The sequence below is a fragment of the Phragmites australis genome, chromosome 24, assembly GCF_958298935.1.
Source record: "Phragmites australis chromosome 24, lpPhrAust1.1, whole genome shotgun sequence".
Classification (NCBI taxonomy): domain Eukaryota; kingdom Viridiplantae; phylum Streptophyta; class Magnoliopsida; order Poales; family Poaceae; genus Phragmites; species Phragmites australis.
In genome coordinates this window covers 6,591,138-6,732,079 of record NC_084944.1, presented here as the reverse complement: position 1 = coordinate 6,732,079, position 140,942 = coordinate 6,591,138, and the positions used below count along the sequence as shown (strand labels likewise).

The 140,942-nt window shown below is 42.4% G+C and overlaps 12 protein-coding genes and 2 long non-coding RNA genes across 17 annotated transcripts in view; 8 read left to right on the top strand and 6 right to left on the bottom strand.

Moving 5' to 3' along the window:
* Positions 1-4,351: 4,351 nt before the first annotated feature.
* Positions 4,352-9,133, top strand: LOC133907449 (plant intracellular Ras-group-related LRR protein 8). The gene is made up of 10 exons (XM_062349500.1): positions 4,352-4,597; positions 4,682-4,776; positions 5,116-5,280; positions 5,821-5,931; positions 6,017-6,117; positions 6,833-6,970; positions 7,590-7,638; positions 7,761-7,826; positions 8,490-8,609; positions 8,847-9,133. The coding sequence occupies exons 1-10, from the start codon at positions 4,441-4,443 to the stop codon at positions 8,964-8,966; spliced, it is 1,122 nt and encodes a 373-aa protein (XP_062205484.1). The 5' UTR covers positions 4,352-4,440; the 3' UTR covers positions 8,967-9,133.
* LOC133907450 (NADPH-dependent aldehyde reductase-like protein, chloroplastic) lies at positions 9,055-10,166 on the bottom strand. The gene has a single exon (XM_062349501.1). It carries the CDS (start codon positions 10,053-10,055, stop codon positions 9,282-9,284), a length of 774 nt encoding a protein of 257 aa, XP_062205485.1. The 5' UTR covers positions 10,056-10,166; the 3' UTR covers positions 9,055-9,281.
* Positions 10,167-12,914: 2,748 nt separating this feature from the next.
* Positions 12,915-15,214, top strand: LOC133907447 (uncharacterized). Its single transcript, XM_062349499.1, has one exon. It carries the CDS (start codon positions 13,038-13,040, stop codon positions 14,937-14,939), a length of 1,902 nt encoding a protein of 633 aa, XP_062205483.1. The 5' UTR covers positions 12,915-13,037; the 3' UTR covers positions 14,940-15,214.
* A 5,089-nt stretch (positions 15,215-20,303) lies between these two features.
* LOC133907688 (uncharacterized) lies at positions 20,304-32,502 on the top strand. Its single transcript, XR_009908005.1, has 3 exons — positions 20,304-20,476; positions 32,082-32,224; positions 32,326-32,502. It is a non-coding gene; the product is annotated as an uncharacterized LOC133907688 (long non-coding RNA).
* Positions 32,503-33,096: 594 nt separating this feature from the next.
* On the bottom strand, positions 33,097-39,109 carry LOC133907687 (ras-related protein RABC2a-like). The gene is made up of 6 exons (XM_062349759.1): positions 38,557-39,109; positions 37,265-37,333; positions 35,781-35,846; positions 34,817-34,938; positions 34,453-34,581; positions 33,097-33,310 (listed from the first exon to the last, which is right to left on the bottom strand). The coding sequence occupies exons 1-6, from the start codon at positions 38,699-38,701 to the stop codon at positions 33,197-33,199; spliced, it is 645 nt and encodes a 214-aa protein (XP_062205743.1). The 5' UTR covers positions 38,702-39,109; the 3' UTR covers positions 33,097-33,196.
* A 19,078-nt stretch (positions 39,110-58,187) lies between these two features.
* Positions 58,188-63,786, bottom strand: LOC133907952 (E3 ubiquitin-protein ligase RZFP34-like). Its single transcript, XM_062350086.1, has 11 exons — positions 63,254-63,786; positions 63,036-63,123; positions 62,845-62,904; positions 59,713-59,745; positions 59,539-59,616; positions 59,378-59,421; positions 59,244-59,284; positions 59,062-59,144; positions 58,838-58,929; positions 58,638-58,746; positions 58,188-58,538 (listed from the first exon to the last, which is right to left on the bottom strand). Exons 1-11 carry the CDS (start codon positions 63,277-63,279, stop codon positions 58,398-58,400), a joined length of 795 nt encoding a protein of 264 aa, XP_062206070.1. The 5' UTR covers positions 63,280-63,786; the 3' UTR covers positions 58,188-58,397.
* An 11,822-nt stretch (positions 63,787-75,608) lies between these two features.
* LOC133907520 (uncharacterized) lies at positions 75,609-77,070 on the bottom strand. The gene is made up of 2 exons (XR_009907970.1): positions 76,240-77,070; positions 75,609-76,162 (listed from the first exon to the last, which is right to left on the bottom strand). It is a non-coding gene; the product is annotated as an uncharacterized LOC133907520 (long non-coding RNA).
* A 215-nt stretch (positions 77,071-77,285) lies between these two features.
* On the top strand, positions 77,286-81,725 carry LOC133907743 (uncharacterized). The gene is made up of 9 exons (XM_062349823.1): positions 77,286-77,495; positions 78,330-78,378; positions 79,056-79,144; positions 79,262-79,318; positions 79,409-79,471; positions 79,558-79,623; positions 80,213-80,299; positions 80,391-80,484; positions 81,050-81,725. The coding sequence occupies exons 1-9, from the start codon at positions 77,391-77,393 to the stop codon at positions 81,511-81,513; spliced, it is 1,074 nt and encodes a 357-aa protein (XP_062205807.1). The 5' UTR covers positions 77,286-77,390; the 3' UTR covers positions 81,514-81,725.
* Positions 81,726-82,786: 1,061 nt separating this feature from the next.
* LOC133906959 (probable pectate lyase 5) lies at positions 82,787-88,583 on the bottom strand. The gene is made up of 4 exons (XM_062348926.1): positions 88,001-88,583; positions 86,982-87,882; positions 86,266-86,471; positions 82,787-83,197 (listed from the first exon to the last, which is right to left on the bottom strand). Exons 1-4 carry the CDS (start codon positions 88,123-88,125, stop codon positions 82,993-82,995), a joined length of 1,437 nt encoding a protein of 478 aa, XP_062204910.1. The 5' UTR covers positions 88,126-88,583; the 3' UTR covers positions 82,787-82,992.
* Positions 88,584-103,586: 15,003 nt separating this feature from the next.
* Positions 103,587-110,308, top strand: LOC133907143 (uncharacterized). Its single transcript, XM_062349184.1, has 6 exons — positions 103,587-103,697; positions 103,809-103,872; positions 109,566-109,603; positions 109,724-109,811; positions 110,055-110,131; positions 110,206-110,308. Exons 1-6 carry the CDS (start codon positions 103,587-103,589, stop codon positions 110,266-110,268), a joined length of 441 nt encoding a protein of 146 aa, XP_062205168.1. The 3' UTR covers positions 110,269-110,308.
* Positions 110,309-110,419: 111 nt separating this feature from the next.
* On the top strand, positions 110,420-111,390 carry LOC133907381 (shugoshin-1-like). The gene is made up of 3 exons (XM_062349415.1): positions 110,420-110,599; positions 110,695-110,749; positions 110,841-111,390. Exons 2-3 carry the CDS (start codon positions 110,700-110,702, stop codon positions 111,073-111,075), a joined length of 285 nt encoding a protein of 94 aa, XP_062205399.1. The 5' UTR covers positions 110,420-110,599; positions 110,695-110,699; the 3' UTR covers positions 111,076-111,390.
* Positions 111,391-111,404: 14 nt separating this feature from the next.
* Positions 111,405-116,336, bottom strand: LOC133907380 (inosine triphosphate pyrophosphatase). Its single transcript, XM_062349414.1, has 8 exons — positions 116,050-116,336; positions 114,693-114,757; positions 114,534-114,597; positions 114,440-114,449; positions 112,440-112,471; positions 112,236-112,348; positions 111,784-111,860; positions 111,405-111,708 (listed from the first exon to the last, which is right to left on the bottom strand). Exons 1-8 carry the CDS (start codon positions 116,177-116,179, stop codon positions 111,588-111,590), a joined length of 612 nt encoding a protein of 203 aa, XP_062205398.1. The 5' UTR covers positions 116,180-116,336; the 3' UTR covers positions 111,405-111,587.
* Positions 116,337-126,155: 9,819 nt separating this feature from the next.
* LOC133907409 (3-ketoacyl-CoA thiolase 2, peroxisomal-like) lies at positions 126,156-130,774 on the top strand. Of its 2 annotated transcripts, none has more exons than XM_062349449.1 (15): positions 126,156-126,297; positions 126,411-126,515; positions 126,638-126,714; positions 127,244-127,328; positions 127,439-127,565; positions 127,651-127,749; positions 127,830-127,897; positions 127,999-128,106; positions 128,216-128,293; positions 128,419-128,551; positions 128,633-128,729; positions 128,812-128,935; positions 129,018-129,126; positions 130,330-130,413; positions 130,502-130,774. In XM_062349449.1, the coding sequence occupies exons 2-15, from the start codon at positions 126,435-126,437 to the stop codon at positions 130,609-130,611; spliced, it is 1,380 nt and encodes a 459-aa protein (XP_062205433.1). In that variant the 5' UTR covers positions 126,156-126,297; positions 126,411-126,434; the 3' UTR covers positions 130,612-130,774. The 2 variants fall into 2 exon arrangements, with proteins under 2 accessions (XP_062205433.1, XP_062205434.1); XM_062349450.1 differs by having other exon boundaries at positions 126,176-126,297; positions 126,414-126,515.
* A 1,010-nt stretch (positions 130,775-131,784) lies between these two features.
* The window catches only part of LOC133907408 (protein CHROMATIN REMODELING 20), a 15,410-nt gene continuing 6,252 nt past the window's right edge, over positions 131,785-140,942 (top strand). Inside the window, exons 1-14 of one of the 3 annotated variants that reach the window (XM_062349447.1) lie at positions 131,785-132,389; positions 133,499-133,876; positions 134,284-134,346; positions 134,435-134,530; positions 134,619-134,711; positions 135,155-135,345; positions 135,431-135,668; positions 136,462-136,557; positions 138,771-138,848; positions 138,987-139,466; positions 139,587-139,867; positions 139,945-140,032; positions 140,125-140,328; positions 140,666-140,785. In XM_062349447.1, coding sequence (XP_062205431.1) covers positions 133,568-133,876; positions 134,284-134,346; positions 134,435-134,530; positions 134,619-134,711; positions 135,155-135,345; positions 135,431-135,668; positions 136,462-136,557; positions 138,771-138,848; positions 138,987-139,466; positions 139,587-139,867; positions 139,945-140,032; positions 140,125-140,328; positions 140,666-140,785 — 2,337 coding nt within the window. In that variant the 5' untranslated portion in view covers positions 131,785-132,389; positions 133,499-133,567. Of the gene's footprint in view, positions 132,390-132,949; positions 133,175-133,486; positions 133,877-134,283; positions 134,347-134,434; positions 134,531-134,618; positions 134,712-135,154; positions 135,346-135,430; positions 135,669-136,461; positions 136,558-138,770; positions 138,849-138,986; positions 139,467-139,586; positions 139,868-139,944; positions 140,033-140,124; positions 140,329-140,665; positions 140,786-140,942 lie in introns of those variants that run through there. The other 2 variants (XM_062349446.1, XM_062349448.1) reach the window with 2 other exon arrangements.

Below are 140,942 nucleotides of genomic sequence, written 5' to 3'. Positions count from 1 at the left end.
TTCCTCCCGTAATGCTCCCTTGCCCTGCCCGTCTCCCGCTGCTGGATCCGTCGTCACCGTCACTCCCTCGCTAACCAATTCATTTTCGAGCTCCCTCATTGCCAACCCCGCTCACCACCTGCAACACCAGCACCACTGTTGTCACTCGCCGCACCGCCAAGCCACCGCCCCCGAACCCCCCCCCCCTCCCCTAATTCCAACGGCCGTCGGGTGCCTGTACTCCAGAGACGTGTTAAACTATTTATTTTTACGTTCCTTTGAAATTTCTACGTACATCACTAGAATTTTGCAAGAGTTTATCGTTCAACTCTCGCGAGATACCTCAATCTCCTTGCTTCCCTAAATTTTAGTTTCTTGATTGTCCAGATTTCATGGAAGTCCATGGTAGACCGACACAAAATGCATGCAGCTCTTCTGCGATTCTTTCAAAAGAAAACAAGAACATTTCAGGATCGTTCCAATTTATCACTAGTGGCAAAAAAAAATGCATACGAGTCACATATCAAAACATTTGACTACGAAGTCAATCTAGGAGGAACTAGACGATATTATAAAAAAATAGGTAACTAAATTCGTATGGAAGAGGATTCGAATCTAGTTAGTCTAGACGTACATCTAGACTCTCAACCAACTATGCTCGGTTACTAAAAATGAAATCAAACTATGAGTAACTATGTGACATTATAAATAAAAATAAATAGGCATTCATATTCGCGTTGAAGAGAACTTGAATCTAGATAGTCTAGGCGTATATCCACATCTTCAACTACCTAAACTATGCTCAATTCCTATAAAATATTTTACTATAAACTGAGTATAGCAGATTATGGTACTTGTAAAGAAACTTACCCATCCGAATTCAAATTCCAGACTCAGTATAGGTGCTCATATTTATAAAATATTTATATATATTCTTCGTCTAAAAAAATCAAAACATTTTTCTCAGACTTTTGTACATCGGATCTACATCAAATGGCTCTGATGTTTCCTCTCACCTTGCATTTGTTTGCCTGTCTTATTGTAATGGGCGAATTCTCTCTGTACCGTAAAAAAGTAGCTATTCTCTCTGTACTATCAAAAATTTCGAACTTTCTTATCTACTATCATTTTTAAGCTTTCTTCCCTTATCTGCCATCATTTTTAGCTTTCTTTCCTCTTTCCTCTTAACACTCCGTCAGCCACTCCCGTCGAAAATCACCGTGCAAGGGTACTGTTTATGATGCACATCATCAGACTCCTGTTTCTAAAAACAAATCAGTGGTCTTCTGTTTCTCTAAAAATCCTAAAAAAATTTGTACGTGTTATGTAATACATGTGCAACCTATTTTAATTAGATTCACCCAAAAAAACATATGTAGAATTTGAATTAAATTTCTTCAAATAAGATTATTTTAATAAGTTCTAATAATTGTTACAGCCTCAAATAAAATCCCAAAATCTTGTAAAATCACTAATATTCTTCTTATATAATGAAATAATTTCTAAAATTATTTACAGACCTAGGTTATATGGTGAAAAAGTGAGTTCATTTGTAATACTCTATTTATATGCATTTATATCTATTTATAAAAATGCATATAAATAGAGCATTACAAACGAACTCACTTTTTCACCATATAACCTAGGGCTAGAAATAATTTTAGAAATTATTCCATCATATAAGAAGAGCATTAGTGAATTTTACAAGGTTTTGGGATTTTATTTGAGACTGTAACAATTGTTAGAAGTTATAAAAATAGTTTTTTTTTTGAAGAATTTTAGTTTAAATTTTACATAGGTTTTTTAGGTGAATCCAATTAAGAAATAAAATACCACTGATTTTTCGAGAAACACGAGGTTGATGTGCCTTGTGAACAGTATCCATGCACGCTGATTAATGGCAGATAAGAAAGTTTAAATTTTTTGATGGCACAAGGGGAAAGGCTACTTTTTTAATAGCATAGAGGGAATTTGTCCTATTATAATCGAGCATGTAATGGAGTTGCTATGGTCTGGTAAATACTGGGTCAATGAGGGAATGGAGCTCCAATGTTAGTTTGCTTGATTTTATCATGCTTCTATCTTTGATTCTTTGTCTATCTTGATAGCTAATGATTCAACTCAGCATCTAAGTTAATAGAATTTATTTTCCATCTAAGAAAAACTTACTCCCCTTAGTACCTACGCAACACAAATAGTGTGCGAAAACTTCACCTCTACCCCCTGTAAACACTAACTTGCCTTTGCCTTATTCACCCATCTTGTGCCCGCAACGGTTCCCCCTCTCTCCATCCAGTATGGATTACCATAAACAAATGCAACCAACCAATCCCACTTGCCACTTCATTTCCACGTCTGCATAGGCCACCTCAACCCCGACACTAACTTGCTGAACCCACCATCATCAAAGGAGATAGCGCCGCCACCGACCATAGCAACTAGGGGTGGACAATTGGTTAATACGGTTATTATGGCTCAGTTTGTTCATTTTTTCAAAAGATCGGTTTTCAGAAACTAGAAATCGAAATAACCTAGGGAAAAGCAATACCAAACCTAAATAACCGATATATTTTGGTTTGGTTTCTCTGGTTTTTTATTTTAAAACAAAACTTCTACACAACTCAATAGATGCACAAACGGCATATCATTGCAATGCAAATACAGACATAAAGGCGTATGACATGAAAAAATCACAATAAGTCCAACATAACACTTCAAATAGTCTTAGGCCAGGCCAGGAGATGCCTGAGTGGCTTGGGTCATGGACCTTAAGCGGTTTAGGCTAGGATTTGTGGGCCTTAGGAGCTGACAAATATATATCTATGTATATTTTGGTTTATACGGTTTGTTCAGTTTTTGGAGTCTGAAAACCAAAAATAAATTGGTTAACTGAACAACACGACTTTGAAAACCGAACAAACCATAAAAATTGGTTATTTCAGTTCGATTTCTATGTTCGGTTTTTGGCTCTCTTTTTTCCCACACTTAGTAGCAACAATCTTGAAGCAAATTTGAAAACAACGAATTTGTGTGACCCCTCAAAATTTGAGTGATTTGTACCAAATTTGTAAAATAAATATTAAAAAAAGTTTAGAATTTTAAATAGAACACATGAAACTATTGAAAATTCCTTTTTTTTAACACATGAATTCAGTTTTTGCCTTCTTTTTTTTTTGTTTGAAAGGGGGAACCGGAGTGAGTTAAGGAGGAAAATAGAGCACTCAAAATGCATTTTGCCCAAGGGAGAAAAAATGTAGAGGCCAAAAAAGAGCCAATTGATTTTTTGCCATCGTCAAGATTAGGCTTCGATAATTTGCCATCCTCAACATGCAACACTTCAAATTGCAACTCTCTTTGTTGCCACATTGATTTTTCTTTTACCATTTTGGCCTCTTTTATTACTTTTTATTTTCTTTTTCACTCTCCAGCCACGCGAAATGACTGGATTGCCCCTATCTTCTTCCCATCCTCTGGCCAAAAGGGGTTAGTTGATCACCATCGATGCCGGTGGCGGACTCTAGGCACTCCCGGAGCTCGTGCAGGAGCCGTAGGAACGTGGTGATGTGCCGTCGGCACCTTGTGAACTTGTGCTCGTCCCAGTCTTGGATGTCGCCAGCCTTCGGTTGCCTCTGGTTGCGGCAGTGACGGACGGAGCTATCAATCGTGTTAAGGATGGCATGCGCCCAGATGGAGCTCAGCCACTCAACGTCAGGGTACACATAAGGCTCCCCGTCGTCGCCATCGTTGGGCACGGTGGCATTGTGGGCGGTCTCCATCTCCTCGAGGAAGCCATTGTGGCAGCACAGGCGCTTGATCTCCACCTCGCTCTCTGTGGGGCTCACCGCCACGCGCGCATATGTGGCACAAGTACCTCCACGAGCTTTTTGTGTGTTGCCTTGCCAATGCGGCTACTCTAATTCTTCGTGCTAGATTTGGAGGCCGTGGTGACGAGATCGACAACGGGATGGTGGCTGCCAGAGTAGAGGAAGAAATTGGTGCAGGCTCGATTGAGGTAGGGATGCGGTGGGGGTCGAGCGGGGAATCGTCGCAGAAGCCCGCTGCGGTGCTCCTCTTACTTTGAAACGGCTTGGGGGCAGAGGATTCGTCTGAGCCCGCCGTGGCCGCTGAAGTAGAGGTCGTGCTAGCGCCGGTGGTTGAGACGAAGGAGCAGCTGATAAGGAGAGGAGGGGCAATCCGATCATTTCCCGTGGTTGGAGAGTGGAAAAGAAAATGAAAAGGAATAAAAGAGTCCAAAATGGAAAAAAAAAAATCAATGTGGCAACAAAGAGATAGACAATTTGAAGTGTTGCATATGGAGGATGGCAAATTATCGAAGACGCTATGGCAAAAAAATAAAATAAAATTCAATTGGTCCCCAAAAAATGCTGTTGCGTACTTGCCTGCACTTGACTCGGATCCTCGATCGATCGACCAGAGCCCAGAGGAGAGGGGACAGAGGCCATGGAGAGTTCGCCGCCCACCATCACCGTCCAGGTCAAGTTCGCCGGCCGGACCATCCCGGTGGAGGTCCCCGCCGCCGCCTCCACCGCTGAGCTGAAGCGCCTCCTCCAGCCGCTCACCAACGTCCTCCCCCGCGGCCAGAGGCTCGTCTGCAAAGGCACCGATCCCCAAACCCTTATTACCTCCTGAGGGTACCGATCCGCTCCTGTAGTTACCAATCCTGACTCCCTTGTGGCCGCAGGCAAGGTGCTCCCGGACGCCGCGAGCCTGAGCTCCATGCAGGTGGTGGACGGATCCAAGGTCATGCTCATCGCTTCGCAGGGGCTCCATCAGGGGGTACGGCATCAATCACCTCGCTCTGTCCCAATTTGGGTGCTGTTTTGCTGCGTTTGTTTTATTCCTTGTCTCCAGATGTTTAGGCTTGAATTTGTTGGAATAAGGCGCAGTCCGCGAGCATGCCCAAATGGTCGATTTGGGTCGGTTGAGCTGGGCTGGTGGGTGGATAAGGAACGAAAGTTTTAGTTGTTATTACTTGTTAAACGTGTCATAGACCATAGGGTAACTGGATTTATTTCACCATTTTGATGCATCCTCTGTGAATGTTTTGTGGGGAAAATAGAAGCAGGGAACAATTTTTTCATGGCATTACACTTTTATATGTCTGCTCTCAAACAGGATGGCCCCATCACAAAAAATAGCAGCATCCCGACAACAACTGCAAGAAAAACCTCGAATGTTAAGGAAAGCCAAACGCAAAAACCAGAGGCAGCAGTCAACAAAAGCCGATCGGAGCGTTGGAAATTAACAGGTGTTGTTGCACTACATGATTGTGACTTGAAGGTATCTGATCCCAACTTGTTTGGATTGCTTTTTATGCATACTGGCACAGGATAGTTGTGATTTGAAATTTTGGGACTTGCCACATGTACTTATCTGCCCATAGTTAATGAAAGTGCGAGCAGTCTGTTGGTTGCGAAGAAGCGCAGTCACATACTCACATGCTTAATCATTATTGACTTTGTAGCAAACAAGTCCTAAAAGAAAATAGTCGAACAGCGTACTTGCAAGAATTCTTGTGCAATTTTCTAGTCATGATTGACAGACTGACTTGTGACCTATCCCTCTGACTACACTATATACTGAATTTGTTCTGGCATTGCATGCATGGCATTTACAGTTTCATCACCAAATGCAGACACAGGCATGTGGTTTAGTCATTTGTCCATCAATGCTACTGTTTCCTGAGCCATTCAACATTCATTACCTCCATTGTTATGAAATTTAAGACATTTATTTGGTATTACCTGTTTATTTGCCCATACTAATTCCCCTTTGAATTGTAAGTTAGACTTACTTTTTTGTGGATGTCTTTCCCTGTAGGCAATGCCTGAAGAAGTCTGGGACTGTGGCCCTTCTATACGAGTACTGGATGTCAGTAACAACTGTATCAAGGAAATTCCACACAAAATCGCTGCTCTTAAATCTCTAAATGTAATTATCATTTCCCACCATGTGAATTGGGTTTTCTTCTTTCATGAGGAACTATAGTTAAAAATGACATAAATTTATATTGCAGAAATTGCTCCTAACTGCCAATGATATAGCTGATGAGAACATCAGCTGGGAAGGTCTATCATGTCTTAAAAAATTATTAAGTTTATCTTTAAGCCAAAACCGGTAGGTTGGATTCTCAAACTCATGTTATGTTATTCATACAAATACCATGAATTCTCTGTGATGTTGCCAGTGGATATAAGGAATTTCTTATAATTTCCTTGAAATAATTATGTTCTCTGAATATAGTTTTGCTCTTGATTCTCACTTTTCTGTTTTGACTCGCCCATTGTGAGCTAGATATTGACCTAGAATCAACCAATAGCCGACAGAAAGCTGAAACATCTCGTCTGTTGAAAAAGAAGAGAGGCTGCAAATTGATTCTTGGTTTGTAGTTTTTTCTTTAAGCGTGTGGTAGAATCCTTGAGGTGCGAAATTTATGTCAGTGCCTTATCCGGTGCAAATTATTCATCTACTTTGGTTCTCTGCACTTGCATATTATCATGAATTTGTTAGTTTAAACAGGATATTGAGTAGCTTAAAGATTACTTCTTTTATTTGAATTGTCTTGTTGAAGAACTAACCCTCACGATCTTTTTCACCGATGTCTTTGCCTACATCTTTCAATAGAAATTTGTCAGTTGACTCTCCTCCTGTGAAAGATGCATGTGAAAGATTACCTACATACAGAAAGGGAAATTTTCATAGTTTTTGTTAGATGTTTAGAACACAACATCTGTGATCATTTTAGTGTTGTCAATCAGGATGTCTAACAAGCGTATTTTTGGTATACACGGTAACAAGATAATATGATACTCACTTCCTCTTTATCTTGCAGACTGGTTAATTTGCCTTCAACGTTGGGATCACTGACTTCTCTACGTGAACTTCGTATCGCAAATAACATGCTTGATTACTTACCTGTCGAAATAGGATCGCTGAAGCATCTCCAGATTCTGATTGCAAGTAATAATAGGTTGTGCTAGAACTTACCAATTGTTGGACTGCCGCACCTTACTATGTTCTCTCATATTTTGACATGTTTATAGCCGAATTTACATTTGTTTGTTCTACCTACTACTAAACAAATGCTTTAGATTGAGAAGTGATACAAGATTACTGAAACACGTGACCATCTATGAGACTGTGTATGTGTTTGTCAATGACGTTTAGGATTGAAAGAACCATGTCTGGATAGTGTGACATACCAGTGTCTTGAGCTTGACTCTTGTCTCTTGACAGCTATAATTTTCTAGTGCTGATTCAAAAAATTTAAATACAATTTTAAAAGACAATAGTTATGTTTATAGTGGAATGTACATTTTGTACTTGTGTTTGTGGCACAGAAAACAGGGAAAAACCTTAGTGATATTTTTTGTTTTTGTAGCACGCTTAGTTACTAATGTTCACATACCGGCGGCTTGTGACTGGTTCTATCATAGAAAAAAGTTGGCAAAGGGAGCAGAGAACATTCTTTTGTGTCCCGTCTTTCTATAACTACTGATGGGAACTACAGTAGTATTACTTTGTCAAGGAATTAAAATTTAAATGGTATGGTGAATGTCCCATTTGACACATTTTCACTTTGTTGGCAGGATAACGTCATTGCCTTCATCTATAGGAGATTGTGAATCTCTCACTGAGGTGTGTTCTTTCTGTCATATATTACCCATTTCTGCTTCATATATAAATCACTATATATTGAACACTTAACTATTTTGATCTCCCATTGGCAGTATGTTTTACCCAAATTTTGAATTCGTCAGGTTGACTTGTCATCAAATCTTTTAGCTGAACTGCCGGAGGCCTTTGCGAACCTTTACAATCTCAAGGTTTGTGCCTTAAGCTACATGGAAGATGTGTTTGTAATCGAAGAGTTGCTTTGCATATTTACCGCTAAGATAATTTTCATCACTAACACCAAATGATGTGCTGACGTAGCTTAACACGGTATCTTAAGTTGATGACATTAAAATGTCTCGTGGTTACAGATGATACCGCAAAATCCTTATTGTTAGATTGCGACGATGTTCACATTGCAGGTGCATAAATGAATGTACTATTATTCTAGCTAGTGCATAGCAGCAACACTACAAGATGTATGAGATGTTAGTAGTTTGGAAAATTGCTGCATGCAATTTTGTGGTCTTATGTAACTGTAGATTGAAGTTACATTTTTTTTGTCAGTATATCATGTACGGAACTTGGGTTTATGACCTGAGACAGACACAAAAAGTCAATTTTCTCTTGGATACAATTATTGCGTTCACAATCGTTAGCGTGGACTGGTTTAGTTACTTGACTGTGACTTTTCTGTCCTGCTGCTTCTAGCTATTACATTTATATTTGTTGGAGATGATTATTTCTGCCTATTTTGTGCTATAGATTTGTTTTCATTTTTCATTTTGCTTAAATGATGACTAAATCATTTGTTACAGTTGACACCGAAGCGAGCGTGTGTAACATACTTTATATGAAATAACTTTCTTCGACAGGTTTTGCATCTAAGGAATAACGGTCTTACATCCCTGCCTGCAACGTTATTCAAAAATTGCTCGCAGCTTACTACACTTGATCTCCATGGCACAGAAATCACAAACGATGTTCTTCGGCAGGTATCATTTCCTTAAGAGTTCGCATGTCTGCCCATCCATGTGCATGCTTCCTTCACACATTGTTAGTATTTGTACTTTGACACTTTGTTATCATCATTACTATGGTGAAATTTCCATGGTTACACCCTAAGTACGTGTTTAGTACGTTATCTGAACACTAAAGTTTGCTTTTTGTCTTTTCATCTTCATGGTTACACCCTAAGTATGTCAGTTTTACCTGTTTCGATTTGGAAACAGGTGGAGGGGTGGGAGGAGTTTGATGAGCGTCGGCGGCAGAAACATCAGAAGCAGCTCGACTTCCGTGTGGGCTCATCTGGTGTGTTCGATGAAGGCGCGGACGATGACAACAGGCGGTAGATAGTTTCCTGCTTGTTATGAGTAAGATTGTGTGCTCTGCTTCAGGCTTTTGTCCCAGAACAGCTGTACAATTGAGAACGGAAACGAGTTTCTTTTAGAGCATGAGATGAAAAACTTTGTTATTCACTGGATATATGTTTCTAAGAAATACTGGGCGTTGTGCTGAATATTTTGTAACATGGTATTCTAATCAAACTAGACAAAACACCATGAACATGATAACTGTATTACATCACAACCTGTCTCTTCCACTCGTACAGCCAACACGCCAGCATATCATCAACTTTCCACTCATACTTGTCTCTGTCCACGCACTCACGCTACGCCGCCGTTGACCCTGATGACCTGGCCGTTCACCCACGCCGCGGCGTCGCTCACCAGGAACGCCACCGCTGGCGCGATGTCTGTCGTCTCGGCGATGCGCCCCATGGACATCTGCGCCACTCTCTGTATGAACGCCTCGTCCTTCCCGGCCAAGAACAGCTCAGTGCGCACGGGCCCCGGCGCCACCACGTTAGCCGTGATCCCTTTCGCCGCCACCTCCTTGGCCAGGACCCTCGTCATCGCCTCCACGGCGGCGTTGGTCGCCACGTACGCCGCGTACCCTGGCGGGAGCGTGCCGACCGTCGTCGACGAGAACGTCACGATGCGGCCACCGCTGTTGGGCGGGATGCGCCTGGCCGCCTCCCGGCACACCAGGAACTTTCCGCGCGTGTTCACCGCGAACATGGCGTCGAAGTCCTCCAAGGCGGTGTCCTCGAGCTTGGGATACTTGGCGTCCAGGATGCCCGCGCAGGCGACCACGATGTGCGGCGGGGAGCCGAAGGCCTCCTCGGCGCGGTCGAAGAGCGCGCGCACGGCGTCCGGGTCGGAGACGTCCGCCCGGACGGCCACGGCGCGGAGGCCGCGCGAGCTGAGCTCCGCGACGAGCTCGTCCGCCCTGGCGGGGTTGGACGCGTAGTTGATCACGACGCGCGCGCCGAGCGCAGCGAGGTGGGAGGACACCTCGCGGCCGATGCCGCGGGAGCCGCCGGTGACGAGCGCGACGCGGTCATCGAGCGGGAGCGGCGCGGTGGACGCGGCTGCCATGGCGAGCTAGCTGCTTTGCTGTCGTCGCGTGCTTAATTTGCTCGTGTCGTGTCGTGTATGCCCGTGCCCTGTGTTGTTTCTGCGCGCGTTCTGCTGTGATCCAACTGCGAGATGGCAGTGGGTTTATACGAGCTTTGGCAGGTATCCGAACGTCACGGCTCCCGTCAACACACAGTGCGAGTGACAAGTCTCGGTCGGCCGAGGTTGACACTACCCGCGTGGCGGTCGCCTTTTTTTTCGAGTTCTGGCCGACGATGACGTGGGGAGTGACCACACGGAGGACTCGGCCGTCGCTACCGCGTACGCGGGCCGGAACCCATCGCCGCACACCCCTCCCACTCTACAGCTCAAGTATGTTATTTAGCCCACTTTGCGTGCATGCTTGGCCCAGATGTGTTTCTCGGCTCGGGTGATGGTGTACTCTTGGGGCATCGACAGTTGTTCATACTGATGAACCCTTTAATTTTTGAAGCAGCAGCATGCAGTGGAGCACTAGTCCTAGCTATAGACTTGTATATTCAGAGGATCTCGGTCGCTTTAGATTGTCAAGAGGTGATCAATGGAATCAAATGCCCAAATCTGGGTCCTTTTAGTGTGATTTTGAAGGAGATTTCAGCAAGAAGCGCACAATTTCGGGAGGTGCAGTTCAACCATGAACGGAGGGAACTCAACGGTGAGATGCATGCTCTGGCGAAGGCGGTGACGACGCTACGTGTTGGTAGGTATGTATGGCTTCAGAGGTCACCAGATTGTATTTGCTTACCGTTGAACATTACTGAATAAAGTTCCCCCGTTTAATCTCAAAAAAGAAGGTAATTCGTAAGCTTAGGTAGCATATTGGACTGTGCTAGCCTAAAGTTTTTTCTTCTCCTTTTTATTTATTTTGAGTGTATTCACTTCTTATTATTTACTTCTTTTAAGTACTTTTCTTCTTTGAAAAGTTACTTAGTTCATAACTTTTTTTATGAAAATATATTCATTTTTAGTTTTCAAACCATTTTTGTTCAAATTTATTTCTCTCCATGAACTAATGGATGAATTATGTACTAGTGGAACATCGCGAATGAGATAGCAGAACATCATATGTATTATTATTTTTAGATAAAAGAATAAATTATCGGAGCATATGTATTTATTGATATACATAACCATTCATTATTACAAAAGTACAACCATTGACCATCACACCCGCACAAAATATCATGATAATACATTGATTCTATACTAGTTTAACACTGCAAATTAATAAATGGAAGCAAACTCTAAAAAAGTGGAACAATGCCCATGAGCTAGTAGAATAATTGTATTTGACTTTTAAATGGAGGAAAATATTTATTTTTCTAGAAAAGGGGAGAAAAATTGTATTTAGTAGATGGGAAGGAGGTGCCCGACCACGTAGGCCATGGTTGACTAAACTGTACTCCCTGTCCACGTTTGGCGGGGACGTGGAGGGCTGAAGTGGAATGTGTGGGCTTGCGACCGATGGGAGGCGGAATTCATATAGTTAACGCGTTTGAAAAAAAACTTCTCGTAGCGTGTTATATGGTATTTTTTTCTATTTTTAGTTTTTTTTAAAAAAAATTATGTTTTTGTTTGTCAGAAAAGTTACTTTTAAAAATAGATCGTTAGCTTCTATAATAAATTTTGGTTTCTCAGCTCATAGCTTTTTAAAAAATATCTCTCAGCAAACTTCTCAGCTTTAGTTCATTTTTCTCAAAAACAGATTTCTAACTTCTCAAAAACCATTTCTCCAAACCCTATTTATTCTAGCTTACAGCTTTCGACTTTTGGCGGCGACAAGAGTAAAATTAGAAGAAAAAAAACAAACAGAGCCTTAAGATCTATACAAGAAGCAAGTTAACGGCTGAGATTACGTAGGTGGGAGATAGAGGTGGGTTAGTTTGGACACGTGGTGAGTTGCGGTTCACCCAGATGCGATGGTTAGGTGAGTATAGATGGATTTCGCATCTTTAAACTCAAATTTTCTCTCAAACCGTAAGTCTGTTTTTAAATTCATTTGAATTACTGTGTGTTTAGAATTAATGCAACATAATGAGATCCAACATGAATATTTCTTTCTTTTTTGAATTTTTAAAATTTAACATTTTGAATTGTACCTACCATTTTAACATTTTTTTGTGTCAAAATGTTAAACTAGGTTTCAAAAAATGTTGAACCAAGTCTAAGATTTTTAGAATGTTGAAAGGTATCAAATTGTAAACCTAATACATGGTGATTAGTTGCCTGGATTTGAGAAAAAAAGTAAGAAAAATAAAAAGAAGGGAAAACAAACCTGGTAAAATATAAAGTGCTCTGGATTCCATGAAGGTGGCGGCGCAAGACCGAACAAGAGGAGAATCGGCGTCCAATGCTAAGAAGGAGAATGGTGAAGGAACTCAGGAGCTCATAGACGACAATGGTGACAAGATACGAGCGGCAATATAAGCATACCTAAATCAGGGAGCACCGAGGTGATGACGGCTCGCCGCAAGGAGCTAGGGAAGCCATGCACAACAGGGAGCATGAGGAGGAGGAGGCAACAGGGAGCATGAGGAGGAGGGCGAGGGCTACAAGGATCGTGAAGGTGGCGGTGGTAGGCAACGGAGCATGACGAGAGAAGGGATATGTGAACATAGATATTATAATCAAACTATCAATCTTTTAAATGGTAAATCATCAATTTATTCGCGTATGCGCTTGCTTCGAATATGTGATATCTAAATCGGAATCCGAGGAACAAGAGAAGCCCAAGCAGCCCATCGGAATCCGAAGAACAGGCCGAAATCCCCGGGCCACAAGTCCACAACAGTCAACAGGCAGCCCGGCTGGCTGGCCGACAAAGGTCGCAACTCCCCTAAAAAAAAAAAAAAAAAAAAACTGGGAGGAGTGAGCTCCACGCCCCCTTGCTTGCGTCGTCCGCCCCCCGTCTCCATCCAGATCCCCACCCCTCCTCATTCCCACTCCACTCCCAGATCCGCGCGAATGCTGGGCCGCGCGGCGGGGCTGTCGGCGCCGCGGTGGCGCGGCGGGGCGATGGACCTGCGCGCGGCGCTGCGGTCGGGGGGCAACCTCCTCTTCGCGCTCTTCGTGGCCGCGGTGCTCGCCTTCACGCTCCTGGCGGCGGTCCACAGCCCCGAAGACCCGCTGCTCCACCCGTCCTCGCACCAGCTCACCGACTTCCTCACCTCCGCCACGTCCACCTCCACCTTCCTCGCCGACGACTCCGTGCTCCGCACCGGGGAGGATTTCAACTCCTCTTCCTCTTCCGCCGCCGAGGCCGGCGGCGTCGACGGAGGCGGAGTCGTCGCGGAGGACGTCTCGTTCATCAAGCTCTCGGACGTTGGGTCCGAGACCGAGAAGGCGGAGAGGGAGACGGAGCGGGCCGTCACCGTCGACACCGAGTCTGCCACGGGGGCGGCGGCCGAGGAGAACCCCATCGCCGAGGCGGTCTCGTGCGACACGGAGGCGCCGGTGGACTGCACGGGGGACAGGGACCTCTTCAACCTGCTCATGCGCACGGCCATCGAACGGTTCCCTGACCTCAACTTCTACCGCTTCGGCCGCCCCGTCGCCGTGCCGGGCAGCCCCATGGAGTGCGACCTCGCCTGGCGCTTCCGCCCAGCCGCCGACGCCATCGGCAACGGCCGGACCACCTACTACAAGGACTACCGCCGCTTCGCGCTCACCCGCGACGTCAACACCTGCACCCTCGTCGTCGACAGCGTCGGGGAGTACCACTCGGGTGTCGGCGCCAAGCGCAGCGGCCGGCGCAAGGGGAAGAAGGGGAAGAAGGGCAAGCGTGAGGCGCCGGTGACTGACTTCGTGCCGGCCAAGACGCAGATGAGGCTTGATGAGAACGCGGCCAATGAGGGCACCGCGGCTGTGGCCCAGCCGGTGCTGGTTGTTGGGGAGGCTGTCAATGACAGCTTGCCGGTGGTTGCGTCCGAGTCCGATTTCAGCCGTGGAAGGTACCTCATTTACATTGGCGGTGGCGAGAGGTGCAAGAGCATGAACCACTTCATTTGGGGGTTCTTGTGCGCACTCGGCGAGGCACAATTCTTAAACCGGACGCTTGTCATGGACCTCAATGTCTGCCTCAATGCACGGTATACTGCTAGTGGCAAGGATGAAGAGAAAGATTTTAGGCTCTACTTTGATTTCGAGCACTTGAAGGAATCAGCATCAGTCATCGACCAAAGCCAGTTCTGGCAAGATTGGGGGAAGTGGCACAAGAAGGATAGACTGAAGAACTACTATACTGAAGACATCAAGATGACCCCGAGGAAACTTCATGACGTCAAGGACACCCTGATCATGAGGAAGTTTGGGAATGTTGAACCGGATAACTACTGGTCACGTGTGTGCGAGGGTGAGACGGAGGGAGTGATCAAGCGCCCATGGCATTTCCTGTGGAAGTCCCGTCGCTTGATGGAGATTGTATCTGCCATTGCCTCACAGATGAGCTGGGACTTTGATTCGGTCCACATCGTGAGAGGGGATAAAGCCCAGAACACACAACTTTGGCCAAACCTTGATAGAGATACCTCGCCAGACAGCCTCCTTATGACACTTAATGATAAGGTTGGTGCTGGCCGGCATTTGTACATCGCTACTAATGAGCCCGACAAATCGTTCTTTGACCCACTTAAGGAAAAGTATAAAACACACTTCCTGGATGATTTCAAGGACTTGTGGGGTGAAAATAGTGAGTGGTTTGCTGAAACTAAGGAGCTAAGCAATGGTAAGCCAGTGGAATTCGATGGGTACATGAGGGTTGCAGTCGACACTGAGGTGTTCCTGAGGGGGAAGAGACATTTGGAGACATTCAACGATCTTACGCGTGATTGCAAGGATGGTGTGAATACATGCCCAGCTTCCTCCTGAACATCTGGTGGCCTAAGGTGAGCCGATATCTGAAATATTATGCTTGACAGAATATTTCCATCTGTGTTGTTGGTTCCTCATAAGCATCCGTGGCCTTGTTGTAGCTAGCTAGCCGGTATTAGTTTTTGTTATACCACGATTGCTGATTTTGTGCCTCCAGATTACATTTGTCTGTTGAGTTCATGCATTGGACTTATGCTGAGACAATTTGTTGATGTTACCTTATTGCAGCTGTGTTTTGTATCTCTCCTATAGCTCATCAATTTTTCAAACCACGACCATGTTACTCTCTATTCGCTACTACATAATGGGTTTTGACATTTGGTGTGTTGAACATAAACTCAGTTCAATCAATCTAACGCGAACATCAGTATTCAGTAAACCTGGTTTTGAAACAATCAGTACTCAGTAGTCATGTGAGTACTAGTACCAGTTGAATGAATACAATGCTCCGCCTTCCCTTTTACGAGTGAAAAATGACAACTCTTTTATGCGTTTCTTGCGCGCGCTGAATACCTAGATATGCAGTGACATCTTTCTTGCGTGAGCTGAAAATCTAAAAACTTACGATGTCTAGTCAGTTGCATTCGGTGGGATGCTCCAGCTTTAGTACCACATATATGAATATTTGTAGTGTGTTGATCATGCCACATAGCCACCTTATCTCCATTTCTGGGCTTTAACTGTGACTCTGTTCTAAGTTGATCTGATCTGTCTTGCTACGAATTCCTTGCATCTTCCTCTGAAATTTTGGCAAGATGATAATGGGCTAGGAACGCAAAATAGCTAGTTGTGGCCTTTTGGTTCACTTCTATAACTGTATTGCTGTACGTATTGTGTGGGGCGGTTTCGGGCACAGGTTCTTTTGAAATTTAGTACTGCTATGTGCATGTTTTGTTGGAAAACGGTAGTTTTATTAACTCTTGTAGTCGTATCAAGATGACACCACTTATAAGTTCACCCTTAGTTTCTGCATAAGAATGCATACAGCCAAATTTAGTCCTGCTATGTGCATGTACTAAGTTTAAATATTTTTCGTTTCTTTTTTGTCTCCTAAAGCTGATTTGTTTTGGTATGTCTAGGTGATAGTTGTGTAGTGGTTGTGGGTCAAAATTCAAAAATAGATAACATACGTACTGTATTTATTGAAATAGATAACATGTCATCGTATTTACAAATTTAGTATGCATATTCGGCACCTTATTTACCGAAAATAGATTTTCAGTACACCATACTCTGAAAACACGTCGGTTCTACTCTTTTCAGCACCTCAGGTGCAGAATATGGCATTATTCACTATATTCGGCACTAAGATGTTGAATACAGTTGTACCGAATATGGTGAATAGTGTCATATTCGGCACTTGAGGTGCCGAATACAGTCGAACCTCTGTCAACTCCAATTGCATGAATAGTACTCGAATGAGTTAAATTTCGCTTCCATTCTTCTTTAAAACAGTGATCTTCTGTTGCTCTAAAAATTTTATAACTTTTTTACGTGTTTCATAATCCATGTGCAAATTATTTTAATTAGATCCACTTAAAAATGCTAAAGTTATTTTTATAACTTTTAACAATTGTTAGTGCCTCAAATAAATTCTTAAAAATCTAGAAAAAATTATTAATATTTTTTATGTGATGAATTAATTTTTAAAATTATTTCTAGCCCTAAGTTATAGAGTGAAAAAGTGAAAAAGTGAGTTCTTTTATAAATGTTCTATTTATATGTATTTTTATTATTTCATGTGATATTATATTTTTAATTTAATTTGAATAAAAATAAAAATAAATTTAAATGTGCACAAAACCTATAATCAAGGGATAAGTTTACCAAAAAATTATCATAACTAACTCAGCATCTTTCTAACGTACTTCGCGACGGACAGGTACTCCGCAGGTGAGGTGCCGGAAAAGAGTGAGATCAGTGTGTTTTTATTGAAATTTTATTTTTAGTAAATAATGTGCCGAATACGTATGTTAAATTTATAAATAGTGTGATATATTATCTATTTCAGTAAATACGGTCGAATATATTGTTTATTTTTATATTTTTACCGTGGTTATGTGCATCCTGGACAAATTGACATCCGATGGTTCCGAGGCTGGAATTGGATTTCCATTGCCTAAAACGTATCGGTGTATTTGATCATCTGGCGTCAGGGTCAGCAGTGCCCTTCGCAGTGGTGTCATTTCGGTACCTCCTTGGTTGCTTGTTATCTGATAGGCTGATAGCTTTCCCTTGTCCATGCTCGCCGAATTTGTGTATCATTAGTTTCCTAGAGTTCACCTGCGCTGCTCACCGTTCGTGCCAGTTCAGGCTGCCACTGGACCAGTGGATCCTAATGCTGTTATCCATCAGCATCTTCAAACTATCACGGAGAATTATTCGTCGTTCAGCTCGTCGGGTGTTTTGCGCTTGGACTCACTCATGATGATCTCGTCATCTTGTTGAGCTCTGTTTCGCCGCTTGGCCTGAATTTTCTCGCAGCTCGCATCAGCAATGGACTGAATTTTGGGACGGCTGTTGGTGACCACAATAGTGCGCCCGACCACCGACGGCCGGAGAAGCTCTAGGCCCGGTCTGTGCCACGGGCTCCAGCGCTGCCGCTTGACATCGAGGATGGCCAAAAAATTATCCAGATCCAACGAGGTGTGCACCGGCGACAAAGCGGCGTGCCATGTGCTCCTGTGCATATGGAGCATCATGGCTTCATGCGCGCGCGCCCATAGCCCACTCCAACCGAACCGCCCACCGTCTGGAAAGCGCACGACGCCGGCCGATCGATCGAGCCGTGGCTGGAGGTCACTAACTAGGTGGTTGCCACGGCACATCGCCGGAATGCCACCACGCTGCCCTACACGCACGAGCTTGAGCAACGACTAACGAGTCGCGGAATTCTCGCCTGAACTGCGGCGCGCGACGCCGGCACAAGATGACACGGCGGAGCGTAAGCGATGAGGCCCGGGGCATCCCCTTGCGGAACGATTCCGCTTTCGCCCCCACTGGCGTCCGTAGAGAGTTTTGGTGTAAATGTAAGAGGTGACCTCGTCGTTGATATACAGGGCCTACTGAGAATTGACCCATATGTTAGCAGCGATATCACGCGTGTAGTTACGTTAGAGAAATCGGTTCCTCGGCATCCACCCGACCGATCAACTGTCCAAGTAAGTTGCAGTGTATTGTTAGTCGAATCTAAAATAATAGTTTTGGTTTGTCTTTGTAGATAATGTAAAGTTCATTCCAGCCTCTGCGTTTCAAATGCACGCAGCCTGGTCCTTATTACAAAATTCAGTAATAGGAAAGAATTAAGTGAGAACCATATCTTTTGGCCATATGTTACTACACAAATGGTAAGAATTAATCCAGGTTAAGCTTCCTTGAAGTCAAATTGACGCAGTTCGTTGTAGTGGCATGTTTAGTCGAGGCACGCTCGTTCGTGCTCATCCACCATTTCCAATCATTATTTAGTTGTTGAAATGGACCACTTGTGGAGTCGTGGTTCATGGACCCGGCCCGGTAAGGTCACAAATTACTCTCGAACGAATTAGTATCCGATAGCAATCGCTGATCGCATCAATCCGGACATTTTTGCAGGTGTGGACGGCGACGCTCGAACGGGTGGATCGAATGGGGTGTTGAAGCGCCGTCCATGCAATGGTCAACCTTGCCTGCATGGGTCTCAGATTAGGCCACGTACACGCTCATACGTGGCCTGGCACTTGAGGCAAGTTGTTAATTTTCCATGCCACCGTGGAGCTTCATGCAAGCGCTTGCAGTCGCGTCGCCGTTCGCGGAGACGCCCGAACGCTTGGAGCGAGCCTTCGCTGGGGAACGAACTTTTCTGGGAATGCGGACTCCCAAGCCTAATAGAAATCATAGTTTCTGCATACATATTAACGGTTTAAGTAGGGATATTAGCATGCTGATTAGCTGCTGCCATCGAAGACTAAGACTCTTATACGAATGCTTCATCAATCTCTCTCATTAAACGTCTATTTAAACGTTCTTGCATTGTACATGCCTTAGGCGACACAGACAGGCTGCGACCTGCATGCTTTGGGCAGCCTAAGGCCATCTCCACAGTGCTTGAGAAGGTGCTCGGTAAAAAATTAAATCGGATTTTTTGCCACCTAGGATGAGGTGAGTGCCTTTTCCTTGGCTTCGTAGCTTGGCAAATCAGCGATATGCTCCGCGAAAGCTCGGCGACGAAACCGCCTCCGTCTGAACCTCGATGCCTGAGGTGCAGCTTGGCCTGTTGAGTTGATTCGATTTTCCATCCCGAGAGCCTGTGTGGATTACGTATATCTGCAAGCAAGCTGTTGTGTTGAACTGTTGATCTCTTCCGATTTCCCATCCGGTCGCTGCCCCATGCATGGATAACCATGCGTGCTTTCAAGTTAGCTCGCATGCATAGTTCTACTAGTGCATTAGCCGTTAAAGAAACAAGGTAGCCGTTTCACATTGTTCTATATATGTCTTTCAGCTTGTTCATCTCTTCGTTCAAATCTCCTTGGTCTGTTCTTGGTCGACTACCATTGAGCCATGGATTCTCACTTAAAAGATAGTTTCATAGATTCGTTGAACTCGACTGATTTCCCAGCTGAAAATTCCACTGATCCATATCTAGAATTCCTTGCACAGCCACACCAATCAATGCCCTCCTATGACATAAACAGATCCCAAGTGACACAAAGCTCAACATTTGCTCATGCATCGTCGCAGCATCGTGCTTCTACAACGACTCCACCAAGCGCTCAAAGAGGACAGAAACGCCGTGCTCCATCATCACTTCCAAGAGAGAGGGAGAGGCTTTATCTACGGCACGGATGTTGTTTTGCTTTTGCATGGCCTTTTTCAGTTATATTTTACAGATCTAGACATTTGCATTGGAGAGCATTGGTGCCTACGTGAGTGCTTGAAACAATTCAAGCACCTGCACATGGGGTGCTTGCAATGAAGGAGATTTTTAGATAGGTGATTGTTGGTCTGTTAACATTCTCCTTTTTTAAGCATCACTGAAAAAGAAGATTTTTACGTAGGTGATTGCTGACATGTTATCATTCTCTTTCCTTGAACGCCTTAGAAGTACGTGCGCCGAACCACCACGGCTAGCCCAACAGCAGCATGGAGCGATAGTTGGGGCGCGCGCGCGCGGCCCCGTGCCCATCCTCCTCTCCCATCCCGTCTCTGCGCGGCTGCGCCACCGCCTGCCTATATGAATCTCGGCGCCCCGTGCTGCTGTGTCTCCGCCCCCCATCCCCACACAAACAGAGCCACCGCTTCGGTCAAACGAGACTGACGCCGCGCTCCCCTTGCTCCGGAAATCCTTGAGACAACGAGAGAGCAAGCGGCGGCGGCGGAGGGATGGAGGTGGAGGCGAGGTACACGGCGCTGCGGCGCGCGGTGGAGGAGGTGGCGGCGGTGGACGCGCACGCGCACAACCTCGTCGCCGGAGGCTCCGCGTTCCCCTTCCTCCGCTGCTTCTCCGAGGCCGAGGGGACGCGCTCGGGCTCGCGCCCCACACCCTCTCCTTCAAGGTACGCCGCGCGCCCGCACACGCACGCTCCCACGACCCCTGCCTCGCCTACCTGCTCCTCCTCTGCTCCTTTGACCGGTCCTTGGCGCTTTGGTGCCTCTGCTCTGCCCTGAGTCCGGACTACAGGAAGTGTACTCGAAATCGTAGTATTAACTAGAGCCTGCAGGCTGAGCTAGCTTGCTAGATTGTGTCGGCTACGGTGTTCGGTGTACACAGATTTTAGTTTGGAAAAAAATTAAAAATAGACAACATATTCGATCGTATTTACCGATATAGATAACATATCACCGTATTTACAAATTTAGCATACATATTCGATAACTAATTTACCGAAAAAGGTAAACAATGCCATATTCGGCACCCTGAATACAGCCCAGGTCTCTGTATACTCCCGTGCATATCACATGAAATGATAAAAATGCATATAAATAGAACATTACAAAGAAACTCATTTTTTCACCCTATAACATAGGGTTGAAAATAATTTTATAAATTAGTTCATCATATAAGAAAAATATTAGTGAATTTTCTTAGATTTTTGGAATTTATTTGAGACACTAATAATTGTTAGAAGTTATAAAAGTAGTCTTTTTTGGAGAATTTTAGTTTAAAATATACAAAGTATTTTTAGGTGAATCCAATTAAATGGATTTCAAATGGATTATGTAACACGTATAAAAAAATTTAAAATTTTTAGAGCAATAGAAGATCACCGTTTTGAAAGAGAGTGAAAACGAAATTTAAAGAACGTAGTTACTGCTCATGCACGAAAGTATAGTGCTGTATTAGGCATTGACTTGAATATGGTACTGTTCATCATTTTCAGTAAATAATGTACCAAATATGTATATTAAATTTGTAAATACAGTGACATATTATCTATTTCGTATTTCAGTGACATATTATCTATTTCGGTAAATACGATCAAACATGTTGTCTATTTTTGAATAACCCCTTTTAGTTTTGGCAGTTTTTGATATGTAGACGCAGTATTCGTCTGAACCCCCAAATCCGTGTCCCCAGGATTGCACTAGTACGGTTAGTTCAAATTTTTTTTGCACTAGCATTTTCGTTTTGGAGGGATTCGCTCTAAAAAATGAAAATGTGTTAGGTAATCATGGAGCTTATTTGGGTGAGCCCTCATTCAAATTCTTTTGGAGAAGTAATTATATGGTAAAGTGATTTTATGGTTGAAAGTAATTATCTAGAGTAAACTCTATCAATGAAGTGATTCTGTGGGGAAAATAGAACCAGAGGAAGTTAGTTTTTTCAACTCCTAACATCTGGTTCATTTTAGAAAATCATTTCTATAAATCACTATAAAAATTGAAAAATGTAAATTGCTATTTATCAGAGCTCTAATCAATTCCACTCTGAGAGCTAGTCTACAAGCTCTCATAGACAGACAGACCAAGTGTTTTTTGGAGGGTAGGTGCAACTTCAGGGAATAGATAACCGATAAGAACAAAGCAAATATATCGCTAATCAATTCCACTCTGAAAGTTAGTTTGGGAGCTCTCACAGACAGATAGACCCATATGTTTTTGGAGGGTAGGTGCAGCTTTAGGGAATAGATAACTAATAAGAGCAAAGCAAATCTGTAACACCCATTTTGTTTTCCTGCCAGGCCGGCCCATCTTCCCGCGTGCCATGGGCCGATGCCAACTGAAGTCTAGCCCACTCCCTCCCTCTATCCATCCCGCTGACTCGTCGGGCCCACTCGTTAGCCCCTTCCTCCACCTCCAGTCACGTGCACAATCGCCCGCCCGAAACCGCCGACGCATGCCTCCACCCCCACGCCCCACGTCTCCGCAACGGGTTGCTCCCTCTCCGCGCTATAAAATGGCCTCCACCCTCCCTTTCTTCCTCACCCCATCGCCAAACGCGGTGAGAGCAAACTCGGCACAAATATGTTTATCTCATGATATCAATAACATAAATATCACCCCTAATCCACTTTAGAGCTCTACAAAGAATATGCTCTCGGTTAGCACCCGATCACGACTCGAGATACCAAGTCACGAAGACAATGCCTCTATCCAGATGAGCCATCAAGCCACCAAGGTAAGGTCTCACTACTAGCCTCTCTTCTGGTCCCTTATCACCGTGATAATTTCGGAGCTTAAATCACCAAGGCAAGGGTCTCTGTATCCCCGTACACGTGTCTTGTCACCGCTCCACATCAAGTCGGAGGGTCAACAAGTTTGCTGACGAGTCATCAAGACTTCAAGGTGATGGCGTACCAAGAGGTACAAGGTTGGATCACTCCTTGATCTACTCTTTAGGCAGCAATCACCTAGTAACACTCTCTCTAGTCCTATAAGCACTAATCACTCGCTAATCTTGTGCTTAATTGCTTGGATGATCACTTTAAGCACTTTGGTGGCTTGGATGTCTTCTCAGGTGTACATGAACTTCTCAGCACTCCAACTGCATGCCACGCCTTCAAATGACTGAGTAAAGGGGTATTTATAGCCTGAAACCTGCACACTAGCCATTAATCCAATAGCTCAGAATAGTTGTTAATACTGGATGATCTGGTGAGAACAATAGTACTAATACTGGATCATCCGGTGAGTGCACTCTCACAAACTAGTCGTTGGAACCCCACTCAAACCTTTGTGAATACCAAACACTCTGTTATATACTTCATCTCTATAACCGGACTATCCAGTGAGTTATCCTGAGCTATATGAGCATTTCCTTATTCTCTATATAAATTACTCCAGTGAAGCATCTGGTGCACATCACTTTATCACCGGACAATTCAATGCCTTGAACTTCGTTCTGCCTCTTTGCACTTCATTGTCCGGTGTATTTTCCGGTGTAGCCTTGCTTGATCACTGGACCTTTCGCCGTTTTGATCTTCTATCTTCCATGGCTGCAACCTTCTCTGGTGGAAATACTCTGGTGTGTATCTTCCTCTGATCACTGGACTATCCGGTAGGTTGTTCCATTCTGTCTTCTGAATAGAAATGCTCCGGTGTTACCATACTTTGATCACCGGACTATTCGGTGAGGCTTAACCTTCATTCTTTAGCACGACGCACTTCTCTGGAAGAATTGCTTCAGCGAGCACATTTGCTAATCACCGGACCTTCCGGTGAGGTCTTCAGGCATCTATCCCCCTTTGTCAAATATTCTTCGGTGAGCTCAACATCCACAGCACCAAACCATCTAGTGAGGCAAATCTTTCTAGGACTTCTTCAATTCGACCAAACTTTGTCCCGGCTGCGATAGCTTCTTCATGTATTGCATCCATGGGACCTACTAATATATATTATTGACAAACATGTTAGTCCCATTAACTATGTATCATTAATCATCAAAATCACAATCATGACCTAATAAGGTCATTTTCGCTACAACAATAAAAACCAAAGAAAGGAAGAAGGAAACTCCAAGGAAATGTTTAAGCCATATTGCCTATGAATTCAAAGATTTAGGCATTAAGTACTTATATTTTTCTAATCACACTTATAGAGTTATATGTTTACATGGAAAGCGAACAACAATCTCAAAGAGTGATACTCTCCTTTATGATCTCTACCGCTAATGCACATGTAATACATAACAAAGTGCATGAATTTAAACATGAGTGCAAATTATATGACATGTGAATACATGACAATAAAATAAACTATCTTGTCATTTTTTTTTTCTCAAGCTTCTTCATGGTGAACCCAACTGCATGCCTTGAGCAAAACAAAAGGGCCACCAACTCAAGCAAAACTCATGTTCACCACTATCTTAAGAAGGTTAGAAAAGCGTATCATGATGTGCATCTATATGACAAGGGCATCACATGATATTACGAGCATCTATCATATTTATCTCACTTCGCAACCTACTAAATGTGGCTTCATCTAGAGATTTAGTGAAGATATCCGCCAATTGATCTTCCGATCTTACACCACTAAGAGTTATATCATTTTTAGCCACATGGTCTCTAAGAAAGTGATGATGGATATCTATGTGTTTTGTGCGGGAGTGTTGAACTAGATTATTAGCAAGTTTTATGGCACTCTCATTATCACAAAGGAGTGGAACCTTCTCTAGATTTACACCAAAGTCTAACAAGGTTTTCTTTATATAAAGGATTTGAGCACAACATGCTCTAGTAGCTATATATTCGGCTTCTGCGGTTGACAAAGCTACGGAATCTTGCTTCTTAGAAGACCAAGAAACCAAGGACCATCCTAGCAAGTGGCACTGACCAGAAGTACTATTATGATCCACACAGCATCCGACAAAGTTCGAACCTGAGTAACCCAATAGTAGGAAACTAGCACCTTTGGGATACCACGAGTCTATGCTAGATGTATGCTTAAGATATCTTAAGATTCTTTTTACGATGCTAAGATGAGATTTTTTAGGATTAGCTTGGAAGAGAGTGCATGTGTATACACTAAAAATAATATCGGGCCTAGATACGGTAAGGTAAAGAAGTGATCCAATAATAGAATGGTAAATTTTTTGGTCAACTGATTTACCCGATTCATCCAAGTTGAGATGCCCATTAGTAGGCATTAGAGTCTTGATTGGCTTACGATCATCCATCTTGAATTTTTTTAGAATATACTTCGTGTAATTCTCTTGATAAATGAATGTCCCTTCCTTAAATTATTTAATTTGAAAATCAAGGAAGTAGTTAAGCTCGCCAATCATCGATATCTCGAACTCTCTTGACATCAAATCCCCAATTCCATACAAAATTCCTTTTTACTTGAACTAAATATTATATCATCAACATAAATTTGATAAAGAAAAATTTTATTGTCGATGATCTTTGTGAACAATGTAGTGTCCACCCTCTCAATCTTGAATCCTTGGTTGACGAGAAAATCGTGTAAGCGTTCATTCCAAGCTCTTAGGGTTTGCTTGAATCCGTAGAGCACCTTATGCAATCTATAGATATGAATATGATATCTAGTGTCTTCAAAACCGGGGGGTTGTTTAATATATACAAGTTTATTTATGAAGCCATTTAAAATTTCACTCTTCACATCCATTTGATAAAGCTTAATATTATGATGCGAAGCGAATGCAAGAATGATGCGTATGGTTTCAAGCCTTTCCATGGGAGCGAACGTTTTGCTAAAATCTAAGCCTTTAACTTGTGCAAAATCTTGTGCGACTAATCTTGCCTTGTTGTGAACCACCACACTATTTTTGTCTTGTTTGTTACTGAAGACTCACTTGGTTCCAATGATATTCTTGTCTTGAAGCCTCTCTTCATGAATCCAAACTTTATTGCGGGTGAATTTGTTGAGTTCTTCTTGTATCATCATCACCTAATCCGAATATTTTAAAGCCTCATCTACATGAGTGAGTTCCATGCAAGAAAAAAAAAGAGTAATGTTCATAAAATAAAGTATATTGATGAGATCGAATTCTTACTCCCCTTGATAGACTCCCAATGATCAAGCCAATTGGGTGATCATTTGAGATATGTGTTTTCTTCACTTGCGGTTGTTGTGGTGTGTCTTTCGGTGGTTCAACATGTTGAGCTTGAGCTTGAGCTTGAGCTTCCTCTTAAGAGATGTGTACATCATGTGATGGAAGAGGTTATTCATCCTTCGCTTCATCCTGATCAACTTGGGGCACCATGAAGGTGTGTGGAGTGGAAGTAGAAGGTAAGTCTTCGTCATCCTCCTTAGGCTTGATGTCCCCAATTGACATTCTCTTCATTACTTCTCTCAATGGTTTAGCACCTACATCATCACAAGCAATACCTTCTCATTGGTAGCCATTAGATTCATCAAACTCCACATCACATATTTCTTCAACAAAACCGGTTGCATTGTTGAATACTTTATATGCTTTGGAGTTAGATGCATAACCAACAAGAAATCCAATATCACAACGTTGCTCAAACTTCCCTAGGCGTTCTCTCTTTTTGAAGATAAAGCATTTACAATAAAATACCCGAAAGTAGGAGATATTGAGTTTTCTCCCAATGAGAAGCTTGTATGGCGTCTTTTTTAATAGTCGGTGGAGGTACACTTTATTTGATGCATGGCACGCCGTGTTGATTGCTTCCACCCAAAACTTCTTTGGCGTACCATACTCATCCAACATAGCTCTCGCAAGTGTGATTAATGTCTTATCTTCCTTTCCATCATGCCATTTTATTGAGGAGTGTAGATTGATGAGAACTCATGCTTGATGCCTCTTTCTTCACAATACTCTTCAACTTGAGTATTTTTAAACTTCGTCCCATTGTCACTTCGGATCTTCACTAATGTGGCTTCAAACTCATTTTGAGCTCTCTTCATGAACTTCTTGAAAATCCCAATGATCTTGCTCTTGTCATCTAGAAAAAAAGTCCAAATGCATATTGCATAATTATCAATAATGACAAGACAATAGTGATTACCACCAAAACTATTGTAGGTGGTTGGTTCGAAGAGGTCTATGTGTAATAGCTCCAAGGGTCCTGATGTAGACATCATTATCTTGTATAGATGTGAACATGTCACTTGCTTTTCCACTTGGCAACCGCTACAGAACTTGTCCTTCTGGAAGATCATGTCCTTCAAACCAACCACCAATATGTTCTTGAATGTCTTCTTAAGTTGGCTCATTCTAATGTGTGCAAGTCGATGATGTCAAAGCCAACCCAAGAACATCTTGGTGAAGAGTCACGTTGTTAAGCTAGCTTCATTAGACAAAAAATCCATAAGATATATATGTCTGTGTCTAAAGCCTTTAAAGATTAGATCATTATACTTCTTGCTAGTAATTATAACATCAACATAGCCTAAGTCACATAGCTGAGATACAGAAAGTAAATTAAAACTAAGAGACTTAATTAAAAGTACATTACAGATAGAGAGATCATTGGAGATAGCCACCTTACCTAAACCTACCACATTTTCTTTTGAATTATCACCAAATGTGACATTATCATGCCCACCAACTTCATCTTCTAGTGAGGTAAATATCTTTACATTGCCGGTCATATATTTTGTACATCCACTACAAGCACCTAATACTTGCTACCGATTTTTTACTTCACCTACACATATGAGATCAAGCTTTTTTTTAGGTACCCAAACAAGTTTTTACCTTTGACGTGAGTCACAAGAACTTTTGGCACCCATAGTTGTCTAGGAGCTTGTCTTTAGCTTGAGTTCCAATGAATTTAGCCATTACTTTTCCACTCTTCAATTTATGCAATAGATAATGATTATTGCTGAAAGTGGACTTATATTTGGAAGGAAAAGTAGTGAGAGGTTTGGAAGGAATTGGACACTCCCTTGTGTGGTGACCGGTGACTTCACAATATTGACAATAAGAACCAACTTCCTTGATGAATCAATTGTTGATCTCTGGTGACTTGATGATCTTTTTCTACCGGGTTAGGGAAGCAACCAAGGTCTCATTTATTGTAGTACATAGTATTCTTCATGAGAATCTCTTTGTATTTGTACTCTCCCTTAGTCAACCAGGCCATATATGAGTCTAGACTCGCAATCTCATCCCTAAGCTTTTTCTCCCTTATATGGTTAGTCTTAAGAGATGATAAATTATCACATGAAGAGGAGAATGATATATTAATAAGATCATCACAAGAAGTGGATGCATTGATCTTAACTACATAAATAGTAGGTAATTCATTTAAGATAGGATCAATAGCATCATAGGCAAGTTCAAGTTCTTGATATTTGCATTTCAAATCTATATGCTCAAGTTTTAGCTTCTTATTACTAGCCTCAAGTGATTTGCTAGAACCAACTACATCATCATGTTTCTTACGCAAATCATTTTACTTGGTAAGAAATTCATCATGATTAGAGCTAAGTTTGGCATTGACATTCTCAAGAGACTTAATTTTAGTCCTTTATTTCTTGATGATAGTAGCATGATCATTCATTAATTTGGATAGATCATTAGGAGATAGACCATCATCATCACTACTACTATCATCATCACTACTCACCTTGTTACCTTTTGTCATGAGGCACATAGGTGGTGATGGAAGTGATGGTTCTTCATTAGTGATGGCGAGGCCCGCAAAATCATTGTCTTCATCATCACTTGAGTCTTTGCTTGAGTTTTTGTCGGAGACCCATTCACTAACAATGTATGCCTTGCGGCCTCCACCCTTTTTGTTGACAAATTTCTTCTTTGTGTGCTTGTCTTGGCTCTTTCTTGCGCTTGTCTTCGTACTCACTTACTTCAATCTTCTTGCTTTTGTTCTTGCTTTTCTTGTTGGGATGAGGGCAATCATATGATATGTGACTAAGTTCACCACAATTGTAGCACCTCTTCTTCTCTACGCTACTCAACTTGTCAAATTTCTTTGAAGTAAATTTGTTTTTCTTTGGGTCGTAGTTGTAGTCCTTCTTCTTGATCTTGGAGATCGTTCTTGTAGTTCTTCTCATGAGAATGGTAAGCTTGGTGTCAGAGTCGGAGTCATGTTCATCGCTTGCACTTGATGATGGGAGCTTGATCTTCTTCTTCTTGTCACCCATCTTTGCCTTTAGAGCAAGATTTTTCTTGGTTGATGATTCTTCTTGATCACCAAATAAGAATACCTCATGAGCTCTTATCTTTCCAACGACATCGGTGATGGTCATGTCATTGATATCCCGCTCATGAAGAAGAGATATAACAATATTGTATTGTGGCTTAGGAAGCACTATCAATATCCTACTAATAATGTCTCTTTGAGACAATTGAGTGAGTTCAGAAGAATTGATTTCTTCCACAAGTATATTCATGCGAGAGTAAATATCATTACATAGCTCATTAGAAAACATCTTGAATTGATTGAGAGTATTCATTAGCATATGATATCTCTCCTCCTAGATTTTCTTAGACCCTTCATGAATTTCACAAAGTCCGGTCCAAATATCATGAGCTAATTTCTTACTCCTCACTTTTGAAAAGATCTCTAAACTAATTCCCTCAAATATGGTATTTCTAGCTTTTGCATTCCACCTAACTTGTTGCTCGAAAAATGGCTGATCAAATACAATGGAGGTGGCAAGCCAAACTTCGAGGGAAATCGCCTCAAGATAGCTCATCATGCGAACCTTTCAATAGGCAAAGTTCTTTCACTTGAATTTTAGCATGTTGCTGCCATTGTCTGGGGGCCAATGTTCTAGGATTTTTAAGCCTATCAAGAGCTCGAGGATCTGATACCAATTAAAATGATCTAATGGCGCTAGAGGGGGTGAATAGGGCTCAAATCAAAATTTAACTTCTATCGATTTCTAGAACAAATAGCAATCTTAACTAGATGAAGGAAAAGCAACTACTCGAGAAAGCAAGCTAGAACAAATCAAACAAACATGAACGCAAAGAACTCAAAAGTAAATGTGGAATTGAAACTTGCAGGAAAGTAAATACTTGAAGTAAATTACGGAAAAGTAAGTAATCAGAGAAGAAGGATATTGATTTTTTTTTTTCTGAGGTATCGAAGATTTGGCACTCTCCTATAATCTTCGTTGGAGCATCCACACAAGTATATCACTCTCCATTGAGTCACCAAGACTCAAGTGTTCACTAGCGATTACCATTTCTCCATCTCTGGATTGACGGATATCAAACCAAGTACAAACTCTTCCTGGAGATCCCACAAAAACTCTAAGAGCTCACCGAGAACACCTCCAATCACCAAGATCGACTAGGTGTTACCAACCACCAAGAGTAACAAGTTAATTACTTCACTTGATCCCTATCAAGCCTAGACAACAGCTAGATGCACACTCGCTGCGCTTAAAGCACTAATAACGTCCTTAAACTTGCATTAAAGAACTTGAAAATCAACTAAGTGCTCTCTCTTGCTTCTTGATGACACAATGTATGAACTCCTCTGGGTTGCAAGAGAGACGAATGAAACTAAGAGGGTCTATATAGGCTAGAGGTCCAAATCTAACCGTTGTCCAACTACTCAAACTTTCTGTGAACACCAGATGGTCCGATGTACACAACCTTGTACACACTGGACAATCCAATGTGTTACCTTCTAAAAAAGTTGGCCCTGCCATCTATCAGTAGTTATTGCCTAAATTGCTCCGATGATCTTCAAATCACTACACCGGATCATCTGTTGAGTTCATATCTCCCTACACCGAGACACCAATTCATGAAAATGTTCCGGTGTGTTGAACTCCTCAACACCGGGTCATCCGGTGTCTTGAACTTCATCTCCTCTGAAAAATATCCAATGTTTTGTTAAATGCTCCGATGTTCTTACTCTTCTAACATCGGACAATCCGATGTACTCAACTTCAATTTTCTTCGAAAATCAACCCTTCTATTAAATACTCTGGTGTGTTTTTAGATTCCATCACCGGACCATCCGGTGAGGTCTTCTTGTTTCTGCACAGAACACAAAATTGCTTCAGTGTGTATAACCATTTCCACCGGTGAGAATAATTTTTCTGAGTCTCATCCAATTCAATCAACTTTTAGCTCTAATTTCTTGACTTCTCACCCATGGGCTTCTCTGAGCTAACTAGTGCTAGAATTTAACAAGTGTGCGTCCAACTAAGTCTAGACTTAACTAAGTCAAGCTACAACTTTTAGCCCCCTTCATAATACAGTCAAAGGACTAAAACAAGAACCTACAACTACTCTATGTGTCCTTTATCATCTTATGATATTTATAACTAGAAGATCCTTAATCTTGATACAAATATCTTTTGATCGTTCAATATAATTTCTTAAGGGGCCAAGAATACCCATATTATCATTGTGAGCTAAGTTTTTTATTCTCTTCAAAATATACATGTTAGTCACAATGATATTATTATCATTAATCATCAAAATACTTACCACTTATTTAGGAACCTAGATACATAGACTAATAGCTGAGGATCCAAACCTTACTCATCCAGCAGGTTCTATGTCTTCTTTTTCAAGAATCTCACTCCTCCTTCCTCTCCCTTTAACTGGATTTGGAAGTCCAAATACATCAAAAAGATTAAAGTCTTTGTGTAGCTACTTTTCAAAGATAGGATCAATTACAGAAATCTACTGAGAAGGAAGAACAAAGCGTCAACTTACCACCTCTTCTTTGAATGCCCTTTTTTCACAAGGTGCTGACAGCACCTCCAAGTGGTTTAGGATCATTCCAAGCCATTCTTCTCCATGATCCAAAAAGCTCAGAAACAGTCTTACTTATCTTTCTTTATAGAGGTTTTTATGATGACGGCATAGGAGATATAGAAGCAAAGAAATGGGAAAATCTTTCAACAAGCCGTGCCATCATTTCAATCATGTAAGGCTTGTTTTAGTAATATTGTCTTTTTACACCTATATAGAAAGAACAATATAATGAGTCAAGTTGTCTCTTCCTAGATAGATACCCTCCCCTAATTTCCCCTCTCTCCTCCTACCTCTTGCTGTCTGCTTCTTTTTTAAAGTTTTGTCCTGGCTTTCTTTGTTTTTTTAGTTTGTTTTTTTTTGTAATAATATATTAACACAATATGAGATTCTCCTACTATACAGTTTAAAAAAATAGTCTGGAAACAGTATGAAACACATATTCGGGACTCAGTATTCACTAGCTTTGAAACGAAAGTATTCACTACCTTTGGATTTTACAAGGAAGGCCTGCAAATATCTCATGTTGCTTGTGACGTTTGCAGAATCAAACCCTGCCGATTACGCTTCCAAACTCAAAAGGCTACCGCAGAACCTGCAGGAATATGTAGAATCGCTTTCTGCAGATGAAGTTTTGCATGAACTAATTGGAGATAAACTTGTCACATCCGCTATAGCTATACGGAAGGTAATCACTCTTTAATCTTCATTTGCTGCTCCTTTTGGAACTGAAATCGTTTGGTTTGAACTGGAACCCTCGCCATTCTGCCATTTTTCATGTCCTTGCAGGCTGAGATCGACCACTACGCGAAGAATCCCGTGGTGTTTAACGATCTCATCCACCGTTACTAGGACCAAAGAATGAAATGTTGTTGCTGAGAGACTACGTTTCTTTAGAGACTACGTGGAAGAATAAATTTTGTTCCAAGGGTTATTTCAAACTCTCGTGTTCTGTGACTGAACTTGATTCGCTATGTTTCTATATCAAATAAACGTTGTTTAAAATTTGAAAAGTTAGTCATCTTACTTGGTTTCGTCCTCTTCGGTGGTTTTAAAACTTAGGCACAAATGGTTGGCAAACAGGGCATGTTTAGTTTGAATCTAACCTTACCACGTCTAAATTTAATTATGTTACAGATTTTTAAGTAATTATTTGATTGACTACTATAATTATGACAAGTCATATTTTGCTAATCTAGATCATGTCATACACTCAGTTTTTTTTACTTTATCACACTTATATCTAAAAATTTATTAGTCGCATTTTTTATAGGATCACACTTGGCTAAAGTTAGACGTAGCAAATGTAGCTACAATCCAAACAGTCCCTTAGTCATCTTAGGGACCCAATTTCACCGCTCAATGAGCACATGATATGACGGAAAATGAGTTGCCTCAAGCCCTCAACAGCTTACAAAACAGGGAAAGAAATGAAAGGCAGATGATTCCATTGCAAGAGTGACAACAAAATTGCTACACAACAAAACGAGAACGCATGTTCTTTGTACAAATCAATTTCAATCACTCTCCAAAAAACCCCCACAAGCCCCCCCCCCCCCCCCCCTTTTATTCACAGAACGTTTAGATACAACTCATTTATAGCGGAACACAAGAGCAGCTCACACGAAGAAGACCAACCAGGCTGAATGGATCGGCTCGTCTATTGACAGCATCCACCACCGAGCTTTGCATGGCTTTCCTGCTTCTGTTTCAGGATGTTCCTCTTGACAACCGAGGAAGAACCTTCCTCCAGGAGACTCGGTACCTCAAGAATCTGTATAGTGGCAAGATCATATGAGTTAGTTCATGCTACACATTAAATAGGTTTTTAGCAGGAAGAAACAAGCCATCTGATGAGAAATATATAATCAATAATTCGGATATTACTAGAAATACAGTATTATCCAGAGATGAAATCTCCATCATACACATGTCTAACTTCCGTGAGATGGGGTTCTAGAAGCCACTCTGGTGAGTACGACACAAACTTGTTCTCCAAGGGCAAGTACTATTTGTATTTGGAATGAATCTTCCGATAAGGAAACAAGTGCCTGGATACCCTGGGAGGTACAAATTGAGTCGATTACGCTTAGGACTCCGAGTAGGACACGATCCTTCTCCGCCCAACTACATATGCAAGTTAGAAGGTACGATCAAGACAACATAACTCAAGTTAGCTCAACTCTACGAGATCTAGCCTTCAAGCTCTGGAGAACCCCTTGACAAGCTCGAAAGACTTGCCGATTGGCTTAGGGTTTAGACCTAGACACCTCACGTTGTAATCCTCTATTCGGGTTAATACAAGGCTCAAGGTAGCATACATTATGTAGAGCTATTATCTTTCGAGAGGCTTAAACCTGTCTACATCGTGCGTCCTTTCCTTTACGATCTACAATCGATAGCGGCTGGTCAGGTGATCCCTACCCCATACAAATATTGCATTGTCGTTTTACTAAACCTCGACACCATCTATGCTCGTGTATATAGTTATGAATTTCAGCCATCGAGGAACAGCAACAGCCATGTTCCTAGAAGCATTAACATGCAGGAACATTTTGCACTCGCTTAATTAGCCGTGTCTCCACGCCTCACCGTGGGTGCAATTGTGCAGAGCATCAACAAGTAGAAAGAATTATACGTGACAGTTACCTCTAGAGGAACAGGGTATTTGTTTGATTATTTAAAATTACTAGCTTAATCCGAACCTACAAATGTCTCAAGCTTCCGTGGGAATGGTGCTATTAACTGAAGATACATGGGAACATTGGCAGTCCATACAGAAAGTCTATACGTCAATTCCATCAACCAACTCTAAAATTTCATGCCGATATTCTACCAAAGGTTTCAAATCCCTCGCAAAAAAAAAGGCTTTAAGAGGATAACATTATGGTGCCTAATATCATTATGGAAGCATACCTTCAATGCAAGTTCTTCAAAACATTTTTCAACATTTTCTCGTGTTTTTGCACTGCTCTCAAGAAACAGACATCCAGATTCTTGTGCGAAGGCAATGCCTTCTTCTCTTGTGACCATTCTTTCATCGTCCTGCAAGATGAGGCCATCAATATTAAAAATAAGAAGTGCAGCTATTCTCCCGTGAAGGGGCCCATGAGTTCTACTTTGTAGAAACTTTAGAATGTTAGGGAGCAAAAAGGATAAGAGCTGAGAATGTAAACGATGACACTAAATACAATTTGTGTCACATCATGAGGTTTTAAGAAAGGCTTATATGATATCACAACATCTCCAGAAAAACACTAGTTTCTGGCATAGATGGTACCTTGTCAACTTTGTTTCCAACAAGCATTTTTATGCAGTCTTTGTTTGTTGAGTTTGCTTCTATTTCCTTAGTCCACACATCAGCCAAATTTGTGAAACTCTCTCTCTTTGTGACATCATATACTAGGAGTGAAATACAAAAATTCATTAGACCCAACATAATTTCAAGCAAGAAAAGAGCAATAGGAAAGACCACACAGAGAGAAATTCTCAAGGCAAAATACAACTAGAAGTTATCATAATGTATTTCTGAAAATGTCAACCCAGGCACAACAACTAAAGCATGAAAAGAAGAATATAGACCTGACACCCAAAAACTCTCTAAACAATTTACCACGAAAATTTATCATAATGCACTTATGCACCATCAGCCTAGCAACAGGTATTCAAATTCCATAAATGCAACAACTAAACAGTCAAGGTATGCAATCATTTGGGATTGTCATCCACAATTCAGTTAGAGATCCAATTCATAACATGGTGAAAAATGGCAAGTTAAGATATGCTTCCCTAGAAAATTTGTCCATGGACCTACATGCTAAGCACCACTTACAAAACACGAATGAGTTTTTTACTGTGGTGAAACAGATGCATCCTTGCACTCACTAAGTTGGTGAATTCATACACTGTAAGTCTATAACTCATGTAGGCCATCAAGGCAAGAGGTATCATCAACACGAAGAAACCGTAAGAATACTCATTGGCGCTGCATGTAAAACCCTCAACATTTAACACAAAAGGCATCTTGTATAGAGGAGTAAGAAGACCTGCAATTCCTCCTAAAAGACCGAGATATTGCAACATTGGATACCCGACCTTATGGTGATTATGCAAATTGAGCGACTGAGTAGGTCAATTTCATGATTCTATGGCCAATTTCAACATGACCTCGGACAAAAGTTACACCAGTGTGGAGAAACAGTATATTTAAGCAGTCAACCCATCATAAAAAAATATTGCATTACCTAGAATAATTCCTTGAGCACCTCTGTAGTAAGAACTAGTAATTGTCCTAAACCTCTCCTGGCCAGCTGCAAAGCAATGGAAGTATGGAACATGAGTTTGTATAATATTTGAAATATCAGAAGCACCGTACATCATTCAAGTTATTCATAGATAACTCCGAAACCTTCTAGGTTCTAGTATTAGTAGACAGATGTAACATGGTGAAGCACTGAACTATTCTACGACTAAGGAGTGAGTGGGGCTACACCAAAACTTTAAATATTAATGGAACCTCTGATAGCAAAGATTTTAGGGATGTGAGGGCTAACATGGCCAACGTAGTCAAATATTTTAGGCACAAAGCAGCAAAGTGGGGCTAAAAATCTGCGAATAAGAAACTCCGATAGCAATTGTCATGTCCAGCCCATTAGGGCCAATTAGATCGGCCCATCACATCTGTTGTGTGCAGGAATTACTGTTCACAATAGTGAATAGTAATGACGGTACTGTAGCACGCAATAGGGGAGGTTAGGATATACTTAGTTAGTATATCTATTGGTATGTTAGGATTCAAATTGATTAGTTTAGATATAAATTTGGTAGGAGATAAGTTAAGTTGGATTGAATTATGACTATTTAGAGATAAATTTGGTAGAAGATAAGTTAGGAGTTGAGATTGATTTAGGATTGTAATTTCCCCTCTCTATATAAAGGGGAAGCCACACATCATTGTAATCAAGCAAAAGAAGAAATATTCTAAGTCTCCCCAATCTATAGTCTAATCACTTTCCTAACAGCCGCCGCCGCCAGACTGTCCTTAGGGCGGATGTTTATCCCCCTTATGATCCTAGGATCATAACATAAATGATGTTAGGACAGGATGGAGGAAGAATCCAAATATACTAGCTGAAAAGCAAAACTTGATTCTCAAACCACTAACAGTAATGAGAGCAGAGAAGGATGAAGTTGTAAAAGGAGTAGAAGCAGAGGTATTTAACTGCATAGGGTGAAGTGGGGCTCAAATGTGTCCAACAAGTCAAGTCATAGCCTTTTCCATTTGCTTTTCTTGGATCTTCCTAATGGGTGCACGCAGTAGTCTCTGCTAGCTCAAGTTGTTCGACCATTATCTCATCTGTGACAAAATCTCAACCACCTCTCTTTCATCAAATGAGTTTTGCATGACCACCTACTCGGACTTAACCTTGCTAATGTTTAAGACCATACTTGAACTGTTGAACATGAGGTGGCGAGATGTCATAGAATATACAGAAGAAGCTCAGTTCAACCATATCATGTGTTAGGAGTGATTCTTATCATTCAACAAGTGAAAATTCGTCAACTGTGCAGTCTTGTACCATCAGAGTATGGAGTGACAATGCATGTTCTGATGCGAACAAAACAATATCCAAAACGGCTTCGCAAGCATCGTGTATTCCCATCAGCAATCAAACGTATCATAAGAAATAACAAATGATATATTCCATAATCTAAGTACTTAGCTTACCAGTATCCCATATCGTCAACTTCAGTTTCTTTCCACCAACTGTAAGGAACTTGATTTTAAAATCCACTCCTGCCAACAAGTGTGAAACAAAAGTCAGAAGACATGCAATATAATTAGATAAAAGTATGACACGCCACAAGCATGCAATACAGAAAAAAAAAATCCAAAGTGCCAAATTGGAATAACAAGGTAAACATAACTGTCATGTTAGGACCATTCTCAGTGGATAACCTATAATCTCAATAGTCTAATTGAAATTTTCTGAAACAGTGAGGTCTTCTTGCTCGGCTGTGGAATCTCTTTCCAAATGTTCCAAATGATATGTTCAATATTTTTTTAGCTACGTGCACAATGAGGTCTGCATAAGCTGTAGAATTTCTTTTCATATGTTCCAAATGATATGTTCCATATTTTTTAGCTATGTGCACAATCAGGTCTTCTTGCATAAGTTGTAGAATCTCTTTTTCATAATCCTGAGATCACAGCGTGTTATACATTTAAGATCATGTAGAATGTCCACTTCTTTCAAAATATCTTAAAACCACGATTGCCCTTTTAAAGTAGCCATGCACTATTGCAAGAGAAAATAGGATCAGGGAATTCATCTAACCAACATGATGTGTGAATTAGTTCATTCAAGCAACTTAATTAACGACCAGCAAGGCCTAGTACTGAAGTACATCAGTGGCAGCATCAGCGAAATTTCCCAACTTCCCCCAACCGACAAGAGGAAAGGTCGAACCATCGCAGTCAATCCCAGTACAAGCAAGAGCAGAAAACAGCTCGGACATTAAATTGGACGACGGTTTGTTGAATGAGCTTGGACGAGCAGCTCATGTCCTTAATCCGGTAGCTACCTACTTCACATTCCTGATCCATTGGATGCTGACAACGAAAGGGAAGAATTTTCACACAAGGTGGATCGCCCCACGGACTCATTAATTGAGCTAAATGGGCACGCCAGAAGTAGTGGACTCGGAATGAAAAGAAGCAGAGGCAATAATTGAGGCGTGTGTTTCCAATTTCCTCCCGCGCGGGTTATGACAAAGGAGAGCAAGCGCACAGCGCCAGCTCCGCGCATCCGTGAGAGTGAGACTCACGGAGGGCGCCTTTGATTGGCGCCTCGGTAGCTAGCTTCTTCTTCCCGGAATTCTAGGATTGTACCACTGCTACGAGCGTACGCTGCGACTCTAGTCATGTACTGACACAGCAACGCAGCAATCGGCGTGCGGCTAGTACTGGGCCTGATAGTGGGAGAGGCGAGCGAGCGAGCGCTGGTAGTGACGGCGTACCGATGGTGGGCGCGATGTCGTCATCGAGGTGGGAGGCGGCGACGAAGCTGACGAGGAGGCTGCTCTTGCCGACGCCCGAGTCCCCGATGAGCAGGATCTTGAAGGAGCACTCGTGGCCGCTGCTCCCCGCCCCCGGCGACCCCATCCCCCCACCCTCCCTTCAGATTCCGCCCGATTCGGCGCCGAAACGTGAGGCGGAGCGGCGAGGAATGCGGGACAGGGAAGGGGGAGGTGGCAGAGGAGTAGAGGGGCCGAGGAGGCGCGGGCCGGCAGCGCCGAGGAGGGAAGGAGGGAGACAGCTGCCAGCTCCCAGCTAGACTGGTGCGTCGTGTTGGCTTTAACCGGAGGAGAGAGAGAGAGAGAGAGAGAGAGAGAGACGGGGGGTGGGGGGACGGCTGGTCCAGCAGCCCAGCTACTTATATGGCCGGCGTCAGGGAGGGAAGGGAAGCGGCGGGGTCAGCTCGAGTTGGCGCGGTGGGGGCCGGGCGGTCAGCGCAGCGCCCGCCCGCCACGGGGGCCAGGCTAGGTTGCCGCGGCCGGGCGGCTTGGGGTTGGGTCGCGTCGAGGGCGGGATGGACTAGTGCGTTTTTGGCCGTCTCGGGGGCGTGGCGGACGTGGGTTTTCGGCGTTTCGGCCGGGGCCACAGGCGCAGCACAAGCGTGTGGTGCGGTTGGGTTGGGTTGGGGCGGACTGGCGGAGCCTGTCAGGCTGGTGCGTTTCGGCCGTCAGCGCGCGTCGGATGAGGGGGATCTCAGGCGTTTTCGGCCGGCGTGGCGTGGCGTGGCGCGGTCACGGTCGAGCCGCGTGGGCGCTGTGCAGCGGGGGAGCTTCGGGCTTTCGGTGCGCTGCGGGGCGGAGAAGGCGATGGGGTTTCCGGTGGTGGATGATTGTGTGGAGCGGATGGATGGATGGATGGATAACGCCGCGTTTACGGGTGCAGGTGGGCTCGCCGCGCGGGGAATTGCGAGTTGGCCACGATACTTCGGCTGTGGTCGATTCGGCTGTGGTCGACGAACGGGGGACATTTGTACGAAGACGACGAGACGAGAGCTACGTAGCACGCGCCGGTTACCCAGTGATAGCGACAGAATGGCACTGAGAAATACTAAATTTTTTTAAATAATAGTATTTTTAAAAATTGCAAAAAATAGTTAAATTCATAAAATTACAAAAATAATTACATATCGGTACGCGAAATACCCACAGTTACCTAGTCGGCATTCCGCGTGCCGACATCCTATATGACGGTGAGTTTGAGGACCTGTTCGTACGTGGGCAGTGATTCTAGAGGCATGTCGGCAGGTTATATATCTCGTAGACAATATTTAAGGAAAAATTCATAACTTTTTTATATAATCTCGGATGAAGATGTCTTTATATGAAAATTATAGCTTTCGACGAGATCTATGACTTTGTGTTAAACATTTTTTCCATTTGAATCTGTTTAAATGCCTAAAAGTGGCTACAAGTTCTAGATCTAATTAGATCTAAAATTTATAATCACTTTTTGGACATATAAAATGATTTAAATGAAAAGGTATTCGACTACAAAGTTGTAGATCTCATTGAGATCCATAATTTTCATATAAAGATCATCTACATCCGAGTTCTTATGAAAAATTAATGAATTTTTCTTTGAATATCATCTGCAGGATATATGACCTATCAACATCGGCTCACTGCCACGTAGGATGTCGGCATATTGAGTGTCGATAGATACTAGTCAGCATAGCGTATGCCGATCAGGGATCTGTCGCATACCGATATGTATCTATTCTTATAATTTTGTGAATTCAACTATAATTTTTACAATTTTTCAAAAAAAAATACTATTATTTAAATAAATCGAAATACTGCTACGAGGGGGTGAAATGATCGAATGGCCCAAGAGGGGGGTAAATTGGGCGCTAATTAAAACTTCTACCGCTTAAACAAATAAAACCTTAGTCTAGATAAAAGAGAACGCGATTACGTGATTTAAACTAGAACAAGGCAACTAAATAAGCAAGATAACCAAGAGAGAGAATTTTAAAGAAGGACTCGCAATAGCAAAGATACTCAAAGTAAAATGCGGAAAAGTAAATAGTTGGAGAAGAGAACACCGATTTTTTCCCGAGGTTTCGAGAAGTTGGCACTTCCCCCTAGTCCTCGTTGGAGCATCCATCAAGGATGTAGCTCCACCTTGAGTCACCAAGACTCAAGTGCTCCCTCTTGATTGCCCCTTCTCCATCTCCGGATTGGCGGACATCAAACCAAGTACATCATCTCTTCCCGAGGCTCCCACAAGTCCTCCAAGAGCTCACCGAGAAAACCTCCGATCACCAAGACCGTCTATGTGTTGCCAACCACCAAGAGTAACAAGCCTCAAGCTTCACTTGACAAAGACCAAGCCTAGACAACAGCTAGATGCACACTTATTACTCTTCAAGCACTTAAAGAGGTATTTAATCTTCAACTAAGAACTTAGAATTGACACAAGTGCTCTCTCTCTTGCTTCTAAATGACACACCAAGTGTATGAGCTGCTACAGGGTCGCAAGAGATGCTGAGAGGTCCAAATGGGTGAGTATTTATAGGCTAAGGATCAAAAATTAGCCGTTGCCTAACAACCCAGAACTTTTTCTTAACGCCGGAAGTTCCGGTGTGAATAACTCACTTCACATCGGAATATCCGGTGCTAATACCTCTGACAAAATAGCCGTTAACTGTTCCATTAACCGTTAAACCTCCGGTGTTTAATCCGGACTTACGCCGGATCATCCGGCGCATTGAAATGGGCTAGATGATAGTTTGCAACCTCTCTGTGTAAATTCATCCGGTGATTTCCCTATTCTACGCCAGACCATCCGGCGCATTGTAACCGGCCAGATGATTGTTTGCAACCTCTCTGTATAAAATCATCCAGTGATTACTCTTTGTTACGCCGGACCATCCGGTGAGTAGACTTAATTCTAGACTTCACTGCTTTCTAATTCTCCGGTGATCTCACCTCTCGAACGCCTGACTATCCGGCGTGGTCTTCAAGAAATTTTCAAGTCAGAACTCTTAGGAATTTACTCCGGTGAGATCACTCTTTATACAGAGGATCATCCGGTTAATTGAAGTTTCGCTGAATTTATCTATTTCAAAGCCATCTTGAGTTCTAACTTCTTGATTCTGAACCAAAAGCTTTTTGAGGTTAACCTAGCAATAGAAAGTCACAAGTGTGCATCGACTATGTCTAGACTCACCTAGGTCAAGCTACAACTCTTAACCCCTCTTTATAGTACGGTCAAAAGACTAAAAAGAAATAGAACATATACTACTCTAAGTGTCCTTCATCTCCTTGTGACACTTAGAACTAGAAGATCCTTATCCTTCATGTACCGATCCTTCGATCGTTCATATAAGCTTTTTAACGGGCAAGAGTTATCAAGACATCATTGTCGAATAAGTTTTTCTTTTTCCTTTATACTGCTCAAAGCACATACGTTAGTCACAAAGATACGGTTGTCATTAATCACCGAAACTCTTACCTCTTTCCTAGGGGCCTAGATGCTACAGGGGGGCACCCTAACCATGCAAGACTCCTGGTTGCGTATGCCTCCGGTACGTGATTACACGCGTGTATGCCTGTTAATGGGCTGAGAATCGATCCCAAACTGCACCAACCCATTCCTATCAAAGAATATCAACCCAGACCCCACCCCATCATTCCCACTCCCAAGCCCAAACCAATCTAACATAGCTGCAAGTTGAACCAAAACCAAACCAGCCCACATTCCTCAAACTGGTTACAAAATGTTTGAAACCGATTCCTCGGTACGTTCCTGCTCCACTCGTTGTTTGCCTTCTTTACTTGTTGTTTGCACCAGTCTTAACACAGATCTATTTAATACCGTTTCTTTAGTCTCAACACAGGAATATAGTCATATACCATTCTAATTACATTAATTAAACTATATTCACAAAAATATAAAAATTAAAAAAAAACTTACAAAATTAACTTAAAGTATGAGGCATACACTACTGACGTAGCAATTTTCTTACTGATATAGCAGTTACATCTCATCACCATAGGAAATTAATATCATAACGTTAAGGAAATGCCAAATGTCAGTGCAACTATAAAAATAGCACACGATGAACACCATAGGAAAAAAATAGCACACGACATAAAAACCTAACATAAAGTTTGAACTCTGCCAAATGTTAGGCAAATGAACAAGTTCATATTGATGGTGGGAGAATGTCTTCGAAGCTAATAGAGAAAATGATCCAGCAGCATAAACAATATTTAGGGAAATTCTGTAGAGACATCAAAAGCTCCTCTAGTTAAGAGCTCTGCATTTGAGTTTTAACACAAGGGAATGCTATTAATCTTCCATTAGACAATAGTATTTGCTGTAGTAGCAATCCTAGGTCATGGATTAGCGTACTCCTCTCTGATAGGTCCAATGATGGTAGAACTTGCAACATAGAAGTAAACATTATTCAAATTGTTCATCTAGCTATGAAACATATGAATACTTAAAGATCAATGCTAGTTCAAGACTGCTTGAATTAGCACAACTCAAAACATAAACAGCTTACTAATATCCTAGGATGATTTTCACAATAGCAGTAAATACAAACAAATGATATATACAGTAACAACTGTGTATGCTTTAATTGTCTAAATGAACTTTCTGTGCACAGAAAGAAACCTTCCCAAACATGGGAACATACTCTCTTAAATATCGGCACCATCTCGTTGTAGGGGAGACAAAGCCCTGCTCGAAAGTAGTCAACGAAAACGATTGCTTCGTCATCTTCGGGCACCGGAGTTTCCTGATCCTTTAGAAGTTTGACTTTCAAAACATCGCTAATTAGGCATTCCTTGATTAGTCCAACTATGATTTCTTCATCTACCTTGGATCGCCCGATCCAGTACATCTTCGAACAACCAGATTTGCTTTTTAGGGCCATAGGATCTCTTAGGGCTTTGGAAAGAGATATGAGAGACTTCATACGAGAGCAAGTGACTCAATGGGCGTGTAGTAAAACAAGTTAACCGTCAGGCAGTATATATAGTGGTAAAATAAAAGGCTGCCAACAGTCGAGAATACACACATTGGAAATTGAGCCGTTGCTCAAATGACGGTTAAGAACGATGTACAAAAGTTTGAGAAAAATGTTTTGATTTTTTAGACGAAGGAAGCACAACTTTTAACCTTTATACCAACATGATATTAAGACATAAAGGATATATATGGCTATTTTATAAATATGAGTGCCCATACTGAATCTGGGACTTGAACCTGAGTAAGTTTCTCTACAAGTACCCTAACCAGCTATACTCAGTTAATATAGAAACTGAGCTATGAGGGTGTGGATGTACACTTATACCACTTATGTTCGAGTCTTCTTCGACGCGAATATGGATGCCTATTTCTTCTTATTTATAATGCTACAGAGTTCCTCCTAGGTTGATTTTATTTTGTAGAAACTGAGCATATATAGTTGGTTGAGAATGTGAATGTACATCTAGATTATCCATATTTGAATCATTTTCGATGCGAATTTAAATGTTTATTTCTTTTTATTTATAATACCACATAATTCCTGGTAAGTTGGTTTAATAGTAAAATGTTTTGATATATGACTCATATGCATTTGTTTTGGCCACTAGCGATAAATTGGAACCGAACCTGAAATGTTCTTGAAAGAATCACAGAAGAGCTGCATGCATTTTGTGTCAGTCTACCATGGACTTCTATCAAATCTGGACAATCAAGAAACTAAAATTTAGGGAAGCAAGGCGATTGAGGTATCTTGCGAGAGTCGAACGATGAACTCATGCAAAATTCTAGTGATGTACATAGAAATTTCAAAGGAACTTAAAAGAAATAGTTTAACACACCTATGGAGTACAGGCACCCGACGGCTGTCAGAATTAGGGAGGGGGTTTTAGGGGGCAGCGGCGAGGCGATGACGGTGGTGCCGATGCGGCGGGTGACAGGAGGGCGGTGGACGGAGTTGACAGCAGGGGAGCATAAAAATAGATTGGTTAGTGAGGAAGGAGCAGTGACGGTGGATCCAGCGATGAGAGAGCCACCGGAGACGACCAGAGATAGGCGGGGCGGGGAGCATTATGGGAGGAAGAAACAGAGGGAGGAAGAAGATGAACAAATTGATTGATTCTGAACCATTAGATTAGAATCGGTGCATGTGATTCATCACATGAAAAAATCATCCATTTTAGACATCTAAAATTTAGCAACACCCATAGTTTAATATCCATAGATACAACAGAATACTATATACTAGCCTGAAGCATTGCATTTCAAAACATTGGTATTGGAAACTAGTTTACCGAACACAGGGGTGAGCCTTCGGCCCTTTAAAGGGAGCCGAAGGCTTGTTATGGTGACACGCGTTTATGGAAAACTGTGCAATATCATTAATGCCAACTGTCATTTCAGGTATAGTGATGACCTATTTATAGCCCGTATTCAACCACTCTCCATTACAATTTACATCATTACTCCTCTAACTGCTATATTCCCGGCATATTCGGGGTAATTCGGTATATTCCTAAGCACATTGATATTTTTACAATTTCACCCTTCACCATCCTCAGATTTCGACGAACATCACCCGAAGGTTCTAAAATTGTTCGAAGTCTACCTCCACCAGTTGACGCCGAACGCCATCATTTGGCGTAGTCTCTTTGCTTGGGTAGCACATTCAGAAGGAGCGAAGGCCTCGGCCAGGGTTTTTGTTGTAGCCCACAAACTCCATCACTAGCTGAAGCCAGTTTTCACGTCCAGCATGCAAAACAAGAGTACCAGATATGAACATAGTGCATTGAGATTCTTTTCACATAGAATAACAAACTTTCAAACATCTAAAGAAACAAAACCAAAACATAAGAAGCGACAAATTCAAGAGAGCTGAGCACCAAAATGAACATCCATCACAGAAAATGAAGAGACTGAAGTATATACATTTAGCCTGAACTAAGTGCAAGAGAGTATTAAGTACTTGAATTGTGTGTGTGTCTATTTATGAAAGTAACAAGTGTTTATACCTTCATTGTCTACACCTTTGACCGTGAATAGCCAATCTTTCTTGCAAATAAGACCTTCTAGCATATCGGGTGTAAGTGAACTCCTCGTGTCTTCAAGTGGTACTTGAGATGTATGATCATTTATGGAATCATCAGTTCTTGAACCCTCTAATCCTGACATGTTTGTGAACCTATTCGTCACCTAACATTAGACGATTGACAACCAAAGATGATATAAATATCTATGGTGAAGGATCATGACTTCTAGATAAGCAAAGATAGGTCCTAATCCTATTCGAGGATATGTGGCTCTAGATGTTTTTTATGCTCTTCTAAAATCTTAGAGAAAATTTTGACAACATTTTCCCGTTATTCTCCAAATACACGTCTCGACAACAAGGTAAGAGGGTGTGTATCCAGAGAACAATAAGGAAATACCACCAAATTTTTTCTCTAGAATTGTACAAGAGCATAAAAACCATCCCGAGTCACATCCTCGAACTGTCCAAAAGTTGTGGACAGTTTGGGAGCATTTTCTTATAAAATATGATAGATTGCCAAGTCATATTTATAATCAAACACTCTCGAATGAGAGTCATAAGTGATGCAAACTAAACTCTAAACATGACACAAAGAGGGTATGCAACTAGATATTATATAATTGTACATTTACAGAAAGAGCAATTAATTAATCTCATATATGTGAGTAATGTTCCAACAAATTGAAGTAATTAAACTAGAGAAATAAGTTGACAATATGAAACACATGGATAATTGTTCATCTATTTGATTGGTAGAATTAAATATCGCTAGCATGCTTACCAAAAAAAATGGCTAGGCAGAAATATCTCAACTGTCAGCCTATACTGCCACACATGTAATGATGCAATTTTCAACTAAGAGATGACCTCTAATATCAGTGTATCACCAACAGAAAGTATCACCAACCCAGGTTCAGTTTTTATTGTATTTTTAGCTTAGCTGTGCTAATCGGATGCATTAATTCTAGAAAAAACAACTCTACCGCCGATTAGGATTTCTAACCTCGTGATTGGACTACCAGAGAGTAGCAAACGGCACATGCGACTATCATGGTCGTCTCCTAACAAGAGCATCAGCGTCACACAACAAGCTGCAGTGCAAAATCCAAGCAAAGCTTAATGCACCTAGATCCAACAACAAGAAGGCAAGAACCTAGAGCGTAGTACCAGAAGGGACAAGACAAATCGAGGAGACAATCCACCAGCACGGGCCGGTCAAAAGGGACAAGAGGCGAGATCCGAAAGACTAGACGTTGAGGGCTCACCTACTGGTTCTTGATGAGCTCGTCGGCGGCTTGCTCCTCCCTGGCATGCAGATGCTCGACCAGCACGAGCTGGTTGCGGTGCGTGTCACAGAGGCCACGTAGCCCGCGTCAGTGACAACCAGGACCTTCTGTGAATGACGGCGATTCGCAGCCACCAACCGGGGAGGAGGGTGCGACAGTGAACCAATAGGGGCGGAGCAATGGGAGGAGATGGAGTCGATGCCTTGAGGTCGAGCATCGAGGACTCGAGGGTTTTGATGATGGAACCGCTGAAGCAGTCCTCTGTGGGCTTTTCGACTGGGTTTCAACCACAATTTGGAATCGATCATAACCCAAAAGGTTGACCCAATCCAATCCAAACCAGCCTATTCTAATTGTTAGCCCAAACTGAAACAGCCCACTGGCTATCTCATCCCATTCCTCACCAAACCAAATCAGCCAAACTCAGGTCCTGTATGTTTCAGATGGTAAAAGCTGGATTGTGATCAAAATTCAAAAGCTGAAATAAACAGCTGGATTGTGATCACAATCTAAAAACTAAAACAAACAGCTGGTTGGAAAAGCTGAATTGTTACAATCCAACACACAGATTGTAACAATTCAGCAATTCATCTTTCACTAGATTGTAACAATCTATAATTCAGCTTTTACAATCCAACTTATTACAATCCACAATCTATAAGCTGCTTTTCACAATCTACAGCTCAAACAAACATATCCTCAAAAACCAACCTGCTAAAACCAGTTTCAGCCCAGACCATTTGCGGCCTTACGGGCGTGACTTTGACGTACTGACTGGTAGGCCTCCAGGCGATGTACCGATGGGTATACTTGGACCTATCAGTTGTTATCGTGGGCATTAGATTCGTTTGGGAATAGAGCTTTCACGACTGTGTATACGCAAAGGCATTGACTGAAAGGTGATGTGCCGATGTTCTCTGATTGTCAGTTTGTCTACGCTGAGGGTGTATCATCAGGACTGGAAATTCTAAAATAAAGCAAAATTGTCTCTGCCTGCTTGCGAGCATCATGCCTCCAGACCCCGGTGAATAAAAGCGTTGAGGGCATCTCCAATAGCATACCTACGTCTATAACATACATTGCGTTTACATGCCACATTTTTTATTCCACCCACCCTTCTCTCTCCCTGACCGAGGAGTGGGAGCATATCCTCTGACTTCACTTGCAAACCCAGAGGTGAATAGTAGTTTGTGAGAGAGGGCACGATAGTCTGCAATGAGTGATGTAGCAATATTATAAGAGATAGTGTAGCAAATACACTACTTATAGAAATACTGTAACCTCAAATACAATACAGCCATTTGAGACGCATGAGACCCAACAGCTCACCGTGAAGTGAAGTGAAGGTGACCGGTTGACCGCACTCCCCATTGAAGTCAGAAGATCCAGTTGGGAGCGGTCACTCGTCCCTCCCAGCTCGCCCTCCTCCAACGGTCGGCGGTGGTCGGTGGCCGGGCCCTTATCCAGCTGAATCCATCGTGAGCCGCCAGCTTAATCGTCATCCTGCAACCAACCTAATCACCATCAACACCGCTCAATCGATGTCAACACTGCTCAATCGAGGCCACGATCGCTCCGCCGTTTGCTAGCGCGCCGAGTGCCTGCGCCGCTGCATCTGAGGGGGGCATCTCGGCCGTCTACGAGCACGTTGAGCGCCGCTAGTGACTAGTCCCTCTCTCACCGGAAGCGACCTTTTTCTCGTCTCTTCTCGGAAGCGTCCATCAAGCTCGGTGGCTCGCTACTCCAGTCGCCACGCTTGTACAGGACCCACGTCGAGCCCGCTGCCGACACAAGAACCTCTCCTCCAACCTCTGTGGCCGCCTCCTTCTAGCCTCTTTCTTCTCCCGTGCTGAAGCAATCGATGTGGAAACCACAGTCTTTTCGGCAGCTAAGAACGATGTGGATCTGTTGTAGCTAGCCGATCCAGTGCAGATGCTCCAATGTGGAAAGCACAGTCTTTTCGGCAGCTAAACAAAAGAACGATGTGGATCTGCCGTAGCTAGCCGATCCAGTGCAGATGCTCCAAGTGTTTTGGTTGTCCGAATTGGTCTCACGCTAGCTCGATGGATATCTATAATTTTAAGAAGTATTTTTGGCACTATAATTACTATTCTAATCCGTCTCAAGAGTAACTTTGTAACTTGGCTCAACGGATGCAAGCTATATATTCGCTCATATAGATAGACACATTTGTTAGTATCATAAAATCATTTTTACATGAGTAAATAATTATAATATCAACTTTTGCATCTACTCATACGACTTTGAATTCAGTTAACTAAATAAAAACTCAACTTAGCCTATACAGATAGATAGAACTAACCAAATATATTTTTTTAACAAATATAATCTCGCCCAAGCTGATTTCACTTAATCAGACTATATGATACAGCTTTATAAAATCACATTTGAGGAACTAAACACACGCTAAGTGAATTGTTCACCTTGCCTCGTTAGCTTAAGATTTTAGAGTCAACCGGCTCTTGCCGTGTTTTCTTAGGACCCGTTTAGTTGCTCGTATGACTTAGTCTGGTTTGTATCTTTAGCCGGATTCATTTGAGTTAGGTTGGGTGTATGCAGTGCTATTTATTTGGTTAATTGTATGTGCTTAACCTGGTTAAGAAAAGATTGTGTTGGGCTGCTTATCTGAGCAAGTGTTAACATGATATTTATTTTATATGAATATACTCAATATTACTTAATTTATCGTATTAAACCTTAATCTAATTTAAAATATATGAATATAAGTTAATACTCATTAATTATATTTTAATCATATTATTAGCGTAGTCTGGCTCGAGAGAAACATAAATAAAATCCGTTTCCAAAAAACAGACTGTAACAATGATTTTACATCGAATGAGCCTAGCCAAACAGCCGTTCAAACAACCAAATATCATGTCCCTGCACGTGGTGAGTCTGGCCGGCCCCATCCAGGCTACCGAACACCCCCTTAACGTTTTAGAGTCAACTGACCGGTGCCTCCAATCCAATGCACCTCAACCGTATGTGTGCATATACATGGGCTGTGGTGGACAACCCTTGGCCCAGATTTTGTCATGTCAAAATCAGCTTGATTTTGAAACGAAATTATGGAAAATAGACTAAACTGGAGTTTTTTTTTATTTTTATATTTTTTTAGTTAAAATTTAAATAAACAGATTCCCGGCGAAGGTATTTATAAAACTAGTCGTCTGCAACCCTCTGAGAGGACGGCAAGAGGGGCTAACCGCCCTCTCAGGGAGCATTTTTTTCTCTAAAAATATATTTTTTTCATTTTATCCTCTAAAAATGTAATTTTTTGTGTAATTAAAGAAATAAAAAGGAAGGGGTGTAAGGAAATTAAGAATTTAAATTTGTAGTAGGTTATGTAATAGCGGGAGAAAAAAATCAGTAATTAGTAGTCGCAGCATTTTACGTGGGTATGGGGTGCGAACAAGGACTAATATAGTATTAAACATAGGGTGAAAACATTACAATATACTGTAACCGCGACGACACGATGAGGAAACAAAGATGGCATGTACGGTTCGCACTAAGACCTACTTATTAGTGCGCCGATCCTAATCATAACATACCTTAGAGAGGAAAAGTATATCGGGTTATATTAGGTAGTCTCTACTGCGTGCATCTAGGATACTTTCCCTTTCGGAGGGCATCGGGACCTGCCGCCTTAGCACGACGGGCTCTCTCCCGCTTCCTTTCCCTCTCAGCCTCTTGAGCCTGAGCCACGGTACGGTTGTACGCCGCCTTCCTCATGCGCTCTTCTTCCTCCCGTTTGAGGCGAAGTTCCTCTTGTCGTTGCTCCTACTCCCGACATGCGTACGCTTCCCTTCTCCACCTCATGTTCATGTCGACCCACTGCTTCTGTGAGTCATTTTTCTCATTGTCGAGCCACTGAATAAAATCACAGAGCGGTAGAGGGGACTGAACAAATGGAATAAGATGAACGGTTAGTAAAAGAGGGTGCGAAATCGGAAGAAATGAGGCGGATATCTGTTACCGTACTGGTCGATAACCAGTTGTTGCATGGCAAGGCTTGTCATACTCGTAGTTGGCACACATGAAGAAGCCCAGCCCATAGGTGTATGAGATGTCCTGCGACTCGCGGAGCTTACAAAGGTCACCACAGAAGCACATTGGTGGTTCGAGACCTTCAGGTATGGTAGTCCCCCAATGTTTCTTTGGTGGGCTCGATGGAGCTGAGGAAGACATTGCACTTGAGAGATATGAGAAATGAGCGATGCTTCACCGTAAGGAGGTTCGGCTATTTATAGTTGGGGGAGGCAGGAGCATTAGATTCGCTCGTGAAGAAAGGAGTGAGGGTATGGGCGTAGCTGGTGGGAGGAGCATCGGATTCCATCTTGAAGAAAGGGAAAGCTGTGTCATTGCTCATGGTCAGAGATTCCACGTTTATTAGTACCGGTGTTGTCATTTACTGATTGAAAAAAGTTGGGTAGTGTTGTCACATCTTGTTTAAAGCCTGCGGTAGGAGGAATGTGTTGTCAAGTCATGGTTAAAGTTTAGTGCTGTGGTCACTTCTTCATTGAACGTGTCTGAATATGAAATGCATTTACAAAATGCTAAGTCGACCATACAAAATAAACGTGTCTTAATACATAGGAATACATCACGAAGCGAATATGCATATGTTAGTTACATAAAATGTAAAATGCTACTCATGCCTCCCTCGTTGCCGTCACCCGTGCGCCCCATCGTGGTCCCGATGCCGCTGGTTAACCCTCACGTGACCTCTGAAGTAGGTGACGGGGTCGGGTGGACCGACGTGTCTGGTAGGCCTAGTAGGGACCTACTTTATTGCACTGACTGTATCGCTTAATCCTAGGGCCAGCCTCGGATTCATCCATATCGTTCCGAATCCGACGAGTTTGTCTTCGGCCCGGTGCGTTCTTTATCTTTCCCAAATCAGGCACATATATTCTTGCAGGCCCTGGGTTACTTGTAAAAGTGTCAATAATATCGTAACCATACAGCTCCTAGTTTCAGGTGTTGAGTATTTGATCTTTCATAAAATACTGTAACACATATTGCCTGGGAAGCATATGGTGCTCCGCGCATGCAGCTATGACGTGTGTACAAGGTTTGTGGAGTAATTGTGGCTTCTGACAACTATATATGCATATCCCACTCCTTAGCACACACTCTTGAACATGCCGCTCATTTCTACCCCCCCCCCTCCGACCCTTATCCCGACACAGGACACTGAACCTGTGCTCCGCAGTGCCCTCTTGATTTGCGCAATGCATGTGGGCCTTCTTCTTAGCCTTCTCCATATACTCACATAGCATCCGCCCGTAAAGCATACGATTATCCTCCATTACAACCTTAGCAGATGCATACCGATCAATAAAGTATTTACAGGTCCCATGCAAAATGCCTTCTACAATTCCAACTACTGGTAGGGACCTCATTCCTCGCATGACCCAATTATAAACCTCTGCAAGGTTTGTAGTCATTACTCCATACCTTGCACCACCACTGTCGTACAACAGAGCCCATTTTTCATTCGGCTCATTGCGTATCCACTGTGAGAAGCTCCTAATAGATGAGCCCGATCTCCTTACAATCTGCGGAGTATCGGTTAGGAGAGGACCGAGAGCTATTAGTTCATCACCGTTAGGTGCAGCCTCCGTAGTTTATTTTAGAGTCAGTTCATCAAGTCTTGCCCATAATGCATTGAACTTACGTTGCTGGTTCTGACTACACAACTTCTTGAAGAGCTTTCATTAACTCTTTGTTTTTAAACTGTCTGTAGAAGTTCGCACCCATATGGCGCATGCACCACCTGCTTTTGAGATCGGGCTACTGTACTGCTACACCCCGTCGCACGCTACCATGTTGCATATCCAGCAAAGCCTGCAACAATCCTGCATATCTATCATGAATGAGACACACATCTGGTCGATCAAGAACAATTGCATGTTTAATCCACTCTAGGAACCAATACCAGCTGTCCCCGTTCTCACTCTCCACGAAAGCAAACCTTAGTGGCAGGACTTGGTTGTTACCGTCGACCCCTATTGCAGAAAAAATTTGCCCTTTGTACTTCCCAGTCAGGAATGTTCCATCTAGGCATATGATGGGTTGGTAATATCTAAATGATTTGATAGTTGTAGCGAATACAAAGAAAGCACGCTGCAACACTCTTTTTCCGCTGTACTCCACATCAGTAGAAGGGTAATGCTTGATATCATAGTAGCTACCTGGATTTCTTGCACAAATTGTGGCTAATTGACAAGGTAGATTGTGATATGAATTTTCATATGTACCGAACCTCATCTCAATAACCTTTTGTTTCGCCCTCCATGCCTTCGCATAGTTTATTGTGTACTGGAACCTTTTCTCAATAACACGGATTATTGATCGTGGCTCATACCTTAGGTTGTCCACAATCTCTCCGTACATAACATTTGCAATGAAAGCAGAAGACAGGTTCCGGTGGGCGAACTCTATTTCCTCAATGTGACAATTATGTTCCTTAACTATTGAGCATTGCCAGTAGTCTACCCATTTCCCTCTAAATGCGTGCACCCGTCAAGGGCACTGAGGCACCAAGCACTTCACATCGTACTCTCTTTTACTTGATTTAACAACCTTGAATTGCCTACGAAGAGACAACGACAAGAATTTCACTGCATCAATAACTGCCTCTTTTGTAGGGTACATAGCACCCTGTGACACCTCATTCTCATGGTACTGCCACGGTGTCTGGTCAGCCTCGCTAACCACCAAATTCGAAAATTCATGATCCCGCCACTCTGCAGAAACTGGAGCATTACCCTCCTCATCAGAAGAATCCCCATCGGCAAGGCCTTGCTCCAACTCTTCATCCTCCAAATCCATATCTTCAATGATGCTAGGGATGTGCTCCCCTTCATCAGCTACACCCATATGTTGCAACTCTGGAACATCACCAACTTCCTCCCTGGACCCTACACTAGCCACCTCTGACTCATCTTCCACTGCCTCACTTGGTCCTGCTACTGCTTCTGCAGAGTTCACCTCATTTTGATCTTTCAGGTACGCCTCAGCTAACAAAACAAGCGGCAGGCCACGTTCACAGCATATATCTACATACTGCCTCCAAGTTGATGTGGCTTCGATGGGAACAAGCTCACCAAAGTATCTATGACTAGCACGGCTCAGGACAGCTTTCAACTTCAGCTCATATTGCTGCGGATCCAGTTGGAAAAACCGCATGAGCCATTTGCACACACCCACAATAGTCCTCTCATTAGCTTTACTAAGCCCCTTCATGACATGACGAAATTCAGACAGATCTACACCGCTGGGACCATACCTAATTTCACCCTCACCATAATATATCTGAAAAATTAATTTATCTGCCATCCGTAAAAACACCCACAAACATAACCCATGTTAAGACAACAAACTATATTTCTGATTATCGGATAAAATAATTTTTAAATGGTACCCTAGGTTCACAAATTATCATCTACTGTTGCCTCCTACGTCTGCAGGTACCAATAATATACTAAAAATAATATACTACAAATAACATACTGAAAATAATATATTAAAAATAATATTCTATATTGAACTGCTATTATACCATTTTCTAAATAAATTTGACAATTTTTTAAACCCTAGGTCATAAATGTCTAAAATCTATGTCATATACTACTACTGCACAAATTAACAACAATAAAAAGGAAAAAAATACTTACTCGAAATTTTCCTTCAAATCCACGGCCCAAATGCAACAGGACTTTACTGACCTCTCTTCCTCCCCTCTCCTCTCCTCTCTCTTCTCAACTTTTCCTTTCTTTTGGATTTTTATGATTTTTTGGCCAATTTTTGACCTTTTTATAGCAGAGGGGGGCGGACGGGCGGTGCAGCACGGCGGGCAGGGATGACCCCTTACCACCCCCTAAGAGGGCGGTAAGGGCCTCTACCCGCCCCCTCAGGGGGCGGTAAGGCTCCGGGCCAGACGGGAAGGCTGTACCCGCCCTCTGAGGGGTGGTTAGGTCTACCACCTTCTCAGAGGGCAGACGCCTAATTTTATAAATATCTTCACCGAGAATCTATTTATTTAAATTTTAACTAAAAAATATAAAAGTAAAAAAAACTCGACTAAACTGAGGCATATCTGGGCCGGACATAAATAAGCCGAGGACACACTTCTAACTTGTTGTAGAAACAGTGCCAATTTAAAGCCCAGTTTTAGAATGAAATCAGCATCCGTTATGTAATTGGATTTGGACATGATTGGCCCATTGGAACCGTGAAATTCCCTCGAAATTATCACAAATTTGTGTTTGGAACATGTTCATAGCCTAATAACTGTGTGAGAAGAGGCTCGCGTGTAATATATGTAATTCAATTTGCTCCAGTTCAACTATAGCAAAACAAATCAATCAGGCAATCGATAAACAGAAATCCTCCGAACATGCAAGCGTGTGATTTCTAATTTCTCTCCAGCTGCGCGTCGGCGAGAGCCCTTCCCGGCAAGTTCGGATCAGGTCATGAGGAGCTGCAAGGATGGCAGCACCTTCACGCCATGCAACCTGCTACTTATAGCTTAAAAAGAAAAGTTTTATTAACTCTTATTGTTACATTAAACTGATATAATTGATATAATTATACAAAGTTCACTCTCGATTTTTACATATGATATTGCACCCAACCAAACAGTAGAAAAAATAAAAAAGAGACAAAAAGGCATGGCAAAAGTAAAAGATCTCTAATGTGTGAATTATGGTGGGAATACTTCAATGCGAAGTTTAGACTGTCATCTAAACAGAACGAAGAGCTTCCTGGCCACTAGCTTACCGATGTCACCAACTCTAAGTGCTCCTGCCGTTATAGCACAGATCACATATGAAACCAATGTGTCCAAGTAAAAATAATCTACAAAGAAAATAAGTGTTTTCTTTTATTAAAGATAATATCATTCCTACATAACCATAGCGACTAATAAAAATATGGCCACCGCCGCCGCCGCCGGTATATCGACTTTCGATTTTTCACTAAGACCATAAGAAGAATTTCCAAACATGTTTAGTGCACTTTATGCTTTGTACAGATTTGAGACCACCTGCAGTATAGACCATGTGGAACGAGTGAAGTGACATTCAAACAAAAGATGTTTAAACTTCTGATTACTTAGCCATTGTTTTTTCATTAGGTAATCATTTGTTATGAGTACACCATTGCGCAAGTACTAAAGGAATATATTAATTTTTAATGATACTTTTAGTTTCCACATTTGTTTGTACTAAATTGGGGAATCGATGTGTACACACGCTCTATAGATAGAGTTTACAAAGAATTTTCTAGGTTAGTTTAAGTTCCATCGAAATTTATCTTGTTCTTATGTCAAGGTGATGTTAGTAAGACATGAAAGCAGATCATTCCACTCTACCAACTTTGGACCAATGAGGTCCCGCCTGAATGAGACTTTAGGTGGGTATGATTGTAGTACATTAGCTACCTTGTTACGTTTATTTCGCACTATGTTATATACACATGGATATTTGTTTCTTAAAGGTGAATTGATCAGCCAAATATCTTTCTAAAATCTTATTTCGGAGCCATTCTTTGTGTTAAAAGTGCCATAGCGGGACAAAATACGCTTCACTTTCATTAAACCAGACCAAAAATGAGAATCACCTAGTTTATGTCAACTTGTGAAAGTGATTTTGATCGTAAGTATTTGTTTTGAAGGAGATATTTCCACATCCCCTCTTTGGTCGGTAGTTTGCACACCTATTTGCAAAGGAGAGAGGTATTTTGGATGTCTAGGTCTTGAATTTCTAATCCACCTTGTTCTTTGTGTTGGCACAAGATTTTCCATCTTGCTAAGCGGTATTTTTTTTTTTTACTATCGCTTTGCCAGTAAAATTTAGAGTGAAAGTAATAAAGTTTTTTGAGAAGCCTTCACGGAATTATGAAAGACATCATGTATGTGGGTAGGCTGCTAAGAACCAAGTTAAAAAGGACAAGTCTACCCCGCAATTAAATACCTGCCCTTCTAGCTACTTAGTCTTTTATTGAGTCGTTTATCTACTCATTTCCAGTTCAAATTCCTTAGTTTATGATAATGAATTGGGATACCTAGATAATGCTGGGGTTGCTCACCCTTGGCGCAACCAAATATTTCCACATAATGCTCAACATTATCCTTTGCCACGTCAAAATAGAACAATTCATTTTTATAAAAGTTTATCTTAAGACCAGAGAGCTGCTCAAAAGCACATAACAAGAGTTTCATTTTTTTTTTTTTTGCTTTTTCTAGATCATGGTCCATGAACAGGATGGTATCATCGGCATATTGAAGGATCGAAAGTCCATTATCTACAAGATGGGGCACAATTCCTTCAATTTTGGCTGTCATTTTTGGCCCTCTCGATTAAGGTGGCTAACATATATGCGACAATGTCATGGGTCATCTTGGTATAAACCCTTTTTGGTTTGGAAATACTGACATGTACCTTTGTTGACTTTAACCGCTATACTTCCCCCCGAAATAAAACTTTCTACCCATGAGAACCAATTATACGAGAATTCTTTCATCCGAAGAGTCCGTAGCAAAAAAAAAAAGGTCACTTTACTTTGTCATGTGCCTTCAAAAATCTATTTTAAGTAGCACCCCGCTTATCATTTTCCGATGGAGTTCATGCATAGTCTCATGCAATATGGCCACCCCTCTGGGATGTTTTGACCACACATAAAAGCAATTTGTGTTAGATGGATTATTCGGTCTGTGAAATTATTTATATGATTAGTGACCACCTTTGTGAGGATTTTGAAGCTGACGTTTAACAGGCATACTGACCTGCATTGCTATATTCGGCAAGTGTTTTTTTTATTTTTTGTACGAGTGTAATTTCCCCGAAGTTAAAGCCGTGTAGTGAAAGGTTTTCAGAGTGCAGTTGATGGAACATTGTCATTATGTCATTTTTAATGACATCCCAAAATGTATGGTATAGTTCCATTAGAAGGACATCAGATCTGGAAGCTTTATTATGTTCTATTTGAAATATGATGTCCCGTACTTCAATTTTAGAGAAGGGTTCTATAAAGATTTTATTTTTGTTGTCAGCTACTTGAGTAATATCATCTATCTATGACCCCCTCACAGAGATATGACTAGGCTCATGTGATCTAAATAACTGTCCTCATAGTAATTTGTTATGTAATCTTTTATCTGAAATTCTCTCTCAATTCTTGCTCCGTCCTTTTTTAATAGAAGATACGTTGTTTCCTATATTTATCATTTGTAATCATGTAAAAAAAAGCATGCATTATTACCACCTTTTGGAGAATATTATTGATATTGACATGTTGGTACCATTTTTGTCTCCTATTCTCGAATAACTTTGATCAATTTTTCATTGGATTGGTTTCTATGACCATCCATGATTATCTTATACCCTTGTGGACGCTTGGACTCAACACCCCCCCCCCCCCTGACGTCGTTTGTCTTTGTGATCTCCGCCGCTCAGATCCTGGAGCACGCGGCTGGCGCCGGGCCGGCCCTCGTCTCCCGGGTGTTGTAGGAGCTGCACCCGGGGCACTTGTGCCCCAGGATGTGGAACCGCACGCTCGACGTCGCGCTGCAGTCGTTGCACAGGATCCATATCTGCAGGAGGAAGCAGCACATCACAGCGTTGGTCAGCTGCAGAGCCCGGCATTTGTGGTACAAGCTAGGTTCAGAGAGCTAGCTAGCAATGTGCTTTACCATCTTCTGGTAGATCTCCGGCATCGGCGTCGCCGCGACCTCCTCGTCGAGCTTCCGCCACGTTTCCGACATGTCGCAGGCGGACCTCGAGCACACTGGGCATGAGAAGCTACCAATGAAAGATCAAAGCCAAACAGCTTGAGATCATCGCCGAGATCAAAGGAGACAAATGTTGTCTCGGAAGAACATGGTATACTTACTGATAATGCGCTCTCATCTTGTTCATGCATTCCAGATGGATCGTGTGCCCGCATTGCAGCACACTGATATCCCTCGTCGAGTCGAATAGATACTGTGGGAAAAAAAGAGAAGGGAAATTTATATCTGAGATAAAAAAATATGCAAAGTTCTGAGCAATTTTGCGACGCAAATATCAGAGCAATGTTGTGATGCAAAGTTCATGGCACACACACAGGCCTCTCACCTCGAAGCAGACAGGGCAGTTGTGGTGCATTGCTCTTTCTACACAGCAGTGAGAATCCTTCAAGACGTTGCTGTAGCAACACCCTGTTAGATGACAACGAGGGCACCACGAGAGTTAGTGAAATCATTGTCGCGGAACATGCCATGAAATCGTAGCAAAAAGAAGTTCATGCAGAAACTTACCGCATCTGTCGCAGTGAAAGAAGTTATCCGCGCCACCAGTTCTGAAGAAAGAAGAAAACGCATCCAAATTGATCATTTTGAACAAATAGCAAATCTTTCAGACTTTTGAGTTTAGCAGGAAGTATAGTACTTGCCTGCATATGCCACATCCATCACAGTGGTATTGGTTCTTTGAGACCTGGAACAGAGCAATATGTCTGTCAGATTGGGAAGCATGAAATAGTTATGAAATAATGCGGCAATTTCCATAACGACATCAGTATTGATTCATCTCTCAGAATCGAAATATGCTTACGTCATCATCGAAGAATTTGCATTTTCCACAGAAGTATTTTCCCATGCTGGCCCCACAGTTATAGCAATTCTGCTGCACCTGTTGACGGAAACAAACAGTTTTCAGGAAATCAGAGGAGCCCAGAGGTGAATGTTCTCGGAATACTATTCTAGTATTTTTCGGTAGATAACTTACATCCTGTTCTTTGGTGCAGAGAGAGCAGATAACCTGGACACACGACAAAGTGGAACAGTTTCAGTAAGTCCATAATCTAAGGGGAGCAAAATACATGTGATTTCCAACGTAACAAAAAGGAACACTTGCTGAAATCGTTGTCTACAAAAAAAAATTGCTGTGTCCATGTCCACTATTTTTTAAGAAAAAAATGGAGAATATTACTCCATGTATCCAAATAATGTATATGTGTCACCAGAAAATTGTTCCAAATTGCCACAAAATTATTTACTGTTTAGAGACAGGATAAGAACATCTATCGCTGTTCTACGCCTTCTTCATTTGAAGAGAGCAAAAATCAGGCACAAACATACTATGCTCCAAAAAATCAAAACTGACTAAAATTGATTTAGGTAGTGTTTGATTGCTCATATAGGAGATGATCTTGTATGGAATGGTTTAGCTGGATGGATTGATGTTAGATGAACTGATACATATTTGATGTTTGGTTAGCTATATAGGATGATACATGTTTCTGTTTGGTTAGTTATATTTAATGGGACGACCTGTTATAAGGTTTTGTTTTGGTTAGTTATATGTAATGAGACAACTTGTTATAAGGTTTTATTTCTGTTTGGTTAGTTATATGTAATGAGATGACTTGGTATAAGATTTTGTTTGGTTAACTGAACATGTGGCGTTATCACATCAAATTGAATTAAAAGAAGAATATCACATGAAATGATAAAAATGCATATAAATGCAACATTACAAAGAAACTCACTTTTTCATCGTATAACCTAAGGCTGAAAATAATTTTAAAAATTAATTCATCACATAAGAAGAATATTAGTGATTTTTTTTAAAAAAATTGAAAATTTATTTGAGACACTAACAATTACTAAAAATTACAAAAATAGCTTTTTAGAGAATTTTAGTTTAAATTCTACCCATACTATTTAAGTGAATCAATTAAAATAGGTTACGTATAGATTACATGTATAAAAAATTCTAAGATTTTTTTAAAATAAGAAAGAAAATTAGAGCTATCAAGTACTTAGTCCTAAACGGCATGGTATAACCAATTTTAATGTATCGACTCGTCCATAATGTTATAAAAATATTTTAAAAATCTAAACCACCTCGTTCTGGACGAGTTGGTTCCATTCCCATATCAGCCTCGTCCAGACGGAAGCAATACAGCCATCCAAACACACGATTAGCCGATCGACTGCACATTCACTACTATTGAATCCAGACATCTGTTGGGCCACATGTCCTCAATTATGCAGTACTTAGTCAGCTCAGTATAGTGAAATCAATCGTGCATGATTGATGGACTTAAAGAATCTTGTGGACCACAGTGCCGGCCACTTCCAGTCTTCCATACAGGTTGCAGCAGAACTTGCCCAAAAAAGTTTAGTGACTAGTGGAGTGTCGAACGAAAATATCAAGAAGGAACGATCCCTAGAGGACTAAGCTATGACCTTATCTGAATTCCGAAGAAGGGTGAGAAAAATCTTGGGATCCCTGGAAAGCTGACCATATCTGAAGAAGGGAAAGGCAGAATAAAAATATCTAAGGATGGGCCTCTTTGCCACAGCATGGCAGGACCAAGGTTCCATTTACCGACCGGAGCTCGGTTACCGAGCTCCGGCGGTAACCGAAAATGCGCGATAACCGCGGTTACCGGTCAAAAATTTAAAAAAATTCGGAGAAAATTCATTCGGCAAATTTTAAATTTTTGCGAAAAAATCATGTTTTTGCCCTCTTGGTAACCGAGCGGTTTGGGTCGGTTACCGAACGGTTTGGATCGGTTACCGAGCAATTTTCTCGTATTTTTGATTCGGTCGGTTACCGAGCGGTTTGGGTCGGTAACCGCTCGGTTTTCTCGATTTATCGAGCGATTTTATCGAATTTCAGCGCAGTTCAACAAAAAATCTAAAAAAGGGTTCAATCTTGTAAAATCAATAACTAATTCATCCGAGCTTCAAATCAAGTGAAACAAATTTTGTTGGCTTCCTTGTAACATGATCTACATGATAAAAGTATTTATACTCATAAAAAAGTTCAAAATTTTCTGTGAGAAATTTTATTTGTTAAACCAAGGTAAATGCATAGTTTACTCTTTGCTAATCCAAAAATCATGAAACTAATTTTGTTAGTCTTCTTACATGATCCTATATCTTTTAAAAATATATGAACTCATGAATTAGTTATTGTAACATGCATAATTGTGTAAATGTGTTGCGACTAGATTAATTCATAACTGACCCATTACACCTTGAAAATTAGTGAAACCACTTTCATTAGCTTATTTATATTATGATTTACGTAGAAAAAATAATAGTAGACATGAAAAAATTAATTACAGTGATGTTTCTTAACATATTCACTTTATGCTTGTGAACTTTGTAAAGATCATAGAGAATTTAATAAAACTCTAAATAAAGTGAAATCAATTTTAAAGATTCTCTTAAAATACGTTTTATACAAGAAAAATATGTGTTTGCATGTTACACTTTTCCTTAACGTGAGTTAATAATTGAGCCGCGCGCTTCAATTTTTTTCATTTTTTTCAAACTTTCTCCCTATAGAATATGATGCAAACGACATTATTTTTGAAATTTTTTTTCACAGAAGTTCTTAGAATTATGTCTAGTTTTTTTAAAGAATTTTTTTAATTTTTTTAATTTTTTTAATTTTTTCGAATTTTTTGAATTCAAATTTCGGTTACCGAGCGGTTTTTGAAATCGGATCGAACCGGGAAGGTCGGTACCCGCGATTTTTGAGCGGTTACCGACGGTTTTTTAACCCTGCAGGACCCCATACTCCCACTTCCATGCATAGAATGAATCAGTGAAAGGACAGTGGTTTGGGATACTGACACTGGACAAGGAATTCCTGATTTCCCAAGGAGATATGAGAGATCTGATTTTTTTTCTGTCAGACGGCGTACGAGCGAATCGCGCAGTCAGACTGCCAGCCAATAGCAAACCCAAACACCAATTGGTGGAGAAACCGAGAAAGAAAATGGCATGATTCATGAATCCAAAATTCAGAAGAACATTTTTTTTTTATTAAAAAGCAGACACGAGCAAACGCTGAAAGCAAGCGCAGCCGCAGATTGACAGAGGAGCAGGGAGGACCGACCTTATTGATGTCATGGCGTGGAATCTCGTGCCGGTCGCGCGGGTCGACCTCGAGCGAGTTCTGCGAAACAGATCAGATATTCAGAGCCCAACGTTTCAGCTATTTCTCTCGTTTCCTCGGAAGCCGAAGAGACAGGCGAAGAGCAGTTCGACGGGAATACGAGAGTGAAAGGAATCGAACGAGGAGCGGACCTTGGCGTCGTTGTGGCAATGCCGGCAGCCGAAGACCTCGCCGCAGCACGGCGCCACGACGCTGCACCCCCTCCTGTAATGCGCGCAGCTTCGGCCCGGGAAACGAACCAGACAACGGAAAAACTAGAGATGAGATTTTTACTCGAAGCGACAGCGTCGGCGGATGCAATCATCAAGACGGGCTGCGCGAGGGCGATGATGCCTCCTCGCTTGCTTACCCGAGCCGCTCTGGCCCCAAATCCATCTGCGCGCTCGCTCCTGGTTTCCCCCCACGGAAGGTCGAGCCGCGCGCGCAGAGGCGCTGCGGCACCCCGGCGGAAGGAAGCGCGCGTGGCGAAACGAAGAGGCGGCGGAGTCCGGGACAAGCTCCCGTCCCGCCCGTCCGGTCCGAGCACGCGGCGGCACGGGACGCCTGTGCTGCCTGTGGGCGAGGATAGCCGCGAGGCCGAGGCCGAGGCGCGCGCGCACCGCGCGGGCCGGGCTTTATAGCGGGGGACGCGCGGCGGCAAGGCCACGTCGCGTGAACGGCACCAACTTGGTCCCGGCACACGGCTCGTTGGCCGTGTCCGTCCTTTACTGCCGCCCGCTCCGCGTTTCCACGCACGCACGCACGCACGGCAATCGGAACGGGCGTCGGATCGTGTTGCCGGCCGCCCAGTTTTCGAATCGCCGTCGGCGAGAAAAAAAGAAAGAGGTGACGAAATGGCTGCCTGCTTGCTTGGTTCAGTGCACTGGCCAAGCCATGGCCATGGGCTGGAAAAAGCTACCAGTATTATATTACTAACTACCTGCCCAGTTCAACGCACTATCTGATCGCTCACAGCTGCCGGATCGAACGAACGAACCTGTCTCGCATCACGGCATCAGACATTTTTTTAACTTAATTATAGAGGCTGAGATGCAGATTGACAGCGGCAGCTGCGCGCCCACCGCATAGCAGATTGACAAGACACAGTTTGGCAGTGGGCGGCGGATAGGGAGTAGGTTAGCCAACTAGGTGTCGGAAATATAAAAGCTGATTTGATAAATAATTTAAATAGAAGAGAGAAATAACTTATTTTTTATAGTTGAAATTAGCTATTTGAGTAATTCTACACTATTGTGAGATAATTAATTGACTTAAAATACATTAAGAAATTAGTAACACGTATGCATATCATGAAAACTTATTCCTTAACATCAATTTATTACTATCTCTTCTTTTAAATATCACCTATGAAATAAGCATCGACAGTGGTCTTAAGCAACTGGAGCGGATGAGGATGTCGAGCATGTAGGCCGGGTACATAGCGGATGGCCCGTGGGGTGGTCACGTCTCCACCTCGATCGCTTAGGGAGAGACTTTTTATTTTTTTTACAACTAAAAATTGTAAATATATACTTCCGTTCAAAACGAGTATGAGTTGCAAAGTTTCGAAACGAATATATATATTTTTAATTTTTTTAAAAAATATAAAAATTTATTGGGAAGATGAGCCATAGTTGCGAAAGCTATCGAGCAGATGATCCTAACTTATTAAGGGTCTGTTTAGATGGCTAGACAGAACCGTTTAGATATGATCATCCGTGTTCACTTGCTATTTTGTTGCACGAGAGAGCGTATGGAGTGGCCGAGCATGAGACAATATTTTTGTAGATGCTAGATGGCTGGTCCGGTCAAATTGGCCGGACGGAGCCATCTAGCCTCGTGTGCTCGTTGTACTCGTCTGTGTACATATGCATTATGATTTTTTATTTAACTCATGATTTATTTGAAAGTATAAAAGTAGTTCAAAAATTCTAAATATTTTTATGAGCAATCTAGATTTCACTAACAATCCGTTTTAATTGGTTTGATCCCAAAAATATAAGCCAATATTTAATTAATTTTTTTAAAAGCATATTTTTATAACTTTTAGTAATTTTTAATGCCTTAGATAAATTCCAAAACATATAAAAAATTCACTAATATTTTTCTCATGTAATCTACTATAAATATGAATAGATCATCATATTCACTCTAATACCACTAACCAAACAGAAAACTAATTCATCATATCCACTAATCCCACGAACAGAAAGCTGACCCATCCTATCTATCCAATCAAACAGAAAATTAAATCGTCCCATCCAAAAAAATATAGATAATCATAACCCATCTAACCTCACTCCAACCAAACGCATCCTAAATCTCATACATGTGCGAGCCTCTCAAATGTCAAACAGTAGTCTGTACGGCATTCAAAACTGGCTGATGATGTCCTTGCAAGAGAAGTATCAACATGACACATCTCGAGGGTAGAAGCAAGGAACTCGACTTGTGGGACCAACAAAACTTTTAACCCAATATTTTCCATCCAAGCTCGCAAGATTTTTCGTGTTTCATCACCATGAAGGAGAAGCACACAGTGTCCACCCTCAAAGCTATTAGCTTGTCTGAAGGTTGAGGCTCGCAAGTGGGGTTCACTTGTTTCTATTTTTGGGATTGATCTGCCTTCTTCTACGTCATTTTTTCTTCCTGCATTACACCCATCTTCATAAACACATTGAACCCAATACAGGTTCCTGTTTCACCGGGCTCTTTGTCCTTGATGCTAATCTCACCTCCCATCAAACGAACCTATTAATAGTACATGTCAGTTAAAATTCACTAATTCTACTGAAGAAAGTATATCGAATCGTTATAGATATTTGGAAATGAATTTTGTCTGCACTGGAAAGAGAACTTACAAAAGATTGAACAATTCCGAGCCCTAAGCCAGTTCCTCCTTGCCCTTCTTTAATTTGAACATAGTTTTCAAACGCCATCTCTCTCTTTTCTTTTGGAATTCCAATGCCACTGTCATCTACTTCAAAGTAAAACTCGACAGTGTTGGGATCATTTTGGATGGAACTGAAGGAATGCTGATGAGCACGATGTTCTCTTGTTTTGAACAAGCATAAGAAATTGCGAAATGGGCTTGGGAAGTCAAATCTTGAAGGAACACTGATTGAGCATCTCGCAATAGGCTTATTTGCCCAAGCACGGAGAACAACATGCCCTTCTTGAGTAAACTTCACGGAATTGCCAAGTAAGTTGTTGAGAATCTGTTTGAATCTCCTGCAGTCCCCTATTACATCTCCACATTTGAGGATAGATAAATCACGGGGATCCCAGACCACTTCAAGCCCTTCGCTGATACCCACAATGCTGATCATGTCCATGGATTCTTCCAAAACATTTGCAAGGTTAAACTCGACCTCTTCTAGCTGCATCCTTCCTTATTCGACCTGGCTTGTGTCTAGTATCGAGTTAAGTATCCCTGCACAAATTGCATTACATTGTTGAGGATGACCCTAGATTAGAAAGTGCCCAAGTTGTAAAGCAAACGGATCAAGGCCCGTTCGCATAGGCATATGCATATATAGAACTAGGTCTTTTACTAATATCGTAAGTAACAGCGACATTTCATGCCTGGTTCTCTAAAAACACTTTGGCTTCCAAATACCGCAGAGCTGTAACATTCAAATAAAGGCACGGCAAGAAATAGCCTTTTACTAGGTAAATTTCCAACTCACCGAGCAGTTTCTTTGCGCAAACAACCATCTGCTCAAGGTTCTGCATCTTCTGGGGGTGCATCCGGGCCTCCAGACGGGACACGTCTACCAGCCCCATGATCGCCGCCAGGGCTGACCTGATGTCGCGCGTGGCTGGCACCGGCAAACGCGTTCGTCTTGTTCAGGCTCTTCCGCTCCGCCTGCTGCAGCGCCTCCTTCTGCCTGACGAGGCTCGCACGCAGCGACGCCTCCCGCGCCCTCGATCGCCTCAGCGACCTCAGCATAAGGAAGCATGCAACCATAGCTATCGCCGTCACGCAGCATGCCAGAACAATGACAGCGAAGCCCATGCGTCGGGACATGGCTGCTATGTGCGATCAGGTTGTCGAGACGCCAACTGAAACAACAGATGCAGACCATATCAGATTGAAGCTCACGCTTTACCAAGATTTGCAAACAAGTGTGCAGGAAAGATATTGTCTGCATCGGTGAAAGGAAAAGAAAATCGAAGGGAAATGGTCATATATACAAATGGCTCATAAATTATGCCAGTGCCGATGAAATAAAGACGAGCAGGAAGCCAGGAAGACGATTCATATACACTGCAGTCTTGCAGAACACATCTGCATAGGCTACCAGATCGAACTAGACATGTCGAAGGCATCTTACCAGTCAGTGGCGCAGGCAGCGTGGGTAGCCTCGTGCAAGTGGTGAGTGGGCAATGGCATGGTTGCAGAGAGGTGGAGGGGCCGGACAATATCAACATGCTACTCGTATCGCTGCAAGGAAAAAATCTGGTTGGGTTGGAAAGACATGAAGAAAGGATCATTCGCTGCCATCCTTAGGCGCAATTGACAGAGGAACCATTACCAATCAACCAGATGCGGCGGATTTGGCCGTGACAGCCCTTCCAAGATTGAGGACCGGCGCGCGCGTCGCCACAGGTGTCTTTCCTTCGCCGTGTGCGCGGCACGGGACACGGCGGGTGGCACCGCCTTCATCTCGCGCGCGCCTCCCCACGAGCTCGCGGCACGTTCCGTCTCCGGCATTTCGTCGAGCAGCCTCGGCAGCGGCCGGGTCGCGTTGGGCGGTGAGGCGACGCCGCCACTAGTTGCCCCAGACAGGAGGGGGGGGGGGGTGGGGGGAGGAAGACCGGCCGGATTCCGAGCGGCCGCGTTTTCCGTCCGGCGCGAGCCGCTCAACTCCGGTGCGCGGCAGTTCAGTACCACACCGGAGCGAATCACGCGACAACACCACCTTAATAGCACGGGCGTGCAGCCAGCCAGCCACGGCTCCGCCGGGCCACGTGGCGGTGGCTCACGTCTGAGCAAACAAAATCGAAGGATTCTTTTTCTTTTTGAGATGGAAAGAAAAGATATTTGCACTAACCTAAGATCGATCTAGATACGGCGACCACCAGAGGGATTACATTAAAAGAAATAGAATCAGGCTACATCACAACATGACCTAGCTTGTGAGCTACAGAATTTCATGTTCTAGGGCTATGTAATACCCTGATCTCTATGAAGTTTATAAAGTTTATAAACATAAAAAAAACTTAATTTCACAGAAAAAGATACTGCATATTGCATTATCAAACTTAGAGCTGGTCAGCGCTGCCTTCAAAATAGTAAGGCAATTTTCCATTTACAGAGAGAGGAGAACATGTTCAACAATTTCTGAAACCCTAGTTCAATAATTTTCCTAACCTACTTCAGTAGGCCTTTTAGCATTTCTTTCCCAAAAACAGAAAGCGGTCAGTTAGCCAAAAAAAAAAAAAAAAAAAAAAAAAAGGAAAGCTCACCAAAACAGGAAATTTGTATGTTAGCCAGAATAGAAAGTTGGCAAAAGAGTAAGGCCGTTTGGATGCAAAGTCTTTTTGTTTCGGATAAATATTGTGGTTTGCAAAATACTTTGGTTTCTAGAAATTTGGAGGTGTTTGGATGTAACAACTATTATAGTTTTGAAAACCACAGTTTTTCCAAAAGTATGGTCTTTTGGAGTTTTGGAAACTATTTTTTTTCTGTAAACCGTGGTATTGCGTGCCTTTGTAAAACTATAATTTCTCTAGTTTTTCGCAACTATGACATCGATTCCTAAAGTGTTAACTATGTGCTTCACGCTGGTTTCTCTAAGGTGTGCAGCCTAGGATCCCTCTCATGGTGAAACGTGCTCTTGGGGGTGATTGGTTGCCCAAGAATGCATCCCGGCTCAGCGGATGCGTATATTCTCAGATAGAAGCGTGTTTGGTTGCCCGCATATACTATTTCAGTCTAGCTCAATGGATGCAAATGTACACCCGCAGCCTAACCCGACGGATGCAAACTGCTGCATCCACCCATAAAGACGGATCCACTTATAAGTGTCATAAAATCACATTCATGTGAGCAACCAATCAGAATCTCAGCTCTTGCATCCTCTCATATGACCTCAAATTCAATCAACCAAATAAAAACTCAGTTCAACATGTCCAGACAAATACAACCAACCAAACACTCTTCTTTTTAACCAACATGACTCCGCTCAATTTTCTTTCTCTTAGCCTACGTATACAGTTCATGTGGGTGACAGTACATACGGATAACCAATCACACCCTCGATGATTTGCATTCTGCGGTCTGTGGGCCTCTGTAGCAGGTGGCACATCATGAGGAAAGAGTGAAGGGGGAGGGCTCGCCAAGAGGTTGGGGAACATAAGCGGATGTAGGGCTGGACAAAAAGCTCAAAGCTCACGAGCTAGCTCAAGCTCGTGGAGGCTCGGCTCGTTGTCCAAACGAGACGAGCCCAAGCCACCTTACTGGCTCGTCTCTGAATCAAACCGAGCCCGAGCTAGCTCGTGAGCCATTCACAAGCCAGACTGAGCCCATAGACCCCCGGCCCAATCCAGCAGCCAACATGAAGCAGTCCAGCACTCCAGCTCTAGGCCTCTAGCACCGCAACTCATAGATGGCATGGACGAGGGACTCGTCGGAGAGGAGAAAAAAAAATCCTAGCTGCTTGGAGTCCGCCCGCACGATGGGGGAAGATACAATGGCACCAGAGATGATGATCCTAACTGCACCAGACTGGGAGAAGCCAAACTTCTCGAACATAATGGGTGAGCACCAGTCCTCTTGGAAGGACTATGTCTTGATCTCCCCTACCACGAGGAAGGAGAGGGCCTCCATAGCTCCAGTCTGGCCCTTGAGTGGCTATCTTTTGGGGACCACCGTACCCTGGAGACCATGGATAAGGTAGGTGGCGTTATAGCGAAAATGATCCTATTAGGTTGTGATTGTGATTTTGGCGATTAATGATAATATAGTCATTCAGACTAACATGCTTGTCAAGAATATATGTTAGTAGGTCTCATAGATGCAAATACATCAAGAAGTCACCGTAACCGGGATAAAGTTTGATTAAATTGAAAAAATCTCAAGAAGATTTGTCTCACTGGATGGTCCAGTGCAGAGGAGTTTACACTTATCGAAGTATTGTGTCCAGAGGCTGATAGCCTCATTAGATAGTCTGGTGAATAAGACATGAGACCACCGGAGTGTTTTTGATAAAGGAGGAGAAGACGGAGGACCTCTCCGGATAGTCCGGTGATCTGCACTGGGTAACACCGGAGTATTTCCTGTAGAGAAGAATACAAGTGTAGAAGACTGAAGATCAATCCACCGAATGGTTTGGTGCTTTATTTGTGCACACCGGATCCAAAGCATTTCTTGCATAGGTGACTGCAAGTGTTGAAGAATGAAGAATAAAATACTGGAAGGCACGGTGCTCTGAGGATTAATGTATCGGAACATTTTACACAAAGAGACTGTAAAGGCTCAGATGGCTCAAGATAACTCATCGAAAGGTCCGATGATAGATTTGAAGGTATACCAAAGTGTCCAGTGTTCATAGAGGCATTGAGTGGAGTTCTAACAGCTAGTTTCTAAGGTTATACTCACCAGATGATCTGGTATTAGTACTACTATTCTCACCAGATCATCCGGTATTAATAACTTTTCTGAGTCGTTAGGAAAATAGCCAGTTGACAGGTTTGAGGCTATAAATATACCTCCACTCAGTCCTTTGAAGGGGTGACATGCTGTTGGAGTCTAGAGAAACTCATATACACTTGAGAAGACATCCAAGCCACTAAAGTGCTTAAAGTGATCATCCAAGATAATTAAGCACAAGATTAGTATGTGATTAGTGCTTATAAGTCTAGAGAGAGTGTTGTTAGGTGATGACTGCCTAGAGAGTGGATTAAGGAGTGATCCGAGCTTGTATCGAGAGGTACGCTAGTTCCTTAGAGTCTTGGTGACTCGCCGGTATCTTGAGCCTTGATGGCTCAAGCTTGTTGACCCTCAGACTTGATGTGGAGCGACAGTAAGACACGTGTACGGGGACGTGGAGACCCTTATCTTAGTGGCTCAAGCTCTGAAGTGATCACGACGGCAAGTGACCGGATGAGAGGCTAATGGTGAGACTGCATCTACCTCAGAAAGGTCCACTCTAGCTTCCTCGGTATCGAAACTGCCCTCCCCGACATGCCCTCCCTCCTCTTCATGCATCACATACTGGTCTGATCCTTTCACTCTGGTCACTGCATCATCTTACACTAGTCATGATACTATGTTTCCGTACACTCCCATTTCAAAATTCTCCTCTAATGCCTTGCGTGAGTACAAAGCTCATATGTTGTTCCTTTTCATCTCAAATAACGTATGGATAACATCCGAGTTGTTTGGAACCAGCCATGACCGCACACCCTCTAGAACAATATTATAGGATTATTGGTTCACACGCAAAAACCTCATAATATGTTATTTTAGACCATCTAGATCAACAGGTAGCTCAACCATACTCTCTATATGCTGACAGTTTTGAATTGATATGAGCCTCACGTGCAAAATAGCGTGACATTCTTCATAATAAATATGAATAGTCATAGCATATATGCTAAAGAGACGTAAATGTAATAAAATAACTACTTATATGTATGTAAGATACACAACTACTTACTATAATTACTCTAAGTATTAATTACATACATAATCTAAGTATTCTAATTTATCAATTTAATATAATTTATCAAATGTAATTGAACAGATTAAATAATCTATTTACTCTAATTACTATTACTAATCTAAGTATTAATTATATACATAATCTATGTACTCTAATTTATAACTTTGATATAATTTATCAAATGTAATTAAACAAATTAAATAATCTACTTACTCTAATTATTATTACTAATCTAATTACTAATTATATATATAATCTAAGTACTTCCTATAACTGATCTCGTGCTGCTGCTCCTTCTCTCCCTACGCTGTTGCTCCTCCTCTCCTGAGCTCGTCACTTGAGCTTTGCTGCTTCTTGCCTCTGTTGCTCCTCCTCACTCCTTACTTTATAGCAGGCAGCACACAATGCAATTAGCTCAAATTCTAGCACCACCCAAACCAGTCGCGCCGAAAGCATCGACAGCATCAAAGTGACCCACCAACGTGACGTGACACGACAACGAGGCAACGTGATACGACCGCACGACAATCCAGGTCATATTCGGCACATCATGTACCGAATACACTTGATTTTCGGTATATAAAGTGCAAAATATAGTCTACAGTACCATATTCGGTACCTCGTATATCGAAAATGGTAGGGCCGGTTCATATTCGACACCTTGTGTATCGAAAAACGGCTTTTGGTAAATAAGGTGCTGAATACATATGAATTATTAATACGATGATATATTATCTATTTCGATAAATACGATCGTATATTCGGCACTAAAAAGAATTTTTTATACATTTTTTCGAGTCGCTAACGTGGGACCAGATTGGCAAAAAAAAAAGGTAATATTGCCAAAAGTGCAGCTGCAAACGAGAACAATCGTCTAACTAGGTCAAACTTGACAATATGTTGCAAACAACCAAACAGACCGACTAGCCATACAACCGAGTAGGTCATCGCAACATACCTTTTTCGCTCTCTCTTATAGTTTCTCGTAGAAATGTAGCCGTATCAGACCAAGTTAGTATGGATTCAACCAGTTTTAAACAATATCTTTCTGTTCCAGGCTAAAAACCTGGACGATCGTGCATGTTAAACTAATATACAGTCTGAGGCTGTATGTTGGGCTAATGTGTGCAATAGTTACTTAAAGGAGATTGGTATGGCCTCGCAAGGGCTTAGAGACGTCTAACAGATGACGCCTAATTCCATTCCAATTAATCATCATGTTCGTCCTATGAGATGGGAACTAGTTGCCGAGCTTTCGCACCATGGTGGCTTTCCTCCTCTGGGTGCAACGAGAAGGATATCGAGCAGGTCTCTCTAAGCCATTGTAACTCACGGAGCTCTGCATTGATCTTGGCTCCTATCATGTTTGAGTTCACACTGCAAAGCACCATGTTGGAACGTCTGTTCCTGCTACTGCATGCTTAACATGAGAATTTGCATCGATTTTCATTGTGTTATTTTTTTGCATCTACAAGTCCACGACGGAGTTGTGGAATACACCGGAGCGCAAGTATGCGATCACTGAATTTAGGTAGAGAGGCAACGTAGTTAGCGTATGGAGGGAAGCACATATTTCCAACAAAAAATCACACGGAGGTAATGTAGCTTCCCTCTAGATTTTGTACCGGTATTGTAGCTATTGTACATTGGAGCGGGACTATAGCTTCACGTATCTTTTTTTTAAGTACAAGTCAAGCACACACGTGTAATTTAACATGCTGTCTCTCCGAAAGATACTATTCGAAACAAATGTGTATTGCTGACCATGTTGCCAAATTTCTGCATTTTTGTCGTTGAAGACCGAGGTTTAATCTTCGGGGCTGTATTCAAACAATTTTTTTTAGAAGTGTATCCAACACTTTGGCACCACCAGTGTTCCTCGAAAGATTTTTTTTTTGTTTTTATATTTTGAAAATAAAAATTGCAAAAATAAACAACCATTTAAATTTTTTGCAAAAATAGGCAAATGTCGTCGGATGAAAAAGCGACCAGCGCCTGTCGCCCTTCTATGAAAAAAAACAGCATTCTAATGCTCTTAAAATTAAAAACATTATCAAAACAATTATAAATTCTGAGAAAATGTATGATATAGATAATCCTATAATCTAGCTCTAAAAATAAATCAAATCCAAATATTATCTGTAAAATAAGAAACTATAAAGATAAATTTTATTGTACATAGTCTCGTTGTTATTTCTCACTGTACAAATCATACTATTTTCTACACTATTAAAATTTTTTAGAATTTTTTATGATAATTTCGACAGTGTTTCGAATTTTGAGAGAAACAGAACAAAATATTTTTCGATTTTTAAACCTGTTGCTCGTTGGAAGGGCGATAGCGTGCAACACGTCTATTTTTGTAACTAGTTGAACGTCCGTGCGTTGCAACGAGAGTAAAAAATTTGCACATGATAATATCATGCACACACGGCAGACACCTGTAAAAAATGATCTCAAAGTTGGCGCAGCAACTCCGGCCATGCACCCACGATGGACACAACTGCAAAAACGATCTCAATGCCGGTGCTGCAACTTTGACCATACACCCACGACAGACACACCTGCAAAAACGATCTCAATAGCACGGCGGCAATCCAGCTAGAGCACTTCAACATACACGACACGACAGCCAGCGGGAGCACCACGGCCTGCTCAACATGATGGCCGGCGGAAACCTCTCAATGGCAACGACCTGATGGCTAGTCGGAGTACAAACACTTCAACAGCGTCAGACATAAGTACGCATGCCGGAGCATGCACACTCGCACGACCACGGTGCAAGCGCCAGCTGGAGCTCAACCTGAGCGGCAAAACAAAATCACCGCGAAAAACACAGGAGCTCACACCGACGACGAATCGTGGCACCAGGCCACCGCCACGCTAGCACGACGAAGAGAGTACCCGAGCTAGGCCCTACCTTGGATGAAGCACATAGGAGGAAAACCATAGTGCGTAGGCATAGAAGAACAGTCGGTGGCTCAATAGCGCTGACGATGGCAAGTTTACACAGCGACGATAGAACACAAGCGCAGAGCTTCGACCACCTCGAATAAATCCCCCCCTTGCTGGCCGACCCCTCTCCCTTTATATAGGCGACAAATAGGGCACCCCCGTGGAGATAAAGCTTGAGCCCGATTCCAAATCCGTTTCAATTTTTGCCACGGATTTTGGCTGGACTCTTATTCTCTTCTACTCAAACTGATTTGGGATAGAGATAAGGATAGAGAGAGGGATTTGGATTTGGTTAGGTAAAGAGATAGAGGCACCGCCGATTTGAATGGGAGAAAAGGGGATCGACCATGGCGGCTTGGGAGCATAGAGAGAGAGAGAGATGGGGAGGAGAAACAGAGGGATGCTGGGCCGAACCGGGTAAGAGGGAGGAAAGAAAACAGAAGGAAGGCATCTTGGCTACCACAGCCGAAGGGAGAAAAAAGAGAGGCGAGTGGACATGGGCAGGACGTGAAGAGGCAGAATGTCCTACCTGTCTTAGAACGACCACTACGTATTTTTTAAATAGTAGAGATAGAAATAGAGATTATTTGAGACTCTTCTATAAAGATTTCATTCATCACGCAATACTCGAATGTCTACGAAGATTTCATTCATCAAGCAATAAAACAGTATCACCATCCGAATTTCTACAAAGATTTTATTCATCACGCAACACTCGATCCAAGTTCTGAACCATCTAAGACGACATTTTACAAGAACTCTTCGTTCATCATTAACCTCCACCCATATGACAGCCCAATCCCAACAACGCATCTCTCATTCAACAACGAAGCTGCGAACGGAAAATTCCAAGAAACACAAACCTTGGTCATAGCCCTGACCCCTGAGCAGAGGACTTTGGATGTTCCAACCAAACCATAATCAAACCATAATAAGTTGAAATCTATCTATTTACAATCACCAATCACAGGGGGGTAAATCAAAACATTGCTAGCTCTAGACATTCAGAGAGCACGAATGCAAGGACATGGTACAGAGCAAACAGATGCAATTATGCAAAACAGAATAAACCATGGTAAGTTCCAAAAGAAATCAGCATCACCACTCAAATTTCCCACAAGATTTCATTCATAATCCAGCACTATCCAAGTCATGAGAATTAATCACGCTTCATGAACATCCATATGATTTACCCATCTCCCATTAACAACCAAACTGCGAACTGAAAGTCCTAACAAAATCTAAAGAACAAAACAGACAGGCTCACGCATCGCTGCCCTTCGCCGTAGCCCTGAGAAGCCGGGATCTGCACCAAAATTCATCAAAACCACATTGATCTAGAACAATTGAACTGTGAATCTAGCGACGTCGCGTCAGGAATCCAGGTCTGCACGAATTGATGGTTCCATCACGAACTGTTCTTGACCTGGTTCCTTCACTCGATTCATTGGAAAGACCGGTAGTCGCGGAATAGATCATAGCAGCTGTGATTGCTTCACTTGGTTCACTGGAGCATCCCAGATCTTTCAAAAGAATGACAAAAAAATTAGGAAAACAAATAAAAGAAAAAATCACGAACCTATCGAGCTGCAGATCACTCATGAATTGATAGATCTGCCGAAGCCTTGCAAATTGATTCTCCTCTCCTTCCTCTACATCAAATGAGCAGTACACATAGAACCCAAGAGAAAAGAGAAGGAGATAGGGGAGGAAGAAAAGGAGGTCGCACCTGAAGCCTCCACACCGAGACTCTAGGCCAGAGTGGAGATGCGGAAGCGGGATTGTTACTCTGCTCCGAATGTGACTTCGAGAGGCACCGGGATGGTAGGAACCCGTCGCTCCACGATCGTTGCGCGGTGTAGTCCGACGATCTGGAAGCTGATCCATCAGCCGGATATGCGTGCGCATCCAAGATCTGCACGGGAGGGGAGGGGCAGCGCGGTGCGGCACAGAGAGGGGTGAAGCGGCGCTAGTGAAGGAAGTGATGGCGGCATCCTCATGTACGGTGAGGTATGTTCCTCCTCCTCAGGTACTGGGAGATCTGCTCCTCAGCTCAATCCTCGTCCTCCTCGGGTGCGTGAAAGGGGACATAGAATCTGGCGGGGTTGCGCGGAGATGGAGCATCGATGAGAGGAGAGGATCAGCGTTGGGGCTAGAGGCATAGGGCAAGCGCGTGGTGTTGCTGGGGAAAGGGCTGTAGCACGGGGATGGATTGGATGCGCGGGCGAGGGAGGTGCACGTTTGCGGGAGGTGGAGTAGTGGATGGCACGCTGATGGAGCAGGAGGAAGGACGGAATGGGAGTGCGAGATCTCTGGAGGGCGTGGATCGCAGACGGGGAGGGAGGAGCGGAACGAGCGGAACGGACGAGGGAGCAGAACTAGATCGTGGCGGAATAGATGGGAGTGGAACATGGACCACGGGGGAGGGGTGAAACGCGTAGAGGAAGACGAAACGCGGAACGAGAATGGAGCGGAAACAGGAATCGGGGAGCGAAACAGAAATTGAGAGTGGAAAAGGATAGGGAAAGAAGGTATGGCGGTAAAAAGGGACAGCCGGAAAAATTTGAGAGCGGAAGAAAAGTTGAGGTGGGAGGAAGGGTTCGAGAGATTTTTTTGATTTTCAAAATATGAAAAAAAAAAATCGCCTCGAAAGCTGGTGGATTGGCACGTGCAGGCCGGCCCATGGACCTAACTGCAAACTTCCATCAGGACCCGGCCCAGCCTCTTGTCACGCTCCCTCCCGCACCAACCCAACGGCAGGGAAGGATCTGGCCCGACCCGAGAACCTCAGCTAAACCTCCCCTCACCTCGCCACCGCAGCGGCGTGCTCCGTCCATAACTCTCCGCTGCCCGCCGCCGCGCCGCCGGAGGAGCACAGCCATGACGACGCGCATCGCGCCGGGCGTGGGTGCGAACCTCCTCGGGCAGCACTCAGCGGAGCGCAACCAGGACGCCACCACCTACGTCGGCAACCTCGACCCGCAGGTTAGGGTTCCGCAACCCCCCCTCCGCCCCTCTTTTCCCTGTGCTCCTCTGGTCTGTGCATCCCTTCAGATCCCTGACCACCGCGAAACCTTCCTGGAGATCGTATCTTTTGTGCCGCCATAGGTAAATGAGATCCTCGGGCGGTTGGTGGGCCGTGTTGCACATGTGGTTTTGGCGTTCGTCGGTGCTTGATCCACAGGATTAGTTGTTTGCGCTGGCCGCTGAATTTGCAAGCCACCGCTCCTTAATCAAAGGTGCAGTGGCACACCCCTGTTCCAAGTATTGCGCGAGCGACATTAAAAGTTAGATGTTAGTGCGCGCGCGACCGCGGTGGAAGGGTTGTTGAGCAAATTGGGCACGTTTTTCCTAGGTGGTCTAATCTTATAGCGTGAAGTATATTACTTCTAAATTCTAAGTAAAACATACTGCTTGTCTGTTATATCGGAATGAACATGGTTCTTCAGAGTCATCCTTTAGATTCAATTCTTGTATATATTTTCTGCAATACTGTTGCTGTTCAATGGTTCTATTTGGGTATTTGAGTCTACAAAGCAATTGCGTAGAATGTTTGACAGTTACCAGATGGAGCACAGCTTGGCTCCTTCTCCAGTAGGAAGCAGTGGGAAGAACAAAAGATGTGTGTAAAATTCTTTAATCAACATGTGAAGTTTTGAATGCGCTTACAGATGTTTGTATTAGCTCATCCTGTGCCCTTTACTGAGAAATTGAACCATGGAACTTGTGCTGTTTTCTTGCAGTATGAATTCATATCATGTTACTTCAGTATCATTACATCTATGGACTGATGCTGATAGTTCTCTCCATATCTGATAGGTTTCTGAGGAGCTACTATGGGAATTGTTTGTCCAAGCAGGCCCTGTTGGTAAGTGGCAGTTTGTTCTTCTTTTTCTGAAAGTGAGAGTATTTGATGTGTATGTAATGCTTTTTGTCTTGCCCTATAATAGCATGCGTTATTCTTGTTGTAAAAATGTCTTTCAGTATCTTTATTGTATTCAATGTTTCTTTTTTGGGTTCTGATGGTCCGTTTTTGAGCTGCCCCCTATGGAATTTTAAGTTTTGATCTTGGGTATCGTCCGTGTACATTTTTGTTGGTTTGATTAATGGAGTCTTGCCACATAATAGCATGCGTCATTCTTGTTGTAAAAGTGTCTTTCAGTATCTTTATTTTATTTAGTGTTTCTTTTTTAGGTTCTGATGGTCCGATTTTGAGCTGCCCCCACCCCCCAATGAAATTTAAGTTTTGATCTTGGATATCGTCCGTATACAGCTTTGTTGGGTTTGATTAATGGAGTTTCTTTCTTTCATTTATAGTTAATGTGTATGTCCCAAAAGACAGAATTACAAATCTACACCAGGGCTATGTAAAGTGTGTTTGAGTATCTTTATTTTATTTAGTGTTTCTTTTTTGGGTTCTGATGGTCCGTTTTTTGAGCTGCCCCCACCCCCAATGAAATTTAAGTTTTGATCTCGGATATCGTCTGTATACAGTTTTGTTGGGCTTGATTAAACATTAATGGAGTTTCTCTCTTTCATTTGTAGTTAATGTGTATGTCCCAAAAGACAGAGTTACAAATCTACACCAGGGCTATGGATTTGTAGAATTCAGGAGCGAGGAAGATGCAGATTATGTAAGTCTATAACCGTGCAAAGGCATAATTTACCTTTTATTTCCTCTAGCAATCGTACCCAGGGGCTAGGTCCATAAAATCTGTTATCCATTTATATAAACTGTTTGCTTTTTGTAGGCTATTAAGATTTTGAACATGATCAAACTATACGGAAAGCCCATAAGAGTAAACAAGGTATGTTTCCTTCATTTTTAGTAAACAAGGTGCTTAAATTTAGCTTTTGAGTACCTTTGAACATAACATGATTATGTTTTCTTATTCCAGGCTTCCCAGGATAAGAAAAGCTTGGATGTTGGAGCAAATCTTTTTATCGGTAATCTTGATCCGGTAAAAGCCTAAATCCTACCCTTTTATCAGTTGCTCATTTGTGCATTGAGTACTGACTAATAGTTTCACATTTGCATTGTCAACAGGATGTTGATGAGAAGCTCCTCTATGATACCTTCAGTGCATTTGGAGTGATTGTGACTAATCCTAAGGTGATGCACACAAAAACTTTTATCTGCATGTGACTAGGAGGTTGTACTAATTTATAATTTTCTGCTAATGATCTAGCGTACATTAGTATCTGACTTATGAGCAGTAATCTGCTAATCTTATATGAACCCCAGAAGCAAATGTGAGTTATAGTTACACTTAGAATAAACTAAGATCACTATAATTTTCAGCTACTTTCTAGCAGGCCCTGCGTCATTGGAACACTGAACATCTTTGTAACAGTGTTTTGTGTGTAGTCAATTTCAAATTATTAAATTCTTATCAGCTGATCTGACAGCACCATCCCCTTTCATTTGTACATGATACTCCAGAGATGGGATGAGTTAAAATCATGTGATTCATTATACCTTTTAATATTGCACATAAATCTGTTTGTCTATTCTTAACACCATTTTATGTATGCGTGTTCTTAAGATCAACTCATTTTACCAGCTATCTTGGGTCTACAATAAAATAATTTTCAGATGGTTTTAAAATTCAATACATCATTTGTATATGCTGTCTGTTATTTTCTGAAGCCTAGTTGTCACATACGAGAACTCATTGAATCTTCCTTTTCTTTTCTTGAAGATAATGCGAGACCCTGAAACTGGAAATTCTCGAGGTTTTGGCTTTGTGAGCTATGACTCCTTTGAATCATCTGATCAAGCAATAGAGGTAATAATTATCACAATAAGTTTCCATATTTCAACTTGCGATAGTTCTAGCATGTGTTTTCAACTGTCACTTTCTCTGCTGTATTTTCCAGGCCATGAACAACCAACATTTATGCAACCGGCCAATCACTGTCTCTTATGCTTACAAGAAAGACACGAAAGGGGAGCGACATGGCACACCAGCAGGTAATGTGTCTTGAAATTTTAATTTATATAATCGATTCCCTGGCCACCAACACAGGAGTGATTCTTCACTTTAATCAATATTCATTCTGTCGCTTTGTTATGTTCTTGATTCAAAGGATCTCCAAGTGACTCTTATTGTGTTGCTATGTATATCCAAGCAAATTTCAATTCTGGGTCTGCAAGTAATTTTAAGCCTTGAAATTTTAGGTTAAGTTTTCTTTTTTGAATTATTTCTGAGTTTACTTTTGGGAGGTGGTATTTTCAATGTCCGAGCCTTCACTTATAAGGTGGTTATTCTTAGCTGAAATGTGGATGCGTAGCATTATGTGTAAGATTTCCATTCAGTATATTACAGTTTAGCAGATATTATGAATGTTGCAATTATTTTAGTAAAGGCATCTATATCACAGATGTTATCTGTGCTCTTATCACTAATATTGGCCTATACTTGAGTGGGCTGTCTACATCCCGCATTCTGAAATTCTTCAACTAAATCGACCTTTACTTCCTAGAGTTCCTTTGCAAATATTTTCACAATCATAATGATCAAATCTGTTGTTTACAGAGCGACTGCTGGCTGCGAACAATCCAGGATCTCAGAAGAACAGGCCACACACGATGTTTGCAAGTGGTCCACCGACCCAGGGGCATCCAAATGGTGGTGCACCAGTGCCAAGGCCTTTTGGCAATGGTTCAGTCCCGGGACAGATTCCACATTTTCGACCACCACCACCACCAGTACCTGTTGGACAATTCCCTCCAATGCAAATGCATGGGCAGCCTGCTTGGCCTGCTCCTCCGCAAACTGCGCCACCCCCCATGCCACCGCAACTCCAGTACAGGCTTCCAATGAGGCCACCACCACCAAATATGATGCCCCCTCCAGTTGGCATGGTAAGGCCACCGCCTCCTCCTGCCGGTATGTCAGCTCCACCTATGTGGATGCCACCCCCACCCCCGCAACAAGGTGGTGGAATGCCCCCGCCTCCTATGTCTATGCCGCCACCGCCTCCACCACCTTCTGGTTAAACATATGCAGGGGAAGTATCATCAGGCCAATATGCATGCTTTAGCTGTAGACTGAGAGGATGTTGGGCTTTCCATATATCATCATGTAACTTGCAAACACTAGATGAAGATGAGAACCGAGAGAGTTTAGCTGACACAGATACACAACCCTCGAAATTAACAGTTATTTATGGTCAGTTAAAGATGAATGAATTTTGTGATTGTATGTACCATCCTTTTGCGGTTTCTGATGTTGTGCTATGCTTAGACCAATCAGCATCCATATTCTTTCACCATTGTATTATTGAAGACGGATTGGAATTGGAAACCGAGTCCTCGTGGAAGATAATGGTAGTAAACTTCAATCATGGCTGTGATGCACTGATGGGAGCTACAGTGTAAGTGGGGTGGAATGGTGGTGCCATATTCTATAATTCTACTGCTATACTACGGCTAATATTTCAGCGGCTACAGAAATTCCTCGTGTATTTGAAATTTATGTCCTGACTTGATTTGAACAACCTGAGTCCTATTTTGACAAATTTAGATATCATCGACGAAGCAGCAACAATTGAGAGTAAGTTTTTTAGGCTAGCCATGATATTTCATGGCGCACCGGATAATGGACTAACTAGTGGAGTGGTGTGTCTATGTCGCGTCCGTCTTTTTTATTAGGTTCACTAATTTTGAGCATCTCAATATTTATTTATGAATTTATCAATATTTCACACATTTATTTTATTATAGGGAAAATAGTGGTATTTTCATGCATGCACATAATTTTAACATGTAGACAACTGTAATACAAACCTAACTAAATTTATTTTTTTTAAGTTTTAGATATTTTCATATGTATTTTAGATTATTTCAGGCAATTTATCGATATAACTATTATTCCTTTCGCTATTTTTCTAGGATTTCACAAAAAATTATGTGTATGTATATATATGGATACATATATGTACATATATATAAACATATATACACGTACACGAGACCCATAAACAGTAGCTACAATAACTTGATTCCTTTTATTACTCCTACTCTTGACTCTTTCATACTCTTGACTCTTTCATATATGTAATAGATAACAAGCATGGTCCACCGATACATTTGTTCAACTTGCCTTTCCTTCCCCATTTACTTACATAATTATAAGGTCTTCAATACAGATTGCGGAGAGTACATGGTTGGTAGATTTGTCCACCGAAACATTTGTTGGACTTGCGTTTCCTTTCCCGCTACTCATAGAATTATAATGTTTTTGCAGAGATTGCAGAGAGGTTAGAGTTAGTAAACATAGAATGAATTATCCATTCCCATTTGTAAGAACTACAGTGACTACCTTGCTTGCAATATTCCCCATCCATGCGCAGCTTCACACATGGTTGTGGGCATCACTGTTGCCTACCTTGCTACTACTGCTACCTTTCCCTCCCCCCTTCTCATACCACCTTTCCAATTGAATCATAATGAAGCATCTCAACCGAGTATATGTAACTACAAATGCAAGCATCCGAGAGCAACGGAGGTAATAACCAAGGATGCCAACGATAGCATCGAGTGAGACCGGCAGCTCCGACCGCCGCCGTTGGCGTAAACCATCCCCAGATAGCCGTATCCATTGTTGCCGCCGCCGCCGCCGCCACTGGTTCCCACTCCGGCGTAGTTCACCCCGGTGTACCCGGTCTCTTGGCCGTCGTCCCTGTCCATAAAGACAAAGGTAAATGAACCCATACATCAGCAGGTGATCAGCATGTCCTATATGAAACGACACTTAAATATATATTTAGTAAAATTAGATAGATACTATCGTAAAAATATTTATATTAAAAACTACTGCCAACTATAAAGATGACATGTAGACCTTAGATACTCATCACAAAAGTGCCTAAAATACCATCAACTATAAAAATAATATATAAACCCACTTTTACTATTTTTACAATAGTACCAGTAAATTGTCCCTATATATTTGGACAAGTGCAAAATGGCTGGGAGTTAGTGTTGGTTAAGCTCAGATCTATTACCGCTGTCACAGGTGCACACGGGGAATAAGAATTCGATTCCGAGGAGCGTGGTTTCAGGGAGCGTGATGCACAGAACGGCGAAAAGAACCGCAACACTTTTTGAATTGTACGCTGCCACTGGACCCCGTGGGGCAGAGGACACTCGGGCGGTCGGGCCTCGGTGCTCTTCGGTTGGTTCGTTCCCAAAAGGTCCTAGTGCTTGTACTAGAATAACAATGATTCTAGTACTAATAATGATTCTAGCAAAGGACACTATTTTAGATCTAGAACGCAAAAAGGGCATTGCTTCCCAGCGCTAGAAGAAGAACAGCAATCCCAGCATGCTGTGCTCGACTTGTGCCCAGTTCTTGCTTGTTCAACTAAGAGGTCTGAAGATCTGAGTGATTTAGGTAGTGTTTGGTTGGAGAGCGAGGTGGGATAGAATGATTTTATTCATGTATTTAGGGATGGGATGGGATGATTCGGAATCAGATGTTTGTTTGGTGGGTGGGATGAAACGACTTCATTTTAGATTTCGGACCCACCGTCAGTGACCCGTCCTAAGTGGAATGGCTGCGTTCAGTCTTTTTTCTGGAACGGATCCGTCCCGAATCTTTGAAGAATATTCTCTAATTCAGAACCATTCCATCCCACCAAACTCCAACTAAACAGCTCAAAAACATAATAGTCCGTCCCACTCCATCCCATAAACCAAACACTACCTTATACGCATCGCCATTGAACCATTTGCAGTCAATCGTACCGATGAGACCAGCCTCTCCTGGTGGCAAAGGTTCTGGTCTTCAGCACAAGATTAAGGGTATGTTTAGTTAAAGGACAATGTTGAATATAATTTGGTTATCTATGTTTTGTTAGATGAGATAGTCTAATTTTTTTATTTGACAGTGAGATAGTCTAATTTTTTTTATTTAGCTAGATGGATAACTTACATAGAGTTAGCTAAAATTTTATAAATCCGTTTGTTATATATTTAGTTTTTCATTAAAATATAATCATACGAGATATTATTTTATTGATTTAATTGTAATAAATACAATGGTACAATCTGGCCGCAAATAAGATAAACGGTTTAAACGATAATATTATTTAAAACGTGCTAAATAATATATTTACTATAACCAATTAGAATAGATCACATTAGTAGAGATAAAGTTCATCTAAAATATGAATAGCTCCGTCTAGGTTTTTCGCAGATGAGCCCATTCAACATCTAAGAATAATATTTCCTTTATATTGTCATCTCATCTAACTTGACCTCTAAACGAGCACTAAAAAACTAGATGATCACCTCCAAATATAGCTTCCACCAAACGCACCGCCATTTCTTCATGTGAAAAGCGCAGGATTCGGCGACAAAATCAGCTACCAGTGGCGCGCATGTGGAGACGCAGACTGAAGACGACCGCGTAGCGTCCCATACTACCCGGGGCTACTTCTCGCTTCCCGGTAGCACAGCCGAAAAGTTCATGCTCCTGAGCGTGCGACCATCCTTTTGTCTCTGCTTCTTTTGGCACGAACCACTAGTGCGCATGATGGAACTGTGAAGGGCACGAGACGAAGGAGTGCATCCTGCACTGCGTCGCTGACCTTCCCGGGAGAGGCCCGCGGTCTGCAGCGGCGCACGGCAAGGGGCGCGCCAACGTCTGGCGAGAAAACAGGAGCCCGGTCTCGGCTCTCGTGCGGGCCAGCCACACCACCGGAGTCCAGACCCGGCGGGTGGGCGACACTCCGTACGCTTTTGCCCACTAGGCCAATGCGATTAGGGTAGTTCTAGTACGAGACAAAATCACTTTTATCCCCATGTTTAAATAATCCGGCTCTGTCAGAGCAGTTCTGCACTGGCAGTCACCACTAGCCCCAGCCAAGTGCTGTACTGATGACTGAACTGGGGGTTCTACTATTGCACTCCTTCCAACTAAAAATATTTACGTTTTAGATATAGCACCGTATCGATATTTGATTATTATTTTCAATTAAATGTATTTGTATAATCCAATAAGTTTATAAATATTATAAAATTTTTTTTTAAGATAAACCAACCTATATAATTTTTATGTTTTAAAACTAAATATTTCAAAAGTTTGACCTGAGCTTGTCTGAATATTATGTATTTGAGACCAGATGGAGTAATTATAATGATACTTTTCAGGGTAGTTTAATCCTCAACCAAGATTGATCCATCATGAGTCCACACTTAACATGGCGTGTTCCTAGATCCAGCGGTATCTTTAGCAAGTTGGCAGAGCATGGTCAGGCTAGAGCAACCAATCCATTGTCCTAGTAGGTCCACATGCAGGCTTGGCTTACAGCCATGGAGTAGGGCAAGGGGGCTTTTGAGCTTTTCCACCAGCCGGAAGCGCAAATTCCACCGAAAATTTCTCGCCCTACGTGCGTGAACTGCGCCCGCCGGGCAGGATCCGGTCCGGCGACCGATGGCCGGCCTTTGGAGGAAGTTAACAAAAGTTCGGCATTTAAAAAGACGAACCCAAAGGCAGAAAAAAAAAAACTAAAAAAAAGGCTTGCCGTCCCACGCGGGGCCCACTTATCAGTGATTGTCATTCATGTGGGCCCGCCTGACCGTCCGAGATATTTCCAGCCAGCAGAGCCGGCTGACGTGAGCGCGCGCGCCGATCCGGCGCCGACGCGGACATTGTGTCGTGCAACGGCAACCCCCAACGGCCCACGCGCGCGCATGGAATGGATGAACTCGGCAACGAACAAGTGAGCCCGGGAGGGTGGGTACCTGGGGTCGCCGAGGACGCCGGCGTTCTGGGTGAGCGTGTCGACGAGCGCGGACGACTTGGGGTCGGTGCTGGAGGCCTTCCCGTAGATGTCCTCCAGCCCCTCGCCGGAGGGCACGAAGTAGGCGCCGTTCACCATCATGTCCCCCTCCGTCCGCCAGTTCCACCCCGTCCACATCCCTTCCGCCGTGTCCACCCGCTTCGTCACCTGCCATGCCAATCCACACGCATTCAGCTAGCTCGTCAAGCTATCCAATGATCCAAACCCCAGGCCGTCACATACCGGGCTCCGGTGCGGTGGGGCCCGATGACCTCAAAAAAAAAAGCCTGGCTGGTCCCGATTGGGCAATTGGGGAAAACATGACGCAAAAATGGTTGCCGCAGGAAAGATAAGAAGATGCTCCAAACATTCCCCGGACAGTAGTACTACGATTTTAACACACAAAGTTTTCACAAAACCATTATGGCCAAACCCCGTTCAAAAACAGATAAATTTGCAGCCCAACGCTGAGGTGGAAAACACAACCAAAAAAGGATGGGAGAATGACCCCAATTCAAAAGAATAACAAACCAAAAATCCATACAAGCGTTGAAAGACGTATGCAGGCAAGCCAGGCCAGGGCAAGAAAGATGTGTCCCGTGCTCTGCTCACCAAGCAAAGAACAGAGCAGCAGAGCAAGAGCACGTCACGGCAATGACTCTGATGCAGCTCGCTCACCTCCTTGGCGTTGGGGTCTGCGGGGGCGATGTACCGGTTCCCCTGGCTGTTGATGGTCGGGCTGGCGCTGCCGCCGATGGCGTACATCTCCCACGACGTGTAGTCGTTGTTCACGATGTGGAAGTAGCCCCTCCGGCACCTCGGCATCCGCTGCACCAGCCCCGGGCCGAACCGGTTGAACGCGATGGTCACCTGCATCCCCGAGTCCGGCAGGTACTCGTCGTTGTGGCCCAGCAGCATCACCTCGTTGTGGTGCGCGAAGTAGCTGTTGGAGACGGTCACGGCCGTGGAGCCCATGATGGCGTCCACGAGCCCGTCCGCGCACCGCCACAGCGCGCAGTGGTCCACCCACACGTCCCGCGCGCCGAACAGCGAGATGCCGTCGCCGTCCGACCGCGTCCGCCACCCGTAGTGCGTCGGCGAGGACCGGACGTTGGCGTTCCCGGTAGAGACGCAGTCGTGGACGTGCACGTTGTGGATGATGATGTTGGAGACGTACTGCAGCGTGATGCACGCGCCGCCGGCGCCGATGTGCACTTTCGCGCCGCGCCCGTCGATGGTCTTGTAGCTGTTGACCAGGAGCTCCTCGTTGAGGCGGATGGTCATGTCGGCCGCGAAGACGATCCAGAGCGGGCCCTCCTGGATGGCGGCATGGCGGAGCGTGCCGGGGACCGGGTTCACGGGGTCGCGGTCGGAGGAGTCGGTCACCACGTACAACGGACCGCCCTTGCCACCCAGCGCGTTGCGGCCGAACCCAATGCCGCAGTCCGCCAGCCGCTGCCGGTCCTGCCGCCAGTCCGTCCCCGCGCACCGCCAGCAGTCGTCAATCGGGTTGCCCGTCATGCATCCGCCGCCGCTGCCCCCGGCTTCCTGCATCCGCCGCCGCGACGTCGCCACCTTGCTGCCCGTGCCATCACATTACCGAAAGCTTAAAAAGATATCAAATTTGCAGCAACAAGAACCCAAAGCCCGCACATTTGTGGTTCCACATTGCCTTGGATTTGGTAAGAGGAAGGTACCCGTGAAAGTCGGCGACGACGGCGGCGGGGTCAGGGAGCGAAGAGTTGAGGGGGAGGGCCGAGGCAGTGGCAGCGAGCAGGAGGAGGGAGAGGACAATGCCGGTGGATTTGGGTTCCCCGGCCATGTTTTCTTGGCGGATTGGAGGGGTTGGAGTGAAGATGCAGTGGATTTTATAGCATTGCAGGAGAGTGACAGCAGAGTGAGGGTAGCGGAGGCATGGATTTGGAGCTTGGGGTGAAGCTCTTGAGATTTGGAGCTTGGGATTGGGGCAGCAATGGGGGCAGTCGTTGTGCGAGCAGTGTGAACGGAGAAGGGAAGGGAGGGAGGAACTGGGGAAGAGAGAGAAGAGAGGAGAGAGAGGGAAGAGAGAGAGAGAGAGGAGGTGATTGCTTCCTTGCTTGTTAAATGATGCAAAGGGGAGGTCTCGAGGATGGAGTGTTTAGGAAATTGATGCTGGCTAGAAATGTAAAATGTGAGAAAATGAGCAAAATCACCGCAACACAGTTCCTCCTCCTTTGTTCTTTCCGGACGCAATCCATTTCTTGTGCGTCGAATATGTGGATTTTCCCTTCGATGTTGGATAGTATCTTCTATCTTGTTAAGCAGAACGAAAGAAAGCATAACCTTCAAGAAGCAAAATGTCTCTCCCATGAAAAGTTGTAGCAGTATGCCATTAACCCCTTTGCGAATCCCTTTGCCCGCGTGCGCGGTGGAACTTTTTTTTAATATTACATTTTTTTACTGATGTTATAGAAATAATATCAAAAATAAGAAAATTATAAAAATAATACCTATTCGCCAAACGATTTAACCATACTGTACGATAAAAATACTATTTTCACCAAACCGTATGACAAAAATAGATAACGTGGCACCGACGGTAGGTTAGGGGTACCTGGCTGCAGCATTGAGGTAAATTTTATTAAACCGTAGGGCGAAAATTAAATTTCATCAAACTGTTGAACGAAAAAATCGCATGAGGATAGTGGGCCATATCTCCTAGCCCGGGAGCTCAGTGTGAACCATATCTCCCGCGTCCGAATAGCCGAAATTATTTCTTCCGTCGAAAAAATATTATATCGTATTTTTATTTTGCAATTGAACTTATTTCTGATACAGAATGGAAAGATATAAAACAAATTATAGAATCGTTTGTCTGACAATAGGAAGTAGCATAGAATTGGCATGTGAGGCTACAATAGTAGTTGTAAAACATAAGTAGCATAAAACCCGATATAGATGTTACATACGCTGTGAACATTATATGTGACATGAGGTTTTTCGTTGTAGCGCGGATAGACCCTAATCATAAAGAGCCACCGACTTGGAGGGGTAAGTTGCAGGCATGGGTGGACGAGTGGACGGATGCAGTTACACACATCCATGTCCCCAGCGGGCCTTACGACCATAGGATTGAGGATGCGTACTTGCGCTGGTTCCATGAGGTGATGCGGGTTAGGTGCATCTCAGTGCCTTTAGAGCCACCACAACATGAGTTGGAGGTCATCAACACGTTCGCTATGGAGCCAGCGGCGGCGTACCACGCAATGGTACATGAGGATATTTTATTGTACTGACTTTCATTTTTATTATTAAATGTGTTCTCTCATGAATTACAAGCGGATACGTGCAAGTACATTGACACAGAGATACTAGACTTCGTGGACCACTGGGAGTCGGTCCCACAACAGGTTGACCCAGACGAGCTAATGATTGGTCTGCATCAGTTGGAACGGCATTGCCTCGATGGGAGTCTACGTGCTTCGTGCCAACGGGTACCAGACGTCGTCGAGCCTACCACACAAACGAGGTCGTTGTCACGCGCTCGGGCTACGCCGCCACACTTCCACACAAAACCAGCCTCGTCGTCTCGACCTCTCGGGCACCACTAGTGCGGTACATGCTGACTTCTAGTTTTTGCTCAGGTGCTTCATTTCCAGGTTCGTCACTATCAATGGTATCACTCAGGATTATATCTTCCAATTCAACTATACTGTGATGCACGATATTTGACATAGTTGTACCATGTAATAGTTCCAGCCTCCTTTGATGTAGCGTTCGGCTCATCACACTCTGTGATGGACGACTGGTTGTCGTTACCGGCCGACAAGGAGGGTTCATTGCAGATAGCGAGGGCACCTCTACTAACGCAGGCGACGTAGCCTGACCCTGCCACCCAACAGACACTGCATGCCCTCGACGCCCTCTGTGTGACTCCTTAACATACTCCATCGACCATGTACGTCACAGAGCAGCAGGCTGGCGGAGGCCGGCAGGCATGCCCAGCAAGCACGCTTGTGGCCATTGCGATGCCCCTTAACTGCGTCGTTATACATGAAAGTGCATCTAGCCCATATGTGTGGTTTTGGTAATTAATGACAATACATATGTAAACAATGGTGTTGAGTTTGTTAGTAGGTTGTTCCATAGGTGATACATGGATGAAAGATATGCATGAGCTCTAGGTGAATGGGGAGAATGAAAATGCATCAAGATGAATGAGTTCTAGGTGATGCTCGGGTAAGTGATGACAATGCCTATGGACTAACAATCATATTGAGAATCGCTATTAGGTTATTCCATAGAAAATGCATAAATGATGAAGCATGGATTCTTTGAGAAATGCCATGAGTTCAAAGAATTGCATCAAAAGTCATTGAGATTTTAGTGATGCTCATAAGAAGAAGAAGAAGCTCAATAAGATTAGCAATAAGCTTGAAGGTTAAGTTACTTGTGGAGATCAAGTAACTAAAGGTATGATTGTCAATAGAGTTTTATGGACTAACCCGTGTGCTATGTGTTTAAGAATGAGTGGGATTAGGTTCTATATGAAGATTGACAATATGCATGAAGGCTAATAAGTTACTTGTCGAGATCAAGTAACTTAAGGTATAAATGTTGTCATTTAGGTTTTATGGACTAACCCATGTGCTTTGTGCTTGAGAGTGAGTTGGGGTTAGGATCCATAAGAAGTCATAAGTTGAATTGAAATCATATATGCCAAGAGTGAAGAACAAGAATGGACTCCATATTTGATAAAGTGAATTTCTTGAAGATGTCGGATACAAAGTGGTTTTCTATGGCAAGACGGTGAAGAGCAAGCAAGACTCGGCTGCAATGGACCATCCGTGGTGAAGGGCAAGCAAATGGCTTGGCGCCGAAGGACCAAGACGGTGGTGAAGAGCGAGTGAAGGCTTTGCGCCGATGGACCGTGCGAGGCCATGGGAAGCTATGGATGATTCACATCAATCATATGAAGAATCAAGAAGAGATGAAGTGAAGAATATATGGAAATTGGCAACCCTCAAGGTTTGAAAGAAAAAGAAGCGGTACTTGAAAGTTTTCAAATGCTCAAAGTGGTTCAAACGAGTTTTATCTTTGAATTTGAGTATAGGTATGCCGCACTATTAAGAGGGATGCAACGTGAGCTAATTGTCGTGTCTCAGTGCTCAAGAGTTCCCAACCAAACCCAAAGTGAGAGTTTATCGTTAAGAGTCCGGGGCGGGAAGTGCGGAAGTGTCCAAAATGGGTTTTGGAGTGTTCTTAGTTTGATCATATGTATTTTAGGTCATGAATTCAGTTGGTATGTATAGCCCGCTGAATAAGCTTTCCATAGAGTCTAAAATTGTTGAAATCGGACTCCGGGATCAAAAGTTATCGCCGTTTTTCGGAGGTCAGATGTGCTGTGGCCGGAGACTCCGGTGAAGTCCGGATACTCCGATACCTGGAAAGGCCGGAGACTCCGGTGAAGTCCGGATACTCCGGTACCTGGAGTGGCCGGAGACTCTAGGAAGTCTCCGGGGCTGTTTTCTGTGTTAAGTGCCGACCGGAGACTCCGGTGTTGGCCGGATACTCCGGTAAAAGTCCAGAAAAGAGCCTAACGGCTAGTTCTAACACGTTCTGTGACCGTTCTGACGCCGTTTTTGGAATTGGGACCGGATACTCCGGTGTTCACTGGATACTCCAGGGTAGGCGTGTCAGAACAGCAACGACTAGTTCTTTTGAGTGGGCTATTTATACCCCACTCACCCCATCCTTTGGGGCTGCTGCAAGGGCACGAAAGAAACACTTTTTAGAGCCAAAAGAACTCCATCCCACTCCATTCTAGTGTGTAATTTGAGAAGAAAAGTGAGTTAGGTTGAGAGATTGGAAGATTGAGTGCAAGTGAGCTAAAATCCAATCTTGAGCACTTGAGTTCTTGATAAGAAGTTCTCGAAGCGTTTGTTAATCTTGGAGGTGAAGCCTCCTAGCCGGCTAGGTGTTGCCGGTGAGCTCCCGTGCTTGTGGTGAGCCGCGGGAAAGTTTGTGAAGGGCTCGATTTCGCCTCCGCAAGGGAAGAAATCAAGAGTGGATCGAGGAAAGCGGTTGAAAGAGACCCGGCTCGTTGGAGCTTCCTCAACGGAGACGTAGGATTCACGGTGGTGAATCCGAACTTCGGGAAACAAATCTTGTGTCTCATCTCTTGTTTCTTTACTTTTGAGTTTTTGTTCAAATCTTTGTGCATATTGCTCGATCTACTTATTTGTGTGTATTTGAGTGTAGGTTCTCCGTGGATCTACTTGGAATCATCTCCAAGAACACACGGTATCACTTGGTTTGAGCTAGAACTCTCTACTCATCCTTTACATTCAGTTTCGGGCTCAGTTCTGTACCGAATCCGGAGAATCCGAACTTTATCGGAGTTTCCGGACCTGTACACACCGAAGTATCCGGACTACACCGGATACTCCGGATAAATAGTAATTTCAGGCATATGAACAGTATTTTCAGCCTTTTTCAATTTAAATTTTATTGCATCTCTCTTGCTAGAATTGAATAATTTTTGTCACATTAGGATTGTAATTTCCACACTTATTTAGGGTGATTGTGCACTAGTTGAGCCTAGCATATTTAGGTTTTTCACTTGTGAAAAATCCGTTCATTTATATTCCGCTACAAGTTTAGACCAACGGTAAAAGGGGACGAATTTTTTGTAAAACGCCTATTCATCCCCCCTCTAGGCAACATCATTGTCCTTTCAATACAGTCATTGTACTTGTTTATGCTATTTCTATTATGTGATTGCCATGTTATGTAGGATGTTTATGTCGGTACTATGTTATCAGCTATGGTTTTGTTACCCGTGTTCTCCTTCCATCCTAAAGCATAGTATCGTACAATCTTATCCACTTTTGAATGTATTTGTGTTTCATCCTATCATGCAATAAATCGTTGACTTGCAACTTCGAAATCAAAACCATGCGCTTTATGAACCCTACTACAATTGCGTGTGCAAAACAAAATCCAACGGTACATGACATGGTACAAAATACAATGTTACAAACAACACGGTATATTGAAATAGTGCATAAGGCTAAGGCGGTACAATGGGATACATTACTTCTAGTCATGCTGACTAAGAAATGAACACATCCATATTACTCTCAGTTGTTCCTCCGACCTGCAATGAGAGGCGAGATATAGCGTCTTGTGACATTGCTGGTTCTCTCTTAGCGCAATTGTTCCTGCAGTTCCTCGATAATGACATGGAGGTGACGGATGTATTCTTGAATGTGTGGTTCTATCCGCGGGTCAATCCAGTACTGGAACCCTTAATTATCCGTCTAGAAAAAGTGATACATGAGGTAAGTAAATGGTGTTAACAAAATATAAAAGAAATTGAGTATTATTTGTTCGTACCTAAAATGTGGACAACGGAAGAATCGATGGCATGTGTCACCGAAATGCTTATAAACTTGCACTACAACATCATCTCCATGTCGACATGGCAGCCAAAATGAGCAAGGAAGAACATTGTGGTTTCCATAGAAATATCTACCATAGATATCTAAATGGGGGTGTGGAGGAGGTGGATCGATTAGGCCATCCAGAGGATGAGGATACGCCATTGTCTCGATGCAATTCGAGGTCACGAGGTGTGTGAGTAGAGAATCGATTGGGTTTTGTTTATATATGAGAAGTCCAGACAGTAGTGTAGATGCGACAGCATTGAAAAACCTATTGCCAAGACTGCACTAGCCTATTAAGGGTATCACTGGAAAGTCTTTTCGCTAGACTGCACCACACTACACATTTGTCTTGACTTAGGCTTTAGACATGAAGTGACGACACGAAAGAGCTTCAATCAAAAATTAAATGACAACACATATATCCTGACTCGGGCTTTAGACATGAAGTGACCACATGACTCAGCTTTAAGTATGAAATGACGACTCAGGGGTCCATTTGCTGGAAAGTGGTAGTAATAAGCGATAGTAATAACTACATGCCATTGTAACTTATTGTAGATCGTGTACGAGTAGGGTACGAGTCGGTGCATATTGCCTTATGTTCTATAGCCATAAACATGCAATGAATGCTTATAACAACCCTTATATGTGATGTAATTTACTTTCATTGACATGCCTCAGCTTTTAGTATGAAATGACAACACCATGCTGCAGCATAACATCTCTGTCATCCCTCACACTTTTGACACAGAGTGACCACACGACTCATCTTTAACCATAAAATGATAACACCTCTATCATAACTTAGGTTTTACACACGACGTAACTACACGACAAAGCTTTAAGGATCCTATCATATAGCTTGAACATATCCTAACTACACGTAATAAAATGATGAGGAAACACTCGCTCGTGACCTTATCACTTCTTATACAGTACCGCACATCTTTCTCTCTCTGTCGATGGATGCTTTCGACATCACAATAATTCTCCCTCCAACACACTCAACAATTCTTGTCAGTATACCCCTTGTGCATATAAGGGTAACCCATCCATGGCTACTTCTTCTCTAACACAGTCCAACACAATCCCTTCCATGGTTTCCAGGTCCGGCTCCGGGTTCGACAAGGGTAAGGACAAGATGGGCCCTTACAAGCTATGGCGTGACATCCTTGACAGATGCAAGTGTGAGGACGAAGAGCAAAGGAGAAATGAGGACCAAGAGCAGAAGAAGAGAGAGCTACAGTTGGAGATAGAAGAGCACGAGACACACATGCCACGATGTGACTGTGGTATAATAGCAAGCCTAAAAATGTTCCCGCTTGTCACGATTACTTGATTCTTTTGTGAGGTAAGTGTGCTTGATATCGTACCGTGCTACAAATTCACCTGCTTTCCTCCAATAGTATGATAAGGTCAGATGCAAGTACGAATGGTACGCGGACGAAGAAGAGGCAATGAGGCGCGATGATGCTGAGGCAATTAGATTTTGTATCCTCCCAACGTTATTTCGCTAAAAAATTACTCACACAAACTTAGATCAACTAAATAAATAAATGTCAACAAAATCACATCGAACCTAAATTAGGAAAAAATTAACCACTCCAAGATATCGTTAGCTCAGCCTCATTATAAAACATCCACGCGCCTCATTGTCTCAGCCTCTGTGTAGCCCTAGTTACTATTTTTAATGACTGTGACTTCTTCTATAGGTTGTACTCCGAGTTCTGCCCATGCGTCATTAATATTATTTCCCAAATCTTTATTAAAAACCTAAAAAATAGACATAACATGTTGGCACATGGGGTATTCCAATTACTGATAGTAATGTCGGTATTCCACGTGCCGACAGGCTTGTCGGCTGTCAACTGGACCAACACCCATATCGGTGTCTACTTGGGGGTCTATCGACACGCGAAATACCACGGTATCTTTTCTACACATTTCGTGTGATGACAAGCCCTCAGAGCCAGTGCCACGTAGCATGTTGATATGCGGAGTACGATAAGGTAGTTATTCTTGTAACTTTATTTTTTACTATTATTTTTATAATTTATAATAAAATAATATTATTAAAAAATTCCTGGCTAACGGGTCATCGCCAGGGACTTGCCGTTGGTCATCAACGCTGATGGCTGCTGCTGTTACAGTTGCTTTGTTCAGAGTATCCCCATGAATCTGCTAACTGTTCCCACCCCAACACACAACAAAGCATTTATCCAAAACAAATTGAGGTTGGCTAAATATGAAACCTATAAGTCCAATTAAAAATATATTAAGAAAATAGTAATAATACTGGTAGTAGTAAAATATATTAAAAATAATAACGGTATAAAAAGACTAATGTATACGTTATAATTTAAACAGTGAATTTTTAACTACACGTTTTTCTATCCATTTTTCTGGCTGCTGCTAACTATTTTCCCACCGAAAAAAAGAAAATTCGAAATAATGTTTACATGTAGCTCCCGTTAATCAATTAACTATGCACCTTCGAGAGTACAGATCACCCCAGTTAACCATGCTTGTCGCTTAATCATTCCAGGACCAGGATTACCACGCCCGCAAGGCGCAACCGCGCAAGAGATCCCCTCCTTCCGCATCCTTGCAATGGGGCTCTCTTCGCTGTTGCCATGCCCAGGCACACATCGAAGTCATCTTTGCTTGCCAAAAGCCGTCTCCGGCATCCGCCGCCGACCAAGAATCGGCGGCGCGTGAGCTCCAAATCCCTTGCTTTCGTAGATTCATTCGCCACGCCGGCCGGAAAAGGAGAGACGTCCATCCATGGGAGGAATTGAGAATTTGGGATAGGGACATGTTGCGATGCTTTTCGTTGGAGTCTGAACAACGCTAGCTATCTTTTAGTTTTTTTTTTAATTACACAGACCAGCTACCCCGAATACTAATTAAGGAGATAGGCACAAAGCTCAAGCCTGAATAAGCGTGCAGCTCGTTAACCAGTTAACCACTAGTATAATGCACGTGTTAACATTACGGTGATATTTGGTAATGAAAATAAAACAATTAAAATACGATATGCACAGGAGATTGTCACTAGATAAATAATAAAACCGCTTTTAGATAGAGCTTACAACTTAGATTCCAAATACAACTATAACTCAACTTTGAGTATAAATAAATAAGTCCATAAAAATTATGACATAATGAGAGACCTATTAAGAATACATTTATATTATATATCAAAATTATTCTCGCTTTTCATTACCAGAAATATTGTTAAGCAGAGTAAAAATATGTACCAACTTTTATTACTACAGCACCAATAATATAAATATATACTCAATGTCTTTCTTCTTTATTAGAGAATAGACATGGATTGTTTTATCGCTAGTTCCACCACAGAAGATAAATATTATCAATGTTATCATGCAGCTACACATAATAACATCATTGATCATTGATAACCACAAAATATAGGCATTTCTCAAATTCAATCTAGTTCTGTATCAAAAAAATTCTCAACATTCTTCCTACCATCGCTAATCACAATGCTTCCTACCATCCCTAAGCTGCCATTTATCAGTTGGCTACAAGCCCAAATATAGGGTGTACCGATCAATTAACCAAGTTTGATATCAGGCAGCATACTTGCTACTCTAATCTTCCCAAAACCAGGATTACTACGGCCGCAAGATATAGACAACCCCCTTCCGTGCAAGCACGGATTCCTCCGAAACTTTCTCTTCAGTTCTCCTCACTGCTGCCAGTCATGGCCATACACATCAACGTCATCTTTACTTGCTACAAGCCGTCTCTAGAGACCAAGAACGGCGGCGCGTAAGCTACAAGATCCTTTGCTTCCGCGGATTCACCCAACCAAAAAAACCAAGGCATCCACGAACGGATCGACATTTCTGGTCCTTTACTTACCAGTCTGAACTATGTTGTCTACCTCTGAACTTTATCAGTTATCTTTATATTCAGCTAAACCTCTCCCTAAATCTTTGGTGCCAAGCGATCCTGATCTCCTTGCCTCCTTAGTTACTGAGTTTGTGAACTCTAAAGCGGATTAAAACTTGAACGTGACATGATCGTGCGGGACACATGGACGCAGTCGTCTTGTATTGGAGCTCTCAAGCGGATTAAACCGAAACTCTTTGCTTTGCACCGCTGCTGACCAATCCATCTGAAACTGACCTGGAAACGTGTAAAACGAATCGTAATTTACTTTCATCAATAGATTTCGGTAAAGCACGCCTCAAAGCACCTCTAGACTATAAATATGACCTAGGGCTGCCCTTAATTGTACATCAATACATCATTTCGAGTTGAGAGCCACCAACGACAACCTCACACCACCGGCTAAAGCCATGTAGTCTAGTTGTCTAGTTTCTTCTAATTAGCTAATTAACAATATAATTATAGTAGCCATTGATTTAGGAATCCTCTAATTAGGCTCTAACTAGCCATGATTCTAATTAGACAAAAGTTCAAGAGATTCGTTCGCTATCAAATACACTGATCTTGTGAAGATTGATTTGACTTGCTATAATATGTTAGCGATGTTGTTTCCCTCTTTGTCCTGATTATTATGATTGTGCTTAATCTTTTATTTAATCTAGACTTAACGATTAGCTGGTAGATATGACCATGCAGATTAGATCTACTTAATCGAACTATCTTAATAACCAAGGTATGAGGTGAGCTAGATATTTTTAACCAAATACTAATCATTTTCAAGTTCATATTCAACCAATAACTAGGGGTGCACATACCCTTCCTACATGACATCATGAGAGGCAAACCACGAGAGCTTAGTAGGTGAAAATCGGGTGACAATAATAGATTTAAATGTGCTTAGGTTAGGAATGGCAAAACTATCTTTTGACTAGAACTCCAACTAGTACTATTGGATTTGAGTGTTATTGAATATCAGCTGAGACTCGTAATTTTGGCTATAGGTTATTAGATATTGGCTCTCAGCCATTACTCTTTATTCGTTATTTCTTATATGCAATTGCACTTAACGTATGTTTAATTTGTTAAATTATGCAGAGAAACATATGGTTTGCTTACCAATCCTTATGGATACGATAATCATGTAGTACTTAGGTGAAAAGCTACAGATGACTCGTGCGTTTATAGTATCTATATTATACGCATAACTTATGTGAACATTCTCCATGGATACGTCCAAGTGAAGCTCCAATTACATTCACATGGCTGTAGAAAAACTCATGTCAGAAACTGACGCAAAATTTTCTTTTGGCTATTGCTGCGTGAAAGCCTCAATACAAGGAATCTATTAAACAGGAAAAAAATTCCACCTGTCGTCATACAATTGTGTTTACTGCCCTCAGGTACAAAAGAAACATTGCAGTATCTCTTCTTCGATTGTACATTAGGTAAAAATGGAAAAATAGATAATATACATCAGCGTATTTGCAAATATAGACATATATCGGTGTATTTATAAATTTAGCATATGTATTCGGCACCTTAAAATCCGAAAACCCGATTTCGATCCCTCAAAATCCGAAAGCAGCCCTGGCCCACCGATTTGGGCAACTTGGGTGCCGAATATGGCATTATTTACCATATTCAGCACCTCAGGTACCGAATGCTCTTTGTATTCGACAACTGATGTGCTGAATACGGAGTACAGTGTCGTATTCAGCACCTGAGCTATCGAAATCACGCCAACCGAGTCACGTGTTGTCCGTGCTTTGGGTGCATGCAAGTTTTGCAGCTCACTGGTAGCTAGCTAAATTAGCAACGAGGAGAGGTTTTTTCCACATATTTCTTTATTCACTTGATGGAAATTGATGGGTGTAATTTTGTGAAGTAACATTAGGATGATACAAATTCGAATTTATCAAACAATAGTAAGTGCCGCAATTGCGGGCGATATGGCCACTGGGCCAAGGACTGTCGATCACACAAGAAGGTGCGTGTTTATTTTTGCCCAGGGCGAGGAAGAAGATGAGTCTGTGTTCTTGATGGTGCAGGTGTGCAGCCTCAGTGAAGCGTAGGAGCCACTGCCAAGCCACATCCACTTTGACGAGCCATGCGCATAAGTCTACCTTAGTGCCAGCGACAACACCGACCACCTGGAGGGCTCGTACTTTGATACCAGTGCCACCAACAACATGATGGGTCACCACATTGTCTTCACGAAGCTTAATCAAGGTGTGACAGGCTTCGTCCATTTCAAAGATGTCTCGGTGGTCGACATTTGCGGCTGTGGCACCATCCTGCTCGTTGGGAAGAACGAAGAGCACAAGGCACTCTCCTGAGTCTACTTCATCCCATGGCTGAAGAACAACATCATCAACGTGGGCCAGTTGGACGGGGGGCTCCAAGGTGCTGATCAAGCACGTCATTTTACGGATCTGGGACCGCCAGCGCTACCTTCTAGCCAAAGTTCATCGTGGGCGCAACCGGATATACATCCAGCGCATCAATGTTGCATGTACCATCTATCTCGCGGTGTGCCATGACGAGAACGCTTGGTGATAGCACGTGCGCTACGGCCACATCATTTTCGACGCACTCCGACAGCTAGTACGCCATGAGATGGTGTAAGGCCTTCTGTAGTTGGATCATGTCGAGCAGCTGTGCGACACGTGCATCACCACCAATCACCGTCGAGCTCAATTCCCATCACAGGCCAAGTATCGAGCGAAAGAGCATATTGACCTTGTCCATGGAGATCTTTGCGGTCCCATCACGCCAGTGATACCAGGTGGACATCGCTTCTTCCTGCTGATGGTGGACGATGTTAGCCGTTGTTTGTGTTTGATGCTCATGGCTATGAAGAGCAACACGGCGGTGGCGATCAAGGCTATCCAGACGGGGGTGGAGGTGGAGAGCGGTCGGAAGCTTCATGTCCTCCGCACCGACAATAGCGACAAATTCACGTCCACTGAATTCACATGCCACTGCGCGTATCGCGACATCCAGCGACACTTCTTCACACCATACAGCCCACAACAGAGCAACATGGTGGAGAGGCGCAATCAGTCGATCGTCATGATAGTGCACGCGCTCCTGAAACAGAGGGGCATGCTAGTGGAGTTTTAGGGAGAGGCGATGAGCGCTATCTTCTTGCTCAATCATGCACCGATGAAGAGCCTAGATGGCATGACACCATTCGAGGTGTGGCATGGCCTGAAGCCAGCAGTGAACTTCTTGCGCACCTTCGACTATCTAGCATACGTCAAGGAGGCGCAACCTCATCGGCGGAAGCTTGGTGACAGAAGAACGCCCTGTGTCTTCATTGGCTACGAGTGTGGCGTGAAGGCATACCGCCTGAAAGGATGGATTACATCTTAAGAAGGGGGTGAATTAGGACACCTAAAACTAATCGGCTCTAAAAACTTCACAAGATAAATCTATATCAATTTCCACCTAAATATGCTCTAGATTTATCTAATGTATCTACTCTACCGTTCAAAAGAGATCGCGACATATCTAGAGAGGTAAATTGCAAGTAAGTAAATACGAAAATGTAAACAAGATAGAGAGAGAAAACTCAACACAAGGGATTTTTATCTCATGGTATAGATGGCATAAACACCACTCATATTCTATGTTCAAGCTCCACCAAGGATATGCTCTGAGACATCACCCGGTCTTGACCCTTGAGTCACCAAGGCCTTAAGTGGGTAGCGCCACCAGGCCATTAAGGCAAGGCCTCACCACAAGTCGCTCTTTCGGTCACTTACCGTCGTCTTCACTTCGGAGCTTGAGCCATCAAAGCAAGGGTTTCTACGTCCCCGTACAAGAGTCTTGCCATTTCTCTACATCAAGTCAAGGGGTCAACAAGCTTGAGCCACCAAGGCCCAAGATGCTGACGTACCACTTGGTATGATGTAGGATCACTCATTGATCCACTCTCTAGGAGACAGCATCTAGCAACAACACTCTCTAGGCCTATTAGCACTAATCACTTTCTAGTCATATGCTTAATTACTTTGAATGATTATTTTAAGTATTTTGGTGGTTTGTATGTCTTCACTATTGTATATGAGCTTCTTCTGGACTCCAATCACTTCAAAAGACCGAGTGGAGGGATATTTATAGCCCCAACCCCACAGACTAGCTGTTGCCCCAATGGCTCAATTTTATTGTATATGCTGAATGATCTAGTGTAAATAGCATTGTACTCATCAGACCATCCAGCACGTACATCATCCAAAAACTAGCCATTGGAACTCCACTCAAACCTTCTATGAAAACCGAATGTTCTGGCGTTTTCACTAGCTCAATCATCAGACCATCCGATGTGTACACTACTTCTGTCAACGGAGTCACTTTCTTCTCTGCACAAAATACTTCAGCGTATATATCATCAGTGTGTCAGACCATTTGGCGTGTTGATCTTCACTCTTCAACACTTGCAACCTTCTCTGTAAGAAATACTCTAGTGTATTCAACTCCATATCGTCGAACCATCCGACATGCTTCAGTTTTTCTCCCCATTGTTAAAAAACACTCCAGCGTGTATTGGCTTCATGCGTCGTATATTCCAGCATGTACAGTTGCTATGAGCTAAAGTGTTCTGGTGTGCACAATCTCCTCTACACTAGACCTTCTGGTGTGTACACTTTCTCTGGGACTTCTCTAATTTGATCAATCTTCCTCCTGGCTTCAGTGGCTTCTTCATATATTACATCCATGAGACCTACTAAAGAATATACTTGGTAAACATGTTAGTCATATTGACTATATTATCATTAATCACCAAAATCATATATATGCCCTAAATATGGTCGCTACAATCTCCCCAAGGATATGTTTGCTACACAGCGCCAGGCTCAATGCACACCATGGCGACAACCCAGTATGCTACCTCATCGTCGATAAGCTGCTCAGTAGTGAGGGAGCTCCAGTGAGATATGCTACCCATATCCTGGACAATGCCAAGCTACATCTGGCCGCAGGAGAGCCGAGCTCCTTCATCGAGGCAGAACATGATGTAGCATGGCGAGTAGCGATGCTGGAAGAGATGAAGTCATCAGGGAGAACGGGACATGGACGCTGGTAGAGATGTCGCATGAACACCGCCTAATCGGGCTCAAATGGGTGTTCAAGCTCAAAAAAAACAAAGTTGGGGCTGTGATTAAACACAAAACCTACCTCATCGCACCTATGTGCAGCATTTGGGCGTGGAATTCAACGAGGTATTCACACCAGTTGCATGTCTAGAATATGTGAGCCTGCTGTTGGCGCTAGTTGCCTAAGAGGAATGGTTGGTACATCACATGGATGTAAAATCGGCATTTCTCAATGGCAAACTAAAGGAGGAAGTGTATATTGCACAGCCACTGGGGTTCGTCATCGCCAGAGAGGAGCGCAAAGTCATATGTCTATGGAAGGTGCTCTACGACCTGCGACAAGCACCGCACACATGGAACACGAAGCTCAACAGCACTTTGAGGGCTCTCGGCTTCAAGCAGAGCGTGCACAAACATGCAATGTACCGACGTGGCCATGGCAACACACTACTGCTCCTTGGGATCTACATGATGATCTAATCATCACAGGATTGGCAAAGGAGGAGATCGATTGATTCAAGGTGGAGATGAAGACTCAATTCAGGATGAGCAACTTTGGTTTGCTCTCCTTCTACCTTGGGATCGAGGTCCAATAGAGCAGTAGCAGAGACATCACGCTATGTCAAGCGCACTATGTCGCTCAAATCCTGGAGATGGCGAGGATGAGAGACTACAATCCCACTCACACCCCGATGGAGGAACGGCTAAAGCTCAGTTGCAAGAGCACGGCGATAGAAGTGGATGCAATGGAGTACATGAGGCTTTTCATAAGCCTCCGCTAACTTGTCCAAACATGGTCGGATCTCGCCTTCAACATCGGGTTCGTGAGCCGCTTCATGGAGCAGCCAACTCAGGAGCATATGACGGCCGTGAAGAGGATCCTGCACTATGTAGCCAGGAAGATCAAGTACGGGGACCACTATAGGAAAGCAAAGGAGGGACAGCTGGTTGGCTATAGCGACAGCAACCTCGCCAGCAACATTGATACATAGAAGAGCACTTTTGGCGCTCTGTTCTTCTACGGCAACAGCTTGGTGAGTTGGCATTCCCTCAAATAGTGGGTGGCAGCCCTGTCGTCCTATGAAGCAGAGTATGTCGCCACCACCACTACAACTACACAAGGTGTGTGGCTGGCTCGATTGCTTGGCAACTTCAAGGGGAAACATGCCGACACCGTCAAGTTCAAGGTTGACAACTAATCAACTCTAGCACTGAGCAAAAACTATGTGTTCCATGAGCACAGGAAGCACATCGACAATAGGAGTGTCAGTGTAGACTTCAATGGCACTATGGACCAACTCGCTAACATCTTATTAAAGGCATTAGGACGGGTTCAATTCCAGGAGCTTAGAGCTAGGACTGGAATGGTCCAAATTAAACTAAAGCACACACACAAGGCTTACGGGGGTAATGTTAGTATAGTACTTGTGTGTAGTTTAATTTTTTTTTCTGATGTCGATACTATAGTGATAGGTGGCGTCATTATAGCAAATCGACGGCCTGTAGTGACAGGTGGCAGTACTATAGCAACCAACGTCCTGTAGTGACAGGTGGCATACTGTACTGAACTGATGTACGGTAGCAACAATAGCCGGTTGCTTTTGCTATAAATAGGGTAGCACCCCCCTCCCAATAAGCACACCTTTGCTTAACTTATGGATATATAATAGTGGTTCTAAAGCACCTGATTTTTCTTATTTTAGATTGTAAGGCGTTGCCTTCTCAATAGTTTTTCCAAACAACGGTGTCCCAAATTGAACAAAAGGTAATGGAGTGGCCAATTAACCCCTTGTGATTTCCATATCCCGGGCAAGTAAAATAGTTGAAAGTCCACGCAACGATGGATCACGCCATGGGTCATGTTATTGAAGAAACAGACGCACTCATGGTGGAACAAGCTGTGACATCATCGACGTACCACTTGATTGCTTCGGGTGGCCTTGCTTGTGAGATCAATACCATGGTTAACTAGAATTTCATTAGCGTTTCTTTTGCTTTTATGCCTAGAGATTGTAATACGGTGGCGCATGCCTTGGCTGTGTTTGGTTGCAAATGTTCTGTGGAGGCTGATCCTATGTTGGATAGCTTACCGATTTGTATTAGGGGGCATGGTTTACACAACTAGCTTTCAACAAAACTAGCATGTGTCTGGCGCAGTTTCTTGGCTATTTTTCTTTTCCATAATTTTCAACTATGAGAAACTCGCCATCTTGGTGATTTACCACCCCTCTATGTACTTTCTGTTCACGCTATCAAGTATAAGCATGTTTGACAGAGCTCCTAGATTAGTTTTTATAGTGTAATTAGTGGGATCTCTGTCAAATGATAGTTTGTAATTTTTAGTTTCTAGAGTGATTCCATGTGAGTGATTCTCTGAAATAAAATAGATGCTATAAACTGAAGAAAAAAAAATAGCTTCCCCTTATTAACTTTTCCATAGAATCACTTTCACCATTAAATTTTACCATAGAGAATAATTTGAGAACCACTTTCCCTAGAAAATCACTTCTCCAAATAAATTTGAATCATGATGAGCTCTAACAAACATGTCCTATAGCTAGCTCAAAAGCAAATACTTCATAGATTCCTTATACCCAGCTTGGCCACTAACGTAGATCTCCCCCACCTAGCTCGATCTCCACCGTCTGATCCCACTGTCCACCGCTCCAGTTTGAAACATTAGACCATCTCCAATGGCTTTCCTTCGCGAGTCCCGCTCCCTTCGTAAAGAGATTCTCGTTCTCTTCAGTACTGTAACGGATTTGCTTTACTGTTCAATTTATGAAGGGATTCTCTCTCACATTCCCTGCACCCTGGGATTCTCTCTCATTTTCCTTTGCAAATCTCTTCGAAGGGAAGCTATTAGAGAGAAGAAAAAATAAAGATCATATAAATGATGAGGGGAATCAGAAAGGAAATGAAATGAAAGTAATATGGTTAGAGATGGTATTACATCCCTCCGCTCCCGGTGGCTCCTGAACCCCTTGCTTCCTCAAATAGTTGTTGCCTCCAAACTAGCCGTTGTGCCTTCCCAAACCTCCCAATCTTTGGCCTCTTCTCTCCCCTTCCTCTCCCCTCGCCTCGTGGACTACTCTACCACGAATGACTGACATGCCATGGAGGTAGCAGTCCTCGTGCCCCAGCAGGCTGTCTCACCGCCCGCAGCGCCGGCGGCGATGACAAAGACCAGGTGGTGTGCCGATGTTGTCGCATCGAGGAGGAGGAGGACGCTCGGCAGTGGTGGATCCAGTACCCAACTCTTTTGGTAAAAAATTAAGTATACAATAGGTATATACATGTGTATAGTTTTAGTTGGGCCATATCCTTCATTTCTTGAGGCCTCAGCCCAAATGCCCAACAGGCCAACAACTCTACCTGGCACCTGCCCTGCTATGTTGCCTAGCAAACCAACTCTACATGCACTACTACCCTAGGCACAGCCGCACAGGATGTTGGCGGCAAGCAGCATGTGGATTTGGTGCTCGGAGCGATGGAGCCAGGATCAGGGAGCTGGTGGCTTCCAGCAGCGCTGATGACTGACGCCTCCTGGGGCGGAAAATCTAGCTACCTCCCTACCTCGTAGCTAGAGTCGACCGGGATAAGCAGCATAAGAAAGCAGAGTTTGTTGTAGGGGAGTATTTTGCTCAATTGCTCGTTCTCCCTGAGTAGTGAGTACTGAGCACAAGCAAGCAGCACAGCCAAGAGTAGCACTACATCAGGTGAGAATCAGAGAATGACAGAATCCCCAATTCCCCTTCCCCTAGTTTCTAATTTTCTTGCACACATAGTATTGTTATTTAGTTCTCAGGTGTGTTTGTTTTCAGTTTTCATGTAGATCGTAATAGAGCTTTGAATTGAAAAATGAAGAAGAAATCAATTGATTTGAAATCTTTATGGGAAAGAGTTGCAAAGACATGGAAGGTAGATTCCACATCAACGCAACAATCAACTGCTATTGAGAGTCAAGCTCCGTATCAAAGTATACCTTCCGTTCAGCCAGAGATAGCAAGAGAAGTGCCCGAACCAATCGAACCAAAGATAGCTAGCAATGAACCTGAGATAGCAAGCACAGAAATAACGGATCCTTTAGAACCTTCCCCTTTGTCCCCTATCAGAGATGGTGATGAATTAGAGTATGAATCAAGTGATGAAGCTATTTATGATCTTTATTTTCTTTCTCATGATTCTGGAAAGAGGATTCTCATCGAAAACTATGTTGTCAATGAACAAAACTCAGTGATAAGGGGATATATTGTATTGGGGCCATGTCAACCACGAGGCCATGACTTTCCTATAAGGAAAATTGGAGGTAAACCACAATGCTTCATTGCTACTTGGTTTGATGACTTTAGTTGGCTTGAATATAGTGTGGAACTAGATGCTGCATTCTGTTTTGTTTGCTATTTGTTCAAGCATAAAACTAATTGCTCTGGTGGACTATGCTTTTGTAAAAGGAGGATTTAGAAATTGGCACATGAGAAAGAGGGTTGCAAAACATTATGGTGATATGACTAGTTATCATAATGTAGCTCAAGATAAATATAATTCTTTCCTTACACCTAAAGCTTTGAGAACTTTGCTTCCACCACCAAACAAGAGAAGATTCTATATACTTCATGTTTGACCTATTCACTTAAATGCTTGAAGTTTCTTTTGCGTCAAGTTTTGGCTTGTCGTGGATATGACGAAAGTGAAAATTCACTTAATAGAGGAAATTTTCTTGAACTACTACATTGGATACCAGAAAATTTTGAAGAAGTTGGCAAGGTAGTTTTGAAGAATGCTCCAAAGAATTGTAAACTAACTGCCCCCCCCCCCCCTAAATACAAAGAGATATCATCAATAGTTGTGCCAAAGAAACTACTAAGCTTATCATGGAAGACCTTGGTGGTGACTATTTTGCAATACTTGCCGATGAATCTAGCGATGTGTACCAAAAAGAATAGTTGGCTCTTTATTTTCGCTATGTTGACAAAAAGGGGAGGGTAGTTAAGAGGTTTCTCGGTGTTGTCCATGTTGATAACACTACTTTGACACTTAAATCTGCAATTCAATCATTGCTTATGGACCATTCATTGAGCTTGTCTATGGCACGTGGGCAAGGCTACGATGGGACTAGTAACATGAAGGGTCATGCTAATGGTCTAAAGAAACTAATTATGGATGAATATCCTTCTGCTTATTATGTGCATTGTTTTGTACATCAACTTCAATTAACTCTTATGACTGTTGCTAAGAAAAACCTAGATTGTGTTTGGTCTTTTGAGCAACTTAGATTTTTTGTTGACTCTTATTGGGAATTCTTGTAAGAAGACGCAAATGCTTCAAGTAGCACAAGCTCAAAGACTTATACAAGAATTAGATTTGGGTGGCATTAAAACTGGAAGGGGTCAGAATGAAGAGATGGGTTTAAGCAGACCAAGAGATACTCGTTGGGGATCTCACTACAAAACTATTATGCATGTTATCTCTTTGTATTCTTCAATCCGGCGTGTTCTCATAAGGGTTTGCAAATATCACTCTCAAGGCACGGAGTGCTCATAAGCACAAACAATATTGACAACATTTGAGTCATTTGAGTTTGTATTCATGGCACACTTGATGCAAATCGTATTTGGGTAAACAGATGACTTAAATCATGCTTTGCCGAAGAGGGATCAAGATATTGTTAATGCAATAGATCTCATATTTTTGACAAAGATTCAATTGCAACAACTGCGAGAAGATAGTGGATGGAATGATTTTCTTAAAGATGTCAATTCTTTTTTATCAAGTATGGCATCAATATTGCTAATATGGACTGCTTCTACAAACCGGTTGGAAGAGACAAGAGGTTCTTTAAAAAAAGTCAAGAATTTGCATCGTTTTCATGTTGACATGTTCTTAAGTGTCATTGATCGGCAACTTCGAGAGTTTAATGACAGGTTTGATGAGATAAACATAGATTTGTTTTTTTGCATGGCATCATTCAATCCTGCTGATTCATTTGCGGCTTATGATAAAGCCAATTTGGTTAAGTTTGCTCAAGTTTATCCTAATGATTTTTCAAGATCAAAGATGAACCATCTTCCTTATCAACTTCAATTATTTTATTACTGATATGCATAGAGATGAAATATTTAGAAAAATGAAAAATCTTGCTGAGCTTTCCATTATGATTGTTGAAGCAAGGAAGCATATCAAACATGATATTATAATCTTATCAAATTGGTGCTAATACTTCCCGTAGCAATTGCTGGTGTGGAGAGAGTATTTTACTTAATGAATTATGTGAAGAATAAGTTACGAAATAGGATGAGAGATCAGTACTTGAACGATTGCTTGGCCACATTTATTGAGCGGGAATTTTTTATTTTTTTTGCAAGTTAAGGATAGTGATATCATCAACCGGTATCAAGCTATGAAGGAACGCAAAGTTAAAGTTACATTGTAATTTTTTTAAAATATTTTGTAATTTCTTATATGGAAGTATGGAACATCTTTAGTTTGAACAATTTGTACTTTTAATTTATGCTACTGTGAACTTTCGATAACTTTGGATTGGACAATTTTTTTTGGCTTTGAAATACCCAACTGCCAATTCCTGAATCCGCCACTAACGCTCGGCGACATCACCAACCTAAGGAGGCGTGTGTCGGCCAAGGAGGACGACGAGTAGACATGCGAGGCGGCAGATGGTGCGGAGGGTGGTGTCGCGCAGCTGGTCAAGGCGAGAAATCCCCCGATCCCCCACCACCGTCTCTTGATAACTATCCTGGTGTGTGCTATGTGGCTAACGTTGCTCTTTTTTTCCCCAAAAATTTTGTTTCCGTCAGGAGAAAACGGATCTTGTAAGGCTCCTCGAGCAGAAAAAGTGAGTCTCTGCGCTCTGCACCGGTTTCTTCTATCGATCGGTCTACTTTTGTGAGAGGTTGGGGTTCTTGATGTGCACCTTTTGGTCTAACTCGATTCGGGTTGGTTTTGGTGTTTACAGCGAGACCACAGAGTTGAGCCGGACCGAGATACAGAAGTTGCGGCTCGCCAATTGGGAGCTTGCGCGGGCCAATTCTCAGATGATGGCAGTAAGTGCTTCTCCTTCTCCCGCCCAATTTTCAGCAAGAAAACTTACAATGCTCAGTTCTTGGTCTTTACAATTAAACGACCTTTGTCATGTGGCTTATTTGGTTGCCTATCGTGTTGTGTTTTTTTTTTTTTTTTTTTTGCAGGAGCTTAATCTTGGAAGAAACAGAGTTACACTTTTTTAGACACTAGATTGTTCATGGCATTTTCAACAATAATCTAATTAGTCACTGTTTTTCCACTAGCTGAAAGCGTTGCAGGCTTGCAGCATGAGCTTGCGTGCTCAAGAGCCGCCCTTAAAGTGAAAACATCTGAATTGGAGGTACTAATTTCCCTATCAGTTTTCATTTTCTTGAAATATGGTGTGAAATGCTGAATTTTGTGTTCTTGCTACAGGATGCAAAGAAGGTGATGCAGCAGCGCAACGCCAGGGGCGGACCCACATGGTGGTCCCGGTAGGTTCAGGACTACTCTGGTATAGCCCAAAATTTACGATATTATACCAAATTTGTATTATTTTCTATCAAATTTTATACTTTTTATCGAATTTATGGTTTAAAAAATTTTGATGTTTACCCTACGAAAAAATCCTGAGTCCGCTAATGCGCAACGCACACCCTCAAGAGAACACACACGGCTATCCAAAGGACGCAGCATTTGGGCTCTGATAGAGCTGCACAGACCAAAGATGGAGATGTAGTCGATCCAGAGCCCACTTCAGGTGCATCGCATACAGGAAGCATCCAGAGGCCCGGGAACGCCAGCAGGAAACGGATGCTGGGATCTCGATGTAATCCCCAATCCTCCATTAACCATTTTGCGCGCATGACCTGTATCGATTTCATCTGAATGAATGACTGATTGCTCAATGTTTTGCACCTCTAGGACCAATGGCGTCAACGAAACTAGCACTGCCGCAGGAGGAGACCACGCAGAGACGGTAAACGCAGGGCTCAAAACTCTTGCCAACATTTGAGCAAACGAAAAATTCAGCAATTGAGTTTACTGAGATCATTCACCTGTCGCTGCAGGAAGTCCATGAGAATATCACAGCCAAGCGACCGCAAGGAGGACCTGTTCGAGTTAGAGGATGTTCAGCTCCCCATCGGCAGCTGCAAAATTGATCCCGAGAGTGCTTCTGGCAGTGAGAGGCTTGGGCATCGGTGCCTGCGCCGATCGTCTCTCGGAAGGCCGCTCCGGCAGGCCATGGAAAGAGTCGCCACCTACAAGGAGGTGCCTCTCAACATTAAGCTCCGGAGGTCATAGAGAGTGGCAGTCTAGCTGCAGAAGCGCAGTTAGTGCAGTCTTTTGTGTGAAAATCTGGATGTGCGTTCGGTTTGTGTTCTGATGCGTTGCTACCGGTGAGGAGTGCTGTGTATGGGAAAATGGCGCGGAATTTAGGCATTTTGGTAAGTTATTGATATTTAGCTGCAGCATATTCTTTTACTATGATTGATGGCGTAATTGAGGACAGGAACTACTTTTTCAGTTTCCATGTAAGTCTAGTGAAGATAACAAGAAGATTTTGCAAGTTATTGATTCTTAACATGGAAATGGACCTAGTTCTAGTGAAGATAAAAATTACGCTCTCCATGTGGTGTAAGTGCAACTCACATTGCAAGTGCAATTTATATCAGGCACCAAGTATTGCACAATCAAACAAAAGTATAGTACATCTATGTATAACAACTTTAAGAATCTACCACAATCGCCACTAAAATTAGTAGTTCGGTTACATTCCAGAATGTGATGTTCTTGTCTGGGAATCGAAAACAAATTCAAGCAGACCCATCGCTCTGCAATGTGTAGTTGGCAGATGCAAAGTGTTCTTTCACCAGAGCAAGAGCTCTCCCTCTGTGAGATATTTGGTTCTTCACTGACTTGTCCATCTCAGCATAGCTGCATTACATGCCAGGCAGTCAGTATACAGATGAAGAGGGATGCAAGAGATGTAGGAACTATCATGAAACTCACGTTTGTTCAAAACCATCTGGCTGGAATACAGGGTCCCATCCAAAATCAGTAGGCCCTCTAGCAGGTACGATTTTCCCCTGCATAACGAAAGCCAGCATCAAAACATGACAAAATAGTACAACAAAGGAAATTTAATTAGAGTTTGTCAAAACAAACAAAAGACTGCAGAATTCATCAAAATAGCATGATACACAGAAGTGAGTATGGGCTACTTTAACCAAGGTAAACATGCAGAAAAATGTTGGAACAAGACTAAATAACCATGACAGAGACAGTGGAAAAAATCCTTCTATTCAGCAATGTTACTTGTACTTTGAAAATGCAGCTGCACTTTGAACTAATATACAGGTTTGCTAACAGCAACACGGCAGCATGGATTCTAATAAATAAGCTCAGCCTAAGTTACATCGGACTTCAGAATAGAACTCCATGAACAGAAAATGACATCTTACAGCAGTTTTTCCGACAAATGTGATTGGTTCCTCTCCTGGTCCAAGAGCAAGGGAAAAGATGCACATAGCATAGGCTGATTTGTCTTCATAAGCATTTAACAAGTTGTTCAAACCTATAATTTCAAATTTTGCACACATGAGTTTATCCAGTAAAACATGACAGATTCAGGAACAAAAGATATAAGAATCGGTTAGATTTCTAACCTTTGTGTCCAATCTTCTCAAGAAACCACTTTCTGTTCATTCATGTATGCAAGATATCCAAATAAAGAACAAAGATGTTAGTGTTAGGAATAGCAACTTGTATTCAATGGTAGCCCGATGAGGGCAATATATAGAGTATAAGAGGGAAACCCTAGACTAGGAGATTACAATAATACCCTTGACTATTATACCATTAACATCCCTCTCAAATGCAAGACGTATGCAATAGCGTTGCATTTGAAAGAGATGACACTAAGTAATAAATTTAGACTAATACATCCAAAAACTTGTCTCTTCAAAGCCGTCTTGGAGTCTTGTAATCTTGTCGAATCAAGCCGAAGAAGTGCATAGCGAAGCACAGTAGTCATGATGATGACAACAAAGAGTGCCCTTGATCAAGGCTCGCAACAAAGCGACGATGAGTAGTAAGACGACTAACGAAAGTGTCACTAGGGCTACGGAAATACCAAGATGACACAAGAACACCCTAGATCAAGAATTACGAATAAAGTAATGGCAAGTAGTGAGACAATAGAGGAAGTTGTCACTAAAGCTATAGAAAGATCTAGATGGCTAAGTTGCTGACTAGAAAGAAATCGACTAATGGACGAAGGAATATATGGACTCGCACGGTATAGACAAACTAAAAGAGAGATTGATACTTGGATGGACGCAGCATAATTGCAAAGACTCTAAGACAAGAGACGCACAGTCTAGCAACAGCACCACCACACAATGACTAGCACAATAGCAGCAACGGCACACAACAGACTACATTAAACCACAAACTAGCAACCACTAAAACTAGACGCAAAGAAGCTAGCAACATAGGCTAATGCTACAAGCAACACCACGCAGACAACAGCAGGAGTAGAATAAATGCTAAAGCTAGATGCAAAAGCATCAAATAAAAGGACTAGGTCATAGCCTTGCATAGTAGCAACATGCAAGACTTGGGCCCATAAGCCGACCATCCCACGAAGTATGCCACGAACCCGCCGTAGCTCGTGAATTTGCGTGGGGAGATAACAATGGTGTGGGGATCTGAGAGACAGGCAGGAGCAAGAGGGGACGACAAGGCGGAACCGACGGGAGATTGGGTCCACCTGTCCCTACCATTGCCACGTCGTTGGGGAACCAAAGCCGAGGAGAGCAACGTGAGCCTCCACATGAGCGCGTTGAGGTTCCAACGCATGGGAGGCCATTGGACGGTAGCAGGCGGAAGAGGACCTACCAGCCGGATGGAGCAACCAGATCTACCTGGCGGCGAGAAGACCATGCGGCGGGGTGGGGCGGGGCGACACTGATATAGAAGCCAGCAGTAGTCGGCAGGCTGGCGGAGGAGAGGCAGCCTGACGGGTAGCGGGAGGCCAGCCTAACGAGTAGTGGGCCCAGTCGACCGGAGCGAGGCGGGGACGTGAGAGGGGAGCCGACGGCAAGTAGGACTTGTGCAAGGGAGCCCATGGCAAACGCGTAAGCAGGAGCCCAGCTCACGGCAGACGAGCAGGGGCCGGTTGGTGAGGCACGAGGGCGACGCAAATCCGGCGAGGCCACCGCTGGGTGGTGAAGGAGATAGGCCATGCTGCAGAACGAGGCCACACATGTAAAACCTTAGGCGGGAGGGAGAGCTGACGGGGAAGTCGGCGGGGAGAGAGAGAGAGAGAGAGATGACAGGAAGCCGACGAAGTAGATCTAGATTTTGGGACGAGTTGTTGCGCCCCGAGTAAAACCTAGTTGTCATACCATGTTAGGGATAGCATATTGTATTCAATGGTAGCCCTATGGAGGTAATATATAGAGTACAAGAGGAAAACCCTAAACTAGGATATTACAATAATACCCTTAACAGTTAGTAATGTCATTGAAGGCTTGAAGATTAAGATATAACCAGATATGTAGCAAACAGTCTGTCAACGAGTTATGGTGGTGAACGATGTTTATTATCTGTCACTTGGAGATAAGATATTGAGTTACAATGCTTGCGCAAGAAAGGGGCTTACATGTAGGGCCCTGCAACAGAAAGTTAATTTATGTCAAATTGCGCATGATAAAATTATTTATAAGTCAATCGGAGGGACAAAGCAAATCAATTACCTGGTAACCCTTTGAGTGCATTGAAACATAGGCAGGTGTCCTCAACCAATACAGGCCCATTCACCTATATGATCAACATGATGAAGATTAAACTAGGCTCCATAGCTATTTTTATTGGATGTATATCTCGATATGCTAGCAATTAGAAACAAGGAAGACCTGAGATGCAGCCATTCGTGCTTTCTCTTTGGATATGTCCTCTGGCTCCCCTTGCAGCTCAGGCACTGGCAGATTCAAATGTAACAGAGAATAATTACAAAGAAAATGCCAGTAATATAAACACTAATGCAAAGTAAGAATGACGCCCTCTTTCAATGTTCACTCATTACTAATTTGACTGTGCTGGTGGGGTGGTTTGTGCATGTTTGTATTAGTTGCATCAGAATAGACATATTTTGATCCATAATTATACGATCTGATTTGACGTTTCGCTATTCTGTGTCATTTGGCAGCAAACTTGAGGTGTAAAACTATTTCCAGCTCAATTAAGCTAGGACGGCAGAATCTCACTTCTCGAGTGTAGGGAATCTGAATTCCTAAGCACCAAACAACATCTGTTTCTTCTGTCAAGATTCTGTGTCGCCAATTACCCCCAATGTGTATGTTCACAACTGGGGTTCCTAGATTCCTAGCTCACAATCAGAACAAATACCAGAATGCAGAAGAAAAGAATCCTCAGTCTCTGTGAATAATACAGGGCTTCGGTAACTAAAAAGCACAAGGATTACACATACTTTGAACCTGGAACACCTAGTGATTGCATCCCCTCCTGCCCATATATTTGTATTCGCTCGGGATTTACTACCAGAACGTCACACGATTTTGACAATCCCATAAAATAGTAACGTAGTAAGTCATTGTGCGATTCCCTGAACCTTCGCTGCGCATGTAGAATCATCAAGGCAAAAGTGGTCAAACAAGGGCAGATGGTGTTCTCTGCCCTGAGTTTTGGGATGAGTTCCAAACAAGGAGGCCACAATTCACCACAAGGTTCCATCCATCTGTCATGACCACCAGGCGCACACGGAATGCAAGAAAGGAAGACAAGGACGCCAGGTGGTTGGGCCATCAGCCGAGCTAAGCATACAAGCAAGTAATGGGCCCTGTAAATCTAATGCGTGCGTGTGGGCCTCTGGCCAGCTGTAAACGGCGACGCCTTTAAGGGTCGACCACTGCGTCTGTAATCGGTGAACCGGATTGAACCGTCCTCCCCAAATATTTTCCTGATCTAATCTCCAGTCCCAGTTCTCCTACCAGTCTAATTTCCTACTCGAATCCCTTGTTCTTGCTGAATCCTATCAATCCGAGTTCCAGCATCGCCACACAATCACCCATGAACGATACCATACGATCTAATCTAACACGACCCCCGCGGCTCCTACCATCCTGGTTCCCTGTATCTTAACGAGCGACCAACACGCGGCGACGCTACCCTTGCGCACCCCTAGCCCTCACGCTTAAACCCTCTCTTTGGGACTGCTCGTGCGAATGGAGCGAGCGGGGGAGAGGGACTCACGGTCGAGCTTGAGCGACTGGAAGGGGATGGAGGAGCCGAGGATGGCGCGGACCTCCTCCAGCTTCTTGGCGTTGCCCGTCACGAAGGTCACCGCCTTCGGCAGAACCCGCGCCGCCGCCGCGCCCGACATGGTGTGGAGGTGAGGTGTAGCCCGTTAACCCCTGCTTCCGCGGGGTACGGCGAGGGAAAGCTGCGGATACGGCGGCGGCGGCGAGGAGGGAGGGAGAGTGGGAACCCCGCCGCGGCCCAGAATGAGATGATGCTTCTGCTCCGTCTGACTAGTCGGGTCAGGTTAGGTCACAAGGGCCCACCAGGGTAATTCTGTCAATTACAATGTTCATAGTCACAGCAGTGAAAGGAAAATTTGGATTTTTTAAATAATATTAATTTAATAAAAATTGCAAAAAAAGATCCTTTTTGAAAAAATATTGAAAGATTATCCTTTCGGTAGGCACTGACATGGCGTGCCGTTATGATTTGTCGGCATGCCAGGTACTGACATGTACCCTTAATAAGGGTCACGTCACCGTTACGTACGGGACTTAACCCCATTAGATTCTATGTGTTCCAAATAGTATAGGAGAGGTCACGCATGCATAAAAGAAGAGATTAGAGGAGAGGAGAGAGGAAAGAGGAGGAGGATACGACGAGTTAGAGGACCATACCACATGATGTGTTTAATGAACTAGATAAAGGTCACGCATGCATAAAAGAAGAGATTAGAGGAGAGGAGAGAGGAAAAAGGAGGAGGATACGACGAGTTAGAGGACCATACCACATGATGTGTTTAATGAACTAGATACAACACCAAGTTAGAGGAGGACCCAACAAGCAGGTCAGAGGAGGTGCCTATTGATGTTCTTGTACTTAGGAATCTCCTTTGTATCGCTATGGTATAGAACTTGTACTCCGTACTATTGTTATGCTATTACAGTTACTCCCCTTATTCGTCTATGCATTCTCGCTTATTCATTTAAGATTCAATTTTGATTTATGACCTCAACGCACCACGGGTTTCACATAACAATCGTAAATTTTTCAACTAACGAACTGATACGATGGTATGTACTTATGCACTTTCCAACTAATCAAGTCATATACGTCTCTAAAACTAATATGTCTTAAAGAATGTAAACAACTTGGTTACAACCGCTACTCTACAGAGTGCAACTAGGTACTTTTAATTCCTCGTAGCATCTGGTCCTACTTCACACGCTCGATATGCCCTCTCACGCTTCATCTCTATCTCCACCTCATGGGCCTCTTCGTCCTGGCGGGCCTGCTCTTCATACATGCATTTGCGCTCAGCCTCCCTTCTCTTGTCCACTTCCATTTGCTCGAATCGTCTCCATGTTGCTCGATGCTCATTGCGTAGAAGAACGCATCTGCTTGTGATTGCTCCGTATCCATTTCCTGTATGACCTCATAGAGAGGTAGAGGAGACTACCAATGGAAACAAGAATGGTCCTGTATGACCTCATAGAGAGGTAGAGGAGACTACCAATGGAGACAAGAATGGTTAGTAATAAATGACAGGGAGTTGCCTTTTGGTGGGTCATACTCGTAGTTTGGACACATGAAAAATCTCCTTCTAGATGTGTCTGAGAAATCATTAGAATTATTCATCCTACAAAGGTCTTCACATTAGCACATTACGCTTATATTTCTTTGGGAGGGGATCGAAGGCCATTTTAGAGTGAGTAGAAGAGCTTGAGGTAATTGGTTTTGTTCTACAAGTGGTCTCCTATAGTCCTATTTATACACAAAATCCATGTTAATTTATGGACTAAGTCTAAAAAAATCGTTAGAAAAAAGGATTGATTTCTCTTTCTAGAGCGGTCATATTATATGAAAAGGCAACATCTAAAAAGCCTATATCTGAAAAAAAATCTATGTTTGAAGAGTCTATATCTGTAAAGGCTAACATTTTTGAAAAATTAAGTCCAATCACATTTTCTTTTTTAATGGTTCGCTACTTAATAATATTTTACTTACTATTAATTTATTCTTGGTGTAATAGGTAAGGGGTGTCCCACGTGGTGAGTCACGCACGTGCCAAGTGTCAGCCAACCGCAGGTGTCAAGATCACGACCGCATCGTACGACCAAGGCGAGGCTTGTGCTACCAGCCCCTTGTTGCAAAGCAAGATCCTGTAACCAGCCCTTACTAGTCGCAGAGCAGGTCCTCACATAACCAGTCAAGTTTCATTTAATGCTGCCTACTCGAGTATTTTTTTTCTTCCCCAGGCACTTGCTTTCGACGAGGCATGGTCGTGGGACGATGTGAAGTTGTAGTAACCCGTCTCGTGGTATTTAATATTGTGGGATGGTCTGATGGCTGAGCGTAACGGTATTCAGTGATGGTACATGACGCGCATGACAACCAGTGCAGAGTAGGCATACCTATTCAAAGTCATGATGGGTTAGAGGTAGTTGGTTTCTTCGAGGGTATATCTATCACAAGATTTGACGCGGTGCGTTTATTCAATTCTTTGCCCCTGGTATATAAAGAGGGTGAAGACTTTGCTTATAAAAAGGAAGACATTGTGTAACAAATTCATTCGATTCATAAGACAATACAAATGACGTAGTGTTATTATTCTATAGAAGATCCGAACCTAAATAAATTCTGATGTTCTTAAATTTAATTTAATATACGCATATAGTAAAAATAGATCAGTATACCTATAATTATTGCGAGGGATTATCCTCAATTTTTACTAATGTCATATTTATTGGGTACATCTTGCCAAAATCATGTTAAAACAAATCCATTTACCTTCGTATAAATAACTTTTCAAAATTGTTATATGTTTCAAATAAAAAAACATGTCGGCATATGGTAGCCGACAAACGTATCGACATGCCATATTCTGACAAGCCCTATCGGTAGAGCCTCCTGTCGACAATTTTTTTGTCTAATTACCGAGAGAAGGCATGTCAGTAGTCGAGATGTCGACAAATTCTTTGTTGGCAATTCGTCTGCTCACATGATACTATTTTGGCATTCTTTCAAAAATAGATATTTTTTTAATTTTTATTAAATTAATGTTATTTATAAAATTCAAGGAAATTGCTGTGCGTACGACTCAAATATCCGACTGAGTTACGACCGGTGCGACATGAACGTCCTTGTTGAGTTACGACTGTGTTTGCATTGTATGCATGTGTAATCTAGGAAATGAAAATGGTGCCATTGTGGAGAAACAAAGCTTGACGAAAGCTGTTGCATCTGTGTGATTTCACGGAGAATCACCACTGTGCTCAATCACCGGCACGCACAAGTCTTTTGATAACATTCGAATTCTAAAATGACGGGCTTGTTACGCCCTCGTGGCACCAACCGGATAGCCTTCGAAACCCGTGATAATAGTATTTTAAGCCGTTTAATCTTTTTTTTATAGTAGAGACGTGATAATCGTGACTCTACTAGTCCACATGAGAGGATTCACATGATTAACAAGTCCTAATCAAAGCTGATGCCAAACTGCCAAGTTCCAATCTGTCTTGCAGGTCCGAAATAACAATTTCTCTCATCTTATCATCCTACTAAAGTATCCAGTAGAACAAGAGATGTAAGTTTTGTATTTTTTTTTATTGAATCCATCTAAAACTCACTTGATTAAACTAAAGATTTACCTCCACCTAATTAGCTTAAAAAAATAAATTAAATAGTTACTTAGAACTATTCATTGGATACCACTTGTATCCCTAAGAAGAACCTAAGTACAAAGCATCCAAGATTCAAAGTTCAAAAATCCCATCCTACCATGAATTACATCTTACCACTGCGATTACATCTACTAAGTTTGGATAACCAAACTCATAAAGTAGATGATACAACCACCATTAATATAACTACGGACTTGATTACAGATATACTTGCCAGACGTTGTTGCTGAATATAAACACAAGCCTTTATCTAAATAGAACACCGCAAGCCACCATCAAGCTCTATTAAATTAGCATCGGTCTGTTTGACAGAGTTCCAGTTAAAAAACTCTCGGACAGGTTATCCATGGCTCTAGAAATTCTTGAGTCAAAGCCGTGGACAGTTAGAGGTTTTTGAGATATTTTATTTTTATTTTAAACTAAAAATATATATTTAAACAATTTTATTTTATTCTATAAATTCTAAATCCTACATAGGTCTCAGAGCTGAAGCTTTATCAAACAGGGTCGCTCTGTCCACATCTTACTCCTAGTTGGATCATTTTGCAGCTACCGTTAGCTAGTCAAACAAGAATTGAGGTTCATGTTTACAAGCAAAACGACTAAGCCTCTATTTAGCAGAGTTCTAGTTCTTAACTTCACGTTAGACCTTGAATTTATATAAAGATAAAATAATTTATGTCTCTATTTTTAAATTAAAATAGAAAAAATAGCTCATCCAAACACTCTCGATGTACCCATAGTTCCAGCTCTATGTATTCCTGAAGCTAGGAATACCCAGCTCAGAAAATTCTTAGAGTTAGAGTTCTGTCAAATAGGCCCTAAAATAATATAGTTTCCAAAAAATGTGGTACTAAAAAACTACAGTTTAAAAAATTAGAGTCGCACAATGCCATGATTTAGGGGGGCAAAAAAAATCCTAGGTGGAGTTTCTAAAACTTAAAAAGACCACACCTATGACAATACTATGGTTTAAAAAAAAAACTACCAGATTTGTTACATCCAAACGCCTCCAATTTTCTAAAACCAAAGTATTTTACAAAAATATAGTATCTTAAATATCTTAACTCCGTGTACTTCTCCGCAAAAGAGTATATCTACATCATCTGAGGAACGTAGAACGTACTATCCAGATATGGAGGAAAAACGATTGTTAGATCTGCTCTATATGACATTTGTATTCAGATCTTTTCAGAAATATCAAATTGCGATACTTTGCAAATCCCTTTGGTATCGTGCCTTTGAAATGTTTCGTAAATACAGCTGATATAACATGTTATGACAAATCAAACTATTGATAAGTTTATCTACAATAAGGTTAGCTAAATGATATACTCGCTCCAATCTAAAATAAGTATCGTTCTGAATATCGATATGATCCCTAAAATATAATTTTGACTCCTTTTAGTTATAATATATTGATAAAACATAGTAAAAATATATTATTATGAAAGTACTTTTTCTGACAAATCTACTCATATCATTATCAAGTATCCAAACTCAATACATAAAAAATAATGTGTAGCCATAGTTTAAAATAGTTAACTTCATGTAACCCAAAACGATAATTATTTTGGATTTGAGAGAGTACCTTATAAAATATATGTTAATTTGACATATCGTTTTTGCAAATATTATTTGGTGTATAAAATTATATTGATATTAAGGGTGAAATTCGCTTATCATTTTGTTAGGGAAATCTTCAGTTAAAATCTCGTAGAAAGACATAGTCTAATTACTTCTACGATGACTGAAATGAGGGTCTTCACATTTTTTTTGTTGACTTTGTTGCCATGCTTTTTTATTTTAGTGCTCTTTAAGAAAGAGAATAAAATAAAAAATAATAAGGGAACATAATAAATTGAATCTTATTGAAATTAAGTGTGCTCTAAAGTAGTTATATTGAAATGAAGTGTGATCGTTAGACATGTGAGTAGTGTAGAGAGATTGGTGTTGTTTACATTGGTATACATGTTAGGATGTGGAACACTAATTGAAAGCAAAGTTTGGCTTCAATAAAACACATGGAATGAACAAATGTTGGCAGCATTAGTTTTAATCAAATGGTTAAGTTTCATGATAGATTATAAGGTAAAGTTTCGTCTTTATAGGTACAGCTGCAAGTTGTTGGTTAACGCATATGGACTGATTTTTTATGTGCAGAGTTTCTAACGAAGAAAATGAATCAATAAAGACTAAGATGATGAAGTTTGTTGATGACTATCGCTAAAAAGCAAAATCTATTCCACTTTAGACTTACCATTTCGGAAAGAAAAAAAATCTGGTTTATGAAAACATCACTAAGAGATAGATAGTGCACTGTAAACTTAATTATATAACTCCAAATAACAGAGAAAACATAATGCTAAGCAAATTGCTCGTGTTAATGAACATGATCAGACGAAGGTGGCATCCAGCTGAAATATCCAAGGGTCACCTCATTTCCCCCTAAATAATCATACATTTCCAATTATAAAAGCTACCCGGATAAATAGATACAACATCAACACAATGTACCACCATTAATAGGGGAAGTCACAAATCAAAATAAAACCCTATCACACATCAGACCCACAGATTGTACACATCGAAAGCCTCCAAACCCGCAACTATTATCAATCCAATCTAGTCTACATTACATACAGTTAGGGCTATCTTGTGTAGCACTTTAAAAAAAATATTCTACTTATATAAACATGCATACAATTGTTGAAAATTAAAACTGAAGCTATGCAGATTAAAATATTGCCTTTATTAACAAAATTTGATTGAATTTCTATAAAAGTTGGGTTACCCTCTCTCTTAAAAAAGAATTAAAAGGAAAAAATTATGAGGATATCAGATCTAGCAACATTTTTGTAAGACAAAATTATGTGTTTCATTCTACAAAATCAATCAGTATTGTAATATTGTTGTCAGCTACTATTTTCCTTGCAATGCTACTGCCTTCACCTGACATACCAATACTGCATATTTTGTTGTGCTATTTGTACCTAGCAGTCGTCTAAAACCAATGTAAAAATAACTCAGATATTTTATGTATTTTTTTAAAAAGGGTGGACCAGTGCTATTGCCAAGTTAGAAGAAAGCAAGCACAAACTAGTAGCACTGAAACCGGAAGACAATAAGTAAGGGGCTTCAATCCTTGTTCCTAAAAATACAACAGCATGAGCTGTGCAATATGACCAAAATAGAACATGTTGAGAAGTAAGATTTATAAAAAGGTGTATGGTTGTACCTTAGTATTTGAGTTTCTTGATATGCAAAGTTCTTTTTCCTAGATTTTTTGTTATTGTTATTATCATCTTCAGTTTCAAGTGGAATGTCCTATTACCATAAAGTTATCTAAACTCCATGGAGTTCTCCGCAAAAGAGCATATCCACATCATCTGAGAAACGCCAATTTAGATACGGAGAAAAAACAACCATTAGATCTGCTCTATGCGACATTTGTATCCAGACCTTTGCAGGCACAAACTTAGTTCGTTCAACTACTGTTTGTAAATTTTGTCACATATATTTCTATAAAGATTATGGGCAACAACAGTTTGCCGTTCACTGTCTGTTGGATGGACTTCAAGCAAAATTGTTGTCCAAAAGAGTGTGAATAACATGACCCAGGTTAGCTGGCTGTTGGATGCTTTCCGTATTTTTGTGTTGATGATGCCTGTAGTCGTGTTATATTCTAGAACTTATAAATCTTATATATCAATCAGTTTTTTTTGTCAAATTGATTCTTGATCCGTAGCAATACATGTGTTTCACCAGTCAATTATATTATCTTATGAAATTTTTTGGCTCCCGTTGTATTGCACGGGCTTTTAACTATATATACTATTTTAGTGTATGAGATGTGATGAGGCAAACAGCCTTATTCTCTTTATTTATTGTAATCAATTTGTTCTTCAGGAGTAGGGCTGCATTGGTGGTGTACATCAAGATTGCTACTTGTCATTCTAAGGTTGGTTTGTTTATTTGGTTCTTTTCGGTTATCAGTTTGTCATCTTTATTTGAAGTGAGGAAATTCTTACACTGCTTATTACTTTGCTAAACAAGAGATATATGAAGCATGAGTCTACCTCAGCTTACGCGGTGGCTGCAAGTTGCTGGTACAAGTTCTCACCTCAGGTCTCAATCTTCTGAGTATTTTAGATCTCCATCATTAATTGGCTTTTCATTTGTTATTCTTTTTCTACCTATACTTCATGTAAAAACATTACGGTGTGCTGGTTTCTACTTCTATCGCTCTATTACCAATCAACATTAGCATTGATGTTTTTTTAGGGTACATTAGCGTTGATGTTGCGGATGAAGAACATGGATAAAGAACAACAGAGTAAATAGATTGGACTCTTTTTTGTTTGTAGTTTTCTATCGATTTTACAGTTCTGTGTGAGTAGATTCATAAAAAGAAAAGGTTATATTTAAAGCAAGGTATGATAAATATCCAACAGTTAATTTGATGGACATATTCTCTGCATGTTTGGTTTATGAAATCTTGCTGGCATCCCAGAATGAAGAAATTTGTCCCTTTTCTCACTGTATCATACCTTGGAGCACATGAATTAGTCCTAAATAATTCTCAATTGCGCTTACTGCTTTCATCGTTTTTACTGCACAATTTTAGGAAGGAGAAGAAAGAAATTAGCAAAGGAGAGTGGGAGATCGTGCAACCATCGAGCATAATAGGTCAGCCAAATTTGCTTTCTGAATTTTTCTTTTACCATAGATCACCACTGCCTTTGTTGTTGAACTTCTCTGATCATGTGGGTATCAAGAAGAATATTTGCTTTCTGCATGTTTCTTTTAACATTGATCCCCATCTTGCCTTTGCTAGGCACTACTCTAAAATAAAGATCGACGCATCCGTGCCCATCTTGCAGGTGGTCTCTCTCTCTCTAAGTGGACCGAGATGTTCGGGATCTTTTAAGTCTAGGTTTTTAGTACCTGGTTGTTCTTGAGAAGTTTTATTTCTTAAAGTTCAGTTTTTTGGTAGTACTACTTAGCAGTGGAGCATGTGTTTTGTGAGCTGCTGAATTTGAATAGTTCGCTCACCCCTGAATATTTGATTGTTGATTGTTTCGACAGCTTTAATCCTCCTCGTAAAGATATTGTACATGATGAGATTTATGTGATCCTGGTGATGAGGACACAATCATATGCAGAACAGAATGAGATTTTTTATTGTGATTCGGGCACTACAGTTCATGTTTTCCTTTATTCATGTCTACATATTAGAATCTTTGTGTACATATTTTGTTTGTTCAGTAGTAACCATTTATGTATAGATTTTTGGCTGAGATCAAATTCATGAGATTGATTAAAAAAGGTGTACGTATGTTGATCGATTTTAGTGGAATTTTCTCATGTACATACTTGTTCATGAAGTGTACATGTGATATTTGAATAAATTTGATAATTTTTGTGCAATTTAATGATTGGTCACGTATCATCAGAATTTCAGCAAGTGTACATGCAGAATGCATCAAATGATTGTCGTGGCAGTTGCAGCGAATCTCGCAGGTATGAGGTTGCCAATGCCCTGACCGATCTCATAGTTTTGTGTCGCTTTCTTGATTTCTTGCCGATGGATGCATATGCATTGATCTTTAGTTTTTATCCTTCCATCCATGCGGTTGTTTCTGTTTTTTTAGCTTTCCTCTTTTGTCTCTTCTCATGGTCTGCTGTGGCAGTGGTCTGACTGACTGCATGATGGATGACTGATGGCCTGTCTTCTCCTGCTTGGTGCATGCCTGCCTGCTTCGGGTGCCAGTTCGGTGATAGCAGCGTCGCCTAGGGACAGAGGTAGCTAGATGGTGAGACTACAAGGTCAGCTGCCACCCAAGCTTGGATCCAAGCTCTTCCATCTACTTTTTGTTATTTTGGTTGAAGACGGGTGGCTCTTACTTTGTGCTGCATCACTTTTCATACAGATGGTGCAGCGAATTTTATGGGGAAGCTCGCCACGTGCTCATCGCACCCGTTGGCACCGCTAGGAAACCTAGCTCCAGGGAGGCCTGGGCCAAATGGGCTAGCATCCCATTCACTAAAAAAGAGCTCTTAAAACAAACAGTAACAGTCCAGCTGAAATTTGACCCATCAACAGCCTAATAAAGGTCTTGCTACCTAATCTGAAAAAGAAAATTCTGTATAGAAGAGGAATGAATATTTCCTTAACAAATTATATTGTCTGTGGTTTTGTTTCAGGAAGAGATTGAAGAAAAGAGTGGACTTTTCGATGGGTATTCTCAACCTAATTGAATTGTGAACATGATGATTTTTGCACCGAAGAAAGTGTGAACTCCAATCTATGTGCGATCTGAATTACTTTTGTATATTATTAAAATTTATATATCAATCAACTTTATATTATCAAATTGACTATTTTATTATATTGATGCATGTGTTTGAACTGTCTATTATTTTATCTAGTGGATTTTTTTTTGCACCGGCAGGCGAGACCGCGACCCCTACGCTTCCACATCTGACCTGTCACCATGCCGCGGCAGCGATCCCAAGCCTCCGTCTCCACCGGGTCTCCGTCGCCCGCCCGTCTGCGCCCCCTCAAAGCTTCGCGGTAAGACCTCCGCGATTTCCCCCCGTCCTCTCCTAGACTCCTACAAATGACCCCACCCAGCGCGTGCGCGAGGAGCAGCAGCTGACGCGCGAGTCTTGTCTTGCCGGAGGTAGCAGGAGGAAGGGAGAGTGGAAGCAATGGAGAAGGCGATCGACAGGCAGCGGATCCTGCTGCGGCACCTCGACCCCGCGGCGAGCCCCACCCCACCCGCCATCTCCGTAAGGATCTCCCCCCCCCCCCTCTCTAGCTCGCTCGCTCGCTCGGATCGATCCGGGTGTGCTGTTTTGGTCCCAGATCTGCGACTGACTGACGAGGGTGCTGTGTGCGGGCTGGGTGACAGGCGAGCGCGTGCGCGGCGGGGGATAGCGCGGCGTACCACCGGAGGGCGGGCTTCGCCGACGACGTCGTCATCGTCGCGTAAGTGGGCCGTTGCCCCTGCTCCCTTCCCATGGCTTCCGTACTGACCGGTAGCCTCTTGTTCACTTGTTTAAGCCTTGATTGCGAATGGTGTGGGGATTATTTCTGTTTGGATTGTTTCGTCTGGCCGTGGACCGGTGATGATTCCGAGGAGGGTTTGTATCGCCGTACCGGTCACAGTGCTGCGGGAAGTTGTGGAAGCATGTAGATGTAGTCGAACGCTGCTGCGATTCTGCGAAGGTGAATTGATGCGAAGTTGGGTTCTGCCTGTGAGTCAAACATAGTCTAAATCTGGGCATAAAAGAGCACCCTTTTCTGAAAGCTGCCAGGGAAGACTGAGAGACTAATCTGTTTAAGAGGAGTGTCCTAAAGAGCGTAATGGTTTCAGATACACGCTTTGATTGTGTATCTAAACATCACTAATCTGTTTGTGATGCAACAATTTTCTTGCTAAAATTGGTGTTTTGTTAGTCTTTTTTTCATAAACAATGATCTGATAGGATTTACTGTCAACATTTTGTGTCTGCAGCGCTTACAGGACGGCCATTTGCAAGGCCAAGAGAGGAGGTTTCAAGGATACTTTTGCCGAGGACCTCTTGGTTCCTGTCTTCAAGGTATGTTCTTGTTGTGTTGTCTCCCTTTGTGCAGCGTAATTGTAAATTAGTGAATTGGTTGCTTGTCGTTGTCCTTGGGTCCTCTCATATGTTTTATTTCTCAATCATAGGCTTTGGTGGACAAGACAAAGCTGAACCCGAGCGAAGTTGGCGACATTGTTGTAGGTACTGTCTTAGCTCCTGGGTCCCAAAGGGCAATCGAATGCAGAATGGCTGCACTGTATGCTGGTTTCCCTGGTAATGGCATTGTCTCTGTTGCATCTTCCTGTGATGTCAGACCACCATCATCCCCACCTTGATTAATTTGTTTTGTTGGATGCAGATACTGTTCCTCTTAAGACTGTAAACAGGCAGTGCTCCTCTGGGCTTCAGGCAGTTGCAGATGTTGCCGCTGCTATCAAAGCAGGACTCTATGATATTGGTATGAGTTATTGGTGCCTGATATTAAGTAACTTCGTTTTGTATCCATCAGTGAACTGAGTTTTGTTTTCCCCATTCAAGGTATTGCTGCTGGCCTGGAGTCCATGACAGTGAATCAAGTTCGTCTTGATGGGCAAGTGAATCCCAAAGTAAGTAAACCATGCTGGTCAATACAGCAAGACCGTCTAGGTGCATGTGTAAACATATTTGATCTGATTATATTTTTGGCTGGAATCTTCTACTGTTTTAGGTTGAGCTATTTTCTCAAGCACGTGACTGCCTTCTCCCAATGGGCCTCACATCTGAGAATGTTGCACACCGATTTGGCATAACACGACCGGAGCAAGATCAAGCTGCTGTAAGTTGCCTGATTCCCCTTTTGGTTGTTCACTTTTGTGTGTATGAGGCTATGAGTGAACTGTCGCACAAGATGCTTCTTGCTCTTATTCTTATATGTTGGTGTGTAGGTTGAGTCCCACAGGAAGGCTGCTGCTGCAGCAGCTGCTGGTAAATTCAAAGAAGAAATTATTCCAGTTCATACAAAGGTAATGTAGTAGCCTAATTTATCTTCCTAAAATAACTTTGTTAACTATTGAATTATTTTATCAGATTAAAAGTTGAAATAATTTGTTTTTCTGTGTAACCCTGACACAAACATCATCTTGCGAAGATTGTCGATCCAAAAACTGGTGAGGAAAAGAAGATTGTAGTCTCAGCAGATGATGGAATCCGAGCGGACACTTCACTGGCAATCCTGTCAAAACTTAAACCAGCATTTTCGAAGGATGGCAGCACTACTGCTGGTAGCTAATAGCAAAATCTAATTGTGTACGATAGATCATTAGTTGTATCCATTCTGAATTTTAGTGTTGTTTAACTTGCAGGAAATGCAAGTCAAGTGAGTGATGGCGCTGGGGCCGTCCTGCTAATGAGACGGGATGTTGCTATGCAAAAGGGTCTTCCAATTCTCGGCATCTTTAGGTATCATTGCTGTCCCTGTATGATGTGCAGCATATATTTGATGAATTAAGACTCAGCATTATAGCTGAATGTGCAAATGCAGGAGCTTTGCGGCAGTTGGAGTCGATCCAGCTGTAATGGGTATTGGTCCTGCTGTTGCAATTCCCGCAGCAGTGAAAGCCGCTGGCCTCCAAATTGATGATATCGACCTTTTTGAAATTAATGAGGTATATTTCCATATGTTTCTTGAATTCTTCCTCTAGATAACACTTTATTTTCCAGATAATATGTATTTGCTCTTGTACATAGGCATTTGCATCTCAGTATGTGTACTGCTGCAAAAAGTTGGAACTTGATCCTGCAAAAGTCAATGTTAATGGTGGTGCAATTGCTCTTGGACATCCATTGGGTGCTACAGGTATTTGTTTTCTGCCTTTCGTTGTCCATTATGTTCCATATGTTCAATTAACTAAGTATGTGCCTTGGACCAACTATGCAAAAATGTTGAGGCCCCTGAGGTGGCTGATTAGAGTATCTCCGAGAGACTCTCTAAAACTCACCTCATATATCCTCATATACGGAGTTTTCCCAATAATATTTCCTCCCTATATTACTACACTCTCTAACAGACTCTCTATACCTAATCCCTATATTTTAACAGCTCTCTCTTCTATCTCATTGACGGGTGGACCCCAACTGTCAGCTCCATCTCTCTCCCAGATACATAGAGTTTGAGGAGCCCGCGCCCGTGCTCGTGGCCACCACTCCCCACCACCCAGGGCGCTTCCGCCGCCGTGCCTCGGTCGCCAGTTTTGGAAGTTCGGGCGCAACGCTCTTTGTCAACAGCTATGGTTTCTTCGGGGTTTAGCTAGTTTGGCGGATCAATTTGAGCCTTCGAGAGTAGGAATTTAAGAATCCATCCTTTGCCCCCTTGTAGTGCCGAAGCCACCTTATACATGATTGCTGCGAGTGTCTGATAGCTATGAGTCCAAGAATTGCAGCTGGGATCGAAGCCTGAGTGACGATGGGAGATTGGAGGGATGCAAAGCGACGGTGAGGTCATTTACGAATTCTGATTCGTTGGATGGAGTTTTGCGCGATCTGCTGCTGACGGAACGATCTCTCGTCCACTCGTGCTGCGAGATGGCTGCAGTGGTGTCGGCGGCGAGGCGGCGGTACTGGCAGAGGAGCAAGGCGGATTTCTTCTCGGAGCCCTCATTCCGGAGTTGGTGTGCGAACGGCGACGCGCTTGCGGCCACCGCACCGTGACTGCTGAACCGAGTCACAAGCCGCTCTTCGGAGGGCATCAAGGTCGGCACGCTTCTCGCCCAGAGCGAGAACCTGTTGCGGCTTGACGGAGCGCTCCGGGCGGGGTACGGAGGCGTGCGGGTGGGTGGGGACAGGTCGGATAGGGAGCAAAGGGGCGCTCATCAGAAATAGATAGCGAGATGGTCGATTTTTGGAGTGGGTAAATATTGGGAGTAGTATTGGGAAGCTGTTGGAGTTAGGTTTTATGGTGAAATTATCTAAATTTAACTATAGTGAGTGAGATTGGAAGACTCTTAGAGATGCTCTTAGGACGTTTCAAGTGATGATGACTATGACATCTTCTCCTTTGCAGGTGCGCGAAGTGTCAGTACTCTTCTCAATGAGATGAAACGCCGGGGCAAAGACTGCCGGTTTGGAGTAATTTCAATGTGCATAGGTACATAAGCATATTCCATTACCTTCATTAAAGGAATGCTTTTGAGTCGAGATTATAATAGACCTTTGCATGGGTTGATGACGAACAGGTTCTGGAATGGGTGCTGCTGCTGTATTCGAGCGAGGAGACGCCGTCGATGAGCTCACCAATGCTCGGGGGATCCCGTCCCATAACTGGCTTTCGAAGGACGCAATGTGATTATACCACAAAATTTGTGGAACTGGTAGTATTGTTCTCAAATTACAACTAACGAATTGGGGAATAAAGTGATTTGTGTATTTGTCGTCCCTGCTGGGGGATATGGAAAAAATGATGTCAACGTTTGAACTTGGTTAGTTGAATAATCTTTGTTAGTTGGAAAGTTGTGTGCAACTCGAGTACCAATATTTGTGCAATCGGTCCCTCAAACCGCATGATCCCGAAGCAGTGGCCAGGATCGTCCGCCTCCCCTCACTTAAACTACCGTTTTAGGGGAAATCCCTCTATCTTCTAAATTCTGCAACCAACTCAAACCCTCTCCCATCCCCAAATCGAAAGCCCAGATACCTGATACTAATTTTCCGTTAATTTTCGAGTTTGGGTGATTTCTGCTTGGCCTTTCTGATCCAGTAGAATAATATTTCTTTCATCTTAAAATAGATGATATTTTAGTATTTTTTATAATGATCAAAATAAATAATGTTGTATAATTTTGAGGTAATTTTAGTCTAAATTTTTTAATCTTACCCGTTTTATTAAGTAACTTTTTTCTCAATACAAATCTCATTTTTCATGTAATAAATAGTATTAAAAGCTGGTAAGATGATTATTTTATCTTTCATCTTAATACTTGTGCTCAACTAAATATTATCTATTTTAAAACGGATGGAGTAATATGTGTCATTTGTCAAATCATCCAATGTCTAGCTGAAGTGAACCAAAAATTACCACGAGTCAAATATGGTAAGTTCACCACTCATTAATAAAAAGGCTATCACAACCAACTCAACATATCTCATCTTTTTTTTTAAAAAAAAAGCTAACTCACTCTGTCTACTCTTATCCCTCCAAAACTACAACCAAATAGAAAATTAGATCACCCCACTCACTAATTAAACATAAAATTGGATCATCGCATAATTAAGTATTAATATGAGTAATTAGGGATGAATAATGGAATGTTAAGTTATAATTAATTGTAATTAGTAAAAGGCTAGTACTAATTATAATATTTTGTTGATAATTATAATTATAAAATGATCATATTATATAGAAATAAAGTTATAAATAAATATAGTGTTTATCTTTTTAACATCAAAATATATTTATATGTGTATCTTATACATCTAATTAAACATATACTATTCTATACATTGAACCAAATATGCTATTTATACCAAAATTGTCCCATCCATCCAAAACAATACCATCGTATTCAACTCTATACAACTAATCAAAACTATCTAACAAAAGCACTCTTACTTTCTGGCCCGCAAGTTTCGCTCTCAGCGAGCCCAAACACAACCCGGGAAAGCACAGCAGAATCAAAATTCGTAATCCGTCACAGGAATCGAGGCCAAATCCTCCTTCCATCTCCTCCCTTTTCTACGGAGCAGCATTTTCGTTTCGTAAAAGTAATTTTTTTTTGCTGCGTCCCGCGACTCGTGTCACCTCTGGTGAATGGAAGGAGCAAGGAGGTAGGAGGGATGGGGCGTGTCGATTGGGTTTGCGGTTGAGGGAAGAAAACATTCCATTTCCAGTCCAGTCCTTCCCCCCACTTTCCCCACAAAAACCCTCCGCTCCACTGCTGAGATCACCTTTTCGTCAGGCCCGGCCCTAAAACTTCAAAACCTAGGCTGCTTCCGGCCCCGGCGAGCCCAAACGCCGAAGAGCGCAACGCCGGCCCTCCCTCCATCCGGACCCCCGCCCGCCGCTCCTCTCGCGCTCCGGTGGAGCGGAGATCCATCCCGGACGCGGATTGGCCTCCTCGTTTGCTGGTGAGTAATCCGTGGTTCGGTTGGGTTGGGTTGGCTGTTGTTTTTCGTTTTCACATTGGTCGCGCGGGGATCGTGCTTGGTTCGCGCCGTAGGGCGTCGTGCTGCCCGGTCGAGGTGCGGGTGCGGTTCATTTTTTTGTGATTTTAGGGAGTTCGATGAACTGAACTGAAACCCCATTCGCACGCCAAGTCCGCCCCTGCTTTGCGCTTGTTTTGGGTTTCCGGGTTGGTTGGTTTCGGTCGGTGTGGCTTTGCGAGTTGGGGTTATTGAATTGTTGCCTTTTCGTATGGGTTTGGTTCTCCGAAATGTTCTGCTCTACGTGGGCATTCCATCGAAAAATGCCTTGCCTCTCCTTTCCTTTCCAGAGAAGTTAAACGAAAAATGTCTGCCGTCGGTGCAAACATTTCTGTTGTCCTGCCATACTGTTCCTGTTGGGTTGGTTGGGCTGTCGACAGAGATGGTAGCATGTTGAAATGATACAGGAATTTAGCCAAATTAGGGTGTTTGCTTTGTTTGTGCCGAAAAAAACAATCAAAATGTTGGTCTGTTGTATCCTGCCTTGGATTGATGTTGTACTGTTAGGAGCAGTGCGACTTTTACAAGTTTGGCTGACTAGCATATGAAAACAATTCCTAATTCGCACAGCTCTGCACTTTACAGCTACCATGCCTTATTTCCCAGTTGCTAATTGTGAATCCTATCATTGTTCTCGACTCTCGAGAAGTATGCTTATGTGCAGCGTATAGACAGAATCACTTGATGAAGGCATGCCGTTCACTCTAATGGTAATCTGCAGTCTAGGCCTACATAGTTTCGTTCTTAGCAGTTGTACATGTTTCCTTTTCTAGGTCGCTTTTAGATTTGGTATTGAAGGTGAACAAGCGGGAACATGATCTAATTGATCTAGTCAATATGTATTTGCGTTTCAGTATGTTATATCCAGCAGGAACACTTCAGTCAAATCTACAATTTTGTTAATTTTTGACCTCATATATGCTATAACGTACCCCCTTTTACTGTTGTTTATATCATTTGATGCCTATGCAAATATGCATTCTTGTTTTGTTTATTGTTTGATTTTGATTTTTTATATTTAGTTTGTTTTGCAGTAAAATAGTTCATGTATGCAAAGATGGAACCAGATATGTTTCTGTAGCAGTGAATGATATAACACTAGTATGGATAAGAACGGAATATTATCTGATGGCAAGTTAAAAAAGATGGAATCTGTTCCACCAAATGGACAGCTAGAAGATGATGATGTAATGATTACTGAATCTGAATGGGATGAAACTAAAGCTGGAGCAAAATCTAGCATAAGAGACGGTCTCTTTAAGGAGCATAAGGAGCCTGAGTGTGGAACAATGTATGATGGTGTGCATGAAGAGGTATCCATTACTGATGATGTTTCAGAGACCGACTCATATGAATTCTTTCTTCGCGAATCAGATAATGAACCAGCTTCAGCATCTGAAGAAGACATTGAGGTGTGTGAATCTAATATACTATTTCAATATCTATGGTGGCCTACTTAAGTTTTACAAAGTTCTGTTGGTATTAACGAGATCAGATATTTTCAATAAAGGCAACAATTTTTATCTACCATTGCCATCCATTGAGAAATATAACAACTTGATATGGAACTTTAGAGAACTCTTGTTGATGGCCATCATTTATTTTTTTATTGTCTGTTTGATATGCTGTTTTATATTATTGATCTCTTTTTGTAACACCATTTTTATGTTAGTCAGACTTCCTATCAACTGCAATGTAGTTTCTGCTGAACGATCTGAAATCCTTATGGATTGAAATTCAGTAGATTTTTGTTCAATTAAATACTATTTGGCAACTATTCTTTTTGTTTTTTTTCTTCTCAAATTTGATTGCCTAACAGGTACCCCTAACTGAGGAAGAAGTCGAAGAATTGGTTGCTGAATTCCTTGATGTTGAGAGCAAAGTAAACTTTATTATCTTTGCTGTTTTATGCATACCATTTTCCCTCTTTTTTTTTTCATTTCGCTGATCGTGTTTCTGGTGACACTTAGGCAGCTGAAGCGCAAGAGTCACTTGAAAAGGAGTCACTGGACAAAATTGAAACTGAAGTAAGATTGGAGTTATCAGAGAGGCTTCAAGGAGATGAGGTTTTTAAATATGTCCATATTTCACAATTTATAATCCCTTAATTGTTAATCTATCTATTGCACTGATATATTTCTTTAATATACATAGTTGGAATCAGCTGTGTCAACTGAGATGGAGCAATTCAGGAAGCAGTGGGAAATTGAACTTGATGACCTGGAGATCCATAGTTCTATTCTGTTGGTAATATTTTTTTCCCTTGAAGGGGATGTCTTTTGCATGTCCGTGTTACATCGTTACTTGCTATTATCTGCATGTGGTTCCTCAGATGCATGTGTCCTAAATTCTTGTGCTATATAAATGCCTAGGAACATTTAATGCTGAACCAAATTGACTTGTCTTTCTAGAGATGACACACTTGCATTTCTGGTATTTTAAGAGTTCTTTTGCATAATTTGTTGGAGTTCTTAACTTTGCTATGACATAGAAATAAAAGTGACCACCTTAAAAGTTCACTGTACTGGTTCTGTGTCACACTATAAGACCGGTCGTATTAAATCGATACACATTTTTTACTCCCACGTTCTTTGGTATTTTTTTCCCTATTTCTGTTATAGGAGAAATTACTTCAAGAAGTCCTATATAATTCAACAGGCTAAAGATAAATTTGCATTTTTATAATGCAGGAACAACTTGATGCTGCTGGAATTGAACTTCCCAGACTCTTTAAGTCAATCGAAAGTCAAGTTCCAAATGTTTGCGAAACTGAAGCATGGAAGAGCAGGACCCATTGGGCTGGTTCTCAGGTGCCTGAAGAAGCTAATCAATCAATCAAAAAAGCTGACAAGTACCTCCAGTCTTGCAGACCTGTAAGGAGGTAATTTTGGGGCAAAAAATTGGCTATTTCTGTGTTTCTTTTTCAAATCTGAAGTTCTGAACTTTGCTTTACCTGCTTTAATCAGAAAACACGGAAGGCTGCTGGAGGAAGGTGCTAGTGGTTTTCTTGCTGGAAAAGTTCCTGTTGGGAATGATGATTCTATTCAGTGTCATGAGAAAAGTTGGAGTTCATTCAATGAACTTATTAAATCCAAGGAGAGTGCCGAAAATAGTTTTGGAAGCAGTAACTGGGCATCAGTTTATCTTGCAAGCACCCCCCAGGAAGCTGCTTCCTTAGGTCTCCAATTTCCAGGAGTTGACGAGGTGTCACTTTAACCGATCAGTTTTGCTGATTTTGTGATGCCACTATTGTATTATTTATTAGCCTCATTTAATGAATTCTTGAAATTTTATCCTACTCCTTTTTCTTAATTTGATCCCATGTTCTTGACTTTTCTTGTTGCCCATACTATGTTTATGCTCTATTTTGCAACCCCCCCCCCCCACAGTACCGTTTTCAGTTTTCACTCAATGTTAGGACACATGAATAGGAAAAGACTAAGACAAAGAACATATCCCTTTTATGTTCGTAATAAATATGTTCTATTGTTGTTATTGTGAACTCTCATATGCACAATTCCTAGGTGACTGATCCTGTTTAGTGCTGACCAGTTTTAGTATTTCGTAACAGTATATCTCTATGATATGTGTGCAGTCATGCTATTATGTATGGCAAGTGTCTAGCTTGTTCTCAAGAAAATAATAGCTCTGCAAGATAAACTGTGATAAATCGGAAGTACTTGCGATAAAATATTACGCAGTATGCAGTTTATTGCAATACCGTATAATATGTTAATAGATCATTGAGTTTTATCATTTCTAGGAAGAGAAGTACTTGTCAATACGGAAATTAATGTGACATCAGTATATTTTTTCCTTCACATTCTTTGTCAATATAAAAACTAATAAATTGAGACTGTTTTTAAGTTACATCTTTATTAATCATTATACTTTTAGATAACTGGCAGGGCATGTAATATGCTGATACTTTCCTTGACGCTTGTCCATAATTCGTCCCCTTTTCTTTATCTTTGTGATTATTCTTGTTATTTTGTAGGTGGAGGAGATATCTGAAGTTGATAGTGTCTTCGCTGACATAAAAGGTGTTGATGAAATAGAGCTTTCTGAGGAACAGAAAAGGAAATACAGAAAGGTCAGCTGATATCGCTTCTGTAGTTCTACTAATTAGCTAAAACTGCAAACATGGCACCATTTTTGTTCTGGTGTTCCTATTATTAATCGCTGTGTGTACACCTGTTGCCATTTTAGTGCTTGTGTAGGACTTAATTCCACCTTTTCCTTTCACATTATTGCTTATTCCCAATATATGAACGTGTAGGTATCCTAGTGTGTCTAATATTTCCTTGTTGTTCATGACTTCGATGTAATTTTTAAAAGGAAAAAGTCACTTTTTTATATTTCTGTATTTTAAACCATGCTCTTCAGAACTGTCTTGTTCACACCCTCAAACCATCTAAGCCAGCAGAAATAAACCCCAAGCCTGGTTCATCCCTGGTTTTCATACTATTGGCAGCCATATTAATGATTTTTGCCACATTGCAGCAAAATTAGCAGATTTTTTAAACCTCATGTACATCACCTAGCAGCAAATAACATTCAACGACAACAAAGCCTTTTAGTCCCAAGCAAGTTGCGAAGAGATGGAACCCAACAAGAGCCGCCAACAAAGAGGATGTACAAAGTAAAAGAGGAATTAGTAATAGACTAATAGTAACAATAATTACAAGGAGATCGATAGCCTTGGTTAGCAAATAACATGAAAAGGAAAAATTCGAAATTGCTCGTACTTTCACATTTGTCTAGTTTGGACTCCTTGACTCTCACAACCAAAACAAATAACCCCTTCTCCCTAAACCATGCTGGTTTTGTACGATGTGGCATCCCAGTAGGCAAATATGTTGTGAAGTGGCACTCTAGGAAGCAGGAAAAAAATACCAGCTAAGGAAAAATAGGAAGGCCCCACGTGTCTGTCTTTTATGGTAAAATATTGAATCAGGTGTTTATTTCAGTTCATCTTCTCCTTTGTCTCACTTTCTACTCTCTACCCAACTGAGACCATGTGCCCTTGCCAGAGGAAGTAAATAACTTATCAGTAGGCCAGCAAACCGGCCTTAATGTTGGCATATAGGAAGGTGCTGCTCATGGACGTGCTGGCCTACCTTGCTTCACTAAATCACGACGTCTGATCAACTAGCTCCCCCTCTTAATTTAAACCTAGTACCCAATCTTGTATCTTTTTCCAGGTCATACACTCATAATGCCGTGGCGTGCATGTAATCAAAGAAGAGGAGTGGAGTTATAAACAAACTAAAACTTTCTTCTTAATGCAATGACCGTAGTTCTTCTGCGTGTTTGAGAAAAAAAATCTTGTATCTCTGTAAAGCTTGTTTGTAGACAAAGATGGCCAAATGGGCGGCCCGGCCCGGCACGGCAAAACCCGTTTAGGCCCGTTAGCTAAACGGGCTGTGCCGGCCCATATGCCACGACTCCAGCCCAGACGTGGCCCATTTAAGACCGGGCCGTGCCGTGCTGGCCTGCGGCACGGTAGGCCCGATGACTTTTTTTTTGGCCCGTCAGCCTGCGGAAAATTGGAAAAAATCACAAAAACTTGCTTTCACTCGGAATTGAACACCCGACTTTCTACTTGGGAGTCAAACACACTACCATTGCACTACATATCCTATATGGTATTAGATCTAAACAAATTATATAAAATACTATAAAAATATGAACAGTTAAACGGGTCGTGCCGTGCCGCGGCTCCGGCCCAGGCACAGCCCAAGTTATCTGCCGTGCCAGCCCGGCCCGTTAGCCGTCGTGCCGTGCCGTGCCTGGGCTGGGCCAAAATGGTCGTGCCTCGTGCTGACCCATTTGGCCCGGCCCACTTGTCCATCTTTAGTTGTAGATTGGGATGGTGAGGCATGGAGATGATGCCATTTATGTGGTTTCAATTGAACCAGACAAGAGGCAAGCTAGAGCAGCATGGTCACAAAATACAGTTTGGATGATGTGATGCTGCTGCCCCTCTCCATTGATAGAGCCAAGATGTTAGTTTGAGCTGTATTCCCCCACTTTCTCTCTTAGTGGGAAAAGATTTGTCGTGTTGTGCGGGTGCAGGAAGTACGGTCACCCCTTTCGTGTTGCCTTACTGGTTGTGCTGGCCGATTTGGGTGAGCTCACTGGCAACACCGCTGCAACCCAACCACATAAAGCATAAACTACTGTTACTGCTTCTAGTTTAGCTGCTGAGTCCCTAGTAGCGCAAGATAATGTTTTCTTGATAGGGGATTCCTTCATGTGCTTCCACAGCTGTTAATGGGAAGCTATGGTATACTGTTTATGTAGGTAAGGGAAGAGGATGATGCAAAAATAATGAAGTGCCTGCAGCGTCGTTTGAAAGGAAGAAGGACAAGAGGGTGCAAGGTAATTGTTTAAAGTTATATTGTTGTGAGCTCTGTTTTTCATTTACTCATTTTTTTTTTATAAATGTGCATGGTTGATTGATTCCTGATTTCTTGGGTGAATCACTTAACATTTAATCCAGCCTTTCCTGTTTTGCAGGAGGACTTTGGTTCGGTCTCATCATCAAATGGATGCTATGAGAAGCCTCCTCCATCAAAAAATGATGTTTTAGGTGCTACAAATGGCCTTCCTTCATCTGAAAAGCTCAAAACTGATGAAAACGAAGTTTCTATTGAGATGTTGAAGCGCACACGTGAAGATGATGATGAGCTTGATCAGAAGAGGTTGAAAACTGTAATTATAGAAAGTGATGATGACATGCAGATAGATGGCAAGCCAGCTTTGCATAAGGATGGTGAATGTAGTTCGGGAGAAGTTGAAAAGGTGGTTGATATCATTGATCTTGATCTTTCCCCATCACAAAGCCCAAAGCTCAGCGATAAGAGTTTGTCTAAAGCTTTCAAGTGTACTATTTGCACTGAAATGTTGAATGCCTCTGATGTGCATCGCCACCCTGTACTGGATGTTACTGTTTGTGGATTATGCAGATTTCTGGTGATAGAGAAGAATCGTCTTGAGGTGAATTCTTTTACCTCCTTTAATGTAGATAGTTTCAAACTTATTTCAAATAGAATCAGTTCTAAGGTCATGTACTAGGCATTAATAATTTTCTTAGAGATGCTGTTTGCGTTTGTGCAGGATCCTGTATCTGGTGGTTATTGCACTTGGTGTGCGCAAAGCGAACAACTTCAGAGTTGTAGTTCTTGTAAGCTGCTTTTTTGTACAAATTGTTTGTCAAAGAATTTAGGTGAACAATGCTTATCAGAAGCTAAAGTCACTGGCTGGCAGTGTTGCTGCTGCATACCCAGTCAACTGGAACTTTTAATATCTGAGTGTGACAAGGCCCTCAGTGTTGAATCTTCTGATCCAGAGAGCAGCAACACGGAGCTTTCTGGACCGGAAAACAATGGTCCTGTTAGGTATGCTCTTTTCCACTATTTCATTTACTATAGCACATCTTGCGGTTCCTGGTGATTCTTACTACATATGATAACAGCAAGAGGAAAATGAAAAAGAGGATAAGAAGAATCATTGATGATACAGAACTTGGGGAGGAAACAAAGCGTAAAATTGCAATGGAGAAGGTTTGTGGTATTTTGGTCCTACATCTTTATTTGATATTTGTTTTTGTTTGAAGCTGTCTTATCTAGGCTGTAACTTTAACATTGTTTTGTAGGCTAGGCAAGACCATTTGAAGTCCATGCAAGAGCAATCTGCCAGCAAGTTAAGGAGTGAGAACATTGGAACTTCCTTTGGAGCTGTATCAGAAGTCTCTCTAGAGGATGCTGGGGATGGACATATAGTTAACCTTGCCAGGGAGGAAGATGAGGAACCTGTTAGGATTCCAAGCAGCATGTCTTCTAAACTGAAGCCTCATCAGGTCTGCCTGATCAAGATTTCCTGTCTTGCTTATTCATCTCCATAATTAAATTAGATTAGTAAGACTCTGCCATGAAAATTGTTAACTTATAATGTGTTTGCATGTTGAAACATTCAAGGAAATCCTGAACGCATGATGACTTAATGAGGGGATATATGTTTTTGGTCTTTCTCTTCTTTCCTTTTCCTTTTCCTTTTTTTTTTGCATCGATTAGCTCTCTTTAAATGTAACTTTTTGCCAATTGGTATACCGCCAGTCTCACACCAGCAATTTTTTACCGATACCAGTGCAGGGACCCCATATCTCTATCTGACTGATATATTTTATGACATTTCAGGTAGAAGGAATAAGGTTTATGTGGGAAAATGTTATTCAATCTGTTAAAAAGGTCAAATCTGGGGATAAAGGTCTTGGGTGCATTTTGGCGCATAACATGGGCCTTGGGAAAACCTTTCAGGTTTGTATCGGCTCTTACTCAGATATACATTTTCTTAAGAGTTATTCTTTTGTTATACGCTACACCTGCATGTTTCCATGGCAATGAAATTATGTGTTGACTACGGAGAGCTATACCATAATCAACTTCAGCTTTTGTACCGGTGGTGGTGGGCTTG

Excerpts from the sequence above, each read along its gene's own strand:
- LOC133907143 (XM_062349184.1), top strand. The coding sequence starts at position 103,587 with ATGGAGCAGCCAACTCAGGAGCATATGACGGCCGTGAAGAGGATCCTG. Across the intron at positions 103,698-103,808 it reads AAGCAAAGGAGGGACAGCTG|TGGGTGGCAGCCCTGTCGTC; the intron begins GTTGGCTATAGC and ends TCCCTCAAATAG. Across the intron at positions 109,604-109,723 it reads AGGCTCCTCGAGCAGAAAAA|CGAGACCACAGAGTTGAGCC; the intron begins GTGAGTCTCTGC and ends TGGTGTTTACAG.
- LOC133907743 (XM_062349823.1), top strand. The coding sequence starts at position 77,391 with ATGACGACGCGCATCGCGCCGGGCGTGGGTGCGAACCTCCTCGGGCAG. Across the intron at positions 79,319-79,408 it reads AGCCCATAAGAGTAAACAAG|GCTTCCCAGGATAAGAAAAG; the intron begins GTATGTTTCCTT and ends TTCTTATTCCAG. Across the intron at positions 79,472-79,557 it reads TTATCGGTAATCTTGATCCG|GATGTTGATGAGAAGCTCCT; the intron begins GTAAAAGCCTAA and ends CATTGTCAACAG.
- LOC133907450 (XM_062349501.1), bottom strand. The coding sequence starts at position 10,055 with ATGGCAGCCGCGTCCACCGCGCCGCTCCCGCTCGATGACCGCGTCGCG.
- LOC133906959 (XM_062348926.1), bottom strand. The coding sequence starts at position 88,125 with ATGGCCGGGGAACCCAAATCCACCGGCATTGTCCTCTCCCTCCTCCTG. Across the intron at positions 87,883-88,000 it reads GTCGTCGCCGACTTTCACGG|CAAGGTGGCGACGTCGCGGC; the intron begins GTACCTTCCTCT and ends TGGCACGGGCAG. Across the intron at positions 86,472-86,981 it reads CAGACCCCAACGCCAAGGAG|GTGACGAAGCGGGTGGACAC; the intron begins GTGAGCGAGCTG and ends TTGGCATGGCAG.
- LOC133907687 (XM_062349759.1), bottom strand. The coding sequence starts at position 38,701 with ATGGGGTCGCCGGGGGCGGGGAGCAGCGGCCACGAGTGCTCCTTCAAG. Across the intron at positions 37,334-38,556 it reads CGACATCGCGCCCACCATCG|GAGTGGATTTTAAAATCAAG; the intron begins GTACGCCGTCAC and ends ACTTGTTGGCAG. Across the intron at positions 33,311-34,452 it reads TTGAAGAACTTGCATTGAAG|ATTCTTGAGGTACCGAGTCT; the intron begins GTATGCTTCCAT and ends GCCACTATACAG.
- LOC133907381 (XM_062349415.1), top strand. The coding sequence starts at position 110,700 with ATGGCGTCAACGAAACTAGCACTGCCGCAGGAGGAGACCACGCAGAGA. Across the intron at positions 110,750-110,840 it reads GAGGAGACCACGCAGAGACG|GAAGTCCATGAGAATATCAC; the intron begins GTAAACGCAGGG and ends CTGTCGCTGCAG.
- LOC133907952 (XM_062350086.1), bottom strand. The coding sequence starts at position 63,279 with ATGGATTTGGGGCCAGAGCGGCTCGG. Across the intron at positions 62,905-63,035 it reads ATTGCCACAACGACGCCAAG|AACTCGCTCGAGGTCGACCC; the intron begins GTCCGCTCCTCG and ends TCTGTTTCGCAG. Across the intron at positions 59,285-59,377 it reads GATGGATGTGGCATATGCAG|AACTGGTGGCGCGGATAACT; the intron begins GCAAGTACTATA and ends TTCTTTCTTCAG.
- LOC133907409 (XM_062349449.1), top strand. The coding sequence starts at position 126,435 with ATGGAGAAGGCGATCGACAGGCAGCGGATCCTGCTGCGGCACCTCGAC. Across the intron at positions 127,329-127,438 it reads TCTTGGTTCCTGTCTTCAAG|GCTTTGGTGGACAAGACAAA; the intron begins GTATGTTCTTGT and ends TCTCAATCATAG. Across the intron at positions 130,414-130,501 it reads AGTAATTTCAATGTGCATAG|GTTCTGGAATGGGTGCTGCT; the intron begins GTACATAAGCAT and ends GATGACGAACAG.
- LOC133907447 (XM_062349499.1), top strand. The coding sequence starts at position 13,038 with ATGCTGGGCCGCGCGGCGGGGCTGTCGGCGCCGCGGTGGCGCGGCGGG.
- LOC133907380 (XM_062349414.1), bottom strand. The coding sequence starts at position 116,179 with ATGTCGGGCGCGGCGGCGGCGCGGGTTCTGCCGAAGGCGGTGACCTTC. Across the intron at positions 114,758-116,049 it reads CCAGTCGCTCAAGCTCGACC|TGCCTGAGCTGCAAGGGGAG; the intron begins GTGAGTCCCTCT and ends TGAATCTGCCAG. Across the intron at positions 111,709-111,783 it reads CCAGATGGTTTTGAACAAAC|CTATGCTGAGATGGACAAGT; the intron begins GTGAGTTTCATG and ends CATGTAATGCAG.
- LOC133907449 (XM_062349500.1), top strand. The coding sequence starts at position 4,441 with ATGGAGAGTTCGCCGCCCACCATCACCGTCCAGGTCAAGTTCGCCGGC. Across the intron at positions 7,639-7,760 it reads ATTGTGAATCTCTCACTGAG|GTTGACTTGTCATCAAATCT; the intron begins GTGTGTTCTTTC and ends TGAATTCGTCAG. Across the intron at positions 8,610-8,846 it reads CAAACGATGTTCTTCGGCAG|GTGGAGGGGTGGGAGGAGTT; the intron begins GTATCATTTCCT and ends ATTTGGAAACAG.